This window comes from Phodopus roborovskii, unplaced genomic scaffold, assembly GCF_943737965.1.
Source record: "Phodopus roborovskii unplaced genomic scaffold, PHOROB, whole genome shotgun sequence".
NCBI classification, from domain to species: Eukaryota; Metazoa; Chordata; class Mammalia; order Rodentia; family Cricetidae; genus Phodopus; species Phodopus roborovskii.
The window spans coordinates 155,039-299,217 of NW_026126647.1; the positions used below are offsets into that span (position 1 = coordinate 155,039).

General features: G+C 42.8%; 3 protein-coding genes across 3 annotated transcripts; 2 read left to right on the top strand and 1 right to left on the bottom strand.

Annotated features, from left to right (window-relative positions):
- Positions 1–8,560: 8,560 nt before the first annotated feature.
- Fam114a1 (family with sequence similarity 114 member A1) lies at positions 8,561–66,159 on the bottom strand. Its single transcript, XM_051174017.1, has 14 exons — positions 66,069–66,159; positions 57,139–57,491; positions 48,148–48,235; positions 41,067–41,180; positions 40,849–40,955; positions 37,958–38,092; positions 34,224–34,376; positions 28,407–28,530; positions 22,802–22,893; positions 20,818–20,970; positions 19,077–19,216; positions 16,342–16,414; positions 11,581–11,634; positions 8,561–10,195 (listed from the first exon to the last, which is right to left on the bottom strand). Exons 2-14 carry the CDS (start codon positions 57,481–57,483, stop codon positions 10,079–10,081), a joined length of 1,695 nt encoding a protein of 564 aa, XP_051029974.1. The 5' UTR covers positions 57,484–57,491; positions 66,069–66,159; the 3' UTR covers positions 8,561–10,078.
- Positions 66,160–79,996: 13,837 nt separating this feature from the next.
- Tlr6 (toll like receptor 6) lies at positions 79,997–103,015 on the top strand. Its single transcript, XM_051174018.1, has 2 exons — positions 79,997–81,996; positions 101,980–103,015. The coding sequence occupies exons 1-2, from the start codon at positions 80,006–80,008 to the stop codon at positions 102,380–102,382; spliced, it is 2,394 nt and encodes a 797-aa protein (XP_051029975.1). The 5' UTR covers positions 79,997–80,005; the 3' UTR covers positions 102,383–103,015.
- A 12,704-nt stretch (positions 103,016–115,719) lies between these two features.
- Positions 115,720–118,261, top strand: Tlr10 (toll like receptor 10). The gene has a single exon (XM_051174022.1). The coding sequence runs from the start codon at positions 115,777–115,779 to the stop codon at positions 118,201–118,203; it is 2,427 nt and encodes an 808-aa protein (XP_051029979.1). The 5' UTR covers positions 115,720–115,776; the 3' UTR covers positions 118,204–118,261.
- The last annotated feature ends 25,918 nt before the right edge of the window (positions 118,262–144,179 follow it).

Consider the following 144,179-nt stretch of genomic DNA (forward strand, 5'->3'; position numbering starts at 1 on the left):
TCTTAATTAAACACAGCAATTTAAAAAAATTATCAAAAGACACAGAAGCAGTACAGGAACTTGCTAGTAAAAGGAAGGAATTTGGAGAAAGTAGGAGGGCGATGATGAAAACTCAAATAATAGGGGTGAATGTGATTAACACACATCACATACATGTATGAAATTATCGAAGAATGAATTAAAGATTTTTAGAAGTTTTAGTTTCATTTTTAATTATGTGTATCTGTGTCCATATGTGCACATGACTGCAGTTGCCTGGAGAGGGTGTTGAATCCCTGGGACCTGGCTTTTCAGGCGGTTGTGAGCTGCCCAGTGTAGGAGCTGGGAACTAAGCTCCACTCTTCTGTAAGAGAATTATGAACTCTGACCCACTGTCTCTCCAGACCCATAAAAATATTTCCAAAATATGTCTGTTGACCGACTGGATACATTATTAATTAATTAAATAAATGACAAGCACAGCTTAGTAAAAATCAATAGATATTCTCACAAACTTTATCTTGTAATTTGTTTTAAAGCTGAAACTGAAACAAAAAAGCAAAACCGACAATGTTTGGATGCAATTAGCAGAGGGCTCTATTCCTGCTCTTAAAAGCCAATGAGCCTTTCATTCTTTAAGTGATGGGAGATGCCATGTTTGACAATTTCAGACCACTTGATGTGTATTCCCACTTGATACCGACGCACTACTGGCAGTGGCTGGACCAGCTGCCGCCTCTGCAGCAGATTCAGGTGGAAATGACCAGCCCAAGTGGCAGACTGGGTGCTCTTCAGCAAGCAAATGTGTCATTTTGTGCATGACTTCTCTTGGTGAACGCTGAGTCTTTGCTCTAGATTCTCTGCCAGAGACCATGTGATTTTAAAAGGGATGTGCAGAGACACCTGTTGTGATAGTTACAACTGTCCACTTGATGGGATTGATCCTAAAATCAGTGAGGCAACCTTCAGATGTGTCTGTGCTGGTGTTTCTGGGGATCTGTATGAAGGGTAAAAGACTTGTCTGGATGTGAGTCCCACAAAGCTGTGGGGTAGTGCCTCAGATGGAATAAAAAGAGGATGGAGAAGGCCAGCTGAGCCCAGCATTCTCCCTCCCTCAGCTTCCCCGCAGCCCAAAATCACAGTGTCCTGCAGCCACGATGATCCTACCTAGTGTGCAGGGGCCAACCAGCCATGGGGAGGATCCTCTGAAACAGGGAGCCCAATTAAGTCCTTCCTATTTAACTTGTTTCTGGTTTTGGTGATAGCAATGAAAGTCTTCCTGATGCTTAGGGATTGAATTGTAACAACTCTACCTAATCTGTCTGGCCTTGCTGTGAGCTCAGGGACTGCATACTAGACCAAGACTCCTTGGTAACCATTCAGAGCACCATTGAGCCAGTGAACAGGATAGGTTGGGAATACGCCTTCCGTTGTAGTGATGGGTGATTTTACTTTGACAATAAAATGGGAAAGTACTTCCAAGCCTTCAACAGTTACTGAAGTACTTTAAAAGCCTGTCTGTGCCCATAAAGATGGCTTCACTCCATCTTGGCACAAGGACAAAGAGTTCAAAGCTGACCTCAGCAAGTCATAAGACCTAAAGGTCAAGGTGTGGCTACAGGAGGATGCTTGTCTGTTTTATTCTAAATAACAACAGACCTGCTCTGAGGTGTGACTACTCCTGATCCTCAAAGCTAGGGAATAAGAAGTTGGAGCTTAGGTGTGGTTACTGAACTCTTAGAACAGAGGAAGAAAAGTCTGTTTGTTCTGTATACATGATACCATGTTCCCCTTTTTGGTTAAGGTGTATAAGAGGGATGAAAAATAAACTCGTGGCATTTCAGTATTGACTGATCTGCCCTCCTGACTTTTATTCTGTGTCTCTGTCTTTTCTTTATCGTTTGTAGCTCATTCACACACCCCCCACTCAGGTATGAACTTCTTTCCCTCATTCACATGTTCCGGTTCTGGGAGGTCATTAGGACTCTGGTTCATTGCGTGTTTTCTATTTATTGCTCTCCTTTGAGTGAAATGAGCCGTGCAGCAGAGCAGAGACTGGGATTCATTCAACCCTGACATAATGTGTCTGCAGCTTTCCCATCAATTTGGAGAGGGAGAGACAGAAGTTACAGAAGTGGGAATTTAAATGCCCTTGTGCTACATTTGTGGAGATGAGCAGATTGAAAACTGTCTGTTGCAAATATGATCTGCATCTGGGCATCAGGTTAGTAATTCCAAACCACAAACTCAATTCATGTGCTGGGCATTTCTCTCCAGAAGTTTCTTAAGTCATGATAGGTTGACAGGGACGGTTGGAGAGAGTATCTGCCTAAAGCAGTTGGAGTCTTTTTCCAGCGAGACAGAAACGCCATGCTTTTCTGTTTAAATCCTCACTATCTTTAGAAGTTAGGCATTTAGAACACTGGATTTGCACTATCCTGAGAAAATCAAGGGGAGATTGCATAGTCATCAACATTGGCCCTGAAAACATTACAAGAAGCTCAAATCATAGCCCCAGATACTTTTGTCTTTTCTCATGAGAATTAATCTGTGTATCTCTTGTTTTTCATATCTGGCAGGAGTTTATCACTTCATCTCTCTATGAAAAACAATCTATTTAGACTCTGGTTTTGATTTTAAAGGTACTTACACAATTCACCCATTAATATGTTTTTTTATGAAAATGTTTTAATTACTTGGGTCTGGAGGATGGCTCAGTGGTTAATAGCATTCATTGTCTGCTCTTCTGGAGGATCCAGGTTCAATCTCAGCAGCCACACAGCAGCTCAGAGTGGTCTGTAACACCTCTCCCAGGGAATATAATGCCTCTTCTACTCCCTCCAATACTAGGCTTACATGTGAAACACAGACATACGTCAGGTAAAACACTCGTATGCATTAGAAAATTTAAAAAGTTTTAATTTAATTTACACACAGGGCTGGAATCCTTTTGGATGACTGTGTCAAATTCTGCTGTCTTCAGTAGTTTCATATTCCACAGTTAACCTGATTTTCACTATGGTTAATCGTACTTTGAAATCTTGACAGATGCCTCAAAGGGTGAGTTCTTCAAAGCAAAAAATTACTGAAGGCCAATTAAGTGCTAAGTTGCTAAGTAGGGTGCTGGGAATATGACAGAGAGCAAAGTAATAAGAAATCCTCACTTGTGGAAATCACAAACCAGTGTAAGGAGTACACACACACACACATACACAAACACACACACACACACACACACACACACACAATATGACATAAAGGATGTTACGTGGATGTGCCCTAAAGGTAAAAAGAGCAAGCAGAGAAGGTGTGTCATTCAACAGGCTTTGTTGTTATTGTTTTGAAACAGGGTCTCATGTAGCCCAGGCTGGCCTTGAACTCTCTCTGATGATCTTAACCCCTTATCCTCCCACCTCCACCTCCTGATTGTGGGATTACAGGTGTTTGTCCACTGGAGGCTTTTGAGTGGAGACCTGAAAAAATGATGGAGGAATCATGAGGCCATGCAGTAGAAAAACATCCTTAAGATGCTCATTAGTATCAAATTCCATGTTACTGACAAATGGCCAGAGTCTGACTGGCTGCTCATCATTTGTTTTCTTGTCCTGTATCAGTTCCCGGCAGTAAACTGCTTCCCCCAACCTTCACTTCCTCCAAAGATGGCAGACTTTCATGCAGCAGCCTCCCTGTCAACAAAAGACAATCTGAGTCTGCAGGGAACAATGGGTCACTCAACATATGAGGTTCACAGCATGAGTACTATAAACGGAGGTTTCTCTGTCCCACCCAGTCCTGCAGCTGCTTCCAAAAAAGTCACTCAGAGGCTTAATATTACTTATAAATGCTTGACCAATAGCTCAGGCTTATTATGAACTAGCTGTTATATATTAAGTTAACCTACATTCTTCATTTGTGCTCTGACACATGGATGTACCTCTTCTCAGTACAACGTAACATCTTGCCCCATCTGCATCGGGCTAGTAACTCTTGACTCTGCCCTTTTCCTTCCCATCATCCTTAGTTTGGCTGCCCTGCCTATACTTCCTTTCTGGCTACTGGCCAATCACTGTTTTATTAAACCAATTCAAGTGACAAATCTTTACAGTGTACAAGCGGATTATTCCATAGCAGAGAACAATGAAGGAAAATGGGACATGCAGGCCACTTGCGGTCTCCTGGGCTCTAGGTAACTGGCAGAGACATTGTGGAGCAATTGCTCTGCTTGAGGCTATGGATATAGAGAGGGGCATTCAGGGGTTATTATCTCAGCTAATGGGAAAACAAAAGAACAAATATTCTGTTTGATTGTCAAGTATCGGCTTGTCCTTGGCTCTTTCTAGCTTTCTGTATGCAGCTGGGGTAGAAATCCCTGCTCTTGTGTTTCTAGTTGGATCATCACTGGAAGCTCTGATCAGAGCTTCTCATCTGTAAATGGGTATGATAGTAACAGTAGCTGTCTTATGTGATTGGTGTCGAGTAGATGAAATAGGGTGCTTACATAATGTGTCTACAACACCGGAAGTAATGTTTGTGGCTGGCATCACCACCCCCTTGGCAGCCAAGTCCAGGGGGCAGGAGCATCAGCCAGGATTTTTTTTTAGAATGAGTCCCAGAATCCTATGACATTTTGTATTGTCTAGACAAGGCTAGACAAAAACTGCCATGGCCCAGGAAGCCAGTAGATGTCCAATGTCCAGAACAGTGTTGATTACAGTACCAGGCTTCCCTGGTGCTGGAGAAGGGAATGGAGAGGGGGGAGGAAATGGAGAAGGTTTCATGTTGTCAGAGGTACCTGGGAGAGAGCACATCTAAGCTGCTTGGTTTAAGTGTCTCTGACAGGATAAAAAACCAGTGGTGAGAGCTACTCAGGAACCAAATAACCACACATGCTCCAATCCTTGTTTGTTCTTGGTCCCTGTTTGTTCTCAGCTGCCTGAAAACACAAGCAAAGCTTTGTTTGTATATCTACCCCAGGGCTTCAGAGAGTAAAGCCTGTAAACCTGAGCATTCAGATCTCCCTAAGACCTTCCCCTTTCATTGGATGGTTCCACAGAGTAGTTCAAAATGCTAGCTAGTGAGCTCAGGCTGACCTGGGTTCAAATCCAGGCTCTGTTGTTACTCATACAACTCTGGGCCAGTTACATAACTTGTCTGGGTCTCAGTGTTTTTGTTCTTGTGGTGGAGATTATAATCTGTTTGGGTAACTGTGACTGTTTAATGGAGTCATGTATTAAGCACTGAGCACACAGTATGTACTAATGATGGTCATGGTTGAAGTTCTGAGTGGATGGTTTTCTGGAAAACGTGGAAAGGGGAATGCCAAGAGAAGGAAAAGATGGACAGATTGTTAATAATAATAATAAAAAAATTCTACTAGAGGAACAGGATAAAGATGGCAAGGACTCAAAGGCAGAGCTTGGCTTTGCTTTCTGCCAAGGTTTCGCCCATCTGGCCTTGGCGTCTATATTGGCTTTTCCTTCCAAATAGTATCTGAGAAGCCTGCCTTTGGAACACGAAGGGCAGGAAGATAGATCAGCTCAGAATTACTCCAAATTTCTGCACTCAGGGAAGGCACTGAAGACATCACACATTATTCTTTTCAAGTTAAATTTCCTTTGAGACTAATGCAAGAGGCAGGGCAGTCAGGTGAGATGCAGTCACTACAGGCAGACATAATCCTATTGCTTTTCAGCTAACAGCTCATGCAGAGAAAAGCCCTCGAGATCCAGACAAAGGTAAATTTAGTTCAGATCTCAACCTAAAATCTAGCCCTTTGCAGTCAGTCTATCTATTCCCAATCTGTGATGACCCCAAACACTAGAAATAGTAGAAATAACATCAATACATTCTCATTGTTTGGGTTGTCATAATTTGACCATAAAAGCTGAACATTCAAAATGTGCAATAACTCATTATTTTTAGGATGCAAAATTAAAAAAAAAAGTGACAGAAACTTCCTTCAGACCTGTCTAGTGGCAGATATTTCTGCAGATCATTAATATGGGTGAACATACAGAAAATAAATACAAACCTGCCTAAGCCTATGGGATGGGATAGCTCAGAGTGTAAAACACACGGTTAAACACCTCATTTATTTTCTTTCCTATGAAAAATGGCTGGCTTGAAGCCACTCCCATGGCATTATGAATTCTAATCAACTACAAATCAGAACCCAACCACTGTTCTAAGATGGATTTCCAGTATGATCTTTTCTGAAGTGCTTTTATAAGCATGGTAATTGAAGGTGCCAAGCTGAAGCCCAGATCTGAACAGTAGAATGTAGGGCATGTTTAAAATGAGGATCAAAGAGCAATTTCTTACATTATCAAAAAGCAAAACCAAAACAAACCCCCAGTTTGTCCCTGTGGAATAATTACTTTTATAAAGTTAAGCACCATTTGAAGTAGTGTAGCGTGACCAACCTCATCTGCTCAGCGTGTGTGCTCGTGTGTGCATGTGAGCACACACTCAGCACTTTTCATTTTAGGACAAAGAGAAATGCAGTGATAATTTCAAAATTTGTAAATCTGAGTGAACCCTGTTCTTGTTCCTTGAACAGGCAGTGTGGCCACCTGCCCAGAAGGTGCCTCTTTGGATTCATAAACACCTTGGGGCAGGTGTTTGCTTCCTGCATTAGGGCTCTATCTGGTAGTTGACACTTTTCTTCAGCCAGCACATTGTTAAAGCCTCCTTCTTAGGAGTTGACTCTGAAATGTGCCCCCAACCCCAGGCTCCTGTTTTGAATTTTTGTTCCCCAGTTGGTGGCATGTTTTTCCTTTGTTAGTGAGGGAAGAAAGGAGGGGGTGAGGGAGGAAAGGAAGGAGGGAGGGAGGGAGGGAGGGAGGGAGGGAAGGAGGGAGGGAGAAAGGCCTAGAAGAGCTAGCTGGTGAAAGCATGCTGTTAGGGGCCTTTGAAGATTTCTTCTAGCTCCTGCTGGACTCTCAAATCCCTTCATCTGCAGTGATGTGATCAGCCTCCACCACAGGCTCCCACAGCCACACACTGCCCAGTTTCCTGTATTTTCTCCATTAGGACGGGCTGAAATCTTTTGAAACTGTGCATAAAGAAAATTGTTCTTTCCTTAAACTGGCTTATTAAAACGTGTGAACACACTCCTCTTGTTCTGCATCTGGGGTGGGCTGATTCTTTGTTGGTGTGCAGGGCTTCCTCCTGTTACAGCTTCAGCGAGTTACACTGCTTCTTTAACTCTGAGTCTGTGTGAGACCCAGAAATAGCACATACTCCTGTTCTCAGTAGGAGAGAAGGCTAGTAAGACTGTCCTTTAAAAAGACTGGGACTCTGTCATTTAGATCTATGTGTATCAATGCCACAAAGCAATTTTTTTTCTTGAATGTTTTTTGCCTTGAATTTTAAACATACGTTGGCATGTTTTACTTGGCACAGACACAGGGCTATAGTCAATATTTTGATCAGGATTTATTTTGTCACTTGATGCAAAATCTGACTTTGCTTGTTGGGGGTAATTTTGCACAGTGCAATGGACTCAATTTACATAAAGTATTATTGAAGTAGTACCGAACTTCCATGATAAGCTGCTAAATCATTCATTCAGTAATAGTCTCACATTTCCCCAGGTCTCAATCATGTGTTTTGACAGCTTGTAAAGCAAAGCAGCAATTATTTCAAAGTGATGGTGGAAACCAGTAGTGAGAGAGAGAGCAATCCTAGAAATGGGTCTACAGCCAAAGATTATCTCTCTTAAATAGTTTAATGCACAGGCTATGGATCACACACTTTCAGTTCGTGTCTCCACTTGGCAACTTGAATATTTTTTTTTCACTAAAAGGTAAATAAATGAAGTGTTAATAATGTTGCTTATTTTTTTTTAAAAAAATACTTATCTATTATTTTAAAGAGCGTTTTAAAAAACTTTGTTGTAGTCTTACAACTTTTGCTGTACACTGAATGGATGTTTAGGCAGTGTTTTAAAAATGGGGTCTGGAACTTGCTATGAACTTGAACTTGCTATGTAGCCTAGGGTGAGCTTGAACTTTTGATCTTCCTGCATCCTGAGTGCAGGATTACAGGCATACACCACCATGTTCATTGAACTTTTCCTCCAGGTGTATGTGTGCCGTGCATACATATTTGTGGAGATGTGTGTGCCTGTGTGCACCTCTGAGGAGACCACAGGTCCACTTGGCCATCTCTTCTTCTACTTCCTTCATTTCATTTTCTTTTGAGACCTGGTCTCTCACTGAACCTGGAGCTTACCAATCACGGCTGGCCAGTGAGCTCCAGGGGCCTCCTGTCTCCAGGGCTTGCTGCAGGGAGAACAGGTGTGCACCCAGATTTCATATGGATGCTGGGGATACAAACCCATGCTCAACACTCAACACTGACAGCTGAGAGACTAAGTCTGGGAATGGAATTCCTTTGAGGCATTTGTTTGTCTTTTATATTTCTAGTTAATGTAAAACCCATGTGATGTGAAAAAATTACAAATCTAGATTTTTATTCTGCTTTATACACAAGAATTATAGAAGTCATGAAGGTAAATGTGACATTGTTATCAGTTAATCACCCCCATCCTTAATATCAGAAACATTCCAGATGTCAGAAGAGGAGAAATGAACCTTTGCTTGATTTTATGAGAGAATTTTATTTTCTGGGTTGCAAATAAATTTTCTTTATGGTTTTTATTTGGTTGTTTCAGGAGACATATAGCTGGGAAATAAAACACAGACACACAAAAATGCTGCTGAGAATATTCAAATATCGACTTGGCCTGCAGGGAACAGAGACAGTTGATTCTATCGCAGAAAAACAGAAAGGCACAGTGACTTTCTCCATTGGGTGACTACACACATCATTTGCCCTGGGACAGCCACTGGGCATGACTATTATGGACACTGCTGATACGGATGGCAGTGAGGGTCTGGAACAGAAGCATGCCACAGACCCCACCCTGTCAAGAACAGGTGCGTCTCAGAAAGGGCCCAATGTCATTGCCATTACTAGCTGCAAGGTCTTCATGGCATCTCCCTGAATCAAGTTACCACTTGTCCAACACACGTCAGTATTTTTTACCCTTGCCACCACAGTGTGTATGATCAGTTTAGTAGGTATTTTTGGAATGCAGGTAGGTCTGGGCTTCTACATGCTAAAACCCTTTTAATTTTCTATTGAAATATATCCAAGTTTTTCAATTTTGACATCATACATACTAAACTAAAATACTTCTTCAGGCCAGGCAGGCATGATTGTGCACACCTTTAATCTCAGTACTTGGGAGTCAGAGACAGGCAGATCTTTGTTTGAGGCCAGCCTGCTCTACATAGTGAGTTCTGGCTGCCAGGACTACATAGTGAGATCCTTTCTCAAAAAAAAAAATTTTTTTTTATACCCCTTTTCATACATATTTCTAACCTAGAGGTAATTTTGGTATTAAAAAAGTTTAGAGAGGTTGAAAAATCTTAATAAATTGAAGGGTAGCACATTTTAAGTAACCACCAATTTACTTGGTCCCTCAAGTGTTTCAAAGTTTTAAAAAAAAATCTTCTTATCTTAAAAGATGTTAAAGATTATTATAAATCATCTTTCAGAACTTGTCTCTATTAGAGTAAGCTCATATTCCTTTATGGTAAACACATTGTAGGTGCTCAGTAAATTTTGTCACAAAATGAATGACTACAAAAATATATTTATGTCCTTTTAAAAAACCAAATGTGTAGTGTTATTTTTGCTTGTGACATTTATGCAACAAAATGAAGTTCAGTATAAGAACTGACTTAGAAAAATAGGAATACTTAGAGGGAAACATTTCAAAGATGTACTAAATCTAGGATCTCCCTATGGATGTCTAAATATAGCATATTTGACCAGGGAAACATGTATTTGTGAATGAGCTGAAAATTAAAGGAAAATGTCAATATAACAAGTATAAGTTTAAGTTAATATAAAGAAAATATAATTATTGATAAAACAATAATATACACCAAGAGAAATGTTAATTCTCTGTATTTGCAAAACTGTGCAAAGTTGCTTGTAGTGTCCTCAGATGGGTGGTCCCGCCTGTGACGGTGAAGACCATCGCCTTTAATTGGTATGTAGGGAAGAGATTTGGCCTGCCACTGAACTAGCTGGAGTCTAGCGGGGTCTCAGCCTTCAAAGAGCTGGTGTGGATGTGAGAGACCTGTAATACTGGGAGCAGCAGCTGGAGGGCATCCTGGATGTATGTGGTGCTGTTGCAGCCCTGCAAGAAGGAAAATGGAACTGAGGGATATTTCCATAGTTCAGTTTCCATGGCTGTCACTATTAGACAACATTCTTTTTCCTCTGAGGAGAGGGAACACTATCAAATTACAACTTCATGAAATTCTTACAATGTTCGTGTAAGTATCGAATGTAAACACATGCTTTTGGATGGAGTATGCTGGGGTCTTAATTATGTAAATTAACAAAATGAGATAAAACATTTCCATGGGCTTTTAAGGGATGTGAGTGTGTATAGATCCTTGGCCCAGTATGGCCAGTCTTATCTACCCCTCTCTTAGGTCAATCCTATGGTCCTGAAAACACAGGACAAAGACCAGCATCTAAACCACAAATGGTTTACAGAAAGCCCTGCACAGAGTGCACTGGAGGGATTTTTGTAAAAATGGTGAAGTTTAGGATATCTAGAACATGAATTTCTTCTGGACCAGTGAGTAAGTATTGGGTCTCATTTGTGGTCCACAAATATGATAATGTACTAATGTGCACATTTAATCTGGAATCTAGGATAGAGATTTGAGGTAGGAGACTCAGAATTGAGACAGAGTCTCAATTTCCAGCAATGTTGCCAGCAATTCTTAGGCTGCATTTCTGATGCTTTGTAAACGCCAAAGGTTTTACTTGGCATCTAAAGGTGAAGAATACGGTATGTGCATTGCCCGTGTTCTGCACCTGTAGCAACCCTTGCAAGTGTTTTAATGAAAGATCCTTTTCCACTGACCACGTGCAGAACACAGGGTGCCCGCGCTCTAAGAGTCGGAAGGCATCTTGGGCTGCATTTCTCTTCCTTCAGTGGGGTCACTGGAGCCACAGCAGTGCTAGAACAGCCTCCCATCTGTCTAGCTGGTGCTATGAGTGAGCAGGCAGGTCAGGCAGGAAGCCCTCATCGGGGACTCTACCCTTGTTACTGAATAGGCAGACAATCTGCATCATTTCTGCTTACGTGGAGCTTAGACTCAGCTACACCAAAGGTTATCATGAATGAAGAGAAATGTCTGTTTTTATGAAAATCACCTTCATTGCAGCCAATAATCACAGTGTCAAACTTGGCAGCAGAAAGCTGCCTCTGCTGGGGGAGACAGTGGCAGGGAAAAACCTGCAAGCTTAGCATTTCCTTTGGTAATCAGAAATTCTTGAAAATTAGGCATTGCTGCTCTACCAGAGGGTTTACAGCTGGCTGAGCTACAGGAATGTGCAGGCGCGTACAGGGGCACACACACACACACACACACACACACACACACACACACACACGGAGAGAGAGACTGAGAGACTGTTAGAATTTTGATAACACTTGCTGGAGAAAGAACATAGCTGTAATGTTCGCTTTGATCCGGAGTACTTTCCTCTCTGGGGGCTACTTACCTCTAAAAGCACACTATTGATCATGGGGTTAAGGACTTCAGCCTTCTTGTTGCTCTGTGAAATGGAAAGTATGAAATTGATAGATTAGGGGCTCAGACTGATGGGAGATGTCATTCTGTATATATGTTTCTCTTATTGGTTAATGAATAAAGCCCTGTTGGCCAATAGGACTTTATTTACCCAGGCGAGTTGTCTCTGTCAGTTCCAGAGTTTGTATATTGTCCTTCTGTGGTCTTTGATGGAGTTGAAGACAGATAGTTATGGCTATAGTTTTCCTTAGTTAGGATTAAAGATGAGTTACATATAAGACTTTAGACTCACAAAGATAGGATAGATGATAGAATATTTTCTTTCAATCTTGCTAAATGTTAATGGACTAACTATTGTTAACTATAGTTCTTATTTGATAGCTGTCTTGTTATATATTTTACTATGTTAAAGTTAAAAGCCTTCTTTTTATTTTAGACAGAAAAGAGGAGATAATGGGAGATGTCATTCTGTATATATGTTTCTCTTATGGGTTAATGAATAAAGCCCTGTTGGCCAATAGGAAAACAAGACAGGCAGGACTAGGAGACAAGGAGGATTCTGGGAGATGTAGTAGAGTGGAGTCAAGATGTAGGACATGAGAGAAGAGGTCCAGACCCTTCTTTCCTGTAAGATAAGACCACGTGCAAACATTTAGATTGATTGAAATGGGTTAATAACTAAAACAGAGCTAGCCAATAAGAAGCTCTAAGCCATTGGCCAACAGCTTTATAACTAATAGAGTTTCTATGTGTTATTTTGGGACTGACGCTACTCTGGAACCAGACTGGCAGGAAAGTGCTCGTAACACTCATAGTGTAAAGTTTAGCACATCAAATGTGAGACACCACCTTGTAGAGGGATGTCTTAGGGAGAGGAAGGAGAGAAGTGTGTGCTTACTGTAGACCAGCCTACGTGTCTGCACCTCCCTTATGTGACCTCTAATTCTACCAGCAATCCTAGGAGAGGTACGTGCTCTGATAAGGCTAGGCACTAGATGAAGAAATAGCAATCCTGAAGGCTGAGCTATTTGTGTAAGTTCACATTGCTAGAAATGTGAACTCAGATCTTTTAACTGTTGGAAGTTTGTAGCCAATGGGATCCTGTCTTCTACTTGCACAATCTGCCTGACACCATCCTATACCTAGATCCACTAAACTTACAGTGTTGACAATGAATTTGTCATGATTTTGATTACTGTGTTTGAAAACTCTTTTGGATCTTTATGTAGCCCAGATTGGCCTCAAACTCATGATCTTCCTGCCTCAGGCTTCCAGGGGCTGGGATTGCAGACAAGCATCATGCCTCACTGCACATTTTAATTAATTAAGATATTTATGTAGCTTATTGAGATGTTTATCCTTAAGAAGTTTGTTCTACTTATTTCAAATTATGTGTATATCTGTTAGTGTGGGCTATGTGCATGTAGTGCAGGCACCTTCGGGGGCCAGAAGAGGACGTCAGATTCCCTGGAGCTGTAATTATAGGCAGTTATGATCTGTTCTATGTGGTTGCTGGGAACTGAATTCGGGTCTTCTGCAAACGTAGCTCAAGTAGTTCATGCTATTAACTACTGAGTCATCTCTCCAGGCCCTGAGCTTTTTTTTTTTTTTTTTAATTTTTTAAAATTTTAATTTCATATTTTGGCTTTTTCAAAATTTCCTTCACTTAATTATCCTAGTAGTCCAGTCTGTCTGTTCTTTCTTGGTTTTCTTTGTTCCCTCTTTCCTTCTCTCCCCACCTAAGCTGCAAACACAAGTCTTGTTTCTGCGTTATCTACAAGAATATTAACAAGGTGTAAACATCCTTAAATATAACCTTCAAACACGTCTGCAGAATTAGGTTTGAAAAACACAAGGGTGTGCACAGTATGGAGAACAAACCCTATTTCAGGTGTTCTAAAAGGCAGAGATGATCAATATCCTTATTTATATTATTGGGCTGTCAATCAGCAGTCTTCCCTACCTAAATTTCTCAACCTACTCCTACAGCAATGAAACATTAATGGGGCATTCTTAGTGGGCTGCACTCCCTTACTGTACCTAGGAGGCTCCATGGCAAACAAAAGCTTATGAATTAAATATATCTTCCAGAGAAGTCTCCCTTCATTGGCATTACTCTACAGAGGGTAGTGCCTTGCTAAGGAAACCACAATGTAGTCTTGTGGGAGGTAGGGGAGAACCTCTTTAAAAATGCAGTCATTTTAGTAAGTAGCCAGAAAATCCATTATAGGATATGCTTTCATGTTTATGTGATTATCAATAAACCTCTAAGATATAATCAAAATGAGGGCAATAAAATGACAACGGTTTTCAGAATCAATGAGATGTGTGAGCAATTTAAACGGAGTCTGGAGAGCAATACACACTCATTAGCTTCAAGTTATGAATAATAGCTGTTTTGGAGGACAGAAACAATGACAGATGCAAATGATTCATCATAGCTGCAGACAGGGCTTTGTGGTGGTGTGGTGGCATGCCTGCAAGCTCATTTTAAGATGTCATTTCCACCATCTCCAAATGGACAACACATTTGCTGATTTGTGCACTTGAAAATGTTTGTACATGCATTTGTATCTGTATACAGTTATTAGTCCAAGCACATATCTACCTGCTAGAAACTTGGCTCAGCCAGTGGAGACCTTGGCTCAGGAACAGACCTTGGCTTGGTCACCCTAGGGCTTATTAACAATGCAGGATCTCTGTCCTCAGTTCACACAGACTGACTGAGTAAGACTCTGCATTTGAACAAGGTCTCCAGGTGGTTGATGTGCATGGTAAGGTTGGGGAAGCACTATGCTAGGGTATAGCATGGTACAAGGAAAAGAAAACACTTTCACAAACATTACCCACCCCAGGAGAAAAGCTTGTTTAACATAAATCGTATAAAACCCACAGACACCCTGGAACACTAAACAGTTTGTTATCTATCTGATGCCTGATAGGCTGCTGTGGGAGCCAAAAGATCAATGAAGAGGCCCAGGTGAATATGGTCACCTCTCTGGGATTTGGGTTCCTCAGTTAGTGAACTGCAGAAATCGAGGAGATGGAACAGAGGAGGTCGGGGCCCTAAACGGATGAGGCCAGCCACCAAAGCCTGTTTTCAAGTACTTGAAGTACAGGGTTGTGCTTCATCCAGCCTGTCATACCAATGGCTTCCATTTCCCCATCACTCTGCTTACAGACAATGACATGCCATTGCTGAAAGCCTAAAATAAGATAAGCCCAAGGCATGTGGAGGAAACCAGACTCCAGACAGCGGAGTGGATTGGTGGCCCGTAGCTCACCCTTTATTCATACATAGAGTGAGTTACAGGAATATGGGAGGCAAATATCCCGTTTCTTTTGAGAACTGCTCTTTACCTAAAGTGCAATTACATCACAGTAGCTAGGTAGTCTGTGTGACACAATCTTGTTCCCAGTCACTGCTGAGTGACACCAAGGTGGACATGTGACCATGTGACCCATACCAATGGCCTTTCTGGAAGTTCTCACCCAGGAAAAAGGAATGTGAAACGAGAAACACGTTAGTGATGTTTCAGTGTGGATGAGATCTACCGCTGGCTCCCCAGAGCTGGTCACAGTCCTGCCTTCCATAAAGCCGCCAATTACCTGGGCAATTTATAACCCACCCCGGAGGCCTAGGAGAGAGCATAGCCCTGGCTTCAGACCTCCAGACATCCCCAGAGAACTGTCCATTGCAATCATAGATACTCTAACTAGCCCAGATCTTGCATCTAGGACTTTAAAAGAGAAGTAGAAAGGTTAAAGAGGAATGGTTCCCCCTGGCCTCTTCCTGCCCTACTAGGATGGGGCTTTATAATATGACTGATTTCTCCCCCCTTGCCATGTATATGTGTGTAGCATGGAGGGGAAGTCACACATGTTTGCTTGCATGTGAGGGTGTGGGTGCATGTGTATGGAGGCCAGAGGTTGATGTTGGGTCTTCCTCAATCATACTCTACTTTATTTCCTGAGACAGAGTCTCTTGATAGACCTGGAGCTAGCCAATTTGGCTATTCTAGCTAGCCATCTTTCCCTGGAGGAACCCCTAATCTCTCTCCTCCCAGAGTAGTGACATTACAAGAAGGTTCTGGGGATCTGAACTCAGATTTCCATCCTTGCACCTCAAATCTTTTATCTATGAAGCCATCCCCCCAGCCCACAAGGACTACCTGTGACAGAAAAGGACAACCTGAATATGTAATCCGACATAAATGCAGTTTTTCAAAGCTATTATCTTGAGAACAGAAACACTCAGATGTTAGGTGCCATTTTGTTTTCTTTTGAAACTTTTATCACATGTGACTGTGATGAGAGAGTAGTAGTGAGTGTTACCATTTAAAGTTAATTATATTAATAGAGATTCTTGAAATCATAGATAATAAGCAATGGAAAGAAACCCTCATTTGACACCCTTTCGCTTAATATATGAAATATATCAAGATATATTGATTTATCAAGATATAATGATATCTGACCCCTCATCCCACAGCTCAGATGTCTGAAACAGCAGACTGGAGTCCACAGCCCAGACAGACAGCCAACTGGAGTCCACAGACAGAGGAGAGCCCTAGGCTGATGGTATTTAGAGGGGCAACTTCAGCCTGATTTTAACAAACAGCATGACACAGCTCTACTTACTGAGTTATCTCCAAAGGTGTCATATCCCATGACTCCTCACAGCTCCACTTCCCTAAAAAATGTAAGAAAAGGCTCCAAATTGTACTCTTACCCCAACAGTGGTTAAAGAATTCGTAAACTTCGTTGATAAGGAGGCTACTTCATTGCACATTGCTGTGGTCAATCTGAAATAAGAAAAAAGAGGTTTGAGAGTTTCCCAGAAGTAAAGGAACTTAACCCTCAGGAAAATTAATGACATGAACACAGTATGACATCAAAGTGACAGCGCATACGTTTGCAGTCAGTCTACAAAAATGAGCAGTAGTCAATAGTCTTCCAAAAGCCAGTTTCCTTTCCAGTTTAATTAAGGGATAACCATCTAATTAACTTGCCCTCCTTTTACAATCAAAACCATGTGAGGGAAATATCAGGCTTGAACATCGTCTTCATAGGACTGGAAATTCAGGCCAGGTGGCTTTCCTCCAGTATCTGGGTCATTTTAAAATAATGGATGTTCACAGAGGCACTTAGTCACATGTTATCTAATGACTAAACTGGACTAGCCAAGTAACCTGCATGGGACATACAGTGGTAATTGCAGAAAGGGGATTAAAACTCAGGCATTTCACACACACGCACACACATGCACACACGCACACGTACACACACACCCACACACAATGCACACATGTACTCATACACACATGCACGCGCGCACACACGCACACATACACAATGCACACATGTACTCATGCACGCACACACACGTGCACACACACAATGCACACATGTACTCATACACACACGCACACATACTCACGTGTGTACACATGCACACACATATACAATGCACACACGTATGCACACACACACACAATGCACATATGTACTCATACATGCACACACACGCACATGCACACACACACATACACAATGCACACATGTACTCACGCACGCACACATACACATGCACACACACACAATGCACACATGTACTCATACACACACGCACACACGCATGCACGCACACATGCACACACATACACAATGCACACACGTACGCACGCACACAAACACACACACATTTTTTGGTGATAGCGATGTACTAAGCAAGCATTTCACTCCTTCTTCCTCTTTTAGCGGTGTGATTTTATGTGACCCAGAATGACCTGTCTTGATTTACAGGAGGTCTCCTGCCTCAGCCTACAGAGAACTGGAATTTGGGGCATCATATCCAGCTTCTCTCTGTATCTTGATTACGTTTTTACTATTGCCTCAAGATGCCCTAGAAAACGTCTTTAGGACATCTCAAAATTACTTTGGCCATTCTACTTCTAAGTCTTTACCCCAAGAAAATAAAGCAGAAAGACAATATTAGTAAGGATGTCTATCCTAACACCACAGATAACAAAGCCTGAAAACAACATAATTGCCAAACAATGTGCGTTCTGTCTGATTTTGTCTTAATAATTGGATCTCGTGATTTACTGGTGATAAAAATGCTATTAGATTAAAATGTTCCAGGTTAAAAATCTTAGATGCTAGAAGATCCACTAAAGTCAGTGAAAGACTTTTTCCCCCTTTTTTGATAGATAGGGACTCTATCTAACTGATACACTCCGAGTTTTCTTTGTGTGTATGTATGTAGATGCTTATATGTGCATATGCCACATGTTGGGGGAAGAAGGTGTGTGTTGATACCTGTGTGCCTTCCTTAATCTTTCTAACCTTCTTTATTTATTTGATTTTCAAGACAGGGTTTCTCTGTGTAGCCCTCACTGTCTTGGAACTCACTCTGTAGACCAGGCTGGCCTGGAACTCAGAGATCTACCTGCCTCTGCCTCCAGAGAGACAGGACTAAAGGTGTGTGCCACCACCACATCCAGCTGGTGCCTGGAAAAGTGAATGTGAACTATGTGTGTGTGTGTCCAATGTTTTTTCTTGGTGGCTGCTTGGCTCCTTTGTTCCAGTAATAATAGAGGGGTATTTGGACATCAGCTAAAATTCCATGTCATTATACACAATTATACACATAAAAGTTAATAACTTATTTTTTAGCTCTGTTTCTATTTTAAAGATTCCATGTCAACTATTTTCAAGTGCATATATATATATACATGTATATTTGTGTTTGCATAACACTAGATAAACTAATAACAACAACAACTGCTTATTGAAGAACATAACTACAATGTATGATGTAGGAATATACTCTGCAGAGAACTGGCTTGCATTAGTGGCTAGCATGCCCAGAAAACAGATACAGGGCCTCTAAAGTCTCTGAAAAAAGTGGTATGTGTCTGTCTACTTGTGTGCAGGTGGCCAAGAAGTTACATTATAGTATCCTGTCTATGTAGGTGCGACATAAAAGTATAATTACCCTCAATGCTTTGTGATGAATAATTTAGTGTGTCTCTGTTTTTTTTTTTTTTTTTCAAGACAGGGTTTCCCCATGTAACCCTGGCTGTCCTGGAACTTACTTTGTAGAACAGGCTGGCCTTCTAACTCACAGAGATCCACCTGCATCTACTTCCCGAGTGCTGGAATGAAAGGACTGTGCTACCACAGCCCAGCTTAGTGTGTCTCCTCTTAAATCTCATAAACAACACCTTTAACACCTTTGTTATATTATTATTGTTATTTATTGCTGTATAATATCTTTCCTAAGGGAGTCCTTATTTTTTAAAATAACCATACAGTAACAGAACAGTTGACATGAAAATCTAACTCTTCAGTTGCTTGGAGGATGTGTATATGTATATTTGAATCACACACACACACACACACACACACTCACACACACACACACACACAGTTTACAGAGTAAGAGTTTTAAGTGTCATTTACTTTATCAGAACTTTTGCTTGGTCCTGAGCTGGTTTCTCCTCTTCTTGTCCATGAAGAATTAACTCTGCAACTTTATGAAGTTGCTCAATACAACGCGCAGTTACTTCAGCCAGACTCTCGATGGATAGCATATACACTTCCTGAAATGAATGCACCAAAAATGATAACTCACTAATCAACCTCTTTTCAAAAATCTCTGCTACATATATAACTCAAAGGGCATGGGTGATGGTTTAGTCAGTGAAGTAGTTCTGCATGAGTTTGAGGACCTGGGTTTGGATTCTCAGCATCTACATAAATGCTGCACAGCTTTAACCCCAGGTTTGAAGGATAGAGAAAAGCTGATCCCTGGGGCTCACTGACCATAGACAATTGGGAAAGCTCCAGGTTCAGTGTGAGACCTTAACTCAAAAAGAAATGAGGTGGAGAGTAACTGGAAAGAATATGAGAAGTCAGCCTCTAGCCTCTGCACAGAGACAAACCATATATACATTGTGTGTGAGAGAGAGAGTGTTGTGTGAGAGAGACTGTGTGTGTGAGAGAGTGTGTGTGAGAGACTGTGTGTATGCACGTATGTGTGTGTGTGAGTGTGTATGTGTGTGTGATAGTGTGTGTATGTGAGTGTGTGTGAGGGTGTGTATGTGTGTGTGATAGTGTGTGATAGAGAGAATTTTTGTGTGTGTGTGAAGGAGAGTATATGTAAGTATGTGTGTGTGAGTGAGTGTGTGTGAGAGGGAGAGTATTTGTGAGTGTTGTGAGAGTGTGTGTATGTGAGAATGTGTGTGAAAAAGAGTATGTGAGTGTCTGTGAGAGAGTATTAAGTGTGTGTGTATGAGAAAGAAAGTATGTGAGTGTGTGAGGGTGTGTATGTGTGTGTGTAAGAAAGAGTGTGTGTATGTGAGTGTGCATGTGTGAGAAACAGTGTGAGTGTAAGAGAGTGTGCATATGAGTGTGTGTGAGAAACAGTGAGTGAGTGTAAGAGCATGTGTGTGTGTGCAAGTGTGTGTATGGGTGTGTGTATGAGAGGCAAAGTATGTGTATTGTGTGTGTATGTGTATGTGTGAGACGAGAGAGGACATGAGTATGCGTGTGTGCATGTGAGTGTGTGCTGCCAGGTCCCCAGGGATAAGACAAACCTAGTCACACTCGTGTCTTCAACAGTCAGAGTGACACTGGGCACACCATAGGCGGGTGGTGAGTAAGGAGTGTGGAAGAAAAGACAAATGGAGGAACTTCAGTGAGTGTGCTTCCTTGGAGTGATCTACTTTAGTCAATTTAAAATCGGAAGCCAGCATAATGAGCAATCATTGCAGATGACTTTTGGAGCATGGGCAGGACATAAAGTATACACATATAAATGTATTAAACTGCGGGAAAGAAGCCACAGCAATGAAAGTTTTTAGGGAAAAAAGAGCTTCAGTTACCTCATTAGTGAGGGAACATAAAGTCAATTTATAGTAACAAATTTGCATAGAAGACGGAGATTTTTACTGTAAAGACAAATCAATTATGCTTCGGAAGATCTTTCTGCTTTTAAATTACAAAGTCGTGGAGAAAAGCTACAAAATGTACAGGAAGATAAGCCAAACGCTCTCTGAGAACAGGGAAACTGGAGCGTGTATTACACTCTCACTTTCTAGAATATAGGGCATGGTGTAATGGAAGGTGGCTATCCTCACTTGAAATGCAGCTGCTAATAAGATTATCACAGATAACTGTGGACGATGCAGAGTGGATTTACCTCCACAGTCTTAGCTCCTTTTCCCACCGCTTTGTCCTCTTCAGGCTCTTCAGCTTGCTCTTGCGTTTTCTTTTCCTCCTCTGAGCTTTTTGCCACATCTATTGACAGCAGGCTTTGGTCCTCTTCTACCCAGTCATGAGCTTTCTTCATGGCCTGCAATGGCACCAACCAACAGTAAATTTACCACAGGGGTGTGAAAACCAAGTCATTTCAACCCAGATACTCCAGGGTGGATGCGTGGAGCCATTTCGTAAGCTCCTTAGATGGCAACTTTGTCTGTAGAAACTATAAACTACAAGGGGGTAGTTTAAACTTTTAAAAGGGCATTCAAAAATAATTTGTTTTTACTTTATGTGCACTGATGTCTTGCATGCATGTGTGTCTATGTGAGGGCTTCAGATCTTGGAGTTACAGACAGTTATGAGCTGCCATGTGAATGCGGGGAGTTGAACCCAGGTACTTTGGAAGAGCTGTCAGTGTTCTTAATCTCTGAGCCATCTCTCCAGCACCTAAAAAGAGCATTTTAAAATGATATTCAGATGAGAATAAAAATGAAAGACACACTGTAAAATCTACAGTGTATTATTCATGTTTCATGGCCAGTGATAAAGATGAACTATGCTTTTTCTCGTATAGGCTAGAAATTAGTAAAGGGTCACGGCCAAAGTTAATTTCCTCATGTGGTGGTTTTGCTAATCATCTCAGAAACCAATAATGTATAGTATAGTATAGTATAGTATAGATGGAAAGAACTGTAGCTTTGATCCTTCTGATTCATGGCAGGCTCTCCGACCTTTCGGGGGAGCAGAGGCCTGGTGCTACTGGGACGGCCACATAAGCAACCTGTGAACTACAGCATTGTGACTAATTGGAAGCTGCAGAAACCATCCACCCAGACATGAATTCAGAGAAAGTGCAGACTCCTCCAGAGCTCGTCGGATCCTTTAAGCTCTTTGCTTAAGACATTGCCACTTGCCTTATGCTAAACTGATTTAGCTTAAAGCCTATGAGTCAAAGTTTAACATGTCAGAATGATAGGGGGTAATTTAAGAGCTAGCAGGTTAGGGAAGAGACACCCCAAAAAGTTCTCTTTTAAGGAGAAAGGCTGACCCATGTAACTAAGAAGATCCCATACTCCCCTCCAAGCAGTGGCAGGTGCTGCAAGGAGATGAATGAGGCAATTTCCCAGGGTTCAAATCCCTGGCCTGCCAGATCAGTGACCCCTAACAGAAAGAAAGAAATTACTCATCCCACCACCTCTATATTTCATTCTGCCCTTTCTTCACACATTAATAATAGGTGAGCGTCTATGTAAACCTCTGCTATTATAATAGGTTAGCTTCTATGCAAACCACGGCTATTATAAATAATAGGTGAGCACCTGTGAAAACCTCTGCTAGATAAGGTAACAAAAAAAAAGACAAAACAAACAAACAAACAAACAAAAACCATTACATAGCTTTGAATAACTAATGGTCAGTCTTTTTAAGAAATCCCACAGCAAGACCCTGTACTAACTCACAAAATGCACTCTGCTGTTAGAGGAAGCTGTAATGCCAAAGCTGGACTGTCCTAAGACCAGCCCCAGGGGAAGGAGAGACATGAATCTCATCTCTCTAAAACTGGCTTGTCTCTTTAAGAGGCAGGGCTAGGAGCAAAGTCTGGAAAAGTCCCCTGGTGATTCCTCTTCACCTCACTTTGAAGAAAACTGTCCTCTGACAGAAAATTCTACTTCACTGGTAACTGACTTTTTCAAGGTCACGAGATAATTACTAGTAAAATTACAGAAGGCAGGTCCCCGAAGTCCTGCATACTTCATGTTGTTCCTCAGATACTAATTATCGACCTCAGACTCCCTCCCCCCCCATATGCCATAGGGCTTCCATGTTTTTCCATTTCCTGTGGATCTGTGGAATCTTACTACTGAGACGCTATCTCCCAAGCCCCCTTTAAAACCAAAGACACAGAATGGGTTGGTTCTGACCTTATTAAGTTTGTCAGGTGTGGCGGCGACGTGTAATTCAAACAAGAGTTCGGTAAGCATGCTAGCAAATTCTTCTCCCTTTTCTTCCAGGCCTAGAAATAGAACAAGACAGATGTAAGAAGTGTAATTTATTTATTTTTCATCCTTCAGAATGTGGCAGCTCTCCTGACTTTGCAGCCTGCATGCAGGGTAGGCTAAGGAGAGGCTGTGGCAGTGTGCCCTGGGGCAGCCTGGGAAGATGGATGCCATGTCTTCCATTGGTGAGCACAACAGGGAAGCAGCAACAGGCTGCCTGGAGAGGGCTGCCAAGGCCTAGCTGCAGGCCTCTGGCACCAAGGCAACCCTGGGCTGGCTCAGAGACCAGAGAGGGTAGGGAGAGACCTTTTGTGTCTTGGGACCACAGCTCTAGTGGCCCATAGCTATTTGCTGAATGAGGAGACAGATGCATGACCTGTGTCAGGTCTCTGATGCCTGGTGCTCAGTGTTGCTAGGGTGCCCTGCTGAGGAAGGGATGCAGGGCTGAATGAATAGAATTCTCAGTGGGGTGCACACTCTGTTGTAACACCATCTCTCTGGAGAAATTTTCCACCTGTGTGGCACTATAATACTTCTTAATGATCTGTTTTCTCAGACTGGAAGCTATCTAAGGACAAAGAAGTGTTTCACTCAATCCTAACACAGTAGAGTAGGCGCTAAAGCAAACATTATCTGACTTGATAATCTATTATTGCATCATATGATCTCTATATCACAAAGTGAAAATAGATATTCCTGGTAGGCAGCAGAGATCTTTAAATCTCTCTCATTTGTAACTTCCCGATTATGCGATTTTAAAGCTTCCGTGTTGAATCAGTGTTGAAGTACTGATTCAATAATGGGTTTATTAGCTCTCTTGCGGAAAGAATAAAAGCATCAATAATCTGGCCTGATGTATGTGAGTGAAACCCTCTGTAGAGAAGGAACCTGGACTATGTCAGAGCCCAGGTGTGCTTTTGAGGAAGGCTAAGCCATGGGGAAAATATTGTACATAACCCTTGCTAGTATCAGTTTTATAGAAAAATGGTTCACGGGCAGCTCACAAAGATGGCTGGGGTGGCCTGTGGGTCTGTTCAAAATGTTTATCTTTGATCTGTTTATTATGATCTATATTCTCACACGGGAGACAATCAACAATGGATAAACATAATATCTATGTCATGGTGAGTTTTATGCTGTGAAGAGGGGCCCTTGGCTGAGGCCCAGTCCATTCCTCAGCTTCTAGGCCCTGAAACTAGCCACCAGACTGCTTCAGTTTGCCACCCCCTACCTCCCCCCACATAGCTCACACCTTGTCAACTAGTGATTAATAAAACTCATCCTTTGTCCTTTTGTAAAAATCTTACTTTGCACTTGAGAGAGTTGCTAGGGATTAAATCCAGAAATTTAAGCTAAGCAAGCATTCTGGCACTGTGCTACAGCCCCAACTCCATCCTTCCCTTTTTAGTTGCTATAAGAACCAAATACAACCATGTTTAGGTTGTTTTGTAAGAATGGAAAACTATGTAAATGAATTGCCATGCACCACACTGACATGGACACACAAGATCAAATATATTTGGTGGGAATTGACAGTATATGAGAACACACGTACTTCAGGAGGTTCCAGCTTCTACGTGTGCATCAGTTCTACTGAAAAGATACTAGTAGTTTTTAGCATGTATTTCAGAGGGGGAAAAATAACTAGAAGTAGATAAAAGCAGACGAAAATAAATGTTGCAACGAAGACGATTGCTGTTATTCTCAGTCTGTACACATGGCCAAGAGAACTTACCCAAGGCAATAAAAACAGGAAATGGACTTTTAAAATCTCCTCACAGCCACAGTAAAGCAAATTAGAGAGCCATGGCTGTGGGAGGAGACTACGTTGTGCCAGAAAGACAAATGTGCAAACCATGAGCCAGTGTTATTCAGTGCACAGGCGCCCAGTATTAAATTTATCTAGAAGATGACAGTTTATTATAATGCTTTCTGAGACTATCAAATAAATTATTTAGTTGTTAGAGGGTTTCAGAAATATAAGTACATTTATAAGGAAAAAAACAAATGAAAACAACAACTGGGAGAAAATGCTTTGATTTCTGCCAGAATTTTGCTCTTGGATTTTTTTTCTTCACATTCCACTGATAAGAGTCCTTCCTGTCATTCTTTTGGGGTAACCTCTCCATCTTCCTGTAGCTGTCACACTCCATTCTACAACAACACCTCTGTTCTTCTCTCCAAGTGCCTCATTAAGTGTCTGAATGACATTTATTTATTAAATTAGGTTAATGAAAATTAATGGTGTTTTGATCATCTGGAGATGCCCTTTGGGGGAAATAGATCTATTACAGGAGATAATAGGCTTTTTTATCATGAAAAGAGACAAATTTACCATTTCCCTCCCTTCCAGCCCCAATTTTCTTAAAATACGATATCCAGCACTTCAGTGTGTGTGTGTGTGTGTGTGTGTGTGTGTGTGTGTGTGTGTGTGTGTGTGGTGTGCATATGCTCACTTGTGTGTCTGTGTGTGAAATCCAAAAACCTCAATTTACTGAATGAGCTCTATATTTAAATGAGAACATATCACACTGCCTGTAGCAACACTTTCTTTTAGCAGTGCAGACCAAGTTTCTTCTTCAAGGAACGGCACCAATGAGCAACGTAATACTATTTTACTTTGCATTACTGACAATGTCTGTGATGATGAAAATATGGAGTTCCGTGTGTGTGTGTGTGTGTGTGTGTGTGTGTGTGTGTATGCATCTGTGGTGTGGGAGTGTGAATATATAGCATGTGTGGAGAAGCCAGAGGACAACATTGGTCCAGTCCTGGGGAGGGGGGGGGTTTCACACATTGTTTGAGACCAGGTCTCTTATTGGCCAGGGACTTCTCCAGAGACACAGAGGCCAGACTACTGGCCCACAAGTTTGACACTACCTCCCACCTCTCCATAGCTGAGAGTACAGGAGTCTGTCATGATTCTGGCTTTTGCCTATTATATAGGAATTTGAACGAAGGTCCTTACTTTTGAAAGACAAGCATTTATTGGCTAAGCCCTCTCCACTGCCACCCTCGGGCTCATTTTTTTTTTTAAACTAGTGAGCTTGAAAAATAGCCTGACTGGGGGGTGAAGGTTAGTGCTGGAAAGGGGCATCTATAAGTTTATCTTGGGTCCCCAATGTGAATTGCATTTCCTCTGACAGCTATTATTTTAGTTTCCTCATTAGAAAAATGACAAGGTCACCATCTTTGGTGACTTCTGTCACCAATGCTCAAAAAGATTATTCCCAGTTGCCTCTTCGATATTGGCCCCTTTTACACACACACACACACACACACACATTCTGATACAACAAGCATAAATCTCATCAAGGTGAAGGCACAGAGGGTCAGGGTCAGGGTGTGAGGTTAAGGGGGAAACAGTGATTAAATAAGAATAATTTTCACTGAGCCTCAAGGCTCAAGCACATGGGCTCTTATGGTTGAGCTCTGATTAAAGGTAGATAATGCACCTAGAAACAAAATGTTTCTGTGACTTGATGATGAAAGTGTAAATTCTTATCATCACTGCTCTGCAGTGGGTGAATGGCAGGTGCAATAATAAATAAAAGCTGCAGCTCACTCTAACTTTCCAACCTCCCTGGCATTGTGTCGACATGCATAATAATAATAATAATAATAATAATAAATACAATCTAACAGATTTGAGCAATTATGTATGCCAAGATATGTTGTGTGTGTGTGTATGTGTGTGTGTGTGTACCGGAGCTGAGGACTGAACCCAGGGCCTTGCGCTTGCTAGGCAAGTGCTCTACCACTGAGCTAAATCTCCAAGCCCCATAATGTATGTTTTTATGTATGTTATTTAATCCAAGCCTTACAACAGTTCCTGGGATAGGCAGCCCTGTCCCTGGGGGGCAGTGAAGATAACTCCTTTCAGCAGGGCCATGTAACTTGTTCAAGAAATTGCTGCAAAGGTTTCCAGTGGGCTTTTCCAGTGGCCCTAGCCTGTGTCTGCGGTGGCTCTGCCCATTGGTACAAACTCCAGGAAGCACCTGTGGTGTGGGGACTGTGACTGCCATCTGTAGGAAGGCACCCTGCACATAGCAAGTGCTTGACTCTTCACTCCCACATGGATGACCAGAGTAGTCACTGCATGGCTGATGCTGAGGATGTCTTTCCCTTCTTAAAAGAAGACTTGTTTCTCTTAAAGAGGCTCTGGACTCCCCTGGGTTCAGGTCACTTTTGAGGGGTGTGGTGGGCTGAATGAGAATGGCTGCACAGGCTCGTCTATTTGAATGCTGTGGTGGGCTCTTTGGGAAGTGTTAGGAGGTGTGGCCTTGTTGGAGGAGGTGTATCACTGGGAGGTGGCTTCAAGGTTTCAAAAGCCCTTGCTAGACTCTCTCTCTCTCTCTCTCTCTCTCTCTCTCTCTCTGCAGATCAGACTGTAAATTCTTAGCTACTGCTTCAGCACCATGCCTGTCTGCTTGTCTCCATATTCAAAACCATAATGATCATGAACCAACCCTCTGAAACTGTAATTAAATGCCTTCTTTTATAAATTGCCTTAGTCATGTGTCTTGTCACAGCAATAGAAAAATAACTAAGACAACAGGGAAGGTTGTTGTGTTGTGTATACCTCACTTACTCTGTGATCTTCAACTTGAGACACTTCATCCTGAGGCATTTGGAGAAAATGGTACAACATGGTCAGAACTGTACTTCTTGTGTGGTGCTGGGAATTGAACTTGGGATCTCATGTGCTGTGCTGCTAGGCTGCCAGTGTCACACACTAAGAACTGTATTGTTCGAATGGGACACATGCAAATACACAACTCCTACACACAGGCATTAAAGGAATAATAGAGCTACGCACAGAAGTCTATTGCAAGACTTATGCACTATGGTCATCAACCACACCAAACAACATCCACACACAGAACTGGAAGGTACAACACACACTGTAGTCATATAGGCCCAGCAAACTGTGCTCTATTCATTTGACTTTTTGCATTTGTTGTGTGTGCTGGTGATGTGCCAGGGACTATGCCAAACACCAGAGGAAGGATCAGCAAAGAGAGGGCTAGCCCAGGTACCCACAACAGTTGCACAGGGCAGTCAAGAGAGGCACCTGAATTAAGTAAATCCCACCCTGTTCTAAGGGCTGTTGGTCAGCGGCTACGCCCTAAGGCTTATTGTAATCCAGGCAAATCTGGTTCCACCTCTCACCCACCTGCACATGGCCGGTGTATGTACCCTGGCCCTTTAAAAGAAAGGCTCCACCCATCACTGTTTCTCTGGAGAGCAGACAGAATCTTCCCTGTGCCCCCCCCCCCTTCTCTTTTGTCCTTTCTCTGTGTCTCTGTGTCCCTTTACCTTATTTTCTTACCTCCCCCTCAATAAAACTTTCGATATGAGTCGCATTTATAGGTCTCTGTTTCCCCACCCACCCACAGTCCATCACCGGCTCTGCTGGTCTGGTCCCAGAGCAGGACTGAGGATCTGCCACTAGAGGTCCCAGCCCATTATTCTTCACTCCTAACAAGGTCCATGCCACTGCTTTATCTTGCTGTTTATTTCTCCTTACCTTGTTCTTCTAGACTTGCTTCACTCTCTGATTCTTTGGCTACAAAGATGTCTTTGATAGAAATTAGGTCATTTTTCAAGAGTTCTAGCTTTTCTCCATCCAGCGATGCTAAAAATGACTGTACCTGAAAAAGGAAGAATAGGTCAGCTTAACTGTCATTGTTTCTTCTCATAAACACTGCCCAGGCTGGCCTCGAACTTAGATATCCACCTGCCTGTCTCCAGTTTTCCCAAGACCTAAGTGAGCGAGCAGCGGTGTGGGAGGTAAGAGAGGGGTGGCTCTACACCCACTCACAGCATCAGCTCCCCAGGTCTCCTCATCCCTTTGCTACTGCCACTTCTGTTTCATCTCAGTACATAGTTCAGACTGGCTTGGAGCCGACTTTTAAGATCCAAGCTAGTCTTGGCCTTGAGTTCCTCTTGCCTCAGCTTCTTAATTACTGTTATAGGCACAGGCCACCACACAGAACTAATTATCTTGTTCCTAAAACAGGACCTACACTTCCCCATGATCCTTTGTTTGGTAAAGAACAAATACAAAGCAAATGGCACCGATCAATGGTGGTGGGAACTGTTTATCGTAATGGATAAAACACACCAGTCTCCTCACAGCTCAAATGTGAGTTTCTCATCCACTAATTCTTGATTTTGAGTAATTTATATTCCTATGTCTTGGCTTTATTTATGAAATGGGAACTGTTTGTATCTACCTTATAAGTCACTTTGATCATTAAAGCAAAATAACTGACTTAAAACAGTATGAGGCTCAATAAATGAAATATCACACACACACACACACACACACACACACACACACACACGCAGCCACGCACGCACATATACACTTATTAGACATGACTTACAGGAGTTTACAAAAATGCCCAAGATACGTTTTTCTTTTCTGAGAGCTAAGTGTCTAGAGCAGTTTCTCGACCTGTGGGTTGCATATCAGATATCCTGAATATCAGATATTTGCATTACAATTTGTAACATAGAGCAGAATTACCATTATGAAGCAGCAGTGAAATAATTTTATGGTTTGGGGACACCACAATACGAGGAGCTATATTAAAGGGACACAGAGTTAGGAAGGTTTCTGAGACTGGTGTAGAGGCAGGAAGCCCAAAAACCAGTACCAACCATAAGGGACGTGGGGAAGGGCATAGCAGGGTCGCAAAAAGGGAACTGTCTATCATTCTGCCTTGGGGGAGGAAAAGAGCTGTGTAGGGAGAGCTCGAGAGAGAAGGCTCTGCTTAGACTGGCATCACCCCTGCTCACCTTCAGAGTCTCTTTCCACAGTGCCCTCTGTGAACACTTCAAAACAAGTACAGATGGCCAACCACCCTCTGAAGATTAATTTGAATTTACAAACTGGTCACACGGCATGGAATATTATATTAAAAATGGGGTGTAAGTTTTTTATTTTACATTTTGCAAGTCATATTCTTGCTATGGAAGGGAGCACCAGCCCTCCCTGGAACAGGTTTTGGTGTCCATGTGGTAGAGATCAACACACCAGGCTAAGAGTCAGACAGGGCATCCAGGCTGACAGACTCCATGTCCCCAAGTGTTTATGCACATCACTGGGTGCTGTGCACCTGTCCAAGGCTCTGGGAGGAAGCTTGGCAGGAAATCAACACAGAACCCATTAGCCATGCATTTTGGCAGGTAGCGGCAAATTTGCCCTGTTCTATGGCTCTGGGCCAGTGCTTCTGGCCTTGGCCTTCTGAGAGCCTTCATGTCACTCATATGCTCCTATTTCTCCCTCTGAGTTACTCCATTCTGCCACAGTGATGTGCACTGAGTTGTAGTCAGATTCAAGAATAAATAATAAGTAATCATGCATTCTTCAACACTGGAGGAATGCTGACTGACTGCTTGGCACTAAGTAGGGCATTGTTCAGGTCACACAAGGGTAGTACACAGGATGACTTATACCCCTTCCCCATGGAAAGAAAAAAAAACCCACACAATTTAGGGTAATGGAAATAAATGATTAGATTTTCACATTCATCATGTATCACACTGCCAGGTCTGTCTTAGAACCAATCTGACCCTATTTATTATTGTTTGTGTGCATGGTGACGGTGTGGTGTGGGTGTGCATGAATTGTTATGTTGTTTATGTGGGTGACAGAGTCTGAACTCCAATCCTCATGATTGTGTAGCAGGCACTTTCAACTACTAAGCCATCTCTCCAGCACCAAGTCTTCCTTTCCTCTCTCTGTGGTGTCTGAGTCTCAGCCAGTGAAACAGCACTGGACATAATGAGTACCCATTCTTGTCCCCAGCTTCCAAATGGGAATGTCCTCTCTTTTTCCTTGGGTTGATGAGACTCAGAAGACCAAAAAGCATCAGAGGGTGAGGATGAGGGGGACATCCAATGCCCCTATTAGACCTGGGCACAGGGGTCCACTTCTAAGGCGCTCTCTAGGTTACTGGGTGAGCCTCTTTCCCAAACTCTGCAGAGGACAGTGTGAACCCGGGTGATGACTAGGGGTGGTTGCTTGCAAGGGGAGGGGGGTGTGGGTGGAGCTAGAACAACAGTGTCTCCGTGTCTCATTCCTGCACAGCAGTTTGAGGTAAAAGACAGCTGGAGACTGAAGGGACAGACTGAAGGATGCAGTGGAAATTCAGGGAGACCAAAAAAAAAAAAGGGGGAACTCAGCCTTCCAGGCCAGGATGAAAGTTTGTAGGAGAAAGACAAGATTGATTTCTCCAATGGTTTGTTTAAAAGACTTTTAACTTCTAAGGATTGGCACATGCCAGGCAAATAGAGGCAGCTTAGTTAAATTTGTGTTTCAGTCACGCAATGAGTATTTTCTTAGTGTAAGTGTGTCTGGAATATTTCTTAGGATGTATTTATTGAGAGTTAATTTTAGCAAGTCATCCTGTGAGGGATTTTTCTATCATCTGCTTCTGAGGTTGTTGAGATTTGAACTCAGGACCCCATATATGCTAGGTAGGCATCTTACCCAACCCCTCCCAACTGCAAAGGCCTGAAGTCCCTTTCTTATTTACTTTATATTCCACATGTTTGGTGTGTGTGTGTGTGTGTGTGTGTGTGTGTGTGTAGAGGGCAGAGATTTTCTCCCTCTGCCATGTGGGCTCCAGGGATCAAACTCAAGTCATCAGTCTTGGTGGCAAGTGGCTTCACCGAATGTGTCATCTTGCTGGCCTTTATTTTTAAGTTTAAATTGAATTTAAATAATTTATTTCGGTGCTGGGGACTGAAACCAGGGCCTGTGCATGATCTAACCCTGAGCTTTATCCTCAGTTATTTTTAATTTTTTTTTTTCATTTACTTTTAAATCTGAGACAGAGTCAACTTAGTTTGTCAAGGCTGGCCTTGAACTCACTCTGTAACACAGACAAGCCTTGAACTTGAAATCATTCTACCTCAGCCTCCTCAATAGCTGGGATTCAGGCCCTTACTTGTATCTATGGGGCTCAATGTGGTGACCTGACATGTATGCACACTGAGGAATGAGTGTGTCATGCCAGGGAATACATCTGTGAATACATTGCCCCACACCACTTTTGTGGTGAGAATGTTTCAAGTTTATGCTTTCAACAATTTTTGAAATATGTGCATTTCCATTACCCACAGTTACCGTACTATCAATACATCTCTATGGTAGCCATTGTATGCCATTAGCTGTGCCTGAAGACCTCCATAAGGGCTTCCCCTTGCAATCTTGTTGGGGGCCTGAGTACGTTAATTCCTGAGTACAGGAAGCTGCCTGCCGACCAGGTTCCTCACTCTGGACTGTCTCTGCTGGTTTTCACATAGATGTGTAGGACTGCTTATAACAGCACCAGGCAGAACTTTGTAAAGTTCTGTATTCTTCTCTGAATGCCACAGAAATCTCCACAAGCAAAGCTTGTGGAAAGAATGTACAAAACGAAGATACTCCTCTAGGATGTTCCCCAAAGGCTTTTGCATTAAAGGCTTGCTTCCTAGGTTGGAGCTACTGGAAGGTAGTTAAGCCTTTGGGAGTAGGGAGTAGGGAGAGGTATTAGCCCACTGGAGAACTGTCCTTGCAGGGGGTAGTGAGCCTTGTCTTGCTTCCTGAGCCTGAGTGAGTGGTGTTGCTCTACCCTGCTGGGCATCTTGCTACAAGCCACCAAAGCAACAGGGTCAACTCATCATGGATGGGATCTCATGTAGTTCACACCTGTAATCTCAGCACTTGAGAAGCTAAGGCAGGAGGACTGTATGAAGCTAAAGGCTGTTTTGCAGCGGAGGTCTGTGATGGGACATATCAGAATACAACCTCTCCCCCGTAATATTGTAAATAATAATAACAAGAACAGATATTTACAGCATGAGGGTGCACATAAAATACAATACCATAAACTGTTTACTTATACATGTGGATCATATAAAATACAATGCCGTCAACATTTCGTTTACTTATGCATGTGAATTCACAAAACAGTAGCTAGCATTTCCTGAGCACCTTGTTTGTGCCAGGCATGCTGCTACAAGCCCTTACATGGGTTATCTCACTGAATCCCTTTAGAAATCCTATGAGGCAGATTTTATCAACATTGTCATTTCAAGCAGATTGCAGTAAGAGAGGTCCAGAATCCCACAGCCTCATATTGATGTATAATCACATAAAGACTGATTCCAGACTCAGCTATCACGGGGAGACTTTTGTGCTTCGGTGGGAAATTGCATTTTTTACCGGATTATGAAATTCTGAATGTAGGGGGCCAATTTTACAACTGGGCAAATTGTTGATGGCTGATGGCAATGCAAAGCCATTTCTCTGCAGACAATTTTAGATGGATTTTGTAGGGATGGGGGGCAGTCTGCCCCACTGGATGGCAAGCTTGTGTCTGTTTGCAACATTCTGGTTTTCTTTACAGCTGGTGATAACACATGCCTGTTTTCCTCATTTAATTAATGAACAAAATAAGATCTTTGTTAGGTGCTTATTTTCTATCAGTATGAGAGTCATGATTTTTACCTTTTTGTTTTTAATTATCCTTTAACAGTGTTTTGCTTGCTTGTTTTTTTTTTTAATAGTTTATTATTTTTTAATCCTATTTTGTGTGTGCACACCAAGGACAGAGGAAAACGTCCAGGCACGAGTCAGTCCTTTTTCTACCTTGTGAGTCCTGGAGATTGAACTCAGGTAGTCAGGCTTGGTAGCATGTGCCTTAGCCTGTTGGGCCACCCCACCAGCCCTGTTGGCCTCTTTTCTGAGACAGAGGCTCATGGAGCTTAGCCTTGCCTGTAATCCACAGCAAATTGTTTTGTCTTCCTGGGGTCATGTGGGGTTGTGTGAATGTATAGGGCCACCTGTATGGCGATCCAGGTTTCTAAATGTGAGCATTTTCAAATCGTTCTCAGAAGGATGATTTTGCCTTTTATGGCCCAGATATTCTGCTAAAGGTGGCTAAATAAATGACACTGTAACCCACAGAACAACATACACATAATGCTCACAGTCCAACAGAAACAAAAGCCATTCCGTCTTCATTGGGTAGAATAAAGGCACGGGCTGGTGAGGGATCTCTGATCTGGGAGAGAGAGTGCCAAAAAGAGGGAAAGGGCCTGGAAGGCAAACTTCAGAGCAGCCTTCTCTGCCGTGAGGTGGGTTAGTGAGAGCCCTTGGTAGTCTCAGCACTCTGGGTTGGGTGAAGTAATAGGTTAGCATAGTACAGAGAGGAAACCATAAGCAGCTAGAGGGGCACCAAGCTGTACAGCCTGGGAGACCATAGCATAAGTCTTGGTGCCTCTTCCCAGTTGTGCTAAGGAAACATATCAGCAAACGATGCCATTCAAATGACTCATGTCTACGTACCTTGCTCTCACTCTCATTGGACAGGATTTCCAGGGCTTCCAGGTGTGACAAACCTTGATATTCATCAAAAAGCATCCCATAGTGTGCAGTCCTCTCCACTGTGAGCTGCTGTGCCAGCCTCTGCTTCTCCTTCTCCTTGGCCTCCCTCAACATCTGCAGAAACACAATGACCATGCACTAGACAGATCTTTCCTTGTTGCCTTCCTGTGCAAGATACAGGGGTGATGGGGAAAACAGACATTATCTGGAAAAAAAATCACCTTTATCACTTGGGATTTCTCAAAATGAGTCTTTATAAATAGTTGGTAGTAGGTTCTCCTCCGTGACCTCACTAGCTCTGGGTAGTTGGGTTGGTTTCTAGTACAAGGTATAATATCCCTCTTGATGAGAGGGCATTAGGTCCAATTAGAAAATTGTTGGTTACTGCTTAGGTGTATGTGCCACTATTACACCCTTCCCCATGCAGGCCATTGTTTTAGTTCATAGGCCTCACAGCTTAGGTAGGACTATGAGTTGCTCTTGTTCCTTGGAGGCTTGCATGGTGACTTCTGATACCATAAAAACTAGTCCTCAGGGAAGAGTTTCTCAGGTCTCCGTGAAATTTAATCATCATGGCTGCCTAAACAATACTCGAACAAAGACAGTATCAATAGACATGCTAATGTAAGGGGGGGGGAGAGATCATGGGGCCTCAACCCTGTGCAAAAAACTGTAGGTAACTAAGGGATGCTGAGAGTGGAGAGATAGTCTAAAAATATATACATACATGTAACTTTATATAGACTAAACAGGTTATGTTTATATATTTAGAAATTGTATATATACAAACACATACACACACATATGTGTTACAGTATTAAGAAAATACACACCACATAAAATAGTTAAGGAAACAGAGGTCATGGATTTGAGATAGAGTAAGGGGGTACATGGGAAGGGTTAGAGGTAGGAAAAGGGAGGGCGAAGATGATGCAATTATATTTCATTTAAAAAATACATTTTAAAGAAATGTAAAATAGATACTAGATTGACACTGTTTGTTAATGTTTACATATTCTGTTTCATCTTTTTGGCTGAGCCAAGTGGCAAGGCACCTGTGCCTAAGAGTAAGAGCAAAAAGAAACACATGAAGACTTCCTCTGCTGTCCACTAGGTCTTTCCAGCATACGGTTCTTTTCTAAAGTGTCCAGATTTTCTAGACTCACAGTTTTCAATGCGCTGGGTGTATAAAATGAGGGCATGACTGCTCCAAGGGATGGCTGAGGAGGTTTTATATTGTGAGTATGGGAGAAAACAGCCAGGGGCATGAGGAAGTGTCCAGAGCAGGGAGACATAGTGGGAGACTAAGCTTGGCCAGTAGATTGAACCCAGCCAAGAGAGGAGAGAGGAAGGGAAGAGAGAGAACAAAGAGGACAGAGGACCAAGAGCCAAAAGAGAACCAACCGGAAGGGGACCCAGAAAGAGGAAGCAGAGAGCAAAAAGAGAGCCTTGTAGAAATGGCAGGGTTAACGGGGACTGAGAGGCTGGGGGAGGGAAGCCCACAGGCTGGAGAAGTGTAACATACAGGGACAGTTGGGAGAGTAAAAGGAGCTAAGAGGAGCCACAGGTATTGTGTAAGTCTGCAAAGACCATTTCTCTGTGACCTCGCTGAGAATTCTGCACCCAGGCAGATTTCAAAACAGGAAAAAAAAAAAAAAAAAAAAAAAAGGTGGTTTGATTTCCTCTGTTACATTTTTTTTTTTTAAATATTTCCATGGATGATGCATGAGACATCTTCAATGAAAGGAGTTAACAAATGTAAACTCATGATGTATTCATCAGTGGACACTGACTAGAAACTGACTTATAGATGCTTGGGCTGGGTTACTGTTCATATTAATAACTTCTGTCTTTCCTTCCTTCCCTTCTTTCCTTCTTTCTTCTCCTCCCTTCATCTCACTTCCTTTCGCCTGCATATGCAGCATTGGGGGTGACCTTATGTATGTGCGCGCGCGCACAAACACACACACACACACAAGCTCCTTCAGTTATTTTGTTGTTTAAATACAAGACGGCAGAACGGACATGAGCCTATCCATTATTAACAACGTTCTGCACTTGCTTGCTTTGATGCTAGGCCTCTTTTATTTGATTTCTCATTAAGTTTACAAGGACTTTAGTTTATAGAGTCCTTTAATATCTGCAGAGCATCCCATAAATACATGGGCCAATGCCACAGGGTCACAGGGGGAAGAACATCCAAAAATAGAGGCTGGTGTTCATTATGTGCAAATAAAACAGGCAGCCTCATTTTCCTTTTGGGTTCTTGAGGCTGTTCACCAAGATCCCATTAGCCCGTGGAAGGAATTCTGTCTCCTGTCTATCTTGAAGACTAAATTAGTAAGGCCCTGACTTTTAACGTTTTCAAAATAACCCATTGAAACCATCACTGGGAAGGTTTAACACTTGTAATAAAACTCAGAAGTCACCCTGCATTGGTGGGAGGGTCATCTTGCTGGCATCTGCGGACATTACCCAGAGGCCTCCTCACAGCCCTCACCAAGCTCCTTAGGCTGTATGGCAGTCTGGCATACTACCACCCAGTTCCCCCTTTGGTCCTCCTTCCCTGGGTTCTGATGAACCATCCTCCCAGGCTGTTTTCTCTCATACAGTGGATCCCTGAACACCTCAGCCCGCCTCACGATCTACTTCTGTGAGGAACAAGACTGATCCACATGCCGAATGGTTTCCCTGCCCTGTGCCCTCCCTCCTCCACTCTCTTCTCACCATGGTAACCATGGTGACCTTTTGAAACCCAGGCGAGCAGTTCCCCCAGCTCACTGACAGCCCTGCAAGTGTCACCCTCATGACTGCCTCCCTCCATGACGCGTCAACATCTGCAGCCATCGACACTCTGCTCTCATCTCTGACAACTTTCATCGCGGCTCACTCTTTCAACATGTGGCATCCTTGCCGGCCCTTGTGGGTGCTGTGTAATGAATTTCCGTGTGCAGTGCAGCCTTCCAAATGTAGCTAGCATGCAGCTGTGACAAAAATCACGAATGTGTCACAAAAATTATGGCAGTTTGGGAAATTAACTCGGGCCCCCTCTTAGTTTTACAACAAAAGTAGCTAGAACTTTCCAGTTTTTAGACCCAGTCTCTCTCTTTCCAACATTATCATCATCTTACCTAGAATAAAAATTATATATGCATGTACACATACATGTCTTTATCAGGTTCTGTTCTAGCTCATGCAACCGTCACAATGAAGTTATCAGGAGGTATTGCTGTCACCATATCGCACAGGGGATAAACTGAGGCACAGAGATGGAAAGAAAACCCACAAGGTTGTATAGCTGATAAGTGGTAGAACTAGGGTACTTTCAATGGTATACATGGAAAAATCTTCAACAGATTATTAAATGAATAAAGTATGCAAGTGTGATCAATATGGTGCCCTTTGGCTGGAGTGTGTGTGTGTGTGTGTGTGTATGTATGTGTATATGCGCACATGCACGCATATGCTCCATCTATATGCACAGCAACATGCATACTCCTAACCCAAATGTTTTTTTTTATCACTATCTCTGTAAGATAACATACAGCATGCATAAGGGACCATTGCCTCCTATGAGGATTTCAGCGGACTGAGTCAGAAAGTTAGCTTCCTACTTTTTGTGCCACTTAAGTTTGAACATATGCTTTGCCTTTATTGGTTGAAAGCAGAAAAATCAGTGAAGGATCTAGTCCAACCTGGGACAAGGAAACGGTTCTCTCCATCAGTGTCTTTGTCCTCTTAAACCCTGGGTCGCTTTCTGCAAGGACATTCATGGTTTTTTTCCCAATGAATTCCAGAGCATCCAGACCTCCGCTTAAGACACTTTTGCCCTGCAAAAGAGAAAAACACATGGGATTAGATTTTTCTATAGCCTGCTGTTTTGCAGTGGCCTGCAGTTCCCATGTACCTGGCACTCTCTTCAAATATTAAAATCAATAGAAAGCCACAAGTTTTTCACACCATGACATTGATCATCTATTTAAATCCTGTTTTCTTTTTCTTGAAAAACCTATACTGTATAATTTGTAGAGCATGCAGTGTCATTAAAAAATGATGCACATTTGGGATTCATGTCAGTAGCTCTGAGCATATCAATAGATGTGTATGTAAGACATAAAATTAATGGATGACCCAACTGCCGTGTTCATTTGAAAGAATTTTAGCATAAGTAACAGAATTATTTGGGGTGGGTTATTAAAATGTCAAATACTCAGGCTGGTTTAGATGATTTTTTTAATCCAGGGCCCTGAAGCAGAGGACCCTCAGGCTGTTTCAGATGGCTCTTTCGTACTTTCAGAAACTGGCCAACACCAAATATAATTAGTACATTAATGAACTAAGACAGCTTGCCCTCCATGTACTTCCAGCTGTAGAAACTGTTCTATTAGCCAGGTATCACTTAGGAAAAATCCATTTGCCAGCCACTGTCTTCCTTTTAACGGAAATTAAAACAATGGAGACTCACGCACACTGCTCAAATGAACAGACCCACTTTGCTTTGAAGCCCCCAGTCATGATCCCAATAATACAACTCTAACTATAATCTGCAAACAACTGTATTTTCCTCACCTTACATGAAAATGTTAGGTTTTATTTTTATATCATCTCTATGTGCTTTTCAATCTTCCTAATGACCTAAATGGCAGTTTTCGTCCTTATTGAATGGATATACTTTATCAGACATTTCCATTTCCAGCACTTGGCATTTATTTTCAAATCTGGCACCAAATCAATACTCGTGCTATGGAACAGACTTTTTGAAGGAATGATATCTATGGCTTCAATATGAAATGTCCCCCACCGGCTCATGAGCATCTTTGGTCCCCAGCTACTAGGGTTATTTTAGGAAGTTCTAGAATCTTCAGGAGGTGGAGCTTAGTTGGAGGAAGTAGGCCAGTGGGGGATGTACCTTAAAGGTTATATTTGGTTCTCAGTCCCCTCCCTTTCTCTGCATCCTGCCTGCCAGAAGGCAAAGAGCCCCCTGAGTACATAGTCCCACCACCATGAAGTCCAAGCACATGCAGCCTCTCAAACCATAAGCAAAACAAACCTTCTTCCCTGTGTTATTTCTGTTGGGCATTTTGCCACAGCAATTGTAAAAGCAACACATACAGAGGACGACGTGCTTCTCGGTAACTATACTTTCACACACTTTGATTTTCAGGCCCCCAACATCCTGCCACTTCCGCGGAGAATAAAGTGAGAACAGGAAGTGTGTGTGCACTGTTGGACAAGGGCAAGTCTGCAGATGGAGTGGAACTGTGGGAAGGAGGCCAAGTAGGGAGCTGAGGATGTGGATGGTGCTCTCGGGAGTAGATTGCTCAGGGCTGGCAAGACGGCTCCGTGGAAAAAAGGCAATTACTGCATGAACCCGATGACCCAAGTTCCACACTGGAACCCATATGAAATGTAAGGAGAGAAGTGACTCCACAGAGTTGGCCTCTCATGTTCACATGAGCACCATGGTAGAGCTGCCCCCCCACCATATCCATATACAATAATAATGTGAACAATTTTAATTTAAAAAGGGAGGTGACAAGCTATAAGTTCACTTTTTACTCCAGAGTTACTGAGTGAGCTTCCTCCACTCCCATGGGTGCCCTTGAACTGCTCTGCTGTGTGGCTCCTAAAACATTCTTGGTATGCCTCCTTCTTCCTGCCCAGTCTAGGAGCAGGACAGTCATTTCCTTTATTCCTGGCATACTTTCACCCCAACATCTGGGTAAGATAACTTCCCCTGCTCACCCCAAATCCCCTCTCTCCGAATGGGCAATGCGCTCCATTGTTGAATTGACTTAGTATGGCAAATCTGGCATCAGCCATTGGCTAGAGTGTGGTACGGTTCCTGTGAGGCAATCATCTCTCTTCAATACCACAAATGCATAAGCGACTGAAAATGGCAAGAGCCATATTTTGAGAAAATCTAGTTTGTTCTAGAGAGTAGATTGCATCTTTTCTTCCTGGATCTGAGGACCTGCTAGGATCATCTTACTTGGAGTACCTCTGCTTCCTTCAACACTCATCAGTATTTTGTTGTTGATAGGATTGCAAGCTTCCTTTAGGAGTGAGATGGTTATGCATCTGTCCTTTTTAAAAAAAAAAAAAAACAACTTAAATGAAAATGAGTAAACAGGAAAGGTAGACTTGCAGGGATACATTTAGTACTCTTCAAGGGAGGGCAGAGCAGGCACTGCAGGGATACGGCAGGGTAAGTGTCTGGGCTATTCCTCTTGACTTGTTCCATACTTTGTACATAGACAGTTTCATATTTTTAAGAACATTGAGACAGGATCCAGGAAGAACAGCTGTTCTGATTCTGAGTTCCTCCCCTACCCAGAGGTTATCCTTGTAGCAGCTGGAAAGGACACTGTTAAATCAGATTAGAAAAAAAAAAATGTCCCTTCTAACCCGTGGGCCCTTATTATTTCAGAACCAAGGTCACACCTACTCTGTAGCAAAAAGCATAACAAACCGCAAGCCAAAGTCATGAGCAAGGCTGCCTTTTCTCTGATGTATCTAGGTCACGAGATGGAGAGATCAAAAGAAGTGAGCCACTAGGGAAAACAGGAAGCAGCTAGGTACTCACCGTGTTTTGAACCACGTTGGTGAAGGCTGACAGCATGCCCCTCGACCCTGCTGCCCCTGGGGGAGAAGTGTGGGGGCCTCCGGCAGGGTCCTGATCTGGAGTCACATCTGTCAGGGCAAGAGAGAACCCCCCTGTTAGAATGTGTTTGGATGCTTTCTCACTGTGCAATTGTGCACACGGTGTAATAAAATCAAACAGTAGGTGAACACGCCACTCACTTTCAGAAACTCCATTTTCAGCATCAGTTGGTACCCCTTCAGGAGATCCAGAATTGACACTGTGGATTCGCAGGGTTGCCCCAGCCTTTTCTTTGACTGCTGTTAATCCATGGCCTATAGGGAAATACATTTATAGCTCACAGATACACTATAAGCCCACACAGTCTGCAACCCCTGGACTGATCACACAAAACCATCTGGCCTTATGGTTGTCCATTCTGAAGAAAACAAAATGCTGAACAGCAGGGTATTTATACTCCCTGGAGTATGGCTCAAAGATGAGCTCAACTTGGTCAAGGCTAAATGACCTGAAAGCAGCCACCCTTCTTTTGTGACTCAGTTTCCTTCCTATGTTTCCAGACCCTCTGCCTTCTGCCTCTCACACTGGCTGGTTTTCATACTGAGATTCCAAAAGCAAGCCAGCATCTTTGAATGGCATGGCTGTCTTATCTTCCTCATGCCTTTTTAAGTGTCATATGGCTGACATGTCATTTGCTTTTGTTGTTTGTTTGTTTGTTTTTTGAAGCCATAACACATTGTAGGTACTCAGTTAACACTGGCTGAATTGAAACCAATACATTTCTGTGTATGAACCTAGACATAGTGGTGGCACGTGTCTATGATTCCAACACTCAGGAGGCAGAGGTCGGAGGATGTAAGTTTGAGGCTAGCCTGGTCTACATAGCATTATAGGCCAGTGTGAGAAACTTAGCAAGATCCTGTCTCAAAATAAAACAAAACAAACAAACAAACAAAAAAATCACCACAATCCTTAAAAGTGCACCATGGAAAGTCTTGGGCTGAGCTGAAGACTCTAAATCAAAAAGATCAGTCAGTGGGAAAATCAGGAAGCAGTCACAGTCCAAACCAGACTGAAGGTCACTGGTTTTATTCCACTGGACAGATAACACCTGTGTTTCCAAGAAGGGGCAGTCCTTTATTTCCTGGCACTGTTGCGATTCAGTAAATCCTTGACGAGTGATTATAGAACTGACCTTCTCATGCACTGAGCAAAAACCAACCCTGACTTGATAGCGAAAAATCTTGTCTTCATCCAAAGACAGCAGGACATCCTCCACCAAGATGGGTTATAGCCTTCTGTATTTCCATACAGGATGAAGCAACCAAAACACGGTAGCTCACTGGGGTTCTCACAGCTATTGGAGAAGGAAAATCTGCCTGTGCTATCTCCACCTGGGTGCCTTTCCCCTGCTTTGATATTCAAGAACAAAGGAAAGATGTCTGCAGGAACCTTGGGTTGTTCAAACATAAAAGGCAGTGGTAAGCATAACACCTAGGGGCAAAGTGCCAAGTCAGAGCTTAACAGAACCAGTCAAAATTACAAAGCACTGTTCAAATGGCTGTTTATCCATCTCCGGAGTTAGAGGAAGAAACAGATGAATGCAAAGAATGTATTTTGGACCTGACATCAATGCCTACAACCCGTGTAAAAATCTGGGGGTGGTAGCATGAACTTGTAGAACTGGGGAGGTAGAGACAGGTGGATCCCTAGGGCCTGGTGGCCAGACATTTTAATTGAATCAGTAAATTTCAGGCCATGTGAGTCAAGATGTCCCCAAAGGCAATGTGGACAACATCCTGAGGAGTGGCATCTGAAGCTAACTCTGGCCTTTGCAAACACTCACATATGCACACCAACATACAACCATCATACACCCAAAGTGTTCTGTCATCGATTATAACCTGATTTATCAAAGCAACCTCGACACAAGGCAATGATATTCACTGGTTGGTTCCAATGGAAATTTGTCATCATATATTACCTACAAACATTGAAAACCTAGAAAACATGATTTACAACTTTAATTACAATAGAAATATGTGCCTACACTCATGCAGATAATTAAACACAGCTCAAACTCAATTACTGAGTTACTTGAAAAAGCAAACTGCTAAGCCTAAGACTTAATTATAATCTTTCAAACTGGCTTGAATTAATTCTTTCTAGCCTCCAATGAATTCCAAACATTTCAATAGAATTTCACTGAAATTTCAGCATTTAAGTCATTGACTTCAGATTCCTTAAGGTCACTGTTTTCTTTTTTAAACAAAACAAACAAGAAAAACCTATGTGTTTTCCAAAATGAAAATCTCCACCCGTGATTCACAGCTATAGATTTCTGAGAGCCCAAATCAGAGCAAGTGAGCTTTGGAGGCTGGGGGTACAGCCTGCTCTGTGAGTACAGTTAACGTTATATTCATCATCACCCCTTTAACCTTCTCCATTCTGGGCAGGTTAGACTTACGTGTCTGTTTCTCAGTTGGGAAGAACAGCTTTTCATCCTCTCAGAACACAAAGGACTATCAGTTCGTAGTCCCAGAACTTGGAAGGCAAGAGGTAGGAGGATCAGGAGTTTAAGACCAGCCTCAGCTACCTAACAAGTTCAAGGCCTACCTGGTTCTACGAGACACTGTCTCAAACAAAACAAAAAGACAAAGGGCGGGGGGAAAGTCTTACAAATGACCACATCGATGTAGGCATAACTGTCTCTAGAAAAATGCTTTTTATTTTGGAACGAAACCGTTTTTAATGTGCATGTAAGCAAGATGTATTTAATGGAATAGAGATGCCAAGAACCTGCTGTTTACTGATTAACAGTTCTAATTTTTCTGTGTGAGTAAAAGAAAATATTTCTGGAGCCTACCAGAAATTCAAAGTTAAGCTTTACATTTACCTAAAAGTTGTAATTTTATTTATAGGTAAAGTAGATATTGCCACACCCTACGTAGTCGAGTCACTTCTAAAGCTTGAGTTAGTGTGACATCTAGTGCCCAAAATCAGGAAATCACAACAGAGTCACTGGTACTCTCCATTTCCAGAGAGTGGCTGGATTCTATCAGCAAGAGAAAGACAACCAACACATGTGGCACGATTTAGTGTAGCTTGTGGATTAACTTCACGTCGCCATAAACCCTAAATATCCTAAAACATGGGAGGCCCTGGAATCCCAAGGCTCTGAGACTGGGGCTGGTTTTTGTGCTGCAGTAGAAAGTGAACACTGGAAAGTAAAATAAACTAAAGCAAAACCAGAAAAACAGCAAACCCCAAACAAAACGCTATTGCAAGACTGTCACAGGACAGCATCATTTATAAAAACTCTCTGGTCAGCTGGTATTTTAGTCATCTGGACTTTCACGCTAAAGAAAAGCAGTCTACACCGAAGTCAACCCAGGAACTTCGTTTCCACCGTTTCTCAGCTGTGTGATGTTCAGTAATTCGCCTCTCGTCTGTGCTGTTGTGCTTTCTCTGCCAGGAGAATTATAATATGTACTTTCTAGTGATGTGCTAAAAATCTCTCCATTGTGGGTACTTACTGATCCCGAGGGATATCCCAGGCACTGTGCTAAAAAGTTCCGAATAGTAAATGATCTATTTTTCTTAATAGCAGTGTGTTAGGAGGTGGTGTTACAGGTAGAGGAAACTGAAGCCTGTCAAGATGGCATCACCTGCCAAAGGTCCCAGAGTTGGTAGGTGGGAGGTAGATTCAAACCTAGTCTGTCTAACACCAGAACCAACCTGTGTACTCCCTACTTTATAGTAAGGAAGTTTTATGTGTGAGTCATTGTGGAGTGCCATTCTAACCTTGACCCTCTAACTCCTCGGAAGTCAGATCCGTGCTCAAGAGCTTCCTCCTCTAACGCATTTTGATTTTGAATTTGACTTACTTCACCATGACCACAGGGCAAAGTGAAGTTCACCTTCACAGTGTAATCTCACTCTAGCTGCCTTGTCCCAGGCGTACCTTGTAAGGCCAGCCTTGTAGTCTAGAATCACCCCTGCGCTGTAAGATGTGGGGTTGTGTTTGGTTTGTGGCTGTGAGGTTTGAGGTGATACCACACACCAGTTTCATTTCCTTCTTAAGTCCTCTTCTTGTTATAACAAATAGCAAAATGTAGTAATGTAGTTTTTGTTGTTGTTGTTTTTTTTTTTTTTTTTTTTTTTTTTTTTTGAAAAACATACAGTTTAGGCTGCCATCCTCAACTAAAGCAAATTAAATGCAGCTTTAAAACGTTTCCTTCTGGAAAACTCTTCCCTCTCCCAAATGATGGCCAAGGTTCTCTGTATTCAAATGCTCACCCCTACCCTAGGGTCACAATTAACAATAAGTGCTACTAAGCTGACAACATTCTCATCAAAGTCCACCAGAAATTCATCAACCTCGTACCTAATACAAAGATTGCAAAGCACTATGGGAAACAGTAACATTAATCACATCAACCTTTCCATGGATGGCCCTGTGATGGCTATTCTTGATTGTCAACTTGACTACATCTGGAATTAACCAAAACCCAAATGGTTGAGCATCTCTGTGAGGGATTTTTTTAAATTAAACCTTTGAAATTGGAAGACACACTTCTAATCCAGATCTTTTGAGGTCGGAAGATCCACCTTTAATCTGGGCCACATCTTCTGCCAGCAGCCTATATAAAGGACATGGAAGAAGGAAGCTAGTCTATCCCTTTGCTGGCATCAGTGCCTACTTCTTTGGGATTCAGAAGACCAGTTAAGACAACCAGCCTGAGGACTGAACAACTACTTAATTCTTAGGCCTTCCATTGGTAGACAGCCATTGTTTGACTAGTGGGACTATTTGTAAGCCATTGTAACAAATTTCCAGGTTCTCTAAAATTCCTAACCCTTAGGAATTTTTACATCATCAACGTCACTTCACGATAGATAGATGATAAGTAGGTAGGTAGATAGATAGATAGATAGATATAGAGAGAGATAAATGGTAGATATTCCCTTGTAGTATGGTAATTTGTACAGAGGGGAGTTTCCACAGTAGCACAATTTTGATGAGTTTACCATTCTTTTGTAATACACACTAATGCTATCTGGATATGTCTGATAGAACGTGTCATCAGAATGTAAAAAAAAAAAAAAAAAAAAAATAGCAGCTGAGGCAAGGATGGAAAAAAGAACAGAGATTTTGAGAAAGTAAAACCTTAATATGATCAGGTGCATTCTGTCACCCAACTAGATATTCTTGTATTTAGAGTCCTAAAACTGTCACAACCAACTTTTCAAATAAATACTTAGGCCTTCGGAGGGTGGAGTAATAAATTGCTCCATTCTGCAGGGTTTGACTCTGGAATCTTTATGTCTTAGCGCCACCAGCTCTCATTGTAATGACTGGACCATCACTTTACTCTTAGCAATGCATGCTAAAGGGAAGCCATGTCTACTATGTGTTTGTGGGACGTCATAGCTGACTTTCATGAGACTGCTTTGAAGTCATCAATATTATCATTTTTTTTGTCATTTTTCTGTGTTTTTGACATTTCCCCCCTTTGGTTTCTATATGGAATGACAAAGAATTTTATTGCATTTTATGAATATTCCCACAGGCATTAAGTCTTCTTAGACTGTGTACAGTTTGTCTGTGACGCAGATACCTCTTAAGAGGGAGGATCCCCCTGAAAAGAACTGTTGGCTGAGAAATGTTTGACTTCACATATACATTGGGAAGTTGCTTCTTTGCACTTCCTTTCCCTTAGAGTCAAAGTAAGAAGCCACAAGACAAGATAGAACAGTGTAGAGAAGACAAATACCAATCAGTGTGCTGTTTGTTTCCATCCAGCACAGTGGCTACTCATTCTTAATTCCTTCTACAGGAAGGTGAAAGTGGGTAGGGACCTCAGGCTTTCTCAGGTTCTCCTGACTGCTCTTTTTCAAATAGAGAACCCCCGTTTCACAAAGAGCAGCTACAAGGTGTAGCTACTGAGCCACAGTGTCTTTCCATAGCAGGTAAGAAGTACTCACATCCTAGCACTCCTGGTTCAGCACCACCTTCCCAATGTTTCTGTTCTCTGTTCGCTTTCCTGCCAACTCTAAAGACTTGCAACAGCTGTACTGCAGCATTTCTGCCTCTGAGTTTTGCTCACATTTTCAGTGCTGGTGACAGCCCTATGTGAAGGACTATGTTTTGCTGCCTATCTGCAACTGAATTACCCCGGGGGGGGGGAGTGGGGGATAACATGAGGCTTTGAGTGGAAATCAATCAATCGCAGTTGAACTGAACTGACGTTGTTTTCTTCCTTTAGTTTCTTCAGGCAATTTGTAAACCTTCAAGTGTGTCTCCCTGGCCTAAGTTTCTTTGTCCCACGATGACTAACTGTTAATGTTACAAAGCCCTGGGATTGACATTGTTTCTGAATGTCATCGAAGTTACCCCTCAACACCAAGTTAGCAGCTCAGGCTGGAACCCATAACTTGGGGGGGGGATGTGTTTTTCTATTTCTTAATCTTTAATTTTTTTTACAATTTTACATATGTACACTTTGCATTCTTACTGACTAACCTCACCTCCTATGTCCTACCATCCACCCTCCACCTTCCCCACAAATCTCTCACCCATTCGTGTGTGTGTGTGTGTGTGTGTGTGTGTGTGTGTGTCCCACTGACATTAACCAGGGCTGCCTAAGTGACCAGGGCTTTGGAGCCATCTGTTGAAGGCTCATGGGCTCAGCAGCATTGGAACCCATAACTTCACATAATGTTCACAGGTGACCCCATTCCAACCCCACTTCTGGCTCTGACTTTCCATTATCTTTTGAGAATCCAACCCCTGACCACCACTTTCTGCTTCCAGCTTTGGGACCCCATCTCCCCTCAGGCTGGTTGTTTTAGTTCTTGTGTTAGGTACAAAAAAAAAAATCTGTGTTTAAAGTATTACTGATTTTAGGATGGTTCAACACACAAATCAATCAACATGATTTGTTGTGTGTGGTGCACACATGTAATCCCAGCACTCAGGAGGCTGATGCAGGAGAATCACAAGTTCAAGGTGAGCCTGGACTACACAGAAAGACTCAACCTTAAAAAAATCTATGTGTGTATCTGTACATATGTATATGCATAAATATGTATGTGCATATGTCTACATCTTAAATCTATACTTTAAGGGATAATAAAGACAATGGTTTAAAAGCACCCCAAACAATACTGACTTGAACACTGAAAACGGATTCCCCATGGGAAAATGCTAAATTCCATCAATATGTGCTGTCCTATCAAGCTTCTGAACTCTGTTCTGGTGCAACTCCCAACACTTACCTACTGTGGCTGATGCAGATGACAGTAGAGATTTTCCCCAGGATCCCCAGCCTGCCCATCCTCCTGCCCGTGGTAGGGAGTCCACAGCCTACAGAAGAACAAATTAGCAGCAGGTCAGATATTCACTTTGTCCCTGAATGGAAAAACGTTCATTCAGTGATGCAGAGAAGATTCTGGAACAAAAAAACACCAAGTTAACCATATCTCCCACACTTATAGTTTATATGGGTCGTAAAAGAGTATCTTGACCCACATTGCAGTACATACTTTGTAACTAAACTGAGTAATAGAGGTGTTGGCTCCTGTGGACTTGGCCCAATGTGAGAAGGGAGCTGTACTCCTCTTCCCATTCCATGAAAGACAGGGACAAAGGCTGGCAGGGTCGAGGGATGGGGTTAGGGGAGTTGGAGGGAACAGGGACACAAAAGTGATGCAAAAACATTTAAAATGATCCTGATTTAGTCCATTCTTACAGGGCTAAATAAATGTGCTTTTCAAGACAGTTAATTCCAGACTTGTGGATTGGGGACGGGAAAGTTAGTGTGGATGGTGGTGTTCAACATTGACTAAGTGTCCAACAAGGGAATCAACTAGCCTGGAGAGGGGTGGTGACAACAGAAAGCTTTATGGGATGTTTTAATTTAAGCTGTTCGCTTCACACAAATGATCTCTGTCATTCCAGCCCTCACCTGCAAGGGTGAAACTGTTCCTGGCCTTGGCAGTTAAATTGTCTCCCTGGTTTCTGAACTACAGACTGGAGACTGTGGTTTTAGTGTGAGCAATAGAATGTGAAAATTCTGGCAATGTGGGCCACTCTATTCTTCTATTTTCTATTCTATTCCATTCCATTCCATTCCATTCCATTCCATTCCATTCCATTCCATTCCATTCCATAAGAAAGCAGGGTGTGTAAGATAGACATGCACCCAGGCTGCAGCATAGATTTCCTGGAGTATCTCAGATCTGTGGTCTCTAGTCATGGAACCAGCTGCATTTCCAGCTTTGTGTTCTAGAAGATTCCATCAGTCTTGATTCCCTCCCTGCCTCTTGATCTCTCTTCCTCTGTCTCCATCCCTTTCTTTCTTGTTCTGGTCACTAATGGATCCCTAGAGTCGAGAGGAGTGCTTCATGGCATTTGTTGGCTAAGTGACTGATATTCATCCGTTATCTAGCTCAGATCTGCAATGGATTCTGTTGATGGCTGTCCTTTCCCTTCTGCCTCTGACTCTTGCAGACGATGGTGGTATTGTGACCAGTTTTTCACAAAGAAGCGTAGACAGGGGAAAGCTTGATAAATTTTCAGTTACGGTGTTTGCCAACTCTTTCTCTTTCTCCTGCCCTGAATGTGGACATGATGCTTGACAGTAGCAGTCAAGGAAAGGTCAGGGAAGCAGCATCCTGGTGCTTGTGGAGCACTAAACCAATACCAGGACCTGCCTGTCTCCATCTTTTGTATTATGTTCCATAAACCACTGTGTGTTAGATTTTAGTTATTTGTTTCTTGATGCATGCCTAACTGAGTTACCATATATCAGAACCAATAACCCCACAGGTTTTGGGAAGACTAAAAGAATTATTTAATATAAAGTTGTGACCGAAATCCCAGCCACATAAACAGTCTATGGAGGTTAGGTAGTAACAACACGAAACACCTGCTTTATGTCTACGAGGTAGAGAGCTTTGTAAGCCGGCTGTCAGTTTTTCCTTCCTTCTGGAATATCCATGACTCATGGCTGTCTTCACTCCTTGGTGGTGTCTACATTGATCACCTCATTTGGCAATGGAATCCAGCGGTAATTTTGTTCCCTCGGGAAGACAGATGTAGGCTGATGACTACATCATTCTTTCATATGGTCAATCACTGCCCATGATTGGGAAGAACAGTACACTTAGGGGTTACAGCCTCTGACTCAAATCCACAATATTTAATATGCCCAGCAGCTGGTAAATGGCTAGCAAATGGGGAAAAAAAGTCAAATGACTCTAGGACTTTTCACTATGTAATCAGTGACACTTCAACTACTTTATTGAAGTCCTTGACATTGAGCTGGGCTGTCTTGACTAGTTACAATGAATATTTATAATCAATTAAAAAAAACTTCAAGTGGCTAGATGTGCACATTTAACAAAAAATACAAACTGAAGATTGACCATGAATTACATATCTCATCATAAATATTGTTACCACTAACTGGTCATTATGCCTATAAAATTTCAGCATAGGACCGATGAGATGGCTCAGTGGGTAAAGGCACTTGCCATGCAGGCTGATGACCTGAGTTCAAGCCCTGGTAAGAGCAGAAGGAAAGAAATTCTCCACAAAGTTCTCCAACCACCACGTTTGCTACGGCATAAAAATAAAATAAGCGGAGTGGGTTAACTCACATCTCACATTGCTAAATGTTGCTGTAAAGCTTTTTCTCACCCTTCACCCAGGCTCCTCCCATCTCTTTTAACAGACATCATCCCATGAGAACTCTCTACACTTTCTTCTCCTTCTCACAGATTCAGAAGAATGACCTTGTATAGTAGGAGCAAATTAGGCTTGGATTTATCAAGGACTTCTAAACCTCTCCTGGCATAAAGGTGTACATGCAGATAAAGCACTCATATACATTAAATAAATAAATAATTTTTAAAAAAATCTAAGAGAAATTCATCAAATATAAAGATCACCCACATTTAAATGGAAAATATATATTATATTACTATATTAAGGATAAAAGACCAACCTGGATGCACCATTCCCCAAGACAGATGAGAAATCAGATACTGTGTATTTCTTGTACCAGGGATTTCGGCCACTGGACCCAGGAGACCAAGCCTTCCTTAAGTTCTATAACTCATGGCATATATACTCTAAAAGGAGCCTCAGTATGGCAGGGAGGTTGCAAGCTGTCCTGGGGACCTACAACCCTGTCAGGAGGTCTCGCTCACAATATCTCAGTTACTTCCAACTAATTTTCTTCCCTGATGAGTATACATAATTCAACTCTGAGAAGATTTAAAATTAAACATAGAAAGGCTAAAGCACCAAAGCCATACTATTAATGTTTTTTGTGCACATTTCATCTTTTCTGAACTATTAATATTTATGGAACTAAACAGGGTGACGAGGTTTGAATACCAATTTACAATGAATAACTGAATTATCACATTAGAGACTTAAAGCTAAAATTGTCCCACATTTAGGATACTATATTAACATTTAGGACTTTAAGCCTACTCTATAAATGTAATAGCTTTATAACAATTACTAAGTACTCAGCAAGGTTTTGTAATCTATAGATAAATGAGGTGCTTAAAAAGGAAATAGAATGTATCACAGTTTTGTTATTTAAAACACTTGAATGTATTCAACTTAGGGAGGGAATGGACACACATTAATCAAATCTCCCCCACAGTGACACACTTCCTCCAACAAGACCACACCCACTCCAACAAAGCCACACCTCCTAATAGTGCCACTCCCTATGAGGTTAAGGGGGCCAATTACATTTAAACCACCACAGAAATCCAAGTCAAACTATATCCAGGAGCACTGCCTCTGCCCTATTTTTTCATTATTACTCATTTACTGTCAGCATTTAGCATTATGATTTCAGATATTTTTAGGACACTCTTACATACATAGTATGACATTATATATGCTTCTTAGATTAAGTAATAATTAAGTTAATTCCAATAAAATATGCACAGTCCAGGTCAGCAGGGCATCCTCATTAGGTAAGCCATGCTCCAGAGGCATCCCTAATAAGCAATTCTATTACCTCTGCCTCCATTAACACCTGATGCATTGCTAATTAGCATTATGAATTGCAGAAGTGGATTTTAATTGGTGAACACAGCACACTTTTTACCAACACCCTGAATATCTGAAAAGAAATGTATTCAGATTCATAGATGGTTAAATATATTTACGAGAGTCTTCCCACCTTTACATGTTGAGGCATAAGAAAGACTTTTGGGCCAGCTTGTCTAAAAAATCAGTGAGCTCTGGGTTCAGTGAAAGATACTATCTCAAAAAACAAGGTGGAATACAAAGATGTAAGACTCTAGCCTCCACATATGTGTGCACACATGTACAAACACTTTACTGTACCCATGCACCTGTATACACCACACACACACACACACACACACACACACACACACACACACACACACACACACAGAGCAGAATCTAGAGAAATCTGACCTGAGCTTGGTCTTTTAAGAGTTGCTAGGCTTGAACTCTTGGAATCAAGTTGCAGAGAGGGAGGAGTGATGAGCAAAGGGGTCAAGATCAGGCTGGAGAAACCCACAGAAACAGCTGACCTAAACAAGGGGGAGCTCATGAACTCCAGTTTGATAGCTGGGAAAGCAGCATAGGACCCAAATTCCCTGAATGTGGTATTAGTTAGGAAGTCTAGGCAGTCTATGGGGCCTCTGGTAGTGGATCAGTATTTATCCCTAGTATACGAATGTACTTTGGGAGCCCATTCCACATAGAGGGATACTCTCTCAGCCTAGACACATGGGGGAGGGACTGGGCCCTGTTCCAAATGCTATGACAGACGTTGAAGAATCCCCATGGAAGGCCTCACCCTCCCTGGGGAGCAGAAAAGGTATGAAATGGGGGTTGGTGGGGAAAACAGGGGAAGACGGGAGGGTGGGGGAACTGTTCATAAGAACAAGTATCATTTGTGTCACTCTCGACCAAGGCTAACCTTTCTCAACTGAGGGGGAAGATTTGATCTTCAAGACTGGTTTAGATAAATGTTCCCTTGTGTTGCAGCTATAACCACTTCTATATGGTTGCCTGCCCTAGCTAGGCTGCAGAAATCCTGTGTATGCCACATTTCTTAGCTTCCTGGTGGCATGCAGCTGGTAGAGGTATCAAACGAGGTATCCCAGCATCCAATGTTCAAGTTAGGATGGGGACTCTCTCCCACAGATGTTCTGAGTAAATTGTGTGGAAAGGCTAAGTTCTATGGCTTCCGAAGCCAGAGAAGGAGTCTTGAAGACAGATAGTTTCCTTTTTTTTTTTTTTTTTTTTTCTTTGTTTTTTTCAAGACAGAATTTCTCTGTGTAGCTTTGAAGCCTGACCTAGAACTCGCTCTGTTGACCAGGCTGGTCTCAAATTCACAGAGATTCTCCTGCCTCTGCCTCTGCCTCTGCCTCCCGAGTACTGGGATTAAAGGCGTGCGCCACCACCACCAGTCAATAAGGGTGCCAACCTCATGAGTGTACTAATCCCTTGGTGGATTCATAACATTTAGCATTAAGGCGTTATTAGAAAATAGTAATTACATGAGGTAAGGCGCTATGGGGGGGGGTGGGGAATGTACAGTCGGGAGGTAGATTGGTCCTAGCCTCTTCTGGTATCTTACTTCCTTTCTATCAGAAGGTAAAACGTGTCCTCTGTCATATGCTCTTGCCACTGTGATGTTCACACAAAGTCAGTGTGGCCCAACCCCTCTGAAACTAAGACTCAGAGAAAATAATCCCTCTTCTTAGGTTGTTTGTGCTGAGTATTTGCACATGGCAAAACAAAATAACCGATACATTCGCCACCTGGTAGACTACTGGCCACATGCTGTTCTCTGGCCTTGTCTATCAAGGTATAGTCTCCACTCACTGGGAAAAGTGAACATAATGGTCGGACTCAGATTCAAAGCAACTTCACAGACACAGATCACACAAAAGACATTTATGCAGTTTAACAAAATCCAATGTATTCTAGAAGACATTTTTGCTACAGAAACTTCTTTAAAGGGCTTGATGAGACTTTGTCAGGAATAGATACTTTAGGATCAAGGAGGCTTTGGAGCATGACTATTTTCCAATAGAATCTTTCATTACTCCGGAAGCTGTGTTCAGTAGCCAAGTAACCAATTTAGACATGAACATCTATTTCAAGGGCTTCCTTCCTTCCTTCCTGCCTGCCTCTATTTTTTTCTAAAGAATTTATTATTATCTGGCTTGATAGTTATTTTCTTCATCGCAAGAAGATTGCCTGTAAATATCCAACAAGAAGCAAATATATTAAATGAACAGTATTTAAAGATTAGGCACAAAATTGATCACCTCAGGATAAGAAACTAAGGGAGAGAGAAGAATGTCCTTTTCTAGTCTCCACACAAAAGGATAAAATCTGACTGTGTGGTATAAACATAAATATTTTCAAGGCAATCAGATAGCATGACCATTTACCAAAACCTCTACCATGAGTTTGTGACTAGGATTATAGTGCTGAACTTGAAATTCTTTCCTCTGGAGCAGTCCTCATAGCAAATTACAAAGTGGTTGGTTACACTGGTTACTCCCACGCCACTATTGTACCAGCAGCATAACTTGCCTGCCACGTCATTATTGCAGCAATAAGGGTGCAGTGCTGAGGAAGACCACTGATGTTTTCTTTCTTCCAACAGCTTGCATAGTAACTTCCAGCACTATGAAAGCTAGCCAATGGGAAAGAAGTTTCCCTAGTAAGTTTGACTGATTTCTCTATGTTCTACAGCCAAGCAAATGTATGGTATCTTCAGTGATAGAATCATACCATGTACTGATGGCATAACAGTCAAGGACATTGGTGATAGCCTATGCTGTTTTGCATATCTGGGGGGCAGCTGCTTTGAACTCTGTCATTCATTTAATAACCCAACACCCAATCCTCTTCAGATGCTCCTGAAGTGCTTGGGTTGACACCACAGAGTTTTAGAGCTAAAGTGGCACCAAGACACCTCCTACTCAAAGAGTCATTAAAAGCTTGCTCAAGGTTCTCTGGCCTGGAACAATTATTTTCAGTCCTAGACAAACATAACTATCTGAAGCTCCTTAAAAGGCTTATGTCAGAACCCCATCTGGAATCAGACTCTGTTAGGCTGGGGCTCAGGAGTCAGTTCATTATTAGCATCCCCAGAGACTGGGATACTTGGGTAGAGTTGAGCGTCTGTGGTCCATTAGGAGGTCATGGCTGACTTCAAAGGCCTTGTACATGACCTCTCAAAAGAGATAAACTTAAGTGAATATTTTCCATATCCTATCCAAATGTCCAGCTGGTTCTCAAGTCTCCTCCGTACCATTCCCACAGAATGACTATTTAGCTTTGGTTAGAATCCAGACTTGTCCACTCTGCACCAAGACAGCTATGAGTGCAACCCAACACAAAACTGCAAACTTTCTTAAGTCACCGTGAGATTGTGTCTTTTGTTTTGCTTTTTTGTAATTTGATTGTGTGGCTCTTCAGTGAACTTTGTAGTAAATCTGTTGCAATGCCAAAGGTTAGATATTTCCAGTGATAGGAAGCCAATCCCTGCTTCCTCTGAGAGCTCATACTATCTTTGAGCAGGTCTTTGAGTCAGACCTTTGAGGGAGATAAAGAGAAGCCACACCTTGAATACAAGTCATAAAACATTGGGAACAATCACGGAAGTCTTCATGTGGAAATTCTTCATTTTATAGAGAAAAAAAAAAAAAAAAAAAAAAAAACGAGACAAAGAGAACTGATGTTTCTTGACAAACCAACACAGTTAATAACACACTGGAAAGTGGATGGTCAGACTTCTTGGGTCCCTGATTCATGTATACTCTCAGAACATTCCACTCAGTCACTTCTAAGTGACTTGAGGTGCACACTGAGAGGTTAACAAGGTTAGTCCTTGGTGAAAGCTAGACCCTGACCCCTCTCATGCATCATCATTCTTGATCCCCCAAACAGCTCATCTCCTACTGTGCTAAATGCCTCCTGTTTTGTGCTATGCTTGGAGGGGAGGGCACCAGGAAATCAAGCAACAGGATAGCCATGTTGCTGCAGCACAGGGAATACCTATAATCCCAGCACTCTGGAAGCATAGGCAGGAGGATGAATTGGAAACTAGCCTCAGGAACATGGCAAAACCTTGTCTCAAAAATCCCTCTCCCTCCACAAAAAGGGTACCCACAGAGAGACACTGGCCTAGCTTATTCTGCATCAGTAGAGGTGCAGGTACGAGGAGAGGGGCACCAAGTGAGCCGTGCCTCTGGTCCCCAGGAAGGTGACAAGTGACAATAAACTTGTGATCTAAATGCTGAAGATCTCCACAGTAGACATTTAGCTATACGGCAGAACTTCAGGGGTTATCCAGAGGCCCCTGGTCCTTGTCATCTGAAATTATTAAGACTAACACCATAATCTCTTTTGTTACCCACTGAGCAGCCCAGGACAAGCTGCTTGCCATCTTCTAGCTTAAGTAACTCACCTAGCAACTGCAGTCAGGAATACCGAGCTTTGAACCATTACATGGAGTGAATTGCATAGCCCATCAGGTGGCCAGGAGCACTCCTGGCATACAGGCCATGTCCAGTAATTGATGGCTATCTTGATTCTTAACGCAATGATAAAAATACAAACATCAGACCCAGACATTCCTCTCTGAATGTCTTCCTTCCCACCACACAACATGCTTCAAGGACACATGTGGTGTTACAGTTTGGCATAAACTGGGTGTTGAATATGGTATCGTTTCAGAATATGGTTTTGAACCTCCCTTTGAAACATACATTGGAACCCAATTTCCATGAAATAATAAGAAGCTGCACCTCTAAGGACTAGCTAGAAGGTCAAGAATGTAGCTCGGTGGGAGAGAACTTGCCTAGGATTAGAGAGACCATGAGTCTGATTCCCAGTACTCCAAATAAACAAACACAAGTGATCAGGGCTCTGCCATCATAAATGGATGAATGCATTCATGGGTTCGATCCACCAGTGGGTTAGCCTGGGAATGGGGCAGCTCTAACAGCCAGTCATCAAGGTGTTTCATGCACAATCTCTTGTACAGTGATGCCTTGAGTTACCTCGGGACACTGCCATCCAGGAGGCCATCATCTTATAAAACCCCTAAACCCTGGAGTAGAACCATGAATCAGAATAAGCCCCTATTATTGATAACTTATTCAATTTTTAGCAACAGCTAGCCGCTGGAGACTGGGTGTCAGGGGGAATTTGGGTTAAAATATGGCAACTCTTACCACGTCATTCTGTTCTTTCAGAGGTACATCAGATCCAGTATCTCCCTCGAGGCTGACAGAATCATTGCACTCAGCCAGCGTGTCCTCAGTCACTTCTCCATTGAGGGGATCCTCCTCAGCAGCACTGGCGTTGGACTGCACTAGGAGCCCTGTAGGAGCAGTCTCTGCACATGCAGCTATGGTCTCACACTGCTCTCCTGTGTGGTCAGCTGGCACTGGCTCATTTGAAGTTGTAGCTGAACCACACTGCACTTCTACATCTTCAGCTGGGGAGTCAGTATGGGGCATCTCAGCAGCATCTTCTCTGACTTCATTGGCTATGATGTCACTGGCACCATCAGACATTTTAATATCTGCCAAGGGGATCACAAACACTTTTGTTGGCAACTTTCATTCAATTCAATTGGGGGTAAGCTTTCTTCTACCATGAAGTAATTCTATGTGACCTTGTGTAGCCAGAACAATGGCTCATAAAGGTATGTATCTTTTAACCCTGATCCTTGTTGAGTGTTGTGTTGTCATACATGACAATAGGAACACTGGTTGCTACTGGGCATCTTGGCATGGGAAGGCTGTTTTCATTTCTCTGAGTGGCCCTAACTGTAGACACAAGTTCCTTGTAGTGACAAGTGTCCTTGCCAGAGTGAACAGAAGAAGGGTGGACACAATGGAGAAGCAGAAACATGTAGAAAAAGTAACATGATGACAGGAGCAGAGACAGAAATGAAGCACTTTGAGAATAAAGGAGGGGGCCCCATGCCAAGGACTGAGGCAGCTACCAAAGACTGAAGAAGGCAAGGAAACCATTCTTCCCTTCCAGAGACTAGCAGGAACCAGTCTTGCCAACATCTGACTTGAGCTCTTGGAAAAATCCATGTCTGACTTCTGACCTCAAAACTGTTAGTGTATGTTGTATAAGTCATGTATAAGTTAGTTTTGAAGTATCATCAAACACACACAAGAAGGACTTAAGGACACTCATGGCTCCTGGTGACCACAGTCCTTTGTAACAGGTAAAAGCTCACTGTGGTTCTCAAACTCCTGCCCCTGTTCCACTGACATGGAATAGATGAGTCATGGTTTTAGGGGCTCAAGGAAAGGGAAACGAGAAGTGACAGCTAATGAAGATGAGGTTTCTCTTGGAGGTGACAAAAATGTTCTAAAATTGAGTGGTGGCAGTAGCTGTTGTATAGGTACGCTAATTCACCAAAAACCACTGACCAGAATGCCTAAAAACAGGAAACTATAAAATATGTACTTTATGATTTGTGAATTAGGGCTTAATATGCCAACATAGAGAAAGGTCTACGCCCCAATAAGTAATTCTAGTGGCCAAATGGACATCTCTCCATATCTTACTCTTAAAGGCCTCTTTGTCTTGTGTTTTTCTCACCACATTCTCTCCCACATTCCTGCCAATAACAGGCTTAAAATCTCAGTGCCGTTGTCCAGGAAACCTGTACCCTCTTAAGAATACATAGTATATCGTGAAGTCATGGACTCTAAAGAGAACCACTATTGACTGCCATTTTCCTAAACCAGTACAATTTCTAGCTACATTCTAAACACTTATCCTTATGTCCACAGACAAGTAGTTCTCGCCCTTCATCAAAGAAGCTGAGATGAATTATTTCAGAAACTTGTCTGTGGGGTGCCTGACCCCAGTCGATACATTTACAACACAACTCTTACACCTATGGCTCAGGGGACACTGTGGAAGAGAGGACAGAAAGATCGTAAGATCCAGATGATCAGGACGACTGCTGTGAGATGGTGTCTTCCATATATGTCAGGAAGCTGTACCCATGAGATCTTAACAATATAGTTGCCCAATCAAGACCTGCATAATGACAAATCAGCTGGCAAGCTGAAGTGGGTGGGAGAAATCTCACATGAACCTCTAAATGAAGAGCTACAGATGATTAGTGTCTGCTGGGGGGGGGGCTCAGTCTTCAGGGATGGGCCCCAACAGGTTACCCAAGCCTGAGCAGTCAGCCATAGTCAAATACACACATGAGCAGTACTAAATAAACTCAGCGGGTGTAGTCATATATACACATGTGTGTGCATGAATTTTGAGGGATTGGGGGACATGGGAAAAATTGGAAGGGAGAGATGGGTAGAAATGATGCAAATAAGGTACTCTGAATAAAATTCTCAAATTAAAATTTTAAATTAAAAAAATATAAAACACACAGAGCTATGATTTACTGAGTGCTTGCAGTGACCAGGCTATGCAAATGTATTTTTTGTGAGTTAGATGCACTGAGCTCCATTTTCCAGATGAGAAAACCGAGGCTTAGAAGGCACACCTTCAGTAAATGACAGTTTGAGAATTGTCTGACCTTGAGATTGAACCCCATCAGAGCCTTTGATGTTCAGAAGCCACGCCTACTTTCTTTCCTACTCTTCACTGCCAGGCCCTCATTGTGGACCTGCATATGACTTCACCTTTGGGTTTTCCTTCTTTGCCTCCTGGGTCTAATTATACAGCTTTGCTGTCTACATCTCAGAGGCTCCCCATTCCTGGCCCCACTGAGGTGGAGCCACACAACCTACTGCCACCTGAGGACCAGCGCTCTGATCCCATTAGGACTGGCTCCCACTGTTTCTTTCCAAACACAAAATGAGACACTACTATCTGCAATCACAATCACAACAGACTGCAGCTGGCTATTAAAATCTAATCCTCCACAATGGGAGGGCCTGGAAGACATGCCCTTCACTAAAGCTGTGAGACACAAAATGTTGAGTGGGGCACCAGCATTCCAAGGGCTTTGGTATTGCTCTTCTCCTTTTACCAGACTACACAGTTGAAGACATCGCTGCGTAATTGGATCAATTAAATGCAATGGGTTTAATTGGGCCAAGTAGCCTGGTTGCCAGGGCAGCTTGACCCACCAAAGGCCAGGTGAGCTGTACATAGTTTCTGTAATGGGCAGCACAGGCAAAGCAATGTCTAGGATGGCATGCATGGCTCTATAGGCTTTGGTAATGTCCGATCAATCAGATAAAAAGTCTGTTAAGTGTTTATTTTCTCTGAATTGGGCCAACGGATTTCTTTGCTTATATATTTAAGGTCCCGGTAAAACCATCACATCTTTCATTCGATGTGTCTCCCAACTAGATTTAATGTTTCTTCTGAATTCCTAGAGTGCCTTGCTTCTACCTCATCTTGGACAATTAGAATTATCTGATTAAAGTTACTTGAGTCATTGTTCTTATACTGTAAATTCAATGAAGACAAGGATCTTGATTTATTTTAAATATTTTACGTTTTTTTCTGTATATATTAGGAAGCTCAAGAAATATGGTCAGCACTTAAGATTGTGTAGAGAATGCCCGTGCTCTTATAGCAGGTGGTTACAAATGACTCTATGATGAGATGTTGCTTCACATCTCAGATGTGTTCTGCCACCATAACAAATTCCTGAGATAATCAACCTATGAAGCTGACAGGGTTACTTTTGACTCACATCTTGGGGGGAGGGTGTTGGTCTATGCCTGGTTATCCCATAACTTCTGAGTGAAGTCACATATCATAAGAAGAGTGAATGTCACTTTATGGTCACTTCATAGTCAAGAAGCAAAACAGAACAATTGAAGTCTCACTCTCTCCTTCAAGGGCACACTCCCAATGACTGGAATTCCCTCTGCTTGGCTCCACTTCTGAAGTTCCCACCTCTCTTTAGTGCCAAGTTAGGGGCTAAACTGTGAGCACATGAGTTTTGGAAGAAAACTCAATTTTAAGTATAAATTCTAAAATTAAATTAGAATCTTTTTTTAAACCAAAGTATGTACTGGAACTTCAACACTTCCCTTTGTTCTAGCTGGTGTGTGAAGTCTAAGGCAGTCAGGGTGGTCAAGGAATCTGTCCAAAACCTTGTTGAAGCAGTAAAGATGACTCTAGGCCACTGGAGGGCTGCTTTCTTGGGTCACAGGAGCAGGATAGAAAGGACTGGCTGGCAGAAGATGCTCGAAAAGCTGTCGTTTAGAAACTAATATTGAAAACTTTGGAGCTGGGCCTGAGCTAGAGTAAGAGGCTGACAAAGTGCAACTTGCTGCTCAAATCCTGCCCTTTGCCCTGCCCTGCTTGGGTAAATAAACCTTTATTGGACACAGATGAACCTTTCTGTTCACATGCAGTTATTGTTTCTCTATAGTGGCAAATCACTGCAGATGCAACACAAACCATGTGACTATAAAGCAACTGAGATGAAAACTCTAGCCTTTGAGCCTAAGACTTCTCTCTCACTTCTCTCTCTTACTCTTGTCTTCTTGCTCCATCTTCCAGAGAAAATCTTCAAGATGAAACAGCAAATCCACACATCAACAGTATTTTTATCCCTGCTTTTTTGTTTGCTTGTTGTATTTCTTTTTCGACTATAGTCAGTCACAGACTTTCTCAAATACTTTTATTTCTTTGTAAACTAATTTGAACACCCTTATTATTAGTCTGGATCATTAAGAAACACCAATGAACTTTACTTTTCTTTAGCTTTTTTGTTTGTTTGTTTCTGAAATAGGGTCTTACTATATAGATTGGCCTAGAACTTGCTATGTAGACAAGGCTGGCCTCAAATTCACAGAGATCTGCCTGCTTCTGCCTCCCAAGTGCTGGAATTAAAGGCATGTGTCACCATGTACAGCAATTTTAACTTTTCTGCAAGCAGGAATATGAGAAGAAATGTGGCCATGACAAACACTAATGGGTAAATAAAAAGCACAATGGATACTTTTATGATTTGTCTTAATTATGTTATTATAACACTTTCAGGTACTCTAACATACTGTGGCATATGCCATGTGACCTATATGTGTGTTAATGAATTTGAATTTATATCCCAAGATGACTATGTTGCTCTATCCAGGGACACAATATCCAGAGGTTTTTAGTAAACATTCAAAGTTTATCACTGAGTATCTATCCTTTTAGAGGTCTTAGCTACCATCCTCTTGGATGTATGTTTAGGGTATGCAAAACTGCATAAAGGTAGAAATGCATTTCCATGTGACGCAGCAAGTCCTAAGACACCTGCTCCTGGCAGAAATGATGCACTGGTGTTCCCTTTCCGTCCATGCCCAGGGCCTAAGGTTACGTCAAGCCAGCAGCCCCAGGTCCATTGGGATTGGGTTTTTCTAGAGCTTCTAGCTGACTGCAGAGCTCCACAGCCTGAAGCTAGCTAAGCGCTGGCCTGGCCTTATCTCTAGAATATAGACCTAAAATGATGATGAGCAAGGACCAGAGACTTACAGGAACAGACAGTGTTAACCAAGCCCACTTGCTAGCATACATGCAAGTATACAGCCAAAGCCCAGGAGGACTTCGTGGGAGTATTGCTCTTGTAGGGAGGCAGCAGAGGACAGGACCCTCAGCTACCACTGGTGGCCAAATTGCCTCTGGTTAGTTCACCTCAAGTACAAAAAAGCTGCTGCAATTAAAGTCTCCTGGTGCCTGCGCTGTATTTAACCAACAACAAAAAAGAGCTGTTTGGAACTAGGCAAAGGCAAAGGCATGGGGGGGGGGTTGTTAAACTGAATTTACAGAATGTCTTACACCCCTGAAAGGCCAGAATGGTTATAAGGATGGGCCCTATTTTAACATCTAATTATACTCCTAATCCACACTTATTTAGTTAGTTAGTTATGTTTTCTGTTATAGGTCTGAATTTTCTCTATTATCCACTAACACAAAGAACTAAACAATTCTTTTGCCTTTTTTTTTCTTTTTTCTTTTTTCCCCAAGATGGGATATCATCTAGCCTAGGCTGGCCTTGCTATATAGCCAAGGATAACCCTGAACCTTTGGTTCTCTGACTGTAACCTCTAGAGTGTAAGATTACAAACGTTCACCAATGCATCTGTTTTTACTGTGGATGTGAGTCATGGCTTCACGCACACTAGGCAAGCATTGTACCAACTAAGCTACATCTCAAGCCCTCTGTCTCTCTGTTCTGATAGGCCATCACTGGTTGTGCGTGATACAGGCATGTGGAACAGGTCATCAGTTTTAAGACTGTGCCCTTCTGTCTGTCACCACCAGAAACTGCTCTAAATGGACAGCTGTTTCTGAGCAGGGACTGGTGAAGTGCACTGTAGTGAATGCACAGTATCCGGGATAGGTACATTACTTCCTATCTGCACAGCTGGAAGCCTCTTCTGATTTTGGTTTGGTAAGCTGATCTCTGCAGCCATGTCCGTGGCTTTGACCCACAGAAACAAGGAGGGTGCTTCAGGAAGCTCCAAGGAGAGGAAGAGAGAGGCATAATGAAGCCTTTGTAGAGTGGGAATAAGTTAGTTTTTCATGAACCAGTTTATTTGTCACCTAAAATGCTCCTAGACCCATCAGAGCAGCTACATCACAGCACCCTAGTAAGTACAGAAGGCATGGAAACTACATTTCAGACATGAGAAATATGTGAGGGGCTAAAACAAAACCATTAAAAAGCCACCCAGGATGCAGAGTGGCTCAGCGGGAGAGTGAGCACAATCCAACACGCACAAGGCACTGGGTTGGATTCCTAGCACTGAAAAAAATTGAAAGAAGGAAAAATGTAAAATAGCATAAAAATAAACAATACCCCTGGGCTAGAGCATGGGAGAATCCTGACCATGGCTTTGGCATAACTAACTATTCAGGCCGTAGGGGTATGTGCAAATGCCTAGTATAAGAAATGAGCTCTCGACGGTCAGGATGCACATCTGTGTGGCTGAGACCACACATGTGTGGCTGCATGGCGTAACAGTAAGGTGGATTCTGAAATGGAAGGGCTAAGCAGTGGCCTCTGGGTCTGGCTCTCTTCTCTGTGAAGCTGGAGTGGATAACATGATCTGGAAACTTTGTTCCCAAGTCCTGACTGCAGAGAAAAATCAGGACAGAGTTTCAAGGTTTTCATAATCTAAATTTATTCAAAGTAAAGCTCTGCCTTCACCGTGCCATTTACTGTCCATGTTTCTCTTGGTATTAGAATGTCATGAGACTGTAATGATAGTAGGTAGCTCTTTTTTTTTTTTTTTTAAATGGCCTCACTTGGTGAGATGCAAATGCAGCTATATGCTCTGTCCCAGATTGCCTCCCTTACTTTACAAAAGTGAGGCTCAAAGAAGGACAGGGTGAACCTCCGGAGAGTCTCCCAGACCTGCCCGGTTTTCACAGGGCACACACTCAGCCCCCAGGCCTGACTCTGCACTTGACAGGCATTTTCTTAAGACCTATATTTGCTTTGCTTAAGAACTAAGCAGGACTGGAGAGATTGCTACGTGGTGTGGTTAAGAGCACTGACTGGCTGCTCTTCCAGAGAACCCAGGAGGGTTGGATTCCCAGCACATGGCAGCTCACAACCCTCTGAAACTCCAGTCTCAGGGGATCCAACACCCTCTTCTGGCCTCCATAGGTGCTGCCTTACATGGCTCACAGATGCACATATGCAAGCAAAACACCCATGCACATGTAAATACATAATAAATAAACAAATACTAAGGGCATTCTGTGTCCCTTCATGATCCAAGGCCACCTATCTCTTGCAACTCAACACGTTCACACTTTCACCTCCCACACTGGTGCTCATTACTCACCTAAACCCCCAGGCTGGCTACCTCGACTGATGTTATGTCTTCCGTCAGGCTAACTCCCAGTCCCTTAGCTACCCAACATCCAGTGTCACACTTAACTTTGAAACTGCACTTTGTTACTCCACACCCTCCAAACAAGGAACTGTCCCTGATTCTCTGTTTTCTGAGACTTTCACAGACTTATTTCTCTTTTGCCTTTAGGAGTCTCTCCTATGTCATCCTATAGGCCTGTGACCCACAGATCCTCGCTTCATTCTAGCCCACAAATAATTACTGAACTGAAATACACTGTGTCTGATATTGATTTGAAGGAAACGGTGTTTCCCATAAGCCTGGCTACTTGCAGGTCTGAATCCCCAAGATTCAGGAAGGTCCCCCTCTCTGCTTTGGATTCCTTCCACACTGGCTCACTTGTGCTTCAAATTCCACCCTTCACTGACAGCTTTCAATGTAAGAAGTTAATCAGAACATCTCAGGATTAATAGACGAGATGAAGGAGAGAAGCCAGGAATGTGGGCTGGGGAGCAAGGGGCCTCTAGGAAGCCTGGGAAGCATGGGGAGGCCTCAGAATGTGGTGTCCCAGGAAGGAGTTCAAGGGGTGCTGATTTTAAAAGCCATCGGCCTCGATCAAGAGGTTCAGGGTGGAAACTGATGGTATAGCCCAAATAGTACTCCCATAGCCTGCAGAAAGTCCTCCTTTAAGAAAAGCCAGTGGAATTCGGGCACTGACTGATGATGGCTGGGAAATACTTACCAGATTCCTTGAAGAAGACAAGCGGGCTGGGTAGTGGGTTGCATTTGGGATGGTGAAGAGGGAACTAAGAAGGAAATTCAGGCAGTGCTAGAGGGGTTAGGGGGTCATGTCGAGGAGGGTTGATGGACCAGGATGGAGACTAAGGCCTGAGTTCAGTTTTCCCGAAGGCGAGGGCAGCCACACTTTAGGGGACAGAAGCCTTTGCCTTGCAGGTACTGAATCGCGCCCTGGGAGGACCCTATCATTCTTTGGGACATTTGGGGAAACTTTTCAGACAGGCTTGTGCCAAGACTCTGGCAGCCGGCTCGGTGGAGCTCCAGGCGGGACGAGGGTGCAGACCCGGCGTGCGGGCGTGTGGGTGTGTGCATGAGCGTGGACACGGAGCGACACACACTCACACACACACACTCACACGCCCGCACCCACACAGGGCCCTCGGCCGCGCCGCCCGCGCCTCCCCCGACCTTCGTCCCCAAGCAGACTGCTTTCTCAGGACCATGTCTCCGCCGCAGGCTTCTCAGGACCCACAGAAGACAGGGGTCGCGGCGCTCGGGTCCCCGCCCGCCCGGGAAGGGGATGGGGAGAAGGCGCCCCAGGCTCTTACCGCTTGGCCGCCGAGTGCGCGCGGGAGCTCCGGGTCCCGCCCCGCCACGTCGGCAGGACCGGCGGGGACGCGGCTGCAGGGGAGGGACTGGCCGAGCTGCCCCGCCCCGGGCCGTCCGCCTACACCCCAGCCCTGCCCAACTGCAACCTGACCTGCAGAGAACTCAGCTGTCCCAGCAAGGTGGTCAGGCAGAGCGCCTGGTCCCTTGCCTTCCTTTACAAACACGGGAAAAGCCCTACACAGTCCTAAGGAAGAGGTCCTCTGAGCTACACTGCCGGGTCCCCAGATTCTAAGTTAGATGGAATTCTCTGGCCACGTCATTGATGGGAGTGGAATGTTATTAAAAACAATAACAAAAGGAATCAATCAAACAGAATCTAAAAAGAAGGCCAACTTGGAAATAAGGATCAAGTTCATTCTCTTTAGTGTGGGAATTGTACATCTGCGTTTGACACGAAAAAATATATTTGTCCTGAGCAAATAAAGTGTGTGTGTGTGTGTGTGTGTGTGTTGATTTTAACTACTTATGCTGTGGATAGCTGGATGCACTCTGGACACCCCACAATCAGGGGGGTTAGTGACATAAACTATAGTAACTCCAAACAATCAGGTCAGCTATATTAAAAATCTTGATTTATTTTTATGGAGTCCATATAGTAAGGTTTTCCTTAATATGGGTCTAAATGATTAGTTAGGGGCAGGGGAAGCATTAGTAGGAACTACTTTTGTAAATATGCGTACATGATTCATATCAAAATTAGTGAAAACAAATTAGAAAGAGTGGATCGTTCTGCCTGATGTGTTTAAGGCTAATTTTTTCCTATTCCCTTCACTGGTCACATCTTCTTTAAAAAAAAAAAAAAGCATGTACAATGTTAAGAATTTACGAAGTTAAGGTAAAACCAAGGTGTGACCCTTGACCTGTCTCTTATTGATCCCAGGCTCAAACACTTGGAGACTTGGTAGTTGCATGGCTGTGGCTGCCCTAGACAGCCTGTGGCCATGTGTGCTTGCTTGTGCAGTATGTAGTAGCCCCTGGGACAGAGAAAAGGGATCCCTGCTCCCTACCATTTCCCATCCATTATAGCTGTTTGCTTCGTGAAATACCTGTCCTATAAAACTTTGCACACATTGAGTGTGTTGAACAAAATGAAAGTTGTATTTAGGTGGGTCCAACGGTTACTTTAATTCTCACTTGGGGCTTGGGAACACAGTTTGTCTTCAGTCAGTATGAGTGATTAGCCATGTGGGTGCCTACTAGATCTTCTGTTGCTCGATCTGCTCTGGGGTGCCCCATAATGGCATCAGATGAATTTTACTCACGTACTGCCTTAAGTGGAGGACGTCTGAGCCTCCAGCTCCTTGGAACTGCATTTCAGGTCATAGCACACATCCTGTGCTGTGTGAACCCTTTCTGGGATAGTTCTTTGACATACTTGTCAGGATGGGACTGGGTTATAGAGGTTCATTTTTCTGGTTTTCTAGGTTTTTCTTCTGAATGGGGACTGGCCTCCTTCTCAGGCCTTCTCTTTCTGAACTCTGACCAGCATTTGGTATTGCTGAGCCTTCTGATTTTGCCAGTCCATTTGTGTGTAAAGTGCCACATATCTTAACGTTCCTGTCTGTATCTGGTCACCATTTTGGGGAGGGGTGCTATTGGAGACAGGGTTTCTCTGAGTAGCCCTGGATGTCCTGGAATTCACTCTGTAGACTAGGCTGGCCCTGAACTCAAAGATGCACCTACTTCTGCCTCCCCAGTTCTGGTATTAACGGTGTGTACCACTACCTCATGGACATTTCTTTCTTTCTTCCTCTCTTTCTTTCTTTCTTTTTTTCTTTTCTTTTGGTTTTTCAAGATAGGGTTTCTCTGTATTGCTTTGGAGCCTGTCCTAGAACTAGCTCTGTAGACCAGGCTGGCCACAAACTCACAAAGATCCACCTGCCTTTGTCTCCGAGTGCTGGGATTAAAGTCATGCACCAATATGTCCACCTTTCTGGTTTTCCTTTTCTCTCTCTCTCTCTCTCTCTCTCTCTCTCTCTCTCTCTCTCTCTCCCTCTCACTCTCTCTAACTCTCTAACTCTCTAACTCTCTCTCTGCTCTAACTTTCTCGAGAATCTTCCTTTCTGTGTGTTTCTTTCTTCTGAGGAATTGTTTGTTCATTTCTGGGCAATTGAAAAAAAAATAACCCTTAGAAGAGGACTTTGTGTATTTAGGAACATTTCTCACTAACCAGGCATTCTTAATTTTAGTATAGACAGTTGACTTTTGCTAGAAAGTTTGTTGCTTTTTTTTTTTTTCTTTTAAGAAAAAATGAGAAAGAAATTTCAGAGTGGGAGGGGCTCCTAGTGGAGACATTCAAGACTGATGCTTTTGGATTTCAGGTATTTTCATTTGCTTTGGTCAACTTTGTCTTGTTTTCTTTGTTTTCCTCTCATATTGAGACTACTAACTGGGGTTGAAAGTCTAACTGGGTCCTCCATGGTGTTGGCATTGTCTGTTCTGAGCTATCAAAACCTGGTTGTCACTGGTTGCTGCCAGCCTATATTAGTTGCTTACTCTTGTATGCCACTTATAAAACATCTGAAATACATTTTTGTGTAAGAGAGGAAGTTTTATTTTATTTTTAATTGTATGATCTAGTTTTCTAATCTTTGTCTACTAGGAAAAAAAAGCTATTAATCTTGTAGTCTGATTTTCACAAAAGTATGCCAACTTCTCTAAAAAAAAAATCTGGTGAGAACATGTCATTCATTTGAATTCTGTAACATTTAAATAATGCATGACATTGTATAGTGTAAGGATTGAGGCACTACGATGGCCTGCCCCTGTCACCTGACAGAATGCACTCAGGCAGTACCTTGGTCAGCTCAGGGTCACATCAGTACTAGTTTCACGAAAGTGCAAAGGACCCCTCTCAAGGACAGACCCAGCCCATGTGTGCTCTTCAGACTTTTCTCTCTCTGCTCTCTCTTCCCGCTGTTCCCCTGGGGCAGACAGGACTTCTCCTGTCTCCCTCTTCTTTTCTGTCCTCTCTCTGTGTCTCTTTACCTCTTTTCTCTTTCTTTCCCCCTCCCTTCCCTTTCTAATAAAACTTCGCACTTAAGCTCTGTCTGCCTGGCATGTCTGTCCCCCGCCTTGGTCACCCCTGCCTGCCATGGAATCCATCATGGTCCCCCCATGAAGTCCCCTCAAGATTTATTATAACATATAGCCTTCCAGATTTTTCTGATCTTTTATGCCCATCAGTGAATTTGGACACATTAATATTATATATTCCGTCTTGAGAAAGACGAATACCTTAACCTGAAAATCAAGGAAACTATAAATCTGAAATTAAAATGGCCACAACCTCACTCTTGTTACTTTTATCATCATCATCCTCTTCCTCCTCATCATCATTTTGGCAGTACTAAGAATAAACATGGGGCTTTATAAATGCTAAACACAGGCCACGTCCCTAACCCTTTTTAATTTTTTTTATTTTGAGGCATCCCTTGAACTTGCGATCCTCCTGCTTCAGCTTAACAGCTACCGGGATTTCAGGGATGCACCGTCATGTGAGGCTCACTATCTTCTTTGTTTGTTACGAGACAGGGTTTCTCTGTGTAGCCCTGGCTTTCCTGGAACTCACTGAGTAGAACAGGCTGGCTTTGAACCCACAGAGATCCAACAGCCTCTGCCTCCGGAGTGCTGAGATTAAAGGTGTGCGCCACCACTGCCTGACTTCAATATCATTTTCAAGTGTGCAGATTCTACTATAGTTTTTTTTTCTCCACTTGTATAAACACATATATACATAGACAGTTGTTTTCTTTTTAAGAAAATGGCAAGATGTTGGAGGTGGGGATGATGGGCATGTCCCTAAATCTAGAACTCAGGAGACCAGGGGAGAAGAGCTACAAGTTCAAGATCAGCCTGGGCAACCCAGGGAACTTGAGGCCAGTATGAGCTTCACAGGGTTACTCTGTTTCAAAAGTTTTTTTTTTTTTTTTTAAATTAAGACAAGATTATGACACATTTTTTATTTTTCCTACAGACAACCATCTTTCTTCGTTAACCTGTATCAATCAAAGAGTTGGAAGCTCAACATTATATTTTGTTTGTATAACGATGTATCTATCTGATTGTTCTACAGTCAGGTCATTTGGGTTCCTTCCTTATATTTTCCCTATGGAATAAAGAAATTGAAGCTAATGAATGCTTTTTATTTTGATATTTATAGAAAAACTGGATTATATGGATTATATGGATTGAGGAAAGGTGGAAACCTGGTTAAATTGAAATTGGTCTTTGTGAATTAAGCCAAAATTTAATACCCAATCTAGTCCTTGGCCCCTGTACCCCATTTTTCATTTCAAAAATACAGCACAGAGTATTTCTCCCACACATTTCCTCCAATTCTGAAACTGTGGCCCTTGCCAAACTGTGTCCCAGGTATGTTTCAATGGACCACCGATGTCAGCATCCATTCTATGACTTCTGCACCTGCCTAGAGATGGCCATTGTCTCTGCTGTACCTGCCACTTGGCTGAGGGTAGCAGCCCAGTCAGACAAGGAGGAGCTCCTTTTCCTCCTTTAATCCAAAAGCCACACCTATGCAACAAAGAATTATCAACCAAACAATCCTAGTAATGAGGCAGGTCATCACCCCTGCCATACTATAAATTATGTCAGCCAGGTTTTTTCTATGTTTCTTTTTTTTTTTTTTCCACAACTCAAATTTTTTTTTCATTGATTTAAAACATCTTGGGCTGTTTGAAACACAAAGAAGTTCATAACAGGATAAATACTTACCTGTGGGCCAAAAAGGGAGAAAATGCCACGACAAAACTCACACATTTTTGACATATTTATTTTTTAAAAAAAAGTGTTAAAGACCTGTTTGAAAGCACTTTCCTTTATTTCTCTACTTTCTTTGAAGGTCACCATTGCCCCAAAGTAGCTGTGAATCCCTTCACTCATATTTTTGAGTGATATACTTACCTATAAATGTATAAAACTTATTTAAATGTTATAAATTATTTAAATTCTATGTAAATTGGAATTTTACAAATAACTATCGATACTTGTTAATTCAACATTAACTTATTTCTTTATCTGAGATAGGGTCTTGGTCTTGGGTGTCCCAGGCTAGCCTCAAACTTGCTATGTAGACAAAGATATCCTTAAACTCCTGATTCCCACCTGGGCATGGTGGAGAATACCTTTAATCCCAGCACTCAGGAGGCAGAAGCAGATTGTTCTCTGTGAGTTTGAGGCCAGCCTGAACTCACAAATTAAGCCAGTTCCAGGACAGAGAAAACCTGTCTCCAAACAAAACAAAACAAATGATAAAAAAAAAAAAAAGAATGTAGTGAGATATCCACCCTGTCCTCACCTGTTGCACTGACCATGCTCATTGGAGGAACTAGGTCTGGGGTCCTGGACCCCAGCACACTCTCTTGCTTCCTGGTCACAGACAGAGAGCATCCAGAGGCATCCTTGAGACGGGAACCTGCTGGCAGTCATCTGTTCTGGTTTAAGTGATTTTTCCCTGAATAAACATTCATCAGCCTATTTGTTTTCCTAGATTCTTATTTATCCACAATAGAAGAAAGAAAAAGGAAAAGGAAAGGAAAAGAAACTCCTGATTCTCCTGACCCTCCCTCCCCAGTGACAGATTACAGGAATTCCCCACTACAATCAATTTATGGTACTAGAGGTCACAGCCAGGGCATCCTGCATGCTAGGTAATCACTCTACCAACTTAACTACATCCCCAGTTTTAACGGTTTTTTTTTTTTTTTTTTTTTTTTTTTTTTTTTGGTCTGAGAATTATCATGTTCATATATGTAGCTCTAGAACATTCATTTTGATGTCTTTTTAGACATCCATTCTGTACCACAATGCATCCTAATTAGTTTCCTAATTAGTGGATTTTTGGTATGTTTCATATTTCACTCATTTCAAGAGAATGCTGCAATATCTATCCTTGTTTATATTCTCTTCCAAGAGGTTAGAAATAGAAGAATCAGACCGCCTTTACTGAATACGTCCCAATTGCCATCCATTGTGATTCAGCATGGTTGAACAATTTATTCAACATTTTCCTTTCATTTTCTCTTTTTCACGTGTCTATGTAGTGTGTGTGTGTGTGTGTGTGTGTGTGTGTATGTGTGTATTTGGGGGGGCACATATGTGGGGACACAGGCATATGAAGGTTCAAGATTTATGTTGAGAATCATGCTCAATTACTCTTCTACCTTATTCAAGGAGGCAGGCCCTCCTATTCAAACCCAGAACTCACTGATATGGCTAGTCTCAATAGACAGCTTGCTCTAAGGATCCTAGCTCCACCTGTCAAGGCTAGAATTACAGTGAGCTGCCAAGCCCACCCAGTGTTTATTGGGATTCTGGGTATCTGAATTCCAGGCTTCACACTTCTGAGGGTAGCACTTTAACCACTGAGTCATCCCCCAGCCTTTCAACACAATGTTTCAAAAGCATGTATTTCATAGCAAGTAGTGCTGGTTCTACTCTGAAGGCCCTAACGTGATACTGTACAGGGAGAAATAAAGGTTTTGTAGAACCTGTAAGGCCTAGAGTATGATGAGTGAGAAGGATTGGAGTCCATCTATACTTTTGAGTAGAAGTGAAGCCCTGCAGATTTTAATAGAAGGGTGCTATGATTATAGAGTCTGAGTCTAGCTGGGTTGGAGTGAATGGGGCTGAATGGGTAGAGGTAAATGTAGAGGCCACTAAGGAATTACTTCGATTATCCCTTCCAGCCAATGATGGTGATGACAACCTTGACCTCAGCAATCTCATCATCGTGAGAAAGTGAAACTCAGAGCATGGGAGAGGCTGTTTATGAATGTTTATCAATCTATTTTGAAGAAAACCTAGCCAAAAAAAATTGTGTTTGGATTAAATGTAAATTTTGATAGCTTCAACCAGAGAAAGGAGTTAACAGTTACTCCCAGGACCTTGGACTGAGATTCTGGGAGAGTAGAAACATCAAAAACAGATGAGAAAGGATGTAAAGGGCAGTTTGGGAGATCAAGGTAGTGTAGATCAAGAACAGCCTGACAAGTGTTTGGTAGGCCATTGGATGGAAGAGTCTGAGGATCAGGGAAATCTGGGTTGGAGATGGTTACTGGGAGTCACTAGCCAGGACTGATGCTAGTCCAGATGAGAAGTTCAATACAGAAAGAACCTAAGGGAGTGGGAAATGATGCCAGCGAGTTCACAGGGAATTAATTCAAGGAAAGGGGAGGGAAGATGGGTGTCCAGAACACCCAAAGAGAAAACCTTTCTAGATGTCCTGACCATCTACAATGCTGCTAGATAATTCCAATGAGATGAGAAATGAAACTTGACCACTGTGTTTGGTATTAGGATAGTCTGTCTATGGCCTTGAAAAAGAGTTATCTCTCTTGAGCATCAGGGAAGGAATTTAAAAGTCCAGTATTTAAGAGATTAGAAGGAGATTGTGACAGTGACTGAAAAAAAAAAAATCACCCATGTTCTGATATGAAAAGGCTTTTAAAGTAAGGGATTTGCTTTCCAGAGGTGAAGAAACCACAACCCCGGGTGCAGAATAAGGTTGATATTTAGCAGAGAGGAAATGGCGAGAGTGACTGAGGAGACAGGCAGTTCAGGTAGGCTGGCAAAGCTTTGCCTTCTGGAAAGGTCTGTTTTCTTTGCACCATATGAAGCATCATCAGCCAAGGATGAAGAAGGGGCTGTAACATCAGACAAGTCAAAGAAGACAAGGGTGGAGGGGTGAGGATGGGTAGGAGAGTGTTGGGCCAGGGAAGGACGGTGGGAAGGCTGGTAGGATTGCACCCTTTTGAGGTTAGGACACAGTATGAATTTCACATGATACCAGCCCTGGGTGATGCAGGTATTTACTCCCAACCTTGCGCTCTGTGGTCCAGGGGAAACAGCAGCTGAACTTGCATTGAGGAGAGATGAGTAAAGTAGCTGAGTGTGGATGCAGAGGAACAATGAAGGGATGGGTGGTAATGTTTCCCAACAATGCAAATGCAGTGAGGCCGGACAATTGCTGGCATGGAGGGTGTGTGTATGGGGGGGAAGACTTGAAATGGAAATGGAAATTGGAGATTGACAAGTCAGATCATAGTGCAGGCACTAATATTAAAAGAACCTGGGATGTACTCAGGGGTTTACTACATACCACTGAAAACCCTAGAATTAATCAAACAGTTAGTGCTGGACTTGCTGAAGGAAACACTAACACAAACAGACTGATTTCAAGGACTGGTTTCAAATGTTGGAGGGAAAGGCAGAGATGGGGAAATTAGGAAGAAAGTCAAGGACAGACACATCCAGAGTTCAGTTGGGAAACTAGACACCTGGCTAAGTGTGCAGGTCTCATCTCCTACAGCATCGCATAGTCACAGAAAGAGCTTCAAAAATGGTATCAATTCCTGGCTCCTTGGACCATTTATACCCTGGACATGTTGGCAAGCTCCTGTTTCCTATACTTTTCACTCAGGCTTGGTATCACCAAGTGTCTGGATTTGTGTGTCTCAGGAGTGTGCAGTCATATACAACCAGGAGTGGCGACTGTATTTTCCCAAGGGCAGTGAGGATGCTTAGCTGTTTACGTCTCGTGTTAGACCTGTTTCTACTTCTTCCACCATTCATCTGGTTATATCCTTTATCCTTAGCTTACTTTGTCCTCCCATTTGGGTTTCTCAGTCACATTTATAATGATTTGTTGAAAACCTTATATATTTTGGATACTGTTATATGGTTGTATGTACTACAAATACATTTTTTTTAATTCAGCTGTGGCTTGTTTCAGCCAGGAATTCAATAGCAAATGTTAGCTTTAATATCAATATTTAATAATGTTTTGCTTCTGTCTGAACTGGGACAGGATATTAGCTGGCCTTAGGCCATGTTATCTTATTTATCCCACTGTGGCATTTTAAAAATAAAAGCAATACAACACATAAAGTTGGATAGGGTGGCACAGTCTTACATTGTCAATGCTGAGATGAGAGGATTGCAAATTTGAAGCCCGCCTGTGAGAGCCTATCTCAAAAAAAAAAAAAAAAAAAAAAAAAAAAAAAAAAAAAGACGTATTATATGGTATTTTTTTAAGGACAAAGGGACATAAGATGGCCAGTGGAAATCTCTCTTAGTTCTGCTGGAAGACAAGAATTCTGAAGTAACCTCTGAGAAAAGCATTATGTGTTTCAGCATATGTACGCAATCCTGGTTTTATTCTCCCATGGCCGACATAACAACAATTTGTTCTTCTTAAGGTTCCAGAAGGCAGAAAGTTGGAAATGAAGGCAGGGTGGTACTCCCTCCAGCCTCTGGCATTCACCGGCTCTGAACATCACTCTCTGAGTCAGATGGTTTCTTGTCTGTGCCTCCTTCTGTGACTTTGAACCTAGCACACTGTGATACAGTCTTGGGGCAGCCTACCCCTAACCATCCATTTCTTAGCTGCTCCCAAACCAGTGGTAGGTGGTGGTGGTGAAAGTATTTCTCTCCCAACACCTTAATGAGGGTTGGCGGGCACTCGGAAGGTGCTCAGAGTAAAGCTGGGGGGGGGGGGGAACAAGCCCTGTCCATGTGGGCCAGGCCTTGGTTCTGCTGCTTGCTTTACCCCATTTGGTCATAATGTCCCATGATCTTTCTACTTCCCCATTTAAAAGCATGGCTTTCACGGGACTGAAATCGCTTTACTCTCCTGGCTTGTCTTTTGTGTCGATCACCATTCCAGCCACTTGGTATTCATTATCTCTCTGAAAACCACAACTCCGACCTTTCTGTAGATAAGAACAATGTCAGTGAGGTTACACAACTTGCCCAAAGCCTTGCAGTTTGCAAGTAGCCAAGCAAGGAGCTCTCAGCCTGATGTATTCTTGTCTTGCTCATTTCATGGTCATGTTGTCTCTTTCACGTTAGATGAACTTGAATGCTTTTAGCTTCCCCACTGAGGGCATTTCTTAGGATTGTGACAGCCTCAGTAAGAAAAGTCCCCAAATGTCAACATTATTATGCAATACAGTTGAGACATGAGTCACGAGTCATGTGACCAGCCTTCAGTAGTGTGTGCATGTGTGCCTGCATAGATGTGCATGTGCATGAGTGTGTGTATGCGTGAGAGTATGTGCATGTGTATCATGTGTTTTCTCAGGCCCAGTGTTGCCTACAATCCCTCCCTGTGTTACTGGCTCCTCTCTCCGCTCTGCCTATGTCCCTTCTCCGAGCACCTGCTCTCATACCTGCTGCTCATTAGCTGCCAGCCTTGCCCCTCCCTCAGTTCTGAGAAGACTTCCTCTCGTGTTTGGTCAGGAAAGATGAACAGTAAGAGGTTGCTCTTCCCTTCCTCCTAAAAGTAGAAGTAATTTCTTTCTACCCATGCTCAGCACTGGCCAATGCACAGTTAACTTGTTTTGTAACAATGAGAGAATGGCAGCCGGTGAGATCAATTAGGGGACTTCATCTAGCCCACATACTCAGTCCTTCGAAAAAGCTAACCAAGTGAGAGAGGGCTTGGTACAGGGACACCTGCTTGAAGCATCTGGTTTGCCCTTCCTTCTCTTTGCCTATCAGCCTTGACTGGAAGTATTCTCAAATTGTAAACGCTCTTTAGAATACTAATTTCTAAGCTGGTCTAGAAGGATCCAAGAGTTGCTTACTCTTCCAGGATTAAAAATTAGAATACCCAATAGTATCAAATGTCAGACTGTACATGGACCAAAGAGAGAGAGAGAGAGAGAGAGAGAGAGAGAGAGAGAGAGACTTTCCAAAAAGCAAACCATGAGCTTAAAATTATTTTATTTTTGAAGGATCTCCGTCAGTCCCATGATATTCAAACCATTCTTGAATGGCCCTGGTAGTTTGGGGGGAAGGGGGGCTGGGGCAGGAATGTGAAGGATTGTTGTAGCAGAGAACCGAGTCTCATAACTTTCTATCCTGGTAGAGATTTAAAATTCATCCTGAAAACGCAAAAAAAAGGCAAAATGTGCGTAGATAAATATTTCTAGTAATCCCCAGATGTTCATAATATGCTTGCTTATATGTATCTAAGGAGTTATATGCCGATTTAGATAGCAGGTCTCGCTTTGGGATGATTTTACACTAGGGGTAATTCCACTGAGGGCCAAGAGATGGAGCCAAACCACTCACTACTGCCGCTGCCGGCTAAGGACTGGGCTTGGCCAAGCACTTTTTTTTTTTTTTTTTTTTTTTCAGAGCACTTTAGAGGTTACTTTCTCTTCGGAGAAGAAAGTCATGGTAAGTAAGAAGGCTTTTCTAGACTTTTCAAATTATTGTGCTGCTGCTTCAAACAAGAAAGGAAACGGTAATGGTCATGTAGGGAATAGGTAACCTTTCTTGGGAATTTTTGCAAAACAATTTTCTGTGGTTGGTGTTTTAAAAAGTGTGGCTGTCCCAAGACAAATAGTGTGACTTAACAGTAGACAGTAAACAGCTGGCCTTTCAGCAGTAGCCAGGGAAATGAGCAGACTCGTGTGACTTTCCATGTTTTCCTCCTGGTTTGGGCTGTTTTCTCCTCTCTCCGTTGTGGTGTTGGCAACACACTGCTGGATGTAGGAAAAGTGCTCCGGTTCCCGGTCACATGGTACTATAATCTTTAATGGGTCTGTACTTCTCACTGATTTGTGAGCATTTGGGAGGAAAGGCTAAGTCAGTCAGTCCTATGTGATTTCATATGCCCAGCACTAGCTACTACGGTGCCCTGTGTCCATAGAGGACTCTGAGCAAACATTATTTAAGTGGTGGAAGTGACTGAAACCGGATTCCCAAACTCTGACTTTGAGACCAGAACTCTTCCTCCACCCAAACTGTGGCAAAGCCAGGTTTCTCTGGTTTGTGTTTCGCGACAAAACCCTTTTCTTGCATGCCCTTGCTTGCGGTTATTAGCCGCCCTTCCCCTTTCCACTCTGGTTTTGAAGTAGGGGTTGTGTTGACTGTGTGTGTGTGTGTGTGTGTGTGTGTGTGTGTGTGTGTTTTCTTTCACTTTTTGTTTGATTTATTAAACTCTTACTCTTGTCTTATCGTACTTCCTTAAAAAAAAAAAAAAAAAAAAAAATAGACTCTTGAATTGCCCAGTGATATCTTCCTGTTGTCCCTGCCCCCTCAACTACTTATCCACTGAAGTTCAGGGCTGCCTCTCAGAATGGGTACCCTAAGAAATGCTCGAGGTTTTGAGCAACCCCCCAGGACTCATATGTATCCTTGTGGTCACATGGCTGCTGAACGGCAAGTCCCCTGAACAAGACACAAGAGCTGGCAGAGGAATGTGTAGGATAGAACCTCATCCATAATACAGTTCTCTACTATCCTGTTAAAGAAGTTGGCCCTTTTTGTGTGTTCATTAATACTATAAATAATACAAGCACACTTATTTATGCATAAATTTTTATTTGAGGAGTATTTCAAGTGCATTTAATTTTCTAATGTATTAGTTCTTCGGGAATTTCGTACAATGTATTTTGATTGTTTCCACCCCCAGATCCTTCCTGATCCACCCTTCTTCCCTACCCACCCACCTAAGAGTCCTCTTTTTTTCCCTAAACCTACCAAGTCCCATGCGTGCTATCCCACACACTCTTGGGTGTGTGGCCTTCTACTGGATGTGTCAGATCTACTGAGGGCTCCACCCTGAAAGAAAACTCATCCTCCCTCCCCCAGCAAGTGCGTTGGACTCTCCCCTCTTTCTGAGGGTGTATAATATGAATATCTATCCTGTTTTTTTCTTGCTTCCAGGATGTTGACCTCTCTTGGGGCTTGAGTTTGATTCTTTGCTACCATGGAGCTTGTCCTCTGCAGTTTCCCGAACCTCATTGCACACTCCAAGTGTCTTTAGGGATCCCCGTGACAGTGCTTACTACTATGTTTTGATGGAGAAGATGGATAGGTCAACCTAGTCTGTTCTGTTGCTGCTGTGATAAATCACTGTCAACTCAGTGCCTCATAACAAGGAACATTTATTGTTCTCCAGTTCCATGAAGGAAACTGAGGCAAGCCTTGTAGGTCTAAATCAAGGCAGGGCAAGAAGAGAATGGAAGAAGAGGACAGAGGCAGGGAAAGGGAGGCAAAAGGGCACAAAGGCATAAACACAGACTGATATCGGGGTTCAGATTTCAAGCTGAAGAACAGAAAGGCAAGGTAGTGGGCTACTAGCTCTTACCTACCTCAAGCTGTAAGGGCCGATCCTGCTGCCTGTCCTCAATGTGGCTGGACAATGAATGCTTCCTACAGAGACCTTGCTTCTGTCTTATATACTTCCCTAATGCTGGGATTAAAGGTGTGAGCTATAATTAATTCTCTTTTAGACTGATTCACTCGCGTGTAGATCTGGGTGGCCTTGAACTCACTCACAGAGATCCATCTATCTCTTCATCTTCAGACCTAGGATTAAAGCTGTGTACCACCACCTCCTAGCTTCGGGCTGCTGAAATTAACAGTGTGTCACCACTGCCTGATATCTGTAGCTTGAGGTTGACTGCTTTTCCGAATCCTCAGGCAAGTTTTACTTTTGGTGAGTCTACGCTCTGTCACCTCTGGCTCAGGGTGCTGCAGCTACTATGTTTGTCCTCAAAGTTTGTTTTTTTTTGACAAACAACACCAAGAGGTTTCTCCAGCCCTGAGAAAGTTCTGAGTGTGGAACAAAGGTAAAGCCCACCCCACCCCAACCCCAGTCCTTTAGGAAGCCCCCAGACTAGTGAAAACACACAACCACAGTACTTTGATTAAAAGTTCATATTGTCCCCTGTAGCTATAGACTGATAAAATATCACATAAAAACCATGGGACAGTGATAAGTGTTACAGTAGATGAGGAAAGCACTTGAAATTCTGGGAAATGTGAGCTTAAAAGCCATTACCTGATCTTTATTTACCTTGTTTCTAGAGCTTGAACTCAAGTAAAAATGCTGTGAAAAATGGTACTGACCCTTTGGGATAGCCATTACAACATGACCCGAGACAGAGATCCCATTGTGGGAAGTTTTCATGTTATATGCATCCTGGTCTTCATAAGTGGAAGCCTGATTCAGTCCTCTGATGTACTCGAGCCTGCAGTAGACTATTCAAACAGGAACCTTACCCATGTCCCCAAAGACCTGACACCAAGAACAAAAGCCTTAAATCTGTCTCAAAACTCTATCCAAGAGCTTCAGATGTCTGATGTCAGTATGCTGCCCGAGTTGAGGGCCCTGAGACTATCCCATAACAGAATCCAAAGACTCAATTTTGGTGTGTTCAAGTTCAACCCGAAGTTAGAATACCTGGATGTGTCCAACAATCACTTGAGAAACATCTCTTGCTGCCCTGTGGTGAGCTTGAAGCATTTAGACCTCTCCTTCAATGACTTTGATGTGTTGCCCATGTGTAAGGAGTTTGGCAACTTGACAAGGCTGAGTTTCTTGGGGTTAAGCGCTACAAAGTTCCGACATCTGGATCTGCTCCCAATTGCTCACTTGCACCTAAACTACATTCTTCTGGGCTTAGTGGGTTATCATGTAAAAGATGGCGAGACAGAAAGTCTTCAGGTTCTTAATACCAAGGCTCTCCATTTGATCTTTCATCCAAATAGCTTGTTCTCTGTGCAAGTGAACATATCTGTGAATGCTTTGGGATGTTTACAACTGAGTAATATTAAATTGAATGATGGAAACTGTCAAAGGTTAACTACATTTTTATTAGAACTCACCAGAGGTCCAACCTTATTAAATTTGACTCTCTACCATGTGGAAACAACCTGGAAATGCTTGGTTGAACTTTTACAATTCCTTTGGCCACGGCCGGTGGAGTACCTTAACATTTACAACTTAACGATAACTGAAAGCATTAATTATGAAAATTTTACTTACTCCGAGACAGTACTGAAGGCATTGACAATAGAGCACATTACAAACCAGGTGTTCATCTTTTCAAAGGAGGCGTTGTACTCTTTGTTTGCAGAGATGAACATTAGGATGCTGACCATCACAGACACGCCTTTCATCCATATGCTCTGCCCTCTGTTACCAAGCACATTTGTGTTTCTGAACTTTACCCAGAATGTTTTCACAGACAGTGTTTTCCAAGACTGTTCCACTTTAAAGAGACTGAATACACTTATCTTACAAAAGAATGGCTTGAAGAACCTTTTCAAGGTAGCTCTCATGACTGAGAATATGGCCTCTCTGGAAACTTTGGATGTTAGTTTGAATTCCTTGGACTCTCATGCATATGAGAAAACATGCTCTTGGGCTGAGAGTATATTGGTGTTAAATTTGTCTTCAAATATGCTTACTGGCTCTGTCTTCAGATGCTTGCCTCCTAAGGTCAAGGTCCTTGACCTTCACAACAACAGAATAATGAGCATTCCTCAAAAACTCATTGCACTAGAAGCTCTGCAGGAACTCGATGTTGCATCCAATTCCTTAATGGATCTTCCTGGATGTGGGGCCTTCAGCAGCCTTTCTGTGCTGGTCATTGAGCATAATTCAGTTTCCCATCCCTCAGCAGATTTCTTCCAGAGCTGTCAGAAGATCAGGTCCATAAGAGCAGGGAACAACCCATTCAGATGTACATGTGAGCTGAGAGAATTTGTCAAAAACATAGGCCAAGTATCAGAAGTGGTAGAGGGCTGGCCCGATTCTTACACATGTGACTCCCCGGAAAGTGCTAAGGGGACCCCATTGCAGGACTTCCACATGTCTCCATTGTCCTGTGAAACTGTTCTGCTGATTGTCACCATCGGGGCCACTTTGCTGGTGCTGGCCATCATCGTAGCTTTCCTCTGCCACTGCTTTGATCTGCCCTGGTATCTAAGGATGATGTGTCAGTGGGCACAGACCCGGCACAGGGCCAGGAACATCCCCATAGAGGAACTCCAGAGGAACTTCCAGTTCCATGCTTTTGTCTCATACAGTGAGCATGATTCCACCTGGGTAAAGAATGAATTAATACCAAACCTAGAGAAAGATGACATACGGGTTTGCCTCCACGAGAGAAATTTTATCCCGGGCAAGAGCATTGTGGAGAATATCATACATTTCATCGAGAAGAGTTACAAGTCCATCTTTGTGTTGTCTCCACACTTCATCCAGAGTGAGTGGTGCCATTATGAACTCTACTTTGCCCATCACAATCTCTTCCATGAAGGGTCTGATAACTTAATTTTGATCTTGCTGGAGCCCATTCCACAGGACAACATTCCCAGTAGGTACCACAAGCTGAGGGCTTTGATGGCACAGCGGACTTATTTGGAATGGCCTACAGAGAAGAGCAAACATGGACTCTTTTGGGCCAACCTTAGAGCTTCTTTTATTACAAAGTTAGCATTAGTCCATGAAGGGGATGTGAAAACTTGAAGCTTGGATTTCCAACTTAGTAAACTGTCAACTTGAACTCTGATGCGCATTGTGGAGGTACTTCTGCTATGGTGTCCTAGCTTTGATTCTGTAACTGTGATAAGCAACATGAACAAAAGCATCTTGTGAGAGAAAGGGTTTCTTTTGGCTTACGATCAGAGTGTACCGTGAAGGGAAGTCAGGCGGGAACTCGAAGCGGGAATCTGGAGGCAGGAATTGAAGCAGAGACCATGGAAGAAAGCTGCTTTCAGCCTTGCACTCCACATCTTGTCCAATGTGCTTTCTTGTAGCACTGAAGACCACCTGCACTGCCCACAATGCTCATGGACCCTCCCGTGTCAATATGAATCAGGAAAATGCCCCAGAAGCTTGCCTGCAGTCTGATTGAGGCATTTTTCCCAGTTGAAGTTCTTTCTTCCCAAATGTGACCCTAGCTTGTGCCAAGTGACACAAAACAAAAAACTAACACATATGGTTTGGAGATAAAATGTCCCCAAAGGCTTGTGCTTGAAAGCCTTGAGGAAAAACCCGATGGTGCTATTTCTAATTAGTTTATGAAGGTACTACCTTCATCAAAGGGTTCACCCACTGCTGAGTTCACTGCTGAATGGAAAATTAGGATGGGAGCCCTAATTGTAGGAAGGAGTTCATTAGGGACATGGCTTCGAAGGCTATATTTTCTTTGAGACTCATTTTTTTAAAAATTGTTCTTAAGTCAGAGTCTCACCATATGAGATTCAGATAGTCCCTGAGTTCAGTGTGACCCTTCTACCTCAGCCTCCCAAGTTCTGGCATTACAAGATGAACCACCACAATTAGCTTAGGAGTGCGCTCTCTCTCTCTCTCTCTCTCTCTCTCTCTCTCTCTCTCTCTCTCTCTCTCTCTCTCTCTGTGTGTGTGTATGTGTAAGGTGTAAGGTTTTCCCACCTGCCGCTCGTCTTGTCCCGCCGCTGCGCCAGCCCCAAAAAACACACTGAGACTCTGTATTAGGTACAGTGCTGTTGGCTAGGTACTAGTTTCTTATCGGCTAGCTCTGTCTTAAGTATTAACCCATTTCTGTTAATCTATGTATTTCCACGTGCTCTCATCTTACCAGAGCGAGAGGCCGCGCTGGCATTCTGCTCTGTCTCCCCGGTCTCTCCATCTTGACCCCTCCTTACCACTTCCTCTTTCCTCGTTGTCTCCTAGTCCCGCCTATCTTGCTTTCCTATTGGCCAACAGTGCTTTATTCATTAACCAGTATGAGAAACATATACAGAATGACATCTCCCATCATGTGTATGTGTCCCACCCTGTTCTCGCTGCTTCCCCATCACCACAGGTGGTGAACAACCCCTCATCATGTGCCCCCCACTGTCATGCACTCCAACTGTCAGGATACTCTCCTTGGCCACAGGTCCTAAAGCCAGGGACTCGGGTGAACCTGGACTGAAGCCATGGGTACGTTCTCCTTTGTTTACATGGGGCCTTCAGTCACAGTGGCACAAAGCTGACAAATACAGCTTTTATCGCTGTATTTTTTATCGCTGTATTGACAGAGATAAGGCCCTGATGCCACTGAGCTCTGGGATGAGGCTGAGGGATGGGCGTGGCACTCATTTTGTTACACAGAGGCAGCTCAGTTTCACCTGGCTTAGCTATTTGCTCTCATGTTGACATAGTCCTTTTTAAGTAAATACTCTGTCATTCATAGAGAGGTCCCTCTCCCTCCTTCTTTCCCAGATGGAGTTAGTGTGAGCCCACACACAAACAAAAAAAGCAATAGTTATATGATAGTCTTCAGATAATTCTGTAGCTCCTTGTTGGCCTTTGGCTGAGCTTTACCCTCCTGTGTGTGTATATAGGTAGATTGGCAAAAGTTTATTAACAACAGTTTGTCAGTAGGTATGAAGAGCCAAAGCATGTTCATTGGTTTAGATGGGGGAAAACATCTCTACTGATGCTACTAAAATATGCTGGGATTATTGTTGACATGATTTTTTTTTTCTTTTCACTCACTTGTGTGTTCTGATTTTTCTTAGTAAATGTTTTATTTGGATAATAAATGGTTGAAATTACTAAGGACTTTTGTTTGAGAAAAAATATAGTTACAAATATTTGATTCTGTTGTAGGAAAGAAGTTTTAAGATATCAAAGTAGTAGGGCGCATGCCTTTAACCCTGACCTCAGAAAGAAGAAGAGAGATCTCTGAGTTTGAGGCCAACCTGGTCTACACAGTGAGACCCTGTCTCAAAAACAAATAAATAAAATGCCAATGGCATGCTGAAGCCAGTGCCTTATTTAGGGTCTCTATTGCTGTGAAGAGACACCATGACCACAGCTACTCTTTATAAATGAAAACATTTAATTAGGGCTGCATTACAGTTTCAGAGGCTTAGTCCATTGTCTTCATGTCAGGAAGCATGGCTGCACACAGGCAGACATGGTGCTGGAGAAATAGCTGTGAGTTCTACATCAGGATCAGCAGGCAACAGGAAGAGAGAGCTATAGCTTAGGCATCTCAAAGACCACCTCCAATGACACACTTCCTCCACCAAAGCCACACCTACTCCAACAAGGCCACACTTCCTAATAGTGCCACTCCATATGGGCCTATGGGGTCCATTTTCGTTCAAACCACCACAGCCAGCTTGTATAGACTAATAATAACCAACTGCCAAATGTCTATCAGTTCTGCAGTCAGATCAGCTAGCAACCAAAAACCAGCTGTGGAGGGAACACTGGCACTCCAAATACCAACACATGCTACAAACCAGACTCTTAAGTTCATCAGCACCCAGTTAGAGGCAGCAATAACCAAGGAAAAATGTATTACCATAAAATATATAGATTCATTGTTTCAAAAACAACATGAAGCAGAAAGATGAGCATGGAGTGAAATGTGTGCACAGAGTTGGAAGGGCTAGTGTCAGTAATGTAAAAGAGAATGTACATTAAGGTATTAAACTATGATCCCAATATGAAAAAAGTTCTAGCTCATGAACAAATAAGTTCACTAAAGAGGTACAAATTGTCACTAAACATGAAAAAAAAAACTGAATGATATAACAAGGTGAAAAGAAACAATTAGGAAATATTGTTCCACATCACCAGAGGTGATGTGATCTGCCCATACTTACAAACACATTTACAAACCTAAGTGTGGAGAGCAGAGGCCCCTGGTATGCCGTTTTCAGTTTTGTGATCATAAGTGACGATGGCGGTACTGGAGAGCATGCCTCCAAGAAAAAGCTGTTCAATTAGAAGATGCCCAGATGAAACCAGAAATTATCCAAACAAGCGGACAAAAATATTACAACATAGAGACACAAGTAGAATGGAAAAGCCAAGTGACACAGCCCTCCAAAAGATCAGGAGAAAAGATCTATTACAGAATACAAAGATACCGAAATAGTGCAGCCCCTGGTGAACTCACCATGTTCCAGTGGAAGACCACATATCCACGAGTATTTGAGCAGCACAAATTGGTCTTCAAGAATCTTTTTAGTAAGGACACAAAATTGGGTGGTTAGGGAATGGGAGTGGATATGGGAACGGTTAGGGGATGAATTTGGTCAAAACACAATGTACAAAACTCTCAACAAACTAATGAAAATGTAAAAGTTACTGAAGAAAGTAAAATAGCATATAAAGATTCCAAAAGTTCACTTAAAAATTATCAATGGCCCAAAATAGAATGCAAGTAAGCAAAAGAATTCCACCTAAAGTGGAAAGTTAGCAACACAGAGGAAAATCGTCAGCCACATGGATGGGGAAAGCTAGCAATACGAGTGAAAAAGCTAACAACAAGGGGGAAAATTCAGCAAAGAAGTTAAGATTAAACACACAGACACACCTGGGAAAGAAGCAGTCAATACATCAAAAGGAAACTCAGTGGAAGGTGTCACTAATTAACTAAACGAAGCAGAAGAGAGAATATCAAGGATTGAGGAGGACATGGCTGACAAAACACTGCACTGAAATATCAATATGAGGAAAAAATAACACACACACAAAAAAAAACCAACGAGCCTGCCCACAACATCTAAGAATACTGTGAGACATGGCTGGAGACTAAGCCTAGAAAACCATGGGATAAAAAGGGGGGCTTAGGTAGGCACCAAAGCACAGAATCTATTCCATGAAGTTACAGCAAAAATTCTCAAAATCTGGACATTCAAACACAATTGTGCCTCATTGTCAAGAAAAACCCTAAACCATTTTAAACGCCATATTCTTTGAAAGGATTGAAGAATGCCTATCCATCTCAAATACATCTCTGTGTATCTTGAAAAACCTAACTAACTTAACTCTAAGCTTTGACTATCATAGGTAATTATCTATAATCTGTACTACATTATATTTACATTTCTAAATGAGGTATATAAACACAATACCTAAACAAAAGGAGAAATATACATATCACAAAATTGACCTTAAATTGTATTAATAAATGAAAATCCATTCCAAAACAAAGTATCCATATCTATACCATAATCCCCTTTTTACCTTTAAAAAAGATTTGGCTGTGATCATTAACCATTTATAACCAACCCCATTTAAATGAAAACAAACATTTATAAACAATATTTGGGAATTTGAGCGTCATTCTTTCCAAACTACTTCCTGCTGATTGGGGGCGCTGTCGTGGGGATCCTAAGAAGACTCAGAAATCCTGGCTGTAGTCAGGATAAACATCTATTCGGCCTATTTATCCTGATCCTTATTTAACAGCAAGACTGTACCCAATCTTGGTGGATAAATAAGGGCAAGCATAAACTAAGATGGTTAACAATACTAGTCTGGTATTGTAGATGTGTATACACAGAGGAGGAAGAAATAGTCTTCATGTTTCTCCTTTATGGAGCAGTTTAAGGACCACTGGTACTGGGTCTTCCTGAAAAGTTTGGGAGGTTTTCCAGTTTATTTCTTTTAATATGAGTTTTTATAGTTTTCCTTGATGGGGATGAGGAAAATGAGCGATTTCTCAGTGGGAAAAGCACTTGTTGCACAAGTGTGAGGGATCTGCTTTGCCCACATAAATGCTAGGCAAGTGTGGTGGCCACCCTGTAACACAGTGCTGCGGAGGCAGGGACAATGGATCCCTGGGGCAAGCAGACCCATTTAGACCAGATGAATCCAAAAGCTCCAAGTTCAAGTGAGAGGCCTTGCCTCAAAATAAAAGGTAAAGACATACAGCATCAGCTTCTGGCCTTCCCACCCATGCACACATATGCATATGCACACAAACATGTATGTACATAAATATACATTCACACACACAACACACAGGCCAAGACAAAAAGTGTTCATTAATAATTCTCTGGATCTGCCATAATCTTCCATTTCTTCTCTGATTTTATTAATTTAGGTTTTCTCTCTTTTTTTGTGATTAGTTTAGCTAGCGTTTTGTCTATCTAATTTTCAAAGACACACCTCTTTCAATAATTCTGGTATGGTTATTTTATTGTCTTTTGGTTTCTGATTTATAAATTCAAGAATGCTTTAAAAAGATCATACATTATGACAAAGTTGGTTTCAATCCATGGCTCAACAAACATAATTAAGTGTAATATGGTGCTCCACCATGCCTGTCTCAGACAACTAATATTTAACAAAGTTGTGAAAACATGCATCGTGATGATAGTGGAGTGGGTGCCTGAACTGGCCAGTCATCAGATTGGTGACTATCCAAATGGTCATCAGAGAGCATTCATCCAGTAACTGGTGGAAGCAGATGCACACACACACACACACACACTAATTAATAATGTTTGGTATTGACAGAGAGGTGAAATAATATCTTACATATACTTTAAAATTGTAACACTGTAAATACTTTTACGAATTTAAAACGGGGTATTTTCTGAGAATTAAAGGATTCTCTGGGAGAGGTGGCTGTATTGATGATACATGGGTTATCCACTGGATAATAGTAGGTAGCTCAGAGAGAGATGGGGTGTGAGCTTGGATGGAAATGAGGTACTAGGATGATAATGTGCTTTTCCTGGTGTTCCATTTAATTCCCTTTCTTGGGTCGTTTTGGTTTTGGTTTTAACAGAGTATCTTTTATACTTTGGCAACTTTGTATATGTGTACAATGTTGATCATCTCTATCTACTCCAACACCCCACTCCCAACACATCCTTTCAGGCCTTCTCTCTCCCCTCTTCCCCCCCCCCCCTCTCTCCTCATACTTTCACACTGCCTGTTGGAATGTTGACTGACGTTGGCATGGTTTTGTGATCTCATGGGAGCAACCACAGCTGTGCTGAGTTGGTGAGTGCATCCATCAAGTGTTGTCCTGAAGCCAGCGCTCCACAGCAGCCTTCCCACCCTCCAGGGCTCTGTCATCTATGCTTTGTCTTCCTTGATGTTCCCTGAGACTCAGGTGAGGGTTGATATAGTTGCCCTTTGCAGGTCTGAGCACTCAATAGTCCCTTGTTCTCAACACTTTGACAACTTAGGAGTCCCTTCGGTAGCTACTGACCACTGCAGAGAGAGGCTCCTCTGCCTAAGGTCAAAGGCATCGCTAATCTATGTTTATAAACTTTAATATTTAGAAGGCAGTTTGATGACATGTTCATTTAGCAAGGCAACAGTAGTATATTCCACACTCTTTAAGGGCTTTTAACATCCTGATTCATGATCATTTGACCACGTTTATAGTACCAGGTGCCAGGAAGGACTTCCTTCCTGTTGATTAGATCTGACTCAAGAGTGGTTGATTGCCTCGTGACCTTTGTCACAATTGCACCAGTGGGCACATCCTTAGGCATTTCTGTAATTCTGGAATGATAAAGCCCATGACTTTGGGAGCTGTTATAGCTATTTTGGGTTGTTAAATTGACTACATCTGCAATTAACTAAAAACTCATGCTGCTGTGAAGAATTTTTAGTTAATTGGATCTTTTGAGGTAGAAAGACCCACCTTAAAACCACGATCTGAGGTCAGAAGACACACCCTAAATCTGAGCCACACATTCTTATGGCAGCCAATTTAAAGGACAAGGAAGAAGGAAGATTTTGCTCTTTGCTTGCTTGCCCTGGCTCTCACTGGCAAGCATTGTAAAATAATCTTTTTATACAATGTGAAGAAATGTCACTTGGATTGGTTTAATAAAAAGCTAAATGGCCAATAGCTAGGCAGGATTTGGGGGGAGAGGATGCTGGGAAGAAGAAGGGTGGAGTTGTAAGGAGACAGCATGGGATACAGAGCAGGCAAGCAGCGTGGGCTTTACAAAGTAAAGGTAGCCAAGTGATGTAAAAGAACACAGATTCAAAGATATGAATTACTATTATAGAGCTATAGTATTAAAAACAGCTTGGTGTTGGCATAAAAATAGACAGGTGGATCAATGGAATCGATTTGAAGACCCTGGTATCAATCCACATACTCATAAACACCTGATTTTTGACAAAGAAGCCAAAATGGTACAATGGAAAAAGGAAAACCTTTTTAACAAATGGTGTTGGCATAACTGAATATCAATGTGCAGAAGACTGCAAATAGATCCATATCTATAGCCATGCACAAAACTCAAATCCAAGTAAATCAAGGACCTCAACATAAATCCAGCTACATTTAACCTGATAGAAGAGAAACTGGGAAGTAGCCTGAAATGCACTGGCACAGGAGACCACTTCTTAAGTATAACACCAGTAGCACAGACACTGAAAGCAACAATAAATGGGACCTCCTGAAACTGAGAAACTTCTGTAAGGCAAAGGCCACAGGCAATAAGACAAAACGACAGCCTACAGAATGGGTAAAGATCTTCACCAACCCCACATCTGGCAGAGGGCTGATTTCCAAAATTTATAAAGAACTCAAAAAACTAGACATCAAAATACAAAATAACCCAATTGAAAAATGGTACAGAGCTAAACAGAGAATTCTCAACAGAACAATCTCAAATGGCCAAAAGACATTTAAGGAAGTGCTCAACATCCTTAATCATCAGGGAAATGCAAATTAAAATGACTCTGCGATACTATCTTACACTTGTCAAAATGGCTAAGATAAAAAATACTGAGGACAGCTTGTGTTGGAGAGGATGTGAAATCAGGGGAATACTTCTGCACTGTGGGTGGGAATGCAATCTTGTACAGCCATTTTGGAAACCAGTATGGTGGTTTCTAAGAAAATTGGAAATCAATCTACCTCAAGACCCAGTGATACCACTCTTGGGCATTTACCCAAAGGATGCTCAATCATACCACAAGGACACTTGTTCAACTATGTTCATAGCAGCATTATTCATAATAATCAAAACCTGAAAATGACCTAGATGCCCCTCAACAAAAGAATGGGCAAGAAAAATGTGGTACATTTACACAATGGAGTATTACTCAGTGTTAAAAAAATGATGACCTCATGAAATTTTCAGGCAAATGGATGGAACTAGGAAAAAACATCATGAGTGAGGTGACCCGCTCCTATGTGGATATTAGATATAAAGCAAAGGATAATCAGACTAAAATCTACAGCTCCAGAGAAGCTAGGTAATAAGGAGGACCCTAAAGGAGACATATAGATCACCATGGGAAGGTAAATTAGGTGATATCTACAGGGAAAACTGGAGGTGAGGGTGGTAAGGGGGAGGGAGGGGGGGATGAGAACAGGAGGGAATGAGATGGCTGAAGGGGGGAGAGATACAGTGAAAGAACAATGAAAGAGATAACTTACTAGAGAGAGCCACTGTGGGCTTACCAAGAAACCTAGTGATAGGGTAACTCCCAAGAATCCACAAGGAGGACCCCCAACGAAGACTCCTAGCAATAAATAGTAGAGAGGATGCCTGACTTGGCCTACCCCTGTAATCAGATTGATGAATACCCCAACTATCATCATAGAGCCCTCATCCAGAAACTGATGGAACCGTATGCAGAGATGCACAACCAAGGATCAGGCTGAGCTCTGGGAATCCAGTTGAAGAGAGGGAGGGGGAACATATGAACAATGGAGGTCAAGATCATGATGGAGAAATCTACAGAGACAGCTGAACCAAGCTCACGGAAACTCATGGACTCTAGGCCTACAACTGTAGAGACTCCAGGGGACAAAACTAGGGCCTGTGTATGTGGGAGACTGTTGTGATGCTTGGACTAGCTGAGGGGTCCATGGTAGTAGGACCACAATACAAACAATACAAACTGGTACATGAGCCAGCTTGTTGGGGCTCATTCTTTAGGGTGGGATGCCATGATCAATGGTAGTAATACTAAGATATAATCCCAATACATGAGCTAGCTTGTTGGAGCCCATTCCCTATGGTGGGATGCCATGCTCAGTCTTAATGCATGGGAGAGGGGCCTGGCCCTGCCCCAATCTATTGTTCCAGACTATGTTGACTCCTCATGGGAGCCCTTACTCATGAAGAAGCATAGACCGGGAGTGGTCTAGTGGGGAAGTGAGGGGGTGGGAGGAGGGGTGGGAGGAAGAACTGTGGTTGGAATGTAAAACGAAATAAAAAAAATATTAGCAATGAAACTTGAAAAAAGTTAATATGAGTTAATTGAAGTTATAAGAACAAGTTAGATATAAACCTAAGCTATTGGCCAAGTTTCATAATAAATAAAATGTCTTCATGTGGTTATTTGGAAGCTGGCTGATGGGACAGAAAAAGTCGGACTATAGGCAATTCCATCCCTTCACTGTTACTAGAGCCAGGCAGCAGGGGTACCTTTCATCCATCTCTGTGAGTTCCAGGCTAACCTGATCTACAGAATGAGTTCCAGGGCAGCCAGGCCTACACAAAGAAACCCTGTCTCTAAAAGCAAACAAAAAGGCAGAGGAAACGCAAAGTAGATGAGGTGTGCCAGAACCTGGCAACTGCCACCACGGTAAGCAGGTTAAATTCGGCCAATAATGGTCCACGAATTATTGACACCACTTCTTCACTCCACTAGTGCAGACAACAACGAGCCTACTGAAGTGAAAAATAAAGATAGAATCTAAAGAGATTACTGTATTTGACTGCAAGTCTGCTAATTGTTTCATAGGCTGTTCTACTTAGGAACAGGAGTACGTGGGCATAAGCTTTCTATGTGGTGTAATTCCAGTAATTAACAGTAGGTGGCAATAAAGAGCCCTTTCTTGCTTGAGGAAGTTAAGTGCTTGGATTTCTTACTGCTATGCGGGTGAGACAGGTTGCCTTGGTAAGTGAAACAAATTACTCTTTTTTCGAAATAAGGACAGTGCTAGTTGGCATGAGTAAATAGAAAATGTCTCTATGATCAAGTCATGTAAGTTTCTCTAAGTAGGCTTGCTTCTGATAATCAACTACTGTGGGGTTCAAAACTAGTGTTTGTACAACCTAAATCAGAGTAAAACTTTATCTTGTGTGTCTTGTGTGATTTGTTTTTGAGAGCGAGTGTGTGTGTGTGTGTGTGTGTGTGTGTGTGTGTGTGTGAGTGAGTGAGTGAGTATATGGTCACAGGTGCCTTTTTTTTTTAACACAGCTATTTTTTATTTTAAGTGACCTCTCCTCCCCACCTTCTCCTCCCCCTCTCCTCTGTGTCCCCTCCTCTCCCTCCCCCTCTCCCCCTTCTTCCCATCTATATTCCTGTCAATGAAATGTTCAGGAAAATGGATAAGCTGTGACCTGCATACATTTGAGTGTGTCTACCAAGAATTCACGTGCTGGAACTTACTACCCTCTGCCAGGCACAAAGAGCTAGCTCGGAAGCTCTGTCTGTCGATGCCATTTGGAGGTGATCCTTTGGGAGGAAACTAGGATTGGGTTTGATCAGATCTTAAGAGCAGAGGCCCACGATGGAATACTAGTGGCTTAATAAAAGCAGGGGGAGTGGCCAACATACATACACATATACCAGTCTCTTGTCATGGGATGCCCTCTGCTGTGCTGGGATTATGCTATCAAGGCCATTGCTAGATGTGACCCCCTAACTGTGTCCCAAAACGGTAAGTAAAATTAACTTCTTTTCTTTGTCAATTAGTCTGTCTCTAGTGTTTCATTATACCAAAGAAAAAGTCCAGTTGAACTCACTTTCTCCGGGAAAAGTGCTGCTAACCATACACAGCTACTTCATAATTGAGAGGGTTATGATCACTTTCATTCTGGGTTATCCTTACTGGATATTCCTGATGCTTTCTCAGACGACTGAAACTGTTCTGTGGAGCTAGACACCAAGGTGGAATTGTAGGTTTTGGAAATACTCTCCAAGCCACATTCAAGTTGATCAATGCAGAAGTTTGCAAAGTCACACAGGAAGCTGAACAAAAAAGCTCTTGCTTGCCCTCTGACTGGACTTTCCAGCGGTGGGTTAATAGTTCCTCCAGCCCAGAGAAAACTCTCACACATGTTGGCAGAACTGAACTTATGTATGGGTGTTGTCCCATTTAAGACCAGCCAAACCCTGATTTAATGTCCCTAGAGTTTCTGGAAAGGGGCAACTCAATCATGTTACTTCCTTGTATCATTTGATGCTTGCCCCAGAGCATAAAAAGTGGACATAATGTATCTGAAGACTCTTGCTCTTAAAGGGTCCACTGGCTTTTCAGTGACTGAGTCACCCTTTCAGCTGATGGTGAAGTGGTTTTGAGGTTCTAAAATAGATAGGGGTCAGTGACTGTCATTAAGACTTTGCTCAGCAATGTTTCGGCAGGACATGGTGTGACATCCCAGCATTCTGGAGGCTGAGGCAGAAGGGTCACTGCAAGTTTGGGGCCTGGTCTACATAGCTACAAAGTGAATTCCAAGGTAGCCATGGTTACATATTGAGAGATACCTCAAAAACAAAAGCAGTAACAATAAGAATTTAGTTTTATTTGGACAAGAAAATTTAGACATTGATTTTCAATGACTTTAGTGAGTTTATTATCTACAATTTATAGCTCCAAATATCTAAAATTATCTAAAAACGTAAAGATATCTATAAGTATCTAATATTTATTTCTTTTCTTTGAGTTCCTTAAAAAAAAACATGTATTTCTTTACTTTGTGTGTGTGTGTGTGTGTGTGTGTGTGTGTGTGTGTGTGTGCGTGCGCGCTCTTGTGGAAGTTGGGCAGTTTGTGGGAGATGATACTCTCCCTCGACTGTGTGGGTCCCAGGGAATGAACTCAAGTTGTCAGGGCTGGCAGCAAGTGCCTTTACCAGCCAAGCCATCTCACCAGCCCTAATATTTAAATGTCTTAATTGTACAAAGAAAAAGTGGTTTCATAAGCTGAATATCTCCCATTAGTGACTCTAAGTGAAAGGACTCTGCAGTCAGTTGATGTATGGTGAGGACATGTGGGTAGGGATCTGTCTCTGTGCTGGTTACTGGTGGCTTGTTTTTCTAATGCCGTTTTAGTGAGCTTTCAATCAATCCACTGAGACAACTGCAGAGCTGTGCAGCCTTTACTTCAAGAGCCTCTACTGTCCATGTCAGCACAACTCCCCGTGTTCTCATACGCCACTGATGTCAACACAACCCCCTCTGTTGTCATAGGCCACTGGAAAGGTGACAGCAGTATCTGAGGGACTATGGGCTGATAACTAGACTAAAGGGCACAACCCCAGATGTCTGGCACTTCAAAGGGGGGAAATATTCATCTGATGAGTGAATGAAGAAGATTTGCTGAAGCTTTTTCATGTTTGAATCCCTGCAATATTTGCTGGATAAATAAATGAATGAAGGGTGTGTGAATTATTCTTTTTAAAATTTTGTTATTTTATATACCAACCACAATTTCTCCTCCCTCCTCTCCCGCCACCCGCTCCTCCTCCACCTCCATTCAGAAGGGGTAAGGTCTCCCATAGGAGTCAACAAAGCATGGCACTTCTAGCTGAGGTAGGACAAAGCTCCTCCCCCTCGCTTCAAGGCTGAACAAGGCATCCCATCATAGGGAGTAGGTGCCAAAGACCCAGCTCATTCATTAGGAACAGGTCCTGGTCCCCACTGCTAGGAGCCCTACAAAAGACCAAGCAACACAACTGTCACACAGATGCAGAGGGCCTAGGTCAGTGCCATGTCGGTTCTCTAGGGGTCAGTCCAGAGTCTGTGAACATCCACAAGCTCAGGTGAGTTGTCTCTGTGGGTTCAGTGAATTACCCTTTCTTCTTATTATTTTTAATTTTTTTCTTATTTTACATATCGATCCCATTTCCATCTCTTTCCTATCCTCCCATGCCTCCCACAGGTCCCCTCCACCCAATCTGAGGTCCACTCCTCAGGAAGGGTGAGCCCTTCCATGAAGGATCATCAAAGTCTGTCAAGTCATTTTGGGTAGGGCCTAGGCCCTCTCCCATGTGTCTAGGCTATCCCTTCATGGGGAATGGGCTCCCCAAATCCCTTCCTGCTCTAGAGATACATCCTGATCCCATTGTCAGAAGCCCCATAGACTTCCCAAGCCTCCTGAGACCCACATTCAAGGGGTCTGGGTCAGTCTTGTGCTGGTTTCCCAGCTATCAGACTGGGGTCCATGAGCTCCCCCTTGTTCAGGTCAGCTGATTCTGTGGGTTTCTCCAGTCTGTTCTTGACCCCTTTGCTCATTACTTCTCCCTCTCTGCAACTGGATTCCAGGAGTTAGGCTCAGTGTTTAGCTGTGGGTGTCTGCTTCTGCTTCCTTCAGATACTGGATGAAGGCTCTAGGATGGCATATAAGGTAGTCATAAATCTCATTATTGGGGAAGTATGTTTAAGGCAGCCTCTCCACTATTGCTTACATTGTTAGTTGGGGTCATCCTTGTAGGTCACTGAACATTTCCCTAGTGCAAGATTTCTCTTTAAACCTATAATTGCTCTCTCTATTATGGTATCTCTATTATGGTATTTCTCTTCTATTCTTTCCCTGACTCAATCTTCCTGCTCCCTTATGTTCTCCTCTCCTCTTCTCCCCTTCTCTTTCTTCTAACTCTTCCCCTCTCTCCTGCTCCCAATTTGTTCAGGAGATCTCATCCCTTTCCCCTTCTGTAAGGGACCTCCTTGTTTCCTAGCTTCTCTGACAGTGTGGATTGTGGACTGGTGATTCTTTGTTCTATGCCTGAAATCCATATATGAGTGAGTACATAACATGTTCATCTTTTAGTGACTGGGATACCTCACTCAGGATGGTTTCTTCTCGTTCCATCCATTTGCCTGTGAATTTCAAGATTCCATTGTTTTGTTTGTTTGTTTGTTTTGTTTTTTTGTTTTGTTTTGTTTTCTTCTGTTGAGTAGTACTCCATTGTGTAAATGTACCACATTTTCTTTATCAATTCTTCAGTTGAGGTAGACTGACTCCCATTTTCCTGAGAAACTGCCATACTAATTTCCAAAGTGGCTGTACAAGTTTGCACTCCCACCAGCAATGGAGGAGTGTTCCCTTTCTCCACATCCTCTCCAACATAAACTGTCACTGGTGTTTTTTATTTTAGCCATTCTGACAGGAGTAAGATGGTGTCTCAGAGTTGTTTTGATTTGCATTTCCCTGATGACTAAAGATGTTGAGCACTTTCTTAAGTGTCTTTCAGCCATTTTAGATTCCTCTATTGAGAAGTCTCTATTTGGTTCTGTACCCCACTTTTTAATTGGATTATTTGGTGTTTTGGTGACTAGCTTCTTGAGTTATTTGTATATTTTGGAGATAAGCCCTCTGTCAGATGTGTGGTTGGTGAAGACTTTTTCCCATTTTGTGGACTGCTGTTTTGCCTTGTTGACTGTGTCCATTGATACAGAAGCTTCTCAGTTTCTGGTGGTCCCATTTATTAATTGCCAATCTCAGTGTCTATGCTACTGGGGTTATGTTCAGGAAGTGGTCTCCTGTACCAATTCATTCAAAGGTACCTCCCACTTTATCTTCTAAGAGGCTCAGTGTGGCTGGATTTATGTTGAGGTCTTTGATCCATTTGACTTAAGTTTTGTACAGAGGGATAGATATGGATCTATCTGCAGTCTTCTACACGCCAGCATCCAGTTGTGCCAACACCATTTGTTGAAGATGCTTTATTTTTTCCATTGTATAATTTTAGCTGCTGTGTCAAAAATCAGGTATTCATAGGTGTGTGGGTTAATAGCAGGGTTTTCAATTCAATTCCATTGGTGTACCTGTCTATTTTTGTGCTAATGCCAAGCTGTTTTCAGGACAATAGCTCTATAATAGAGCTTGAAGTCAGGGATGGTGATGTCTCCTGAAGTTCTTTTATTGTACAGGGTTGTTTTGGCTATCCTGGGTTTTTTGTTTTTCAAAATAAAGTTGAGTATTGTCCTTTCAAGGTCTATGAAAATTTGTGCTGGAATTTTGATGTAGATTGCATTGAATCTGTAGATTGCTTTTTGGCAAGATTGCCATTTTTACTATGCTGATCCTGCTTATCCATGAGCATGGGAGATCTTTACATTTTCTGGTATCTTCTTTAATTTCTTTCTTGAAAGACTCAAAGTTCTTGCTATATAAGTCTTTCACTTGTTTGTTTAGCATGACCTCAAGATATTTTATGTTGTTTCTGGCTTTTGTGATGTGTTAGGAGTAAGGTTTTTCCCTGTAGGCCTGGACCCATAGCTGCGCCAGCCCCAAATAATACACAGAGATGCTGTATTTGATATAACGCTGTTGGCCTGTTACTAGTTTCTTATCTGCTAGCTCTGTCTTAAATATTAACCCATTTTTACTAATCTAAGTGTTTCCACGTGGTTTTATCTTACTGGAGAGAGAGCCCGGCGTACTACCCTGTAGGCCCTCCATCTTGGATCTCTCTCCTACTCTTTCCTCTCTCCTCCTAGTTTCCTAGTCCCATCTATCTTGCTTTCCTATTGGACAACAGTGCTTTATTCATTAACCAATAAGAGAAACATATTTACAGAATACATCTCCCATCAGTGATGTTTCTCTGATTTCTTTCTCAGCCCATTTATCGTATGTATATAATAGAGCTTATCAGTGTATATAATAGTGTTTATCAGTATAGGTGTTTCTTGCTAGGATTTTTTTTGGGTCACTTGTGTAAACTATCATATCATCTGCAAATAGTGAAAGTTTGACTTCTTCCTTTCTAATTTGTATCACCCTGTACTCCTTTTGTTGTCTTATTGCTCTAGCTATTGAACAGTTTGGACAGAGTGGACAACCTTGTCTTGTTCCTGATTGTAGAGTTGCTCTCCATTTAGTTTGATGTTGGCTGTTGGTTTACTGTATATTGCTTTTATTATATTTAGGTATGTTCCTGTTATCTCTGATCTCTCTAAGACCTTAATCATGAAGGGGTGTCAGATTTTTGTCAAAGGCTTTTTCAGCATCTAATGAGTTGATCATAAGGTTTTCTTTTTCAATTTGTTTATATAGTGGATTACACTGATGGATTTTCATATATTGAATTATCCCTGCATCCCTGGGATGAAGTCTACTTGGTCATGGTGGGTGATTTCTCTGTTGTGTTCTTGGATTTGACTTGCCAGTATTTTATTGAGTATTTTTGCATCAATGTTCATGAGGGATATTGGTCTGTAGTTCTCTTTCTTAGTTGTGTCTTTGTGTGGCTTTGGTACCAAGGTAATTGTAGCCTCATAAAAAGAGTTTGGCAATGAACCTTCTGCTTCTATTGTGTGGAATGACTCAATATTCTTGTGACTTTTACAACCTGTTGTACTTTGAATGCCCTATGTCCCCTATGTATTTGAACACTTGGTCCCCAGCTGGTACTATTTGGGAAGGTGATAGGACATTTAGGGAGTGGAGCCTTGAAGAGGAATTGTGCCTGTCTGTCACTGAGGGTGGGTTTCAAAGGTTTCCTCTTGCTCTGCTACCTGTGTATGGATGATAATGTGATAAGCTGGCTTTCCTGCTCCTGTAACCATGCCTTCTCCACCATAATTACTCTGTTTCCCTGGAACCATAAACTAAAATAAACACATTCTTCCTTAAGTTGCTTTATCAGGATGTTTTATCACAGCAACAGAAGTAACTAAAATGGGATCTAGCCCTGCTTCCTTGCCATGACCAACAAGGCCTGGAGTGATCTGGGCCCTCCCCCATCAATCACTACTTAAGAAAATGCTGGACCTTATGGGGCATTTTCTCAATTTAGATTCCCTCCTTTCAGATGACTCTAGCTTTTGTCAAGTTAACATTAAACTACACAGTGTAAGGAGAGTCCATGGGTCATTTTTGTTCAATCCAACAGCTCCTACAATAAATAATCATGAATTTGGTGGCTTAAAACAACAACAATTTATTCTGGAGTCTGTAAGTACAGGCATCGGAAGGGCTGTGGTCTCTCTGGAGACTTCTCTAGCTCCTGTTGTATATAAAGTTGTTTGGGGCTAGCAAGGTGGCTGGGTGGGTAAAGGTATTTGCTGCCAAACCTGACATGCTGAGTTCAGTCTCGGAGAAAACTGACTCCCACAAGTTGTTATCAACACATGCACTGTGGCACATAGATGCAGACACACACACACACACACACACACACACACAAATTTTTTGATTAAAGTTCACAGTACTTATTGTTTACCTATCCACCATCTACTGAATTAATCAATCTTCCTGATTTTGGGTTGTCTAACTCTAAAGAATGTAGTCTTCATTTCATGTATCTCCAATAACAAAAACTGGTTAATGTCTAATTTAATGTAATCATTTAATGTGATTTTTTCCTAGGATCTGTACCCGTGTTGAGATGCTCTGAAAAATAGCAGCTGCTTCAGGAATGTCTATTGTCATCAGCTTCTATTTTGTCATTGTCTTAGAACTGATACCTATCACAACCCAATTGTCTGATGGAAGTGAGCTTATCATTAAGATACCAAGAGCAAACCTCACCCATGTGCCCAAGAACCTACCCTTGACAACAACTACTTTAGATCTATCACAAAACAATATATCTGAGCTTCAGACTTCTGATGTCCTCTCATTGTCCAAGCTGAGAGTCTTGATGATGTCCTATAACCGACTCCAGTATCTTGATATTGGTGTTTTCAAATTCAACACAGAGCTGGAATATTTGGATTTGTCCCACAATGAGTTAAGGGTGATTTCTTGTAACCCAACAGTCAACTTCAAGCACTTAGACCTCTCATTCAATGCTTTTTATGCTTTGCCTATATGCAAAGAGTTTGGCAACATGTCCCAATTAAAATTTCTGGGACTGAGTGGTAGCAAGGTACAGAGTTTCAGTGTGCACCCGATTGCTCATCTGAATATCAGTAAGGTTTTGCTGGTTTTAGGAGACACTTACGGGGAAGTAGAAGACCCTGAGAGTCTTCAGCACATTAGCACTGGGAGTCTGCACATTGTTTTCCCTGAGAGAAGAGAATTTTGTTTCAGTCTGGATGTGTCAGTCAGCACAGCAATCAGCTTGGAACTATCTAACATCAGGTGTGGACTTGAAGACAAGGAGTGCTCTTATTTCTTAAGGGCTTTGTCCAAGCTTAGAAAGAATCTGAGGCTATCAAATCTTACCTTAAACAATGTTGAAACAACATGGAATTCCTTCATTAATATCCTCCAGGTTGTTTGGCATACACCTGTAAAGTATTTCTCAATTTCAAACATGAAACTACAAGATCAAGTTGACCAAAGAAGTTTCAATTATTCTGGTACTTCCCTGAAGGCTTTGTCCATATATCAAGTGGTCAGCGATGTGTTCAGTTTCCCACAGCATTATATATATGATATCTTTTCCAATATGAACATCCAAAGTATCACAGTGTCTGGAACACCCATGTTTCACATGGTTTGCCCATCTCAAGCTAGCCCATTTCTGTATTTGGACTTCAAAGATAACCTCTTAACAGACATGGTTTTTAAAGATTGCAGACACTTAATCAAACTGAAAACACTCAGTTTACAAAAGAACAAGTTGAAAAAACTTGAAAATATAATTCTTATGTCTGCTGAGATGACATCGCTACAAAAACTAGACATTAGCCAGAATTCTCTAAGGTACGGCGAGGGGGAAAGCATATGCTCCTGGACTGGGAGTTTGCTGGTTTTAAATTTGTCTTCAAATATGCTTACTGGCTCTGTCTTCAGATGCTTACCTCCCAAGATCGAGGTCCTTGACCTTCACAACAACAGAATAATGAGCATTCCTAACGATGTCACCCTCCTGCAAGCTCTACAGGAACTCAATGTTGCATCCAATTCTTTAACAGACCTTCCTGGATGTGGGGCCTTCAGCAGCCTTTCTGTGCTGGTCATTGAGCATAATTCAGTTTCCCATCCCTCAGCAGATTTCTTCCAGAGCTGTCAGAAGATCAGGTCCATAAGAGCAGGAAACAACCCATTCAGATGTACATGTGAGCTGAGAGAATTTGTCAAAAACATAGGCCAAGTATCAGAAGTGGTAGAGGGCTGGCCCGATTCTTACACATGTGACTCCCCGGAAAGTGCTAAGGGGACCCCATTGCAGGACTTCCACTTGTCTCCATTGTCCTGTGACACTGTTCTGCTGATTGTCACCATCGGGGCCACTTTGCTGGTGCTGGCCATCATCGTAGCTTTCCTCTGCCACTGCTTTGATCTGTCCTGGTATCTAAGGATGATGTGTCAGTGGGCACAGACCCGGCACAGGGCCAGGAACATCCCCATAGAGGAACTCCAGAGGAACCTCCAGTTCCATGCTTTTGTCTCATACAGTGGGCATGATTCCACCTGGGTGAAGAATGAATTAATACCAAACCTAGAGAAAGATGACATACGGGTTTGCCTCCACGAGAGAAATTTTATCCCGGGCAAGAGCATCGTGGAGAATATCATACATTTCATCGAGAAGAGTTACAAGTCCATCTTTGTGTTGTCTCCACACTTCATCCAGAGTGAGTGGTGCCATTATGAACTCTACTTTGCCCATCACAATCTCTTCCATGAAGGGTCTGATAACTTAATCCTGATCTTGCTGGAACCCATTCCACAGTACTCCATTCCTAGCAACTACCACAAGCTTAAAACACTCATGGCACAGCGGACTTATTTGGAATGGCCCATGGAGAAAAGCAAACATGGACTTTTTTGGGCCAACCTAAGAGCAACCATTAATGTCAAGCTGGTTAACTAAGCAGAAACCATATGTCACATACAGCAATAAGAATCTAAGCGACAGTGGAGAAGCTACCTTAAATGCCCTTCCTCTATAATGAGATTGATGACTACCTTAAATGCCATCCTAGAAGTTTCATCCAGTGACTGATGGAAGCAGAAGCAGACATCCACAGATAAACACTGAGCCATGCTCCTAGAATTCAGTTGTAGAGAGGGAGGAGTAATGAGCAAAGGGGCCAAGACCACCTGGAGAAAACCACAGAAACAGCTGACCTGACCACATGGACCCTAGTCATAAAACTGGAAAACCAGCATTGAACCAAACCAAACCTTCTGAATGTGGGTGTCAGTTAGGAGGCCTCTGATAGTGGAACCAGTATTTATCTCTAGTGCACAAATGGACTTTGGGAGCCCATTCCCCCCATGGAGGGCTACTCTCTCTGCCTAGGCCCACCCCCAAATGATATGACAGACTCTGATGATCCCCCATGGGATGCCTTACCCTTCCTGGGGAGTGGATGGAGGGGTGCAATGGAGGATCAGTGGGAGGCATGGGAGGATGGGAGGGAACTAGGATTGATATGTAAAATAAGGTTGTTTCTAAATTAAATTTTAAAAGACTAAAAGAATAAAGAATAGTCATTTCATAGCGATTGCTTCTTTGGGCAGTTCTGATAATGGTGTTTATTTTGACATTATGATGCAGGAATTTGTGCTTAAAGCCCCAGTTTACTACTAGTGTGTGGTAATAAAAATCAGTGAGTGCCATATTGTGTATGGAAATCATTCACTTCTTTTTAAAAGAAAATATTGTTTTGTACATATAGGTATCTTGCCTGCATGCATTTCTGTATACCACATGCATGCATGGTGCCCTCAGAGACCAGTTGAGGGCAGTAGAGTGGAATTACAGACAGTTGTGAGTTTCTATGTGGTTGCTGGGAATTGAACCTGGGTCCTCCAAAAGAGGAGCCAGTGCTCTTAACTGCTGAGCCATCTCTCCAGCCCCAAGGTCATTAATTTCAAACACTTAAGGGATTCATTTGTTTCTTTGCTATTTCATTGAATTTTCTGTAGAACTTGCAAAAGCCCTTCTGCAGATGTGTGTATTTCTGTGTGCTGGGTCAACATTAGAAAAACTCCAACTGGATTCACTTCAGGTTCACTTTCCCATCATTCTTTCTCGGTTTGCCTTCTGAGTCCCAGATAGTACTCTTAGGCCCCGATAGTACTTTCCCACATAAATTGCCTGTATGTAAATTTTCATCTCTGTTTTCACTCTCTAGAGGGGTTGAAGGGCAGAGGATGGCATAGTCTACACATGACTATGTGTACTGATAATCCCTTGGTCTAAGGAACACACAGTGAATCCAGGAAGCCTGCATGTCTCCAGACACAGAAAGAGTAATGAAATAAGGACATACAGTGAAGTTCAGAGACTATTTAACATGTCCATCTTAGAAATAATAGGTAGTTAATCTCAACGCCTAGGTGACAGAGATAGATGGATCTCTGTGAGTTCAAGGCCGCACTAGTCTATACAATGTCCAGGACAGCCAGGGTTCTGTAGAGAAAGCCTGTCTCAAAACAAACAAAAACAAGACAAAAAACCCTGAAGTCATAGGTTAGGCTTTCCATTGGGTCTTGAAGGAAGGGTCAATAAGGAATGGTGAAGAATGAAAAGGCCATTAGAATAAAGAGCAAAGGCTTGGATACTCAGACTTACTCTAGAGCTGATATCCCAGTGTAGATAACAAATAAGACTAGTACAAATCATTGACTGCTAAATAAAACCATATTGCAGTCAGTCATGGTAGTGCATGTCTGAAATCCCAGCAACCTCAGGCTGACATAGGAGGTTGCTGAATTTTAGGCCAGCCTGGGCTACATAGTTAGCTCTATCTCCAGGAGAGAGTGGAAGAGAAATAAAAGTGGGAGCATATTGTCAAGGTGTTAAGTAGACTCCTGAGTCAGACCTGGGATTTATGAAACACAACTTAACATCTATGAAAGAACAATGGGATGTGAACATCAGCTATGAACCTGTTATTCCATAATGGCATTGCAACAGTCATTCTAAGTGGATTCTTCTATTTCCTCTGGGCCTGCTACACTTCCCAAATTACCCTTCTAGATTTCACAATCCTGTTTCCACTCCTTCGTAAGTTAGCTTTGGGGAACACATGTAGAAACCAAGTTTGCATAGACTGAACAGTTCAAGTTTCTTGACTCAGGGTCCTAGGGCTGGATGCCATGGTGAGGATGGGCTTGGCTCCTTGTGAGATCAGGGAGGGAAGGGCCTGCTCCCTGCCCCTTCTTGATTTGTATTTGGCCATTTTCTCCCTATGTTTCTTCACTTTGTCTTCCCTGTTTGCATGTCTGCTTCTGTGTGCTGATTTCCCATTTTCATACAGACACTTATGGTTTGACACTAATGTAATTATGCCTACAGCATTCCCATTTCCATGAAAGGCCTCATTCTGAAGTATTGAGATTCATGGGTGCAATCTGTGAATTTGGAAGGTACTGTTCAGCCCCTAGCACCTCATAAGTCTGAAAGGCAGTCTCTGTAGGGAGACGCAAAGACTCTGACAGTTTAACCAGCAAAGTCAGGATTTTGAGACATCCGATCCAGTCCCATATGTAGACAGCTGGACTAATGAGCAGCTTCATGGCAAGAGGCTGTGGTTACACTTCTTTTGGCATCTCCTGCCAAAGAATTCCAAGCTGAGAGATAAAGAATTTGGGTCAAAGCTTAGATAAAAATGAAGCAATGGAGGAAAGAAACAGATAAATGAGAAGAAATATAGAATTCAGCCAAGTGGTGGTGGGGCATGCCTTTAATCCTAGCACTTGAGAGGTAGAGACAGGCCCAAGTTTGAGGCCACCCTGGTCTACCAAGTTCTAGGACAGCCAGGGCTACACAGATACCCTGTGTCAAATAAACAAACAAAAAATAAAGAAAGGAAGGGAGGGAGGGAGGGAGGAAGGGAGGAAGGATAAAATGAAGGAGACAGGTGCTGGGAAATGTTTTAAAGAGACACATTCTCACATCCTCTATCCAAAGTGGGGTTCTTCAAACAGAAGGTAGGCAGGATGTTCTGCTCCACCATGAGATTCTCTAGGTGTTAATGCCTGGTTTTTAAAAATTCACTTGTCTGGGGATTAGGCGATAAATCTGTTGGTGAAATGCTTGCCTTACAAACACAGGGACTGAAAAACTGAAAGGTTGGGGATTAATGGCATTGGTAGAAGAGATTTCAAGACAACCTTGTATTGACTGTGTCATGTGGTTATTAGTAATAATGAAAGGAGCAAGCTGTGCAAGGAGGAAATGTACAGATGAATACAAATGTACAGAGGAGAAGGGGCCACCAGAAAGTGTAATGGAGGTAAGTCCTGTGCTCAAGGGGATAAGAAGATTAACCAAAGCCTGATACTAAATGGAATACAGGAAGTGGTGACTTTAGGGCAGCACCTCACCCAGCTAAGCTTCCAACTTGTGAAAAGGAATTAAAGAAAAACTTAAACAGTGAAGGAAACGCTCAAAACAGACAGCTGGTGAAGATGCAATTGCATAAGAGGACCACGTTTCAGCCCCATCATGCAGCAGAGCTTGGCAGCTTCAGCCATGTGGTTCTGGCTTTAGAGTAAAGGTTGTAAAAAAGGAGTTATAGAATTTCCCTCAGCAGCTAAAGAAAGCCACTGAATCCAGGCTTGTGTAGGGGGTATCTCTTAATGGAAGTTCAGAGAGTCTATTGTGTGAAGTTGTGAAGGTGAAGCTTGGATTTTATTGGAGACCCCAAAGTGTTGGAGAAGCCGGAGTCATGGGATACCTCCCAATAAGAGCTGCAGACAGATAGTGGAACCAGCCCAAGAGAGAGAAGTGTGCTGCGGTCAACAAAAGGGAGGAGTTGGAAACCTGAAGAGTGCTTAGACGATGGAGACGTAGCGTCTGTGTTTTAGGTCTTTGTCTTGTCCAGTGTTTTCTCACTGTGCTCTGTTCCCTCCCTTTTGGAATGGTTATGTATATCCTGTGCCATTATGTTGGAAATATGTAATATGCTTTTTGATTTACAGGGGATTACAGTTAAGAGATTGCCATGAGTCCCAGAAGAGACTTAGGGCTTTTAAATGGTGTCAATACTGTGATAAACTATGGGGACTTTGGAAATTGGACTGTGTGCATTTTTGCATTATGATATAGCTACAAGCCTAGGGGCCTAGGAAATGGAATGTAGTGTTTTGAATAGTGATGGCTCCTATAGGCACATATAATTGAATGTTTGGTTATTAACTTGACAGGGCATAACTTGACAGGGATTTGAAGGTGTGTTCTTGTTGGGGTGTGTATGGCCTTGTTGGAAGAAGTGTGTGTCACTAGGGGTGAGCTTTGGGGTTTCAAATGTTGAAGCCAGACCCAGTGGCTGTCTGTTCCTGCTGCCTGTATGTTTGGATGTAGAAGTCTCAGCTACTTCTTCAGCACCATATAATTGCCTGAATGCTGCCATGCTTTCCACATGATAACAGACTAGATCTCTGACATTATAAGCCAGCTCCAACTGAATGCTTTCCTTTATAAGAGTTTCTGTGGTCATGGTGTCTCTTCACAACAATATAACAGTGACTTAAGACACTAGTACACGATGGCAGAAGGTGGTATCTGTTAATTTGGTAACTTTAAGTATATTTTAAAATTCTGAGTTAGACAGCTGTTTGCAAGTGTAGTGTTTCTCAAATACAACACATACATAGAAAAATAAAGCAAATAAAGTGAAAAAGTAACAAGTACGATACTAGGTTGTCACAGTGTGTGATGTGGCAGTGAGCAACATATCAGAATTTATACAGAACAAAAAGTAAACCCTGAACAATTTAGCCAAAAGACAAAGGTTGCTGTGGGAAAAGTGAACTACTGAGTTATAAGAAATGCTCGTTTTGCTAATATTTATCTATTTCCTTGTATATATGTGGAGGTGCTGGTGACACACACCCTGATGTATGGGTGTGGGTGTCAGAAGACAACTTTGTGAGGCTGACTCTCCACTTCACTTTTGCATGGGTTCTGGCGACTGAGCTCAGGGCTTGTACAGAAAGTGTCTTTGTCACCTGAGCCACTTTACCAGTCTGTGGTTTGTATTTGAGACAGTCTTATGTATTCCAGTCATTACATAATTGAGGGTGATAACCCTCTTGCCTCAACCTCCCCATTACCGAGGTTAATGAAGTGTGCAACTAAGCCTGAGTGTGTTCACTTGTCCACCACAGATGTAAGCAACACAGATACAGCAGTGTACCGATAAATGCCTAGCAATTGATGCCCAAGGGGAGAAGGAGGCTTTTAAAAATTATTCATTACTTTATCTAGAAATTTGATAAAACAATGACTAGCATTCTGACTTTTCTGATTGATGTTTGCCAATTTTGTTACACACACACACAGACACACACACACAAACTTCATGATCAATTTCAAAGTGTCAATGTGACTTCATTGAAGGTGGAGTTGGAAAGAGATGGGCATGAATGTCCCAGTATAGTGTTTCCACCAAGCTGATACAGTAGGGGGAAAGGCTCTCTAGGACACAACCATGGTGACTTGTAATAGAATGATCAGACACAATCGCAGTGAGCACAAGGTAGAATGATCAGGCAGTGAAGAGCTTGGAGTACTTACTGTTTTCTGTTTTTAAGGCCATTTGTTCAGACACAACTACATTTTTAGTGTTGGTTGTTTTTAACTGTCTCACAAAATCCTTGAAAGTTAAAAACTGGCTCTCATAAGTGAATATAAACTGGATGCATTAGAAAAGATCTTAGTAAGCATTAATCATTGTGTAGTAGGGCCACACACACACACACACACACACACACACACACACACACACACACACACATTCAATGAAAACAATGGTAGGTGGCTTCTATGATACTAGGGAATCTTGGGGGAAATCCTTGAGCTCAGTCAAGTGTCTGACAAGCTGTTCTGAGCCCTGTAATTGAGCCTCAGACCCACAGCAACTCTCATTTACAGTCACAAAGATAGCTCTACTAGGTGTAGCTAAGTGGTATGGATTTGTCTATCATGCACATGACCTTGGTTCCCATCCATAGCATCACCGCTACCACAAAAGAGAACAAATTGTTGGAGCTGGGAAGCCAGACATGGAGCACACCCCTGAAATTCCTGAACTCTGGAAACTGAAGCAAAGGGTTGTAGATTTGAGAATACCCCTGGGGTACATGCAAACCCTTGTGATGGGAAGTGGGGCTGGGGAGACCACTCAGTAACAAAGTGCTTGCTGCACAGGCATGAGGCCATCACGTTGGGTCCTCAGCACCCATGTAAAAGCTGTGTGCATGACAGTCCAGTGCTGTGTGTCCAGAGAAGACAAGTAGACCACCAGAACTCACTGACAAGCCAGTCTAGTAAATTTGTCAGTAGCAGGTTCAGTGAGAGACTCTGCCTCAAAAATAAAGTGTGGGGCTGTTTAGAAAGCCTTCTGATGTTGACCTCTGACCTCCACTCACATTTACACACTGTTGTGCACACCTGCCTACATACCACACCCACACACGCTCTCCAAAACCAAGACAAATTGAAAACAGTACAGACTTACAGACTTTCCCTCCTTTCTCTCTTCCTCTTGTCAAACCCTTATTCACTTTGTGTGTAAAGGTGTGTGTGTGTGTGTGTGTGTGTGTGTGTGTGTGTGTGTGTATAATGTATGAATGTTCACCTGCCCTTTAAAGATGTATTTTGTCTCAAGTTTTCTCTGCCCTCCTTTCTCTTTCCCTCCCTCTCCCTCCAGTCACTTCCTCCCCACTTCTTCATGGGTACCACAAGGTGAGTAACTTTCCTTCTTAATGACTCCCATGCCATGATACTCTGCTTCACACAGGGTGTGGAGGGTGATGGGATCGTACACTGAAACCTCTACAGGCCAGAATACAGCTCTTCTCAGGAGCTTGTCAGAGTGACTGGATGCTGACTAATACTTGTTTTAGGGATCTGCTTCCATAGACAGTCTCTATCCACTTCTTATGCTCTTGCGACTGACCACTGGAATTGCTTTCTTGTTATTATCATTTTGCTACCCCACCTAATTTGAGAGGCAAAGTAACTGATCTGAACCTGGAAGTGAGGCACCACCAAAGTGTTCCGAGATGCTCAGAAGCCAGCGTGGTCATTCTAATTACTTGTTAAATATTACTTACTAAATAAATAAGTAAACATGAAATGCCCGATGATCCATCAACTCTACTTGCAAGAATATACATGTTTGTACTCACTTTTCATAGAATCATTTTCCACAAAAGTTCCAAGGCAACCCAAAAGTACAATATTCAGCCTTAAAAAGGAAGGGTATTCTGAGGCATACTGGGGTGGGGTGGGGTGGGTGGGGGTTGTTGGAAATGCACTAAGTGAAGTAAGCCTGTAAGAAAAAAAAAACAAATATTGTCTGAGTTCACTTACGATGGCAACTGAAACCATCATATTCTGAGATAGGGTATAGAACAGCAGATGTCAGAGGACAAGGGGGAGAAATAGAGAGATAGTGAAGATGGACACCGAGTGGAAGTTTGTGACGATGAATGACGAAAAGGTTCTAAAATGTACTTAACACCCCAGAATTACAGTCTTTAAAAGGCAAGTCTTATCAGAATTAAAAAAAAAAAAAAAAAAAAAAAAAAAAAAAGCACCCCTTCCATGTAATATCACCAGCACGCAACAGAGGGGGAAGGTCTGAACCTCACAGGAAACTCTGATTCAAACTGTTCCCACAGCCTCTTCTGACCTTGTCTAAGAAATCTGCACACCTGCCTCTCCACTGAGACGGAGACTGCAAGCTGGGCTAAGAACGGCCGAGACACTCAAAGAAAAGAAATAGGGGTTGCACTAATATCTCCAAAAAAAGCTAATACAGATGCGAACATGCAGACTTGGGTTTGTTTTTTGTTGTTGTCTTGTTTTGTTTTGCTTTGGGGTGTGTGTGTGTGTGTGTGTGTGTGTGTGTGTGTGTGTGTGTGTGTGTGTGTGTGTGTGTGTTTACTACTTTGCCTAAAGATGAATAGTTGGTGAGCATGGGGCTAACATCGACCTGAAAATTACCTTGCAGGAGCTTGAGAGTTTGAATTTATTTTCACTGAGGGCTGCACCTGGCCAACTCTTCTACCCACTGTGGATGATCCTAGGGATTGTGGTGAGTTTCTCTATTACCAACCTAAAGATGTTACTGTTGGGAAGTTCTGCCTCTCATTATGTGTCTGAAGAGTGGGACAGGTCGGATGGGTCTTCAGCACTGCAGTTCTTGCTCCAAAGGATTTTCCAGACACCTGAAGCAGCCAAAGATGGCTGAGGGGTTCCTGTGGTGTCTGGGTCACATCAAGGAATTTGAGGCTACAAGAGCATTCTCCTGGAATCCTAGGCTGATCCTGTAACTAATAACTATCAATATACTTACATACAGGCAAAGTCTCTCTGATGTGTGACATGTAGCGCATTCCATCACAGCAGTGTATTGAAGCTGAGGAAGCCCCCATAGCAGCTGGCCAGGTGAGTGGAACCCACCTTGGTCATCACAGCCTAAGAAGCAGCTTTGAGAGTTTGAAAACACTCTTGGTTGGGTTTTAACTCAGATGGGACCAGACAGATCCAAATTCAAATCCCTATTCCGTTACTTTCTAGGCTGCCCTGGACAAGTAACCTAATCTCTGAGTTTCTAGTTCTGAAAAACAGGAATAATAGTGGCCACCATTTTGTTGGATTATTGAAAGAATTGAATGAGACATTGTATGGGAAACACGCATCTCCATGTCAGATACATTGAAACACTAAAAAATAGTCTTTCTCACACTCATGTTGCAAGATCATTTAACTTTTGTGGGTTTGCAAGCTTTTCTCCATGACTCAGGATACATTCTTGGGCAAACCATCAACTGCTCTTATGTAGTGTCTTATGTAGTGGACTTCTATATTATAATCTGTGAATGGAGGAGTTTCCCTGCTTTTCAACTGTTCTCAACACAGTGGTAATAGTAACAATGAAGTGACAATATACACTACTTACTGGATACATCTTGCATGAAGCCTTATGTTGGGTGAGTGTCATAGCTCAGTGGTACAGTGCCTGTTTAGCATGCCCATGGCCCCGATTTAATCCTCTACACAACAATATATAATGTTTATGCCTTACTCTCAAAATGTGTTAATGAGATGCCACAACACAGACAATTGCCTGAGAGACGGGTACTTTTATTTTCTTAAATTAAGAGAAGTTCAATGGGAGTTGCTTCCTCTCTCGTTATAACTCCACAACGGGTTGTGGTATTGGTCAGGAGGAAACATTGCTCGAGAGATGGAAACTCTTGACATCCCAGCCAGAGAGATGCCACATAAAGTATCAGGGTGGGAGGCCCTGTGGTTGTTTTTTAAGGTCCATGACTCTCAGATCTAAAAGCTTAAAGAGCTCTGTGAGATGAAAACACTGGCAATGCCTCTATCAACCCAGTCATCTTGCCAAACCAAAACGGAGCCTGAGGGCTAGGAGGAAATCAGAGGACCAACTCTGTCTTTGTGAAAGGTCTTGATGTTTATTTAATGTAGGTTTCACATTAATCTTGGTGCAAGCATTGTTCATTCTGATGACTGAGTTCTTTGTCAAAGCCTTAAAAGTGGTACATCATTTGCCCTGTACTGCTCTTGTCTATGAAAACTGATTTCCATTGTGTGTGATATGGTCAGTGTACTGCTAGAGGATTTTTATCTGTTAGACACCTTTGCACAAGCCTCAATGTATGGATGGAAAAACCTTTCAAACATTAAGTGATGGAATGATAATTACACAGCCCATGACTAGTTAAGTTTGGACTTGAGTGAAGATCCGAAAGGGAGAACTTCAGAAGAGACACTGAGTGCATGGCAGTTACTGTTTGCAACAAGTGTCACGAATGATCTTCTTTTTTAAATTTTATTTTTCATTTACTGGTTATGTATATGTTTGTGCCACAGTGCACATGTGGAGGTGAGAGGAGAGTTTGTTGTTCCCTTCCACTGTGTGATGTTTTGGGGACCAAACTTGGGTCTTCAGGATTGGCAGCAAGTTCCTTTGTTTGTTTGTTTTGTAAACTTAAGTAAATCCTGATTTTTTTTCTTGTTTATATATACTGAGGCTTCCCCTCCTTCCCCTCTTCCCAGGTCCCCCAACCTCCCTTCTTTTTCTCCACCCCACCCCATATGATCCTCTTCTACTGTTTGCCTTCAGTTACAGGTGGGTATCCTATGGTTATCAGCCAGTCGTGGTATGTTGAGATGCAGTGAGACCAGGCACTTCCTCTTCTACCAAGGCTGGATGAGGCAGTCTGGCAGGAGGAATGCATCCCAAAAGCAAACAACAGAGTCAGAGACAATCCTCACTCTCACTGCTAGGAGTCCTTATGGAAGACCAACTTACATAACTGTAACGTACTTGCAGAGGGCCTAGGTCAAGCCCATGCAGGCTTCCTGTTGTTGGTTCAGTCTCTGTGAGCCCTTATGAACCCAGGTGAGTTGGTTCTGTGAGTTTTCTTTTACTTAATAAGTCATCTTGCTGGCCTGAAAGATCTTCCAATATTTAACATGTAGTCTTAAGGAAATGGAAAAAAAAAATGTAACTTCATAGTTACACACACATTAGATGTCATAGACACAGCCATCTGAGAAGTAATTTCCCCTTTAGGCAAGCTTAAAAAAAAAAAAAAAAACCTGGCATTCTGGAAATATTTTGAAGTAGATACAGAACACTTACCCTTAAATATATAACTGTTTAAAAAAATCTGTCAGGAGCTAAATTCACTTGTTAAGATAATTAAAGCATAATTACATATTAAAAGTCCATAATGTTTTAATGCATGTAGTACTCTGGGGAAGTCACTAATACATGAGCTAAGAAAAATAGCTCCGAAGGTCTCTTAGGTCATTGGCAGTCACATGATTACGAAATGGAGACTTCACCAGAATTAGTAGTCCTTCCGGGACCTTTGAAAAGTCTTACCAGGAGCAAAAGCTTATAGAATATAACTAATGTATTCTTTATAAAATGTGTAAATTATTCAAATAAAAGGCTACCTGTACTTCACAGCCGTATAGAAAATCCATGATTTTCTTCCATTTGACCCTCCCCCACCCCTGCTGGTCTCTTTTTCTGTCCCCTCCTTCATGTGAAGCAGAGGCAGCACTTTACTAGGCTTCTTCTCCGTGTAGCTATGACTGTCCTGGCACTAGCTCTGGAGACCAGGCTGGCCTCGAACTCACAGAGATCCCCCTGCCTCTGTGCACCACCATCACCCTGCTTGGATCTTGACTTCTCAACATCCAACTGTGAAGGGTAACTGCTTGTTGGCTGTGGCGCCTACTCAACCTGTGAACCAAAACAACATAGAGTTTTTATTTTTAAACTGCTTTGATGGGGTAGCCTCTTCTTACCCTCCTCCTCCTTCTCCTTCTTTTTGAGTTTCTCCACTGAGTTGGAGGGGAAAATGAAATTTTAAAAGGTTCCAGGGAAAGAGAAACCTGGAGGAACAGAGTAGCATTTAAAGTGTCTTGTATTTCAATAGCTCTCTGTTTTATTTCCCTACCATATCTGCCTGCATGTGTCATTACAGACACCTTTACTGTAATCACCCTTCCTGTGAGTCCTTATCAGCACCCGATGTATATGCGTTATTGTATACAGCATCTCTCCTCAATCCCTGGGTTGTAAGCTATGTAGGAATGGAAATTCTCCTGTCCCATGCTGTTTCCCCAGTGCCTAGGCAAATCCCTGGCATTGCAAATACCTGACAAGTGCCTTGGACGGCAGATATGGTTAAAAAAAAAAAAAAAAGTCTGTTCTCTTGACACCTCCATTCTGTGTCAGTGCAGCAACTTAAGCCTCATCTAATCATTGTGATTCTCAACCCATGCAAAATGGAGATGACAGTGCAGGAATTAGTAAACAAGATCATGTCTATGGATAAATGAATGGGTACATTCCAGGGAGTGAATGCAGTTAGTATGAACCCGGAACAATGCACACTAAGAAAGGCAACTGATTTCTATCAAGCTTGTTACTATTTGGCAGTGATTTGGATTGCTTTTGCCACCAGTGTGAAAACACATGGAGGCATAAAGAGAGGTGTTTGGGTCCCACCGTATGTGTAGATAAGTGTTGAAAGTTGGATATACTTCCAGGAATGATGCACTCTCTGCACAGATTGGTCCTGGAAACCTGTATGGAAGATGAAGGAATGGAGAGAGAATAGATACACAAACACATGAAGAAATGATAGCATTAGGTGGGCCATGCTCACTCTGGTAGAACAACAACCCAGGACCACATGTGTTCATATGTGCATTTATTATGTGCAGGATGAGGAGGATGGGTCAGCTAGTCTCAACAGGGGGTTTCTGTAAGAAGGCAGTCTCAGATTACAGTCATTTGGGTGGAGGGAGCTGCAGTTGCTGCTTTTTGTATGCAGTGGTCTTTCACTCATAAACACTCATATTTGGACCAGAGAAAGGCTTTGCCAACTCTAGGGGACGGCTTTGATAGGCTTTGGGTCTGAAGCCTTAGTGTTCTCGACATGGCTGTGCCCGCATCAACAATACACTTCCACTCAAGGCTCCAACCGCTTCGTACATTTACTCAGGACTTCCTCAGCCCCCTGCACAGGAACTCTCTACCCACACAAGGGGCTGAATAGTCACTCTGTGACAATAATTCAGGGTATACAATATTGGATGGTAAAATATCACTATCAATATTTTTAAAGATTATTTGTTTTATGTATATACCTATGTACCTGAGTGTAAGTATGTGTACTATGTGTGGACACCCGTCCTTGGAGGTCACAAGAGGGCATTAGCTACCCTGGAGCTAGTGTGACAGTTGTGAGTCACCTGATGTAGATGCTGGGGATCAAACCTAGGTCCTCTGCAAGAGCAGCAAGCGCTCTTGGCCACTGAGCCATCCATCTCTTCAGCCTTCCCAAGCTTCTTAAAACCCTCAAGCTATCAACTGGGATGAGGGTGGGGGGTTGGGTTGAGACGTGGGGGGCTGGGGATGGGGGGGTGGAGCCTGGCCCGAAAAGACAGTTCTTAGAGAGAGCAAGAAGAGGTGCATCTCCCACCCCTGTGCTCTGTGCAGATCTGGCCCCTTCAGTGTCGGGGCTGTGGCACATGCAGTAACGGCCTTTGAAATCTATCAGCCGAAGCTCTGAGATGAAGTAAAAGATGTCGTAGGACTGTTGTCAGATATTGGGATTTTAAAAAATCAAAGTCCTCCAGTATTTAAACCCATAAAAACTCACCCTTCTGTGTTGTTTTCTAGGGATTTAAACTCACACTCATCCTTCATATGAGGAAACAAGCAGTAGACTCTTGGAAACACAATGAGACTCATCTGCAGCATCTATATACTTTATAACATCATGTCCACAAAAGCCTGGGCCCAAAGGCTGCCAGAAGAAAAGGAATTGATTTCCAACTGCTCCCACATGGCTTTAAGAAAAATTCCTCCAGACCTGACCGCAGCCACAACCATACTGGATTTATCCTATAACCTCCTCTTTCAACTCCAGAGTTCCGATTTCCATTCTTTCTCCAAACTGCGTTTCCTGATACTACGCCATAACAGGATCCAAAAGCTGGATACCAAGGTCTTTGACCTGAATACGGAGTTACGCCATTTAGACTTGTCTTACAATAGACTGAAGGTTGTAATTTGGTCTTCCCTGCCAGGCCTCAGACACTTAGATCTTTCTTTTAATGACTTTGACACACTGCCTACCTGTGAAGCGATTGGCAACATGACACATCTGGAAACTCTAGGTTTGAGTGGGGCAAAAATACAAAATTCAGATCTCCAAAAAATTGCTCATTTGCATCTCAGCACCTTCTTGTTGGGTCTGAAGACTCTTTCTTTTTATGAAGAAGGCAGCCTACCCATCCTAAACACAACAGCCCTTCACATTGTTTTGCCAATGAACACAAACTTCTGGGTGCTTTTGTGTGATGGAATGAAGACTTCAAAAATAGTAGAAATGACAAATATAGATGGCAAGAACCAGCTTGTGGGTTATGAGACTCCACAGAATCTTACTGAGGAGAATACCAAGGCATCAACTTTGATATTTCATAAAGTTGACTTGTTCTGGGATGACCTTCTCCACATCTTCCAGTTCGTGTGGCAGACATCAGTGGAATACTTCCAGATTCGGGACATGACTTTTGGAGGGATGGCTAATCTAGACCACAGTTCATTTGACTACTCAAATACTGTAATGAAAGCTATAATACTGGAGGATATACATTTCCAAATCTTTTATATTCCCCAGGATAGAATCTACTTGCTTTTCACCCAAATGGATATAGAAAATCTGACCATATCAGATGCACAAATGCCACATCTGCTTTTCCCTAGTCACCCCCAGAGTTTCCAATATTTAAATTTTGCCAATAATATCTTAACAGATGACCTGTTTAAGAACCCCATTCAGCTGCCTTATTTGAAAACCCTTATTTTGAGGGGCAACAAGCTGATGAATCTTTCTTTGGTGAGCATCTTTGCCAACAGCACACCCTTGCTTCACTTGGATCTGAGCCAGAATCTACTACAACATGAAAACGAGGGACACTGCCTGTGGCCAGACACCTTGACCCTTCTGAACTTGTCATCCAATAAATTTGAAGATTCTGTTTTCTGGTGTTTGCCCAGAAGGATTCAAACACTTGACCTGAGCCATAACAGAATTCAAGCTGTCCCTAGAGAGACCATCCACCTGAGTGCTTTACGGGAGCTTCGTGTTGCATCTAATTTTCTAACTGACCTCCCTGGGTGCAATCATTTCACAAGGCTTTCTATTCTGAACATAGAAATGAATTTAATTCTCAGCCCATCTCTGGATTTTTTCCAAAGCTGCCAGGAGGTAAAGACTCTAAATGCAGGAGGAAATCCGTTCAGATGTTCTTGTGAACTAAGAGATTTCATTTGGCTTAAAAAGCATTTGGAAGGCCTGATGATCGGATGGCCAGATTCATATATCTGTGAATACCCTTTGAATCTAAAAGGCACTCCATTAAAAGATGTTTATCTTCCCGAGTTTTCTTGCAACATAACTTTGTTGGTTGTCCCCGTTGTGCTGGCCATCCTGATTCTGGGGATGACTGTGGTGTCCTGCTGGCTCAGCTTTGACCTGCCCTGGTACCTCAGGATGCTGGGCCAGTGGATTCGGACACAGCACAGGGTTAGGAAGACAATGCAAGACGAACCTAGGACAGGTGTGCAGTTCCACACATTTGTCTCATACTCTGCACACGATTCAGTCTGGGTGAAGAACGAACTGATTCCCAATCTACAGGCAGAAGATGCCTTGATTTGTCTTCCTGAGAGAAACTTTGACCCCGACAGGAGCATTGTAGAAAATATTATAAGCTGCACTGAGAAAAGCTATAAGTCCATCTTTGTGTTGTCTCCCAACTTTGTCCAGAGTGAGTGGTGCCATTATGAATTCTATCTGGCCCATCACAATCCCTTCCGTGATAATTACGATTCTATTATTCTCATCTTACTGAAGCCCATTCCCACTTACTGCATTTCTCCCAGGTTTCATATGCTAAAAACTCTTTTGGAAAAGCAAGTACACTTAGAATGGCCCAAGGATAGGCGCAAATGTGGGCTTTTTTGGGCAAACCTTCGAGCTGCTGTTAATGTTAATTTGTCAGACACCAGAGAAAGGCGTGAACTACAGACATTCACAGAGCCTAATGATGAACACCATGGTTCTACCATCACTCTGGTGAGAACAGACTGCTTCTAAAAGCCACCACACCAGGGGAGGTTGGGAACCACCATAACTGTTAGGGGACAAATGCATATAACCTTTAAGATGATAATTTTGTAATATTCATTAAAATAAAATGATTATATACTTTGTGCCCGTTCCTAGAAATATTTCTTAGACTGCGTCCTTAGAAACAGATGCCCAAGTTTGCAAAGGTTTATGTAAATGGATTCCCAGCCTTGCTCATAATTATGAGTTTTAAAAATACCAAATATCCACAGAACAAGGATTAACGCAATATCTTACAATGCAATACCTTACAATATATCTGTGTAACGGAATGACTTGTAACCATATATAACGTATATATTAACATGTTGTTTATACATTGAAATCAAAGACTAAAAGAGTCTACATCATTATACTGTAAAGTAATTGGGCTTGGGTCTGTTTGCATCATAAGGAACATTTGATTTCTACACTGTGTGTTTCCATAATGTTTGAATCGTTTAGGATGAATCTGTATTTGTGTTTTTCTTTTTTCTCAATCAAACACCAGCATACACACATTAAAAAAAAAAAGCCAAGCACGAGGCAGTTTGTGGACCTCCTCATTTCACTTGTTATTTCCACTCTCATCGGCCACAGGAAGAGAACCAGCACTTCTCAATTTTCGAAAGGTATTTGTCAGAAAAGAAAAAGTTTCAAAATAGCCAATGAAATTCTGTTACCATGTATGGAAGACAAAAAAGCAAAGATCTGGACAAAAGGCTGTGTCTTCAGGGCTAACACAATTTAAAGCTGTTTCCCTGGGGGCGGGGCGGCTGGAGAGAGATGATTCAGTGGTTAAGAGCACTGGCTGCTCTTCCCATGTGGTGGCTTACAACCATCTAAAATGGAATCTGATGCCCCCTTAGGATATGCAGATATATATATATATGCGGACAAGACACTAATATACATACACAAATGAATCTTTAAAACAAAAAAAAGACTTGTATCTTAAAAAAAAAAAAAAAACTACTAGTGTCCTGTCTCCTTGTTCAAACTCCTACCACAGCAGCTAAACTGCTAATATTTGGTTGCTTTTAAGCTACATAGACATATGTGCTTTGCTCCATTTAATCTAATAAGAAAACAAAACTCATAACAGATTAAAATTAGAGTATGTAGGGTGGCATGGTGGCACATGCCTTTAATCCTATCTGATCACTTAGGAGTTCAGAGCTCTCTGAGTTTAAAGTCAGCCCGGTCTACAGGCCATGGCTATACAGAGAAATCCTGTCTCAAAAAACCAAAACCCAAACCAAAAAGCCATAAAGTCTGTATCTACTTATGTTTCTTATGGTTTGTATTTTATGAATTTCTCATGCTACTAATTTTGTTTTGATTAGGTTCTTTCTTTCTTTTGTAATTTATTTATTGACATATCTCATATAGCCCAAGGTGGCCTTTAACTTACAATATAGCCAAAAAATGACTTTGCACTCCTGATCCTCCAGCCTCCACTTCCCAAGTTCTGGGATTACAGCTGTGATGTGCACGTCCACATCTGGTTTAGTAAGGGGATTTTGGTGTTTTATAGCTGTTGTTTTAACTGCATTTGAGGCTTCTAGCCTGAGAACCCATGGAGCAGGCTGGACATTGGATGTAGAAGGCAGATCTTGCTAATGTCTTGCCAGAGCTAGAACTGGGGAGTAGTCTTGGACCCTGGTGTCACTCTGTCCTTTCGTTGAGTGTTTGGCAAGAGGGGAAATTCAAAGAAATCACAGTGGGGTGTGGGCAGAGGTGGAGCTGGGAACTAACACAGTGTGGTTTTTGGTTTTTGGAGAAGTGAGACAATCCCTAGAGGAGAGGGTACAAATCTTGAGTGGATTATTCCACATGAGACAACATCTCTATCTGAAGGTGCAAGCTCACCAGGGTTCAACTATTTCATGATAGTAACCTCAGGTTAGTAATAGTTTCAAAAACACCTATGGCTTTTAAATTTTGTTATAACTGTGTGTGATGGAGGGGGCATGGCATGTGCCCGTGGTAGAGGTCAGAAGACAGCCGTGCGGAGTAGAGGTCTATGGAGGTTGGAAAATAACTGTATGGAATTGGCTCTCTCCTACCTTTGTGCAGTTTCCTGGACTGGAATTCAGGTTGTGAGGCTTGCTCGGGAAGTGTTTTTCCCACTGAGCTAACTCCCTGGCCCCTGATAGGTTTTATTACAATTAAAACAACAATGCACCAGACTTAGCTCTCAGCCTCTTCTTGTCTCTGAAGTTGGACAGATCGAACAGTTAGGAAGTCCTTTCTCAGAAGCTTCTGAGGCCCTAAAGAGCATGGCTGTGACTGCCATGCCTTATAAGCCAGACAAGAGGACTGCTACTTAATATCCAGCCTCAGAGAGCTCCAGGGGTGGTTTTCCCTCAAACAACTTCCACATTGCAGCAGCTGTACACTCTGCTGAGTCATGAAGTAAAGGGGAAGTGAACATGTAGACTGTGCAGTCCTGGAAGCCAGCTGAGCAACTCCAGCCATGTCAGGACGCCCCAGATCTCGTGAACTTGCAGGCCCTTTTTCACGGGCTTGTCATTTGTCAAGCTGGAGTCACCACTGCCATCCCCAACACATATAAGGAGACACACCTATCTGCTCACATGTGGAAGCTGGTCTGTGGGCTCCTGAGGGATTGTCACGTTTTTGCAGACAAATGTGATCTTCCCTGGAAGTCGGTGCTGCTCAGGATGGCCTATTTATATGGTGTCAGAAAATGTGGCAAAGACTCCACTGTGATAGGATGGTCATCATCAAACTCTAAGCAGATGCTGACCAGGGAGGCATTCTACATCTTTGGCTAATGTCCACTGAGCTCCCTTTCCTCTCTACCACAGTGGAACACCCAAAAAGAGCAGTCAGGGCACTGGAGATGAGTGAGAATTCAGATTATCAAGTATAATTTTCCATTTCCAATGAAGAAATGGAGGCCTTAAACACCTTTGCTAATGCTTTTCCTTCCAGGCCATAGCAAAGTGGCCTTTATCTCTTACATTTGATTCCTATGACGTCCAGCCTTGCATGACCCATCCATTCTCAAGGTGAGAGCCCTGCCTTCGTCCCTTGCAATATTCTGCCCATACCCAATGTCACTTGCAGTTTGGACTCTCTGTAGACAGCCTCCCACTGTCAGAGCATCCTGTATTAGCTGTCTGATTCCCACTGCCAAAACCACACCCTTGTTCTATCAGTTACTAGCTATGGCATCTGCCATTCAGATCAACCACCCTTTGAGCCATAAACCGGAGCATGTTCTCATGTAAAGGATGGAGGATGAAGGGCATCTTGAGTCCTCTTGGTGGTTTGGGAGAAGCTTCATCACTGGTACCCTGCCAGAGATACTTTCTCTCCAAGTTGTCCCCACCTGCTGGGCTGTGCCCCCTTATGTGCTCCTGGCATCGTTCCCCTTAGGCTCCTTGAGGGACCCCAGCTCTGATGGTACATCTTGAAGTCCCCACAAAGGGTTTGGATGTCACTTACACTTGAACACCAATTTCATTTCTCTTATCTATTTATTTTTTGAGACGGTCTCCCTATGCAGCTCTGACTCATCTGGAACTCACTATGTAGACCAGACTGGCCATGGACTCATGATATCTGCCTACCTCTGCTGCCCAAACGCTGGGATCAAGGCCATTTACCACCACACCTGTCTGGACATCAAACTTAACAGCTAACTATTGAGGTGCCTCCAACCCTGCCATGTCATGAGGATCTGTGACACCGGTGGACATTGGGCTCTAGTTTTCCAGTGACAAAGAAATAGTGCATAATGGGTAATATAGTCAGTGAGGTGGCATGAGAGCTTCTGACCTGCACAGCTCAACTGCGGCCTCATCACCCCCCCCCCAGGACTGGTGCATATTTTCAGAGGATTGCCTTAGTGTTCAAGCTGCCATTGCTCTAACCATGAGTGTAGGTCCTAAAATTTAAGTTAAGGTCTATGAATGAAAACACACTAGGATATTAAACACATTCATGTATGCCTGAGACAGCTCACTTTGGCCTTTGACCTCCAGTGGGGACATCCTGGATGAGCTAGCTGAAGGGGCTGGCTCACTCATCTGTTTGACTTTCATTTACCCAAAGCTTTTGCCGCCTGACAAATTATACTGTAGATCTTCTGGTTGTCGCTCTTGTTCCCAGTGTCAGCCACTAGAACCCAGGCAGTTTCAGAGGAATGGATGTCACCCAGCTGAGTCTGGAACAGGGCCTAGCAATCAGCCCCCGCCTCTTCTTTGAATGAAACAGATTGTCAGTGGGCACTGCTGGCCCTATGCTTTCGGGACCATCTGCTGCTGAGGCTGCCCCACTTTGGGATGAATCTCTGTGACACACTAAGGACGCACGTTTTACCCATCGGGCATTCTTCCTCCTCAATGCTGACACTTCATAAGATACGCCTTGAGTGGCATGTTATTCCCCTGTTTTACCCCAAATCCCCATCTTACACACATCCCACAATACCCCACTTCCTTCCTGGTGCATGCCTGACCTCACGGGTTTGCCCTTGAACTGTTCTACAGTCTGCTGATTATACAAGCCACCACAGGGCTCCCCAACTGCCCTCTCCGTTCTCGTTGCTGTGTCAGCCAGCAGTGCCTCTGCCACAGGACCACTCTTCTGCACTTTGGAGGGCCTCCCTTGAATATTCTAGAATATGGCACTGTTAGAACTCAGAGTCAGGAGGCTCTGAGCCCAGCCACAGACCCACATGTACCCCTCTCCTCTCCCCTTCAAGGTGCTTTCAGAGTCAACCAGCTACTTAAGTCTATCTGCATTTTTATTACAGTGTTATCTCCTGCCTCCAACACTTAAGAATAGCATTATGGTGGCACATGTTTTCCCTCATTCTCAGGCACCCACACAATAGCCATCATTGCCGCATGGTCTGAGCCACGTGCTGTCAGGTAGTCTTCCGAGGCTGGCTTTCACGACGGAGCAACTGCCAGGCTGCCTGTCACTGAAGTCCTTGCCACCCACTGATCTCTGCTCTTATGCTGGCCTTAGTCTGTGCAAATGAAGGTAAAATATTTCTCTTAGCAGGAGGAACATGCTGTCTTTCTGCCTGACCTCTTGCCTACCCCCCTGTTGTTGCTGAAATGTGGAAATCAGAGACCTCATTCAAGAAATGCAGTGATAGCCTTGCCAAGAAGCTTGGAGAGCACATGGTTCAAAGGTGGGTTCTTGTGTATTTACACTATCCAGTTCTCAATAGTAAGCTGAATAGTACCAGGAAACAAATATTATTTCATAGCTTCCCAAGTCTCTGGGCAAGACTATCTCAAAGCACAATAGCAGCCACTGTCGAGTCACTGGGTACCAGTGTAGACGCAGTGTAGACAGTGTTGCTAGTGATGCAGACAGACTATGAGGTAATCGCAGAGACAAGACGGTCCATCCTGCTTAACATAGGCTGGTTCTGCAGACCATGTCCTAGTGCTCAGTTACAGGCCTGCTCCTGTCTTCTCCAAACGCACAGAGTCAGGAGACAGTAAAGTGCACAGACGATGCTTCCGGGGTGGGAACGCAAAAAGATAACCCTCACATGTGCTACAGGATGGTTATCTGTGGGTGACTTCTTTTTTAATTATTTTATTTTATTTGAGTGTATGTGTACATTTGTATTTGAGTGTGCACGCACGTGCCAGAGGTCGATGCTGGGTATTTTCTTAACCACTCTCCACAGTAGGTTTTTTGTTTTGTTTTGTTTTTTGAGACAATGTTTCTCTCTAGCTTTAGAGTCTGTTCCAGAACTATCTATGTAGATGAGCTGGCCTTGAACTCACAGAGATTTGTCTGCCTCTGCCTCCTGGGTGCTGGGATTATAGCCGTGTGCCACCACTGCCCGGTTCTACCATCACTGTAGTTTTTGAGACAAAGCATCTTGCTGCACCTTAGCTCACTGATTCAGCCAATGGAGCTGGCCAGCAACCTCCAAGAATCCTCCGGCTTCTACCTCACCGGTGATGAGATCACAGACATGCACCCAAGTGCTGGGAATGGAATTCAGGCCCTCACACTGGCATAACGAGCATTGCATGGCTTCTACCTCACCGGTGATGAGATCACAGACATGCACCCAAGTGCTGGGAATGGAATTCAGGCCCTCACACTGGCATAACGAGCATTGCATGGACTGAGCGAGGCCCACACGAGAATCCATTCTTCTCTTACCTTCCGTTGTATACCATGAGATTCCCATGGAGTCCCTCTTATGAATTATGATATGGGTTAAAGTATATTTTAAAATCAAGCTGCCCCTATATACAAGGGGCCTGTGGATGTGCACACTCTTGAGCAGCCCCAAGAGGAGACTATTTGGTTTATGCAGCCTGACATTTATTAGTGCTTTTGTTTTCTCTTCAAGGCTGTATGACTTGTTTCAGTTTCAGATGAGTCACTGGCCGTGAGAAGGTTATATTCCGCGGTAAAATGATTTGGGGGTCAACGAGCTGTCTCGGTGAGTGGACTTGACTGCCACCAAATGTGACAACCTGAGTTTGTTACCCAGGACCCACATGGTAGAAAGAGAGATCTTACTCTCCCAGGTTGTCTTCTGTGGATCCAGCATGTATGCCCCCAATCAATCAATCAATCAGTCAATCAATCAATCAGTCAGCCAGTCAATCATTCAATCAGTGAATTAATCAGTCAATCAATTAGTCAATCAATCAGTCAGCTAGTCAGTCGGCCAGTCAATCATTCAATCAGTGATTCAGTCAATCAATTAGTCAACCAATCAATCAATCAATCAGCCAGTCAATCATTCAATCAGCGAATCAGTCAGTCAGTCCGTCATTCAATCAATTAATTATCAATCAATTAATCAATGCAATTTTAAACATAAAAATAAAATAATTACTCTCCCAGATTGAGATCAGAAAGCTGTTTTAACACTATGAAGGTGTGAGAATTCCTCCTATGTTTTCACTGAAACTTGAAACACAATGAAAAAGCCATTTGGTGTTGCATGGATTAAAACACATTAGGTTCTGCTTCTTACTCCTGTCAGAATGGCTAAAATAAAAAACACCAAAGACAGATTATGATGGAGAGGATGTGGAGAAAGGTGTACACTCCTCCACTACTGGTGGGAGTGCAAACTCATATAGCCACTTTGGAAATGAGTATGGCAGTTACTCAGGAAAATGGGAATCAGTCTACCTCAAGATCCAGCAATTCAACTCTTAGGCATATACCCAAAAGATGAACATTCATACAACAAGGACATCTATTCAACTATGTTCGTAGCAGCATAATTTGTAATAGCCTGAACCTGGAAGCAACCTAAATGCCCCTCACCTGAAGAATGGATGGAGAAAATGTGATACATTTACACAATGGAGTACTACTCAATGGGAAAAAAAAAAGGAATGGAATCTTGAAATTCACAGGCAAATGGATGGAATTGGTGAGGTAACCTGAGTGAGGTAACCCAGACACAAACACAGTATGTACTCACTCATAAATGGATTTTAGACATAGACCAAGGGTTACAAGCCTACAATCCACACTACTAGAGAAACTAGGAAACAAGGAGAACAGCCAGAGGAGGGGAACCGAACAAGATCTCCTGAGCAAATTGGGGGGGAAGGGAGTTAAGAAAAAGAAAAGGGGAGAAGAGGAGAGAAGAACATGATGGAGCAGGAAGATTGAGTCAGGGAAAGAATAGAGGAAAGCAAGAAAAGAGATGCCATGATAAAGGGAGCCATTATAGGTTTAAAGAGAAATCTTGCACTAGGGAAATGTCCAGAGATCTACAATGATGACCCCAACTAACAATCTAAGCAATAGTGGAGAGGCTGCCTTAAATGCCCTTCCCCAATAATGAGATTGATGACTACCTTATATGCTATCCTAGATGCCTTCATCTAGTAGCTGATAGAAGCAGAAGCAGACACCCACAGCTAACCACGGAGCCGAATTCCTGGATCCAGTTGCAGAAAGGGAGGATTGATGAGTAAAGGGGTCAAGAACAGGCTGGAGAAACCCACAGAAACTGCTGGCATAAACAAGGGGGAGCTCATTGACCCCAGTCTAATAGCTGGGAAACCAGCATATGACTGACCCAGACCTTCCCCCACCCACACCTACCCCCTGAATGTGGGTGTTAGGAGGACTGGGCAGTCTATGGGGCCTCTGGTAGTGGATCAGTATTTATCCCTAATATACAAATGCACTTTAGGAGCCCATTCCACATAGAGGGATACTCTCTCAGCTTAGGTACATGGGGGAAGGCCTAGACCTTGCTCCAAATGATATGACAGACTTTGAAGACTCTCCATGGAAGGCTTCACCCTCCCTGGGGAGTAGAAAGGGGATGGGATTGAGGTTGGTTGAGGGGGGGAGAGGATGGGAGGGTGAGGGAACTGAAATTGACATGTAAAACAAGCTTGTTTCAAATTTAAATAAAAAAATTATAAACAGGAAAAACACACATTAGGTTCTGTTCTCTCTGTGGAGATATTTAGTTATGGTTGAGAGTTTTCAAAACTTTAAAAGGGTCTTGCATGTCTTTATTCTGTGATGTAATGTTGAATTCCTAGTTAATGATTATATGGTCTGCAATTTTTCATATAAGAAAATCCAGTCCTCCTATTTTGATGGGAATTCTATAATAACATGTTGAATAACAAAAATTCTAAATACCTGTGTGTGGTAATACTTTGTTTATGCTTTAACAAATAAAACTTGCCTGAAGATCAGAGTATGGAGCTAGCCACTAGTTAGCCATAGAGACTCAGTAATGGTAGCACACACCTTTAATCCTAGCGCTTGGGAGGCAGGAGCTCTGTGAGTTCAAGCCCCCCCTGGGCTACACAAGATCGATCCAGTCTAAAAGAGAAACAGACAGGCAGTGGTGGCTCACACCTTTCATCCAGTATTTGGGAATCTCGTGCCTTTAATCCCAACACTAAGGAGGTGGAGACAGGAGTGATGTGGCTGGGTGCAGAGGGGAATATAAGGCAGGAGGAGGCAGGAGCTCAGCGCGTGTTCAATCTGAGGATTAGTAGGGACAGGACCGCCCCTTTGGTCTGAGGACCCTTTGGTCTGAGGATTCGGTAGAGAGAAGAACTAGTGGCCCGCAGCTCTGCTTCTCTGATCTTTCAGCTTTAACCCCGATATCTGACTCCGGCTTTTTATCATTAAGATCAATTAGAAATTGTGCCAATGTGCGGGGGCTGGAGTCTGCTGAGATCTTTTGTTCAGCACTCACCCACACTCCTTGGGTGTGTCAAACAAGTCCGGGAGAACTGAGCATATACCCCATCTTAACTCCAGGTCCCCCACCCTCCATCCACGTCTGGCCAACCCTGCATTTACTCCCTGCTCTCCCTGCCTGTGAATGTCGACTCATGCGTACAGATACAGAGAGGTCGGTTTTTACTTCCCTATGTATGCACAGCTAGATCTCTCTGCTGTGGGCTTTATGCAAACTTGGGGGAGAAGACTGAGGAGAACATTAACTCCAATATTAATTTAATGTAGACCTAGCAAAAAGTTTAGAGCCTTGGCTTTTGTGAGTAAGGGCTGGGTGAAACATTAAATTAAATTGATGCAATAGGAGAAAACCAACTGTTCATATAACTGTTTTAAACTGTGTTGGGGAAACAGGATGGGGGAGGTGATACGGGGCTGAAGATGGAACCAAGTTGCTAGACTGTCTAGGATTTGAGAAGCCTTCATTTTATCACCAGCAAATCCCTGCACTCGGGAGGTAGAGTCAAGAATATCAGAAGTTCAAGGCCATCCTCAGCAGCACAGAAAATTGAAGGAAGGGTGCAAACCCGATCTAGAAAACAAAATGTCAGAGTCAGCCAGACAAAATGGACAGGAGCCTCCCTCCCCTCCTCCTAAATACTACTGTGTCGAAGCAGGGGCCTGGTCAAGAAGTGGTTTCACTTCATGTGCTGTTTCCGGCAAGCCCTTCTCACTTGGCAAAGCAGAAGTTCGTACATTAAAATAGATGGATTGTGCATGCAAGAGTAATGCCATCAGCAGAGGGGCCCTTCCTGTTACTGACCTCAATTCTAAGGTCTGTGGCCGGCTCTCCCCAAGTGTGGACTCTCCTGGCACCTCTAGGTTGGCTATTGAGGGGAGTGTTGAGGAGTGCTTGCTAAAGCACCGGGCACTGGCTACTATAAATCCTGTACTGAATTTTCAAATAAGCCCTGTGTGCCAGAAAGAAGGTCCAGGAAGGATGCCTCGTGGGCTGCACAGGCCACCTGGATCAGAGCACCTGCTTGGCTGAGTCAGTGCTCAGCTCTGCCCACCCCACCCCCATCCTCCATCCCTTACCCCTACCCCCCACCTCCCACTCCCCACCCAAACCCCATATGTACTTGGGGATTGGACCACTTGGAGAAAGCTGCCCAGATTCCTCATCTGTTCCCATTTGTCACACGCACCCCACGCCTCTTAAAGACAGAGAGCAGAACCCTTTCTCCTTTTTTCCACCTACTTAGTTTTCACTCCTTTCCAACCAGGTACAAAACTAGAGAAAATAAAACTAAACTCAGGACAGCATTAGTATCACCCCAGAGCCTGTTAGAAATTCATGTTTCAGGTTCCATCCCCAGACCTGCTGAACCAGAACTTTCCCTTCAGCAAGACCACTCTGCTTTACGAGTGTACATTACAGTTCCAGGACCCCGGGGGAAAAACTTTTAGAAGAACCTAGGTATTCTGATGTCTAGTTTCTTGAGTCCTTTGTATATTTTGGACATCAGCCCTTTGTCAGATGTGGGGTTGGTGAAGATCTTTTCCCATTCTCTGGGCTGCTGTTTTGTTTTATTGACTGTGCCCTTTGTTTTACAGCAGCTTCTCAGTTTCAGGAGGTCCCATTTATTAAGTTGTTGATCTCAGTGTCTGTGCTACTGGTGTATTATTCAGGAAGCAGCCTCCTGTGCCAATATGTTCCAGACTACTTTCCCAGCTTCAATGTCTGTATTTATGTTGAGTTAATAATTCAATTTATAAGTGGGATACAGATCTAAACAGAGAATTCTCAATAGAACAATCACAAACTGCCAAAAGACACTTAAGGAAATGTTTAGCATCCTCAGTTGTCAGGGAAATGCAAATCAAAATAACTCTGAGACACCATCTTATAACCATCAGAATGGCTTATTTCAAAAACACCAATGACAGCTTATGTTGAAGAGGATGTGGACCCAGGGGAACACTCCTCCACTGCTGGTGGGAGTGCAAACTTGTACGGCCACTTTGTAAATCAATTATGGTGGTTTCTCAGAAAAATGGGAATCAATCTACTTCAAGACCCAGCTATACCAATCCTGGGCATTTACCCAAAGGATGCTCAATCATATCACAGAGACACTTGCTAAACTATGTTCATAGCAGCATTATTTGTAATAGCCAGAACCTGGAAACAACGTAGATGCCCCTAAACCAAAGAATGGATAAGAAGGAAAATGTATATTTACACAATGGAATATTACTCAGCCCAAAAAAAAAAAAAAAAAAAAAAAAAAACAATGACCTCATGAAATTTTCAGGCAAATAGATGAACTAGAAAAAAAAATCATTCTGAGTGACCCCAAAAGACAAACATGGTATGTAATCACTCATAAGTGAATATTAGGAGTAAAGTACAAGATAACCAACCTACAATCCACAGCCCCAGAGAGGCTAGATAACCAAGAGGACCCAAAGAGGGATGCATGGATTTCCCTGGGAAGGAAAATAGAAGAGATCTCCTGGGGATGGATTAGTGGGTATTGGAACTTGAGGGGGTGGGTTGGGCAGGCATGGCATGGGACATGGATTGAGGGCTGGATGGAGGGGGAGAGACATCTTGATGGGGGGGTGGTTCCTGGGTTAGGGAGAAACCTGGAACCAGGGAAAGTCCTAGGAATCCACAAAGAAGACCACAGCTAAGACTCTTAGCAGTAGTGGAGAGGCCATCTATGGTAATCAGATTAGTGACTTCCATAATTACCATCAGAGAATCTTCATCCACTAACTGATGGAAACAAATGCAGATATCCACAGCCAAGCACTGGACTGAGCTCTGGGAGTTCTCTTGAAGAAAGGGAGGATCGATTGTTCACGCCAGGAAAGTCAAGGTTATGATGGGGAAACCCACAGAGACAGCTGGCCCAAGTTCCTGTGTGCTAGTGAACTCTGGACCAACAGTTAGGGAGCCTGCATGGAATTGACCTCGGCTCTCTACATGTGTGTGACAGTTGTGTAGCTTGGCTGTTTATAAGGGTCCTAGCAGTGAGATCAGAACTTATGCCTGGTGCTTAGCTGGCTTTTGGGAACCTGTTCCCCATGCTGGATTACTTCAGCCACTCCTTATGCAGGAGGAGGGGCTAACTCAACTTGATGCACCATGCTTTGTTCAAGTCCATGGGAGGTCTGCATCTTTCTAAATGAGGATAGAGGAAGTGTGGATGGATGGGGTGGGGAGGGGAACAGGAAGAGAGGAGGAAGGGGAAACTGTGGTCTGTATGTAAAATAGATTTTAAAAAATGTTAATTAAAATTTTAAAAACCTAAGTTTTTCCCTGGGGTGCTTGTATGAAGTTTTGGGTCACAGTGCCACCTTGTGGTTATTTCAGTAGTTAACGCTTTCTCTCTAAGGAGGCTCAGTACCTTCATCCTTGGAGAGGAGATGAGCAGAGGGAACAAAAGAACAGTGATCAGAAGTCTCTGATACCATCCCTCCTGTCTTCCTATGCTTATTGTCGTGCTAGGATTACAAATGTGAGCTGATACACCTGGTAAAATCAAAAACATTGAGCATCAATGTGATGTCCAAAATGAGAAATCTGCTCCTAACCGCATGCCAAAAAATATTAACAATAGGAGTAGAGCACTTGCCCACTAAATGCATGGGCCTAATTTTGATCCCCAACACCACAAATAATGACAAAAGCAGTAATAACAAATAAAATACTGTATAAATTTACCGTAAGGCCATGAATGTAGGATGCATATGAAACTCAGTTCCATTTCCTGTTGCAAGTGATGGCAACAAGGTAAGAGAGGAAGGGTTTATTTTACCCTACAGGTCAAGACATGGTCCATGAAGGGAGGGGTCAAGATAACAGGATCTGGAAGCAGCCGGTTACATGGCATCAACAGTCAAAATCAAAGGACAGGCTGATAAGATAGCTTATTGGGTTCCAGCACTTGCTGGATAAGCCTGGAGACCTGAGTTCAATGCCCTCACATTAAAGTATAAAAGGACAGAATCAACTCTACAAAATCGTACTTTCACTTACACATGCACCACGGCACGTACACATATTATGCGTGCACACATGTGCACACACACACACATTCACATACACTATTTAAATTTGCCTAAAAAGAAGCAAAGAACAGTGATTGGCAGTGCCCACCGGACATTATACCATAGCTGGTATAATCCTCCAGAGATGCATCCAGAGGTCCCTTTCCCAGGTGGTTCTAGGTCCTGTCATTATGTGAAACATAAACATGGGCATTCCCTGTTTAGACTTAAGACCCATTCCCAAGACATCTCATTATGTATATGAAAACACTCCACACTTTGAAAAAAAAAAAATCTGTAACCTAAAAAGCACTTCTGGCCCCAAGCACTTTGGAAAAGGGATACACAATGTGCATTGATGGGAGATGTCATTCTGTATATGTTTCTCATACTGGTTAATAATAAAGCACTGTTGGCCAATAGGAAAGGAAGATAGGAGGGATTAGGAGACAAGGAGGAAATAGGAAGTGGTAAGGAGGAGTCAAGATGGAGAGTCTGGAGAGAGCAGTGTGCAGCAGCCGACACCCGGTAAGAAGACCACGTGGAAATACATAGATTAACACAAATGGGTTAATACTTAAGACAGAGCTAGCCGATAAAAAAGTAGTAACTGGCCAACAGTATAATATCAAATACAGAGTCTCTGTGCGTTATTTGGGGCTGGCGTGGCGGCAGGACAAGACCAGCGGCGGCAGGCGGAAAAACCGTACTCCTTACAGTGCATTATAGGTCTACTAATTCTTGAAAAGCACATAATTTACACTTCAACTCTGAAACAGCTGTTATAGGCAGAATCCACAGCCAGTTTCTCCCTTCATTAATCTATGCACTCTAAGAAGGCTGATTTTCCTAGAACACAGCTGTTTGGGTTATTTCTTAACTGACTACGCACATCTGCCCATAACTGACACAGGCCCCATTGGTTGTGAGGCATCACCTAGATTGCTTGTTGCTAACCACCCTGCGCCCCATAAATTGTGGCTAGCCTCTTTCTTTTGTTCTCTTGTCTGACCATAAAGAATGATGTCTAGAAGAAGGTCACCTAGTGGCCAAGGTGACCCTCCCTGGGAACCCGGAGAGCAGTGTTAGGGCCCGCCTAGACACAGGGGAGCAGCTCTGGTAAGTAACTGGATTGGGCAACCTCTCTCTCAGTCATGTGTGTGTTTGCTGTGAGAAACACTGATTAGTCAGCTGTGATAGACTCTGCCGGTGACATTCACCTCTGTGACACTTCCCATCCTGCCCCCCACCCTGAGTGCATCTGAGAGGGAACAGGGTCGGCATGCATCTTGGTGGTGCTTGTTTCTGACAGCTTAAAATCAAGTCATCTTAGAGGGAACCTGCTTCCTGAGTATGAAATGGGGGGTTTGATATCCAGCCCTAAAAACACCTAAATCCAAACCAACCAGCCAAATAACCAACCAACCAAACAAACAAACAAACAAACTCAGCCATTCTCTATGAGGCATCCTTTCTTCCTGATGGATGGAGTCAAGGAAACAGAAGCTATGAGCCTGGATGAGTTACTGGATAGAGGTAGTACCCACTTTCTATCTTTCCTTCCTTCCTTCCTCCTTCCTTCCCTCCCTATTTCCTTCCCTTCTCCCCTTCCTCTTTCCTTCTCTCCCTCTCCCCTCCCTCCCTTCTTTGCCGAGGATCAAATCTAGCTAGTCAAGTAACACTGAGCTACATCTCTGTCCCTAGAAAATAATTCTGTTTGCTATAGAAGCCCTGGCCTTAACCCTGGCTTTAGATTCAGTAACCCTTTGACTCCTATCTGCTTCCTGCTTGTTTCTCAGCTTTTGCCCTTTTATTTATTCTGGGAATAATCAATGTCATTCTCCCTTTCCCTTTGGAAAAATAATCATTTTAAAAAAATACTGGTGTGTGTGTGTGTACATATGTGTGTGTAGAGGCTAGAAGACCACCTTTGTGCTGCTCCTCAGGCATGTCTACCTTGTTTTTTGACACAAGGTCTCTTACTGGCCTACAATCGCCATCTAGGCTGCTTCACTGGCCACTGAGCCCCTTTCTGCCTCCCCAGCCCTCCAGGACTGAAAGAGTCACTCTAAATCCAGATGTTTTATGTGGTTCTAGGATGAAGCACAAGTCTTTATGCTCATGCAGCAGGCACTGATGGAGCACCCCACAAAGATGTCCTTTGAACAACACAGTAAACCAATAAGCTACAGATAGACCAGTATTGTTTGAAAAGCAACCCTCAAAAAATCTCACTGGTTACAGCCGGGAAAACTTTTCCCATAGTTCATGGGGTCAGGGAGGGTAGCCATTCTTCAGTCTTCATGTCTGGTTTAAGTTTGTCCCACATGTTTTGAATCTGAAAGCAGCAAGTCCTTAAAACATGCTCTTGTCATCTTAAAGTAGAGGTAGCAAGGGCACACAAAGAATCTCTGGCTGGGAGGTCACATTCTTCCATGCCCCACTGGTTAGATTAACTCATGAGGTCACACTTGACCATAACTGTGTGGGGTTGTAGTACATTTGGCCAACTCTAAGGCAGGTACCACAAAGCCACTATACCAAATAAGGGACACAAATGTCACATACATTGTGGAGAAAGAGTGTGAAGCTGGGACAAGGTCACCTACCACTGTGAACCAGAATATAATAAAAACATTAACAGGGATGAATTTTAACACAGTGATGATCAAACTTTAATGGCTTATGCTTCCTACCTCTTGGTTAAGAGGTTGACCCAGGTTGAAGCATTTATCTAGTTACTCTTTATCAATAAAAAACATTGGGAGTCAGAACCTGAATGATCAGAGAAGTGAAGGAGAAGCCATCAGTGACCTCTTCTCTCTTCCATTCTTCTATTCAGCCCCACCTTACTACTTCTAGTCTCCTATCTGTCCTCAGTCCTCCAAGACCTCTATGGTTAATTTTGGTCAGCTAATGGCTTGTTCTGCCCTCTAACTCAAAGCAAACTTTGTCAGACTGCAATCTAGGTCATGAGAAAGCCACCTGTCTCCCATATGGACACAGATGGACAGGAGGACTCACATCGGCAAAGTTCCCCAGGTGTTGTCCCATTACTCAGCAGCTATGTGAAAGGCTCTTATGAATCGGTGGGGACTGAATAGATGGGAAATGTATGATGATGGGGTTGAGGGTGAGTGGCTAATGAATACTGCCAACAAGACGGTCTATGCTGAGTTAGGAGGGCTCAGGGAACCTCTTCTAAACAGCGCTTGATGTTGCCTGGTTGGTTCTTCCAAAGTTCTCTGTAAGGAGTAAGGTTTTTCCTCCCGCCGCCTGGTCTTGTCCCACTGCCACGCCAGCCCTGATTAACACAGAGACTCAGTATTTGATATAATTCTGTTGGCCAAGTACTAGTTTCTTATCGGCTAGCTCTGTCTTAATTATTAACCCATTTCTATGTATTTCCATGTGGTCTTACCAGGGAGAGGCAGCTGGCGGTTCTGCCTTCTCCAGACTCTCCATCTTGACCCTCCTTACTACTTCCTCTTTCCTCCTTGTCTCCTAGTCCCTCCTATCTTCCTTTCCTATTGGCCAACAGTGCTTTATTCATTAACCAGTATGAGAAACATATACAGAATGACATCTCCCATCAGTTTTCTGTTGATCTCTGGCCAGCACTGTGGTTCTGACGGCAGCAAGGAAAGGAGCTAGAGAGCTCTGACCTGAGTCAGCCCTGGCATGATGCGAAAGATGTTGGCCTTGAACAGGGTTTCATGAGTGAAGAGGCTGCATTATTCAGCACCCTAGGTGAGGAGCTTCTTACGGACAGGATAGCATTGCACTCTGTAGTGATATATTATTTATGATTTATTAAAGCTTGTCTGAGGACTCAGAAAGCAAAGCCAGCCTCAAGCTATGGAGAACAGGTGGTGGTGGCTCACACCTTTAAATCCCAGGACTCAGGATTAAGAGTAGACAGACCCCTGTTACTTCAAGGCCACACTGACTACATGAAGTTGATCCAGTCCTAAAAGAAGCAGCTCACACAAAGGTGATCTCAGCACTTGGGATCACACATCTTTAATCCCAGCACTAGGGAGGTGGAGACAGAAGGATACCGCTGGGCAGAGAGAGGATTATAAAGAGGAGGAGACAAGAATCCAGAGCCTTTTACCTCTGAGGATTCGGGGAGACAAGATTGCCATTTTACTTGAGTAGAGGTAAGATCTACTGGCCTGGCTGCTTTGCTTCTCTGGTTTTCAACTGGAAGTTTGAACTCCAATATCTATCTCTGTGTCTTGTATTTATCGTGCTGCAGGACTACAAGGTCACCTGCCTGGGGGTCAGTTCCAGTATGCTCCATCACCATTGCTGCTCACACATCTCTCTGCTCCCTCTACAGGAGTAGCACCCCCTTGGATGCCCTTTCACTGAAGTCCGGTCCGCTCATGGAATTGGACTTGAAGCATCTTTCTGAGTATCTGAGTTGCTATCAGTCAGCTCAAGCACCTGTTTCTGTTCAGCATCTGCATGGAGCAGTTCAACCCGAGCCTCCCATACCTTGCCTAGAGCAGGGGGCAAGCAGCCTGGAGACCCTGGTCCTGGATTACTGTAGAATTCCTGGATTCAAGCTCCATGCTATCTTGCCTGCCCTAGACCCCTCAGTTGCACTTGGGAACTGCTTCTCTATGTACTTTCTGGAGAAGCTGTTGTGCCAAGCTGCCAGGCTGAGCCAGTTATGACAAGGATTGTATCCTATGCCAGGGAGAGTCTGTTGATCATTGCTGTTCTATCCTTCACCATGAGCGATGTCTTCAGTTCTCGCCTAAGTTAAGGCAGGTATTAAGGGACTGGAGGCTATAAGGTCTGGTTTTCCAGCAACTTCTATGACTCTACAAGCTTCCAATATTTTACTCAGGCTCCAATGGCCACTGGGAATTTATACATGAGAGTTACAGTCTTTGTTTCTCCACATGGAGACATTAGGATGGGAGAGAATTTGCTTGCAATCTTACTGGGGCATAACAATCTCAAGTCCAAGGCTTCCTGTGTATCTTAGTATTTCTACTGCTGTGAAGAAACATCATGACCACTGAAAATCTTACAAAGAAAACATTTAATTGGGTGGCTTATAGTTTCAGAGGTTAGTCCTTTATTATCATAGTGGGACATGGCAGCATGCAAGCAGACATGGTGCTGTAGAAGGAATGAGACCAGAAAAGGAGCTACATCTTGATCCCACAGGTAGCAGGAAGTGAACTGAAACACTGAGTGTGGCTGTAGCATATATGAGACCTCAAAGCCTGCCTCCACAGTAGCATACTTCCTCCAAAAAGCCACACCCACTGCACCAAAGCCACACCCACTTCATCCAAGCCACACCTCCCAACAGTGCAATTCCCTAGGCACTTATAGGATCTAATCACACTCAAACCACCACAGTATAATGACTACTCTTGGTTGTCAACTTGACTGCATCTAGAATTAGCAAAAACCCAAGCTGCTGGGCACATCTGTGAGATGTTTTTCTTGATTTTATCAGTTCAGGTGGGAAGACCCTGGGCCACACCTTCTGTTGAGAGCCAACATAAAGGACATGGAAGAAGGAAGTGCTTGATCTTTGTTGCTTGCCCTCACTCTCACTGGCAAGTTCTTTTCTTCCCTGGTATTAGAACCTACTTCTTCAGGATTCTGGCATATACTGAAGACCAGCTGAGACATCCAGCCTTGTGCACAGAATTACTATTGGATTCTTGGACTTTCTATCAGGAGACAGTCATTGTTGAACTAGCTGAACCACAGCCTGTATGATACTCTAACAAATCTCATATATATATATATATATATATATATATAGAGAGAGAGAGAGAGAGAGAGAGAGAGACTAATAATAGATGAATTAGAGATAGATAATAGATAGATAGATGATAGATAGATAGATAGATAGATAGATAGATAGATTTAATATCAGATTTGCTTCTCTAGAGAACCCAGACTAATACACTAGGGTATATAGTGCTATTTTTTTTTTTAATAATTTGTCCTATTCCCTTTGCTCTGGAGTGATATTTGTCACCTTCTGTTGATATATAAGCAGGAGTGACTCTCTGGATTCAATTGTATTTCTTTGTTCTACCTGTTAACTGTTGAACTGACAGGGCTCATTATTTGCCCTTTAGTTTTCATTTGGAATCAACCCATCAAGTTCACTAAAATCAGCAATCATTGTTTGGTTTTGAATTACTTTGAAAAAAGCACTACTATGGGATAAACAGTTTGAGATAATGAATCTTCATCTTCATGAATATGAAACAGCTCTTCAATTTGTCTTGTCATCTTTAGTCGCATTCAATAAAATTGTACAATTGCATGGCTGAAGAGGTGGCCTAGTGGATAAAGGGATTGCTGTTCAAGCACTAGGACCTGAGTTCGGATCCCAGTGCCTACATAAAAAAGAGAGGCACTGTAAAGAAATGCTGGCATGTTGTCTCTGCTGGGAAAAAGTTCTTATTGTGGGTAAGAGAGAAGAAACATCCAGAGGCATCTGGAAGAGTCCAGAGCAGAGGAAGAGAAGCAAACTGGCCATGGTCAGGAGTAGTGGGGATAGCAAGAGATATAGTGAGAGAGCATGATAGAGAAAGAGATAGGGAGAGAGAGATGGGGGGAGAGAACAGTGGGTAGAAAAATCATTTGAATTATAAAGAAGAAGAATAACTGAGTGGGAAAGACTCCTTTGGGGGGGTAGAAAACCCTTCAAGATTGCAGAGGAATGATAGCTCTTATCTAACCACCAGAAATCCTCTATAGTTCAGCTTGAACTCACTTCTGTATCCATGGACATCCTGAGACCTAACAAAGATAAGCAAGGTGTTGCTTACCTGTACTCTCAGCACTGGGGAGGTGAGTGAGAGACCACCCTGTCTCAGAAATACAAAGGAGATAGACAGAGGGAAAGACCTTGTGGTTGAGAATGGCCCCCATTGACCCACAGATTTGAATACTTCCATAACAAAAGGATTAGGAAGTGTGACCTTGTTGGAGGAGGTGTGTTACTGTGGAGGCAGCCTAGACATCTTGTTTTATGCACAGATCTTGTTTTTACACAGATGTAAATGTGGTCTTTTAAGGGTTTTTTTTTTTTTTCTATTTGAAGTATTTGTTACAATCTGTATAAGGGATAGAATCAATGTGTGCATGGCAATCTCAACATTTTTCAGGGTATTATCATGCCATAACCCAGCAGCTGACATCAACACAGTCTTCAGCCATAGACACTGCACCCAGCATTTTGAACAGCTGGAAGGCATTCTCTCTCACAATTGCTCTGTGAAGAAGTTATTACTGTAAATATCTATGGCCAAAACATTTGGAGATTCCAGCAGTACACAGGGGTTAAGTAAATTATTTAAGGTCATAAGTGGTAGAGCCAGGATTAGAACTTGCTCATTAAGGACCCTAAACAGTGATGTCATATTTCCCTCTTACACTTATCCAGATCTTCCATGCGAGTTCTAACAATATCAATACTTTACAAATCAACTATAGTCAGCTAGCAATCACATGGTTAATGCCCTAGCAGAACGTTAGGGTTTGAGTATATGAGTGTGCAGCATATGTGTTAGGAGGGGAAACTCACCGAGGAGGGGCATTCTGCAAGCAAATGGAATCCACCAAGCCCTTGGGATTGCTGGTATACTTCCCAGGGAGCCAAGAATTTCATGCATTTCAGCCTTTGCCAAGTCAGGGCATCCTCAGCTAGGGCCTTCAAGCTCCAGGGAGGCCTGAGAGGGACAGAGCCCTGCCAAGCCCAACAGAGTGTCAAATAACAGGCCCTTCTTTCCCCACCCTCCACCCCCAGACGGGGGCTGAATCAAAGGGCCATTCAAGCCCCTCCCTTTCACTAGCAGAGGCCACTGGGGCCAATCCCCCAGGGGCTTAGCTGAAGCAATCCCACGGGCTCCTGCTTCAAACAGGCTTGAGTTTGAAACCACAAATATACTTGGCTCTCATTTTACACACATTACTTTTCGCAAAAGAAGGAATTGGAAGAATGAAAGGGAGAGGTTTTGAGAAATGGGGGAATTCTTTTTTTCAACCCAGAGAATGAGGTTAATAAGTGGAAAAATACAACGACTCCTCTGTGAAGGGCCTTTGGGAAGGTTACTGGGCCAGAGTAATTAAAAACAAATTAAAAGCTTATATCATTCATTCAGCTCCCTTGCATCTCTCAATCTGGAAGAAATGAATGGATTTCAGAGCAGAGTCTGGGAGAACAGAGCCTCCTTAGCTTAGCAGAGACACTTTCTCTCCGCATCCCATGTGTTTCAAAGGAAAGCACTCTGTCTGCGTGGCGTGAACAAACCCCAGGTTTGAGTGGTCCTGGTTGATTCACTCACATTTCCCAGGATGAGTCTCCTTTCTGTAAAGTGCCAGGAACACTAGACGGGCAGTATCCACAGGTGTGTCCTGAGCCAATAGAACCTTGTGAAGCAGGAATGGGTGAGCACTTAACCCAGGCTTGCTTCTTTCTCCTCTGCCCCAGACCACTCTCAACACAAGCCTGGCTGAGCAGGGAATCCTAGCAAGTTGGTCTCTCGACAACTCCCAGTGCCTACTCAGTGTAGGATTGTTCACACAAAACTAATGCAAACTTGGATTAGGAGTTTCTTCTTGAGCCAAATGTGAGTTACCATGACCCAGAATCATGGATTCCAGTTGTTCCAAATAGCACGTTCTGCCATGGAAGGAGTCACATAAGATTCTATTAGTCATAGAACAAAGACCACCCTAAATCAAGGCATCTTCCAAGTACATTGGTGAAACATCAAATAGTCTGGTTGCAACAAACGGCTGACATCTTAGCAGTCTGTTAATAACAGACTCCAGAGGTTTTATCTGAGAGTCAAAAGGACTGTAGGAAACTCAAATACAGAGGTGACCGATGAGCAACTGTTAAGGGGACTAAAAGCAGTTCAAGCTAATTTGGTTCAGGGTCTGTACCAAGGCTAACTCTCCATAGCCATAAAATTCTCATCAGCCTAGTGGCATACTCCACACTGATATGCCCCTGACCCATTTTACCCTGGGAATGTTCTCATACAAAGCCCCTGGCTCAACCTCATGGCCACCAAATAGTGCTGTAGGAGGTGTCCAGTACCACTCCTTCCCCGAGAACACCAAGGAAAACTGTAAGAACACATGTGATTAGTGGGTACCCCAGGGTCTGTACCAGTGGCTACAGACAGTGGCCCTGTGGCCAGTGGCCCTCAGATCTCCATGGGCGTTTTCACAAACGCAGACATTCTCCCCACGCTTGGCATCAATTCCCCAAAGACCTTCCTAGGCTCTGGATTCAGATTTGTTCCTTTCCCATGTTTCCAGAAGCACCGTAGCTCTTAGTGGCTCTCCAAAAATGGGACTGTTAGCTTTTATGCTCATGAAAAAAAAATCATCCTTTCTCTCGTCTTGTGGCCAGAAGCCATGGCTTTTCATTATGAACCCCAGGAGCTGGCTAAGTCCCTGCTCTTCAGTGATGATGGAGTTTTCCAAAAATGGGAATCAGAGATCTTTCCAGTTTCCCAGTCTCCTCAGTTTTCATCCCCCACCATGAGGTAGTATTGCTTTCTCCTGTGCAGAGAACCACAGTGGGGGAGGGAAGAATTCATGAGGGCCTCAACAGTGAGATCATTGCCAAATGTTTGACTCCTACGGCTGGTTTATAAAAAAAAGGCTTGGCTTTTGCCTGCTGCTCTCCCTGAAGTCTGTCACCAGGCTGCAAGGAAGCATAAGCTAGCCTGCCACACTTTAGTGCAACACTGTGTGTGTGGTGTGTTTGTGTGTGTGCATTTGTGCTAAGTGTTGCATGTGTGTGAGAGTGTGCATGTGAGAATTGTGTGTTTGCTTGTGTGTGTGTTTGTGTGTGTGTATATATATATGTGTATATATATATATATGTGTGTGTGTAAATATGTTCATTTGTGAGTTTCTTAATGTGTGAGAATCTATTTGTGTGTGTACATGTATGAGTGTGTGAGTCTGCATTTGTATTGTGTTTGTGTGAGAATGTTGGGTGAGTATTGATGTGTGAGTGTATTTATATCAGATATCTTACATATCAAATATTTACATTACAACCCATAAGGGTAGCAAAATTACAGTTATGAAATAATTTTATGGTTGGGAGTCACAACAATGGGAGGAACTGTTTTTAAGGGTCGAATCATTAGGAATGTCGGACAGTTTTTCAGTTCTGAATCCTCACATCCTCCCTGGTTGGTAACATATGGATCACCCAGAATTCAGACAGGGATGGAGAAAAGAAATGAGAATCTATGGCTTAAGGTGCAGAGTTCCAGTTGATTACTAACTGTGGGAGGCACCGAAGTTCTTGTGCTCATAGATAAGCATTAGGGATTGATATACATACAGGACTGTTCTTTCAGGGGAAGAGATACCTGTTATCCACTCAGAAGGCTGGGAGCAGATGCCATTAATAGCCTAGTGACTTTTTGTGCTATCTGTATAGCCAAGAACACATAGGATCCTCTCCAAGACCTTTATCATGGCTTGCCAATCTATAGAACCTATCTTTATGGAAGATGTCATGTGTCATATGGAAGGTAGTCAATGTATAGAACTCATCTTTATAAAGGAAGCCACATGTACTTTACAAAGAGACAGGCAGAACTCTCTGAGTTCGAGGCCAGCGTGGTCTACAGTGCAAGTTCCAGGACAGCCTTCAAAGCTATAAAGAAACCCTGTCTCAAAAATAAATAAATAAATAAATAAATAAATAAATAAACAAATATTAAAAAAAGAAAGAAAAGAAAAAGAAAAAGAAGAAAGGAAGGGAAAGAGAAAACAGAGCAATTCCACATTTAGATATAAATACCTTGAATTAAAGGAAGCCAAATTCATGTGTTGAGCAGATTTTCATCTCTATGCAAAAATATCATTCTTAAGAGGAGGGAAGATGGATTTGGCTCATGGTTTCAGACCATCAGGTAGGGAGATCATGGTTGAGCAGAGCTTTCGACATGGTGGGTGAGGTGCAGAGAGAGAATCAAGCATACTGGGTTCCCCCCTTCTATTTCATCCAAATGCAGGGCTTCACTTCCTCTGTTAACTGATAGAGTACAGAAATACCCTCAGATATCTCATACTGAGAATCAAGATTAATCACCATACTAGCCAGGTAGGGAACATATGAAGCACTGTGACCAAATTTACCTATTAAGGGGATTTGATCTGAAGATTCAAGGTTGATTTCTCTCTTGAAAATTATTATAATTTAGCACCTCTGGACAGGAAAGACAGCATTGATAGCAATGTGGCCCAGTCAGGTGTTTTTCTCTCAGTGGGTCTGCATGACTCTGTAGTTCTAGCTATAATCTACTTGTCAAACCAGACGTGAAGAAAATCTCCCCCAAATCTAACCCACCAGTCAGAATCCATTTCACTGGGTGAGAATGGAGAGCTAGACAGACCAGAAAGCAACTAGAAAAAGTAGCACCAGACTCTGAAAAACAAGGTTAGGGCTATAGACTTCAGTACCAGTCAGGAAAGGCTTTCTGGAGAACAGACTCCATGTTCTCTTGATACACACGAAGGCTTCCCTAAAACAGGATGTGTTCTGATTTCCAAATGCCCACTTATCTATTTATGTATGTTTTCATTTTGAGACAAGTTCTCTCTTAGCTGTGACTTTCCTGGAACTCACTCTGTAGACCAGGCTGGCCACAAACTCAGAGATCCACCTTTCTTTGCTCCCTAGTGTTGGGATTGAAGGTGATTGCCACCACATCAGGCTCAAAATGTCCACTTCTTAAGAACTGCTGGGCATGTCATAATAAATACTTGGTCTAACTTCCTCTCGATAACATCAACCAGTTTGTCCTGTTTTCATGCGTTCCGTGGTTAAAGACATGGTCAGGTCTGACGTGCTCATCCAAAAAAGTGTGTGCATAGGGGTGTCAAAGAGTACCATCTTCTCTCTCTCCAGCCATATCAGTCTCTCTGAAAGGTCAGCACGAGGGAATGGCCCTGTATGAGGCTGTTCTATATTATTTCCAAGAATCTTGGGTAAAATGCTTCTGTTTAACCACTCATTGTTTCAAAGGTTGAAACAATTATGCTGTTTGTTTAGTTTTTTCTTTGATTTAAATTAAAGAAAAAGCAAATTCAATTTTTCCTATCATAGGTCTCATGTCAGGCTAATGATCAAGACTATGGTTTCTGCATACAGACAGTTGTGGGTTCAAGACATTGTCAACTCACCTGAGTCAGATGTAAGTTTTGATGTTTTTTTTTTTTTTTTCTATAGTCACTGAACAGGTTTGAAGTGACTGTGATAGTTGATCTTGACTGTTATATTAGGATTTTTATTGCTGTGAAGAGACACCAAGACCATGGCAACTCTTATAAGGAAAACATATAATTGAGGGGGCTCACTTACAGTTTCAGAGGTTCAGTCCATTATCACCATGGTGGGGAGCATGGCATTATGCAAGCAGATGTAATGCTGAGATCTTTCAGGCAATAGGAAGTCAGCTGAGACACTGGGCAGTTTCCTGGGCATAGGAAACTTCACAGCTCACCCCTACAGTGACACACTTCCTCCAACAAGGCCATACCCATTCCAACAAATCCATACCTCCTAATAGTGCCGCTCCCTATGAGATTATGGGGTCCAATTACATTCAAACTGTCAATTAGGATAATTGACACCTGTATGTCTGTGGGGCCTTTCTGTAGAGGAC

What these genes read in the sequence shown, in the direction of transcription:
- Fam114a1 (XM_051174017.1), bottom strand. Translation starts at nt 57,483, where the DNA reads ATGTCTGATGGTGCCAGTGACATCATAGCCAATGAAGTCAGAGAAGAT. An exon ending in CCAATGAGAGTGAGAGCAAG is followed by an intron (nt 28,531 to 34,223) that starts GTACGTAGACAT and finishes TTCCTTTTTCAG; the next exon opens with GTACAGTCATTTTTAGCATC. An exon ending in AGCAAGTCTAGAAGAACAAG is followed by an intron (nt 22,894 to 28,406) that starts GTAAGGAGAAAT and finishes TTCTATTTCTAG; the next exon opens with GCCTGGAAGAAAAGGGAGAA.
- Tlr6 (XM_051174018.1), top strand. Translation starts at nt 80,006, where the DNA reads ATGGTACTGACCCTTTGGGATAGCCATTACAACATGACCCGAGACAGA. An exon ending in TACAGTGAGCATGATTCCAC is followed by an intron (nt 81,997 to 101,979) that starts CTGGGTAAAGAA and finishes GCATGATTCCAC; the next exon opens with CTGGGTGAAGAATGAATTAA.
- Tlr10 (XM_051174022.1), top strand. Translation starts at nt 115,777, where the DNA reads ATGAGACTCATCTGCAGCATCTATATACTTTATAACATCATGTCCACA.